This window comes from Panthera leo, chromosome F2 (assembly GCF_018350215.1).
Source record: "Panthera leo isolate Ple1 chromosome F2, P.leo_Ple1_pat1.1, whole genome shotgun sequence".
NCBI classification, from domain to species: domain Eukaryota; kingdom Metazoa; phylum Chordata; class Mammalia; order Carnivora; family Felidae; genus Panthera; species Panthera leo.
The window spans coordinates 1,168,736-1,312,914 of record NC_056695.1 but is presented as its reverse complement, the minus strand read 5'-3'; the positions used below and the strand labels follow the sequence as shown (position 1 = coordinate 1,312,914).

The 144,179-nt window shown below is 38.7% G+C and overlaps 1 protein-coding gene and 1 pseudogene across 1 annotated transcript; both read right to left on the bottom strand.

Moving 5' to 3' along the window:
- Positions 1-62,961: 62,961 nt before the first annotated feature.
- On the bottom strand, positions 62,962-68,972 carry LOC122211258 (annotated as a pseudogene).
- Positions 68,973-86,181: 17,209 nt separating this feature from the next.
- On the bottom strand, positions 86,182-131,198 carry UBE2V2 (ubiquitin conjugating enzyme E2 V2). The gene is made up of 4 exons (XM_042923132.1): positions 131,124-131,198; positions 107,222-107,370; positions 102,582-102,707; positions 86,182-86,450 (listed from the first exon to the last, which is right to left on the bottom strand). The coding sequence occupies exons 1-4, from the start codon at positions 131,182-131,184 to the stop codon at positions 86,304-86,306; spliced, it is 483 nt and encodes a 160-aa protein (XP_042779066.1). The 5' UTR covers positions 131,185-131,198; the 3' UTR covers positions 86,182-86,303.
- Positions 131,199-144,179: the final 12,981 nt, after the last annotated feature.

Here is a 144,179-nt window from a genome sequence, read left to right as displayed (position 1 = left end):
GCAGAGACCCGGCGGTATGGGATGGCAATCCCCAGTTTTCTGGAAACCGCACACCTCAGAGACAGTCTGAGCCAAGCGTGCGTCCCAGTTTTCTCAGGTGCCAGCCAGCCAAGAGCAACGGCCAGGCCTGGGAAAGAGAATGCAGCCTCGCGGCGAACTCTCAAGTCTGGGATTAAAGCCACCGTGCTGAGGAAGACAGGAGGCTTTCAGGTGGGCAAGGACAAGTGTTCGAACAAGCCTCTCCAGCCCTTGAAGACCGTGGTTTTGTTCTCCCTCTGACCTCCACGCAAGGAAGCAGAAGCCGCAGCCAGGGAAGCGTAGCGTCTTGGCAGGCCCCACCGCTGGTTTCTCAGAATTGCCGTGTCTTCTTCCAAACGAACCTCAGGAGAACCACAATTTTAAAACTTACTTCATCTGGGAGAGTCAGAATTATTTTGGCAGTTCTCTGGAAGGGGAAAAAAAGACAACTAATCCCTTCCCTACTCCCTCCCCATGACAAAAAGAAAAGTTACAACATAAGGCATATTGGAGCCAGTTACAGAAATACATTTGAAGATCTGCAGTGTTGCACAATGTGCAAATTTGGAGAAGTAATTTTGAGGCTAAGTAAATGTCTGGAGATTTTATTTAAAATGTCCCTTTGTCTTTGCCCAGCCAAACTGGCACCTCGGGATCACAGAGGAGGCCTTTGTTTCCTCCATGGCATCGGGACGCTCTGGGTGCAAAGAGCAACCACCAGGGAATCTGAGACGAGCAGAGAGGCTATTCCTATTTTAGGGGCCTGAGGATGCCCCTCTGCTCTCTGTGGGGTGACAGGGGCATGAGGCAGGCTGCACCAACCAATAAGGCTGCCTTATTTAAGTATATACGTGCAGCGTGATTAATATACAAGTTACTTCCTTGACAAGTCTCTCCATAGTTTATCCAAAGCAAAACCTCAAGCTTGCACGATATTATCATACATTTGCATCTCTAATACCATGTCATTTCTTATTACTACACATTAAGCAAGGCATATCAAAACTTGAAATATCCCAAGGAGGTCAATTAAAGTGTCAGGAGGGACTTTCATATGCGAATAATTTGGGAAAATGATGACAGAGCACAATTCAAGTTTGTAATATCACAAAGGGTAATAGGAGCCAAATGCGAACATGTTCACCAAGTTCCAGAATGCCCGGGCTGAGACACACACTGTGCACACCAAGGGGGTCATTTAACATAAGTAAAAGGAGTGGATAGCAAACACAGGACACACGGAGTTCCGAGCCCTCGGGCCGTGTTCAGACTGCTGGTCCTGCCCGTCCTCCCATTCATCTGTCCCGCCTTCTGTTGAGTCAGCGAATACTTATGGAGGGAGCACAGTCCCTCCCCTCAGGGAGTCAGGATCTCAGGAGAAACAGGGCTCCAGTCAGTTGTACAAACACTTTGGGGCACCTAGTAACTTCCAGGAGCTGTACCAGGGAATGCCCACAGAAGAGGTGCTGCGACAGAGGTTAGCGCTGGGACGATGAAAACACATAGAAACAGTCAACAGAACCAGACAAGGTGCACTGGGAGGGTCCAGAAGGGCTTCTGGGGGGAAGCCCTGTCTGAGTGGAATTTCAAAGGATGATTAAAAAACAGTCCAGTGAGGGGAAAAGGAGGTGGAAACTTCAGTGGATGGAGCACTTCTGCCGACTGCTGGCCCACCACTAGACCCAGAGACGGCCACTCGGACCTCTCAGCTACTTCCAGCAGCAACCCCTGGATACTGACTTTTCTCCCATCTTCCAAGACCCGCTGGGCCTTTGCCTCCAGCTTCTTCCCCAGTTGCACAAGGCACTCCTTACAGTGAATCTTTTATTCCACATCATACTTAGTGAGGTTGCTTCTTTAAACAAGCTCTGACTGATAGCAATTGTATATACTCTCTCACCTCCCATTTCCTACCCAACGCACCCCAGTAAGAATTTTGTCTCCATATCTGCCTGGAAAAGCTTTTGAAGGTCACCTGCAGCCTCAAATTCCCAACCCTGTGGCCTATTGTTTGTTTGCATAGAACTCGCTGTCCCAGTAGCATCGGAAACCACCGATGACTGCCCCCCTTTGTGAAAGGTGGTTTTTCTCTCTTTCTCTCCTGGCTTCTTCCCTCGTATATGATTTTCGGTCCCATCTCCCTCTTCCTAACCTCTAATTTTTTGAGTGCCCTAGGACTTAGATACTGGTTCTGATCCTTTCCCTGTATAAATGTCATGGCTTCCAGGGCCAGCCAACATCTCCCATCCCCATCCTTCACCTGATCTCCTACTCATATCTGGGGCTTTCTTCACATCCAGTGTGATGTCTAATAGGGATTAAACCAACAAGCTAAAACCGAAACTAGACCTCTGCTCCCCAAAACGCATGGCTCTGCAGGTCCTCCATATCTCAGTGAACACCATCACCCAGTTGCTCAGGCCACAACTCTGGGAGTTTTTCTTGGTTCTTCCTTTTCCCCACCTCACTATTCCTACATCAGCAAGTCCTGTATACTCCACCCAAAAAGTATCTTAGGTAGAACTCCTCCTCACATCTATTGCACCATCCTCTTAACACCTAACCTAAGAGGTCATCAAAGCCAGTCTCACCTCTATCTATCTTTTGTCTGTTCAAAACTACAAATTCTTGCATTGCAGTCACTAAAAATGTTTACACGCCCATGCAAGCCACACCTTGTCTAGCACTCATTTCCTACCGTAAGCACGGGTTGCCAACAGAACGTTTAGCCCACACAGGTACTGGTTGGTGCCAATTCCCTTCCCGCCAGCTCAGGAAGGAGCACACAGCCTGGTACAGTGCCTTAGTCTGTTGAGGCTGCTATAACAAAATACCGCAGACTAGGTGCCTTATAAGCATCAGAAATTTATTTCTCACAGTTCTGGAGGCTGGAAGTCCAAGATCTAGATGCCTTTTCCCAGGTCACAGATTTCTTGTTGTATCCTCACATGGTACACAGAGTGAGGGAACTCTCTGGGGTCTTCTATAGGGGCACTAATCACATTCATGAAGCCTTCACCCTCATGACCTAATCACCTGTCAAAGGCCCTGCCTTCTAAAACCATCACCTTGGACATTAGCATTTCAATATACACATGTGGTGAAATACAAACACATTTAGACCAAGACATACAGCAAATGAGATTTGTGAGAAAGTCTGCTGGGGCTTTGAGGAATGTTTTCCTCAGGAGAGGTGTCCCAAGAAGATAAGTCCTCTCTTTTACTCTGCATATTGTCATGCCTGGATTTGACTCTGGGTTCCTGGGACACTCATCTTGCTTCTTGTCATGGAATGAAGCAATCACCAAGGACAGAAGCAAATTGCAGAAAGAGGGAAAGGTTCTGGATCCTTGTTGGTGTTGTTGAGTCTCAGTCACATGGTTTCAGAGCTCCCCTATTTCTAGACTTCCTAAAATAGTAAATCATAAATTTCCTTATGGTTTAAGTCCATCTGAGTTGGAGTTTCTTTTACAAGCACTTAAGGGCAACATGAAGTTACCCCTTCCTTCATCACACTCAGAACCACTGGCCTTCTTTCCATCTCTAGAACATAGCAAACTTATTCCCACCACTGGACTTCTGTGCTGCTTGTTTCTGCTTGGAGTGCTCTGTCCCAGAATATTCACTACACTAGTCTTAGCTCAAGTACCACCTAGTCAATGGGACCTCCCTGACCCCCTTGTTGAAGTAGCACCCTCCTTCTTACCCCAGACTTTTTCTGTTTTATTTCCCTCTTTTATTTCTCCATGGCATTTCCCATTAAATTATATTATATATTTGTCTACATGTTTATTTTCTGCTCCTCTGTCAGAATGTAAGCTCCATGAGGATAGGAATATGGTCTCGTGCATTAGACAGCATGCATATTAGAGCCTGGTGTCATAATTATTCAATAAATATCTTTGGAATGAATAAAATGTGGCATCAGAACATGGCAGATTAAAGAACCACATGTATTGCTGTGTGCAATGGTGACAGGGGTGACAAGGGTATAACAGAGAGAACAGGATGGAATTAATGATAAATGCTAGGTGGTTAAGAGACTTGTGCTTTATCTTAAAAGTAATGAAAAGCTACTTATTTTAATAAGAAGCATAATACACCACCATATAATGTATTCAAGAGAAACAAGACTGGAGGCAGAGAGATTGTGTAGAAAACTATTTCACCAGCCAAGCCCAAGAAATGTGGCCCAAATCAAGGCAGTGACTTTTCAATTAGACAACACAGAATAGACTGGGTTCATAAGACATTAGTAACAAAGAATTTTCAGGGCTTCATCTCCCACTGGGTGTGAAATACAAATTGAGGACAACTCCCTGTTTTCTGAATGGATAGAGGATGTTGCCAATCATGAAGACAGGGAGGACTGATCTGCATTTGGGGAAGAGGAGTCTGATTCTGAACATGTTGAATTTTAGATACTTATGACACCATATGATGATGGCCAGTTACAGCTGGAGGTATTAGTTTGGAGCTCTTTAAAAGCACAGTTTGGGCTGGAGGGCATATAGATTGGATTCAAACCACAAGAGTGGACGGGGTCATGCAAGAAGACTGAAGAACATGGAAAGCAGGAAAAGAAGTCTGAAGACAAAGCCTAAAGAAAACTAACATCTGAGGAACAGGGAGAGCAACAGCAAAGAGACAAAAGTAGCAGAGATGTAGTTTCATGGAAGTTTAGAGAATGTTTCAAAAAGGAGAGAATGGCAGACAATGATACTGCTTTAGAGTCAAGTGACATGAGAACTAACAAGTGCCCGTTTGATTTGGTAGCCAAGCTGTTGGTGATCTTAGCAAAACGGTTTCAGGAGATGGTGAGAGCAAAACTCAGATTGCAGGGGTTTGAGGAGATGTAGACGTAGAGACAACCCCCTTTCCGAAATTCAATATGAATCAGCATTCTTAACCCCAGTCCTTACATCTTTGAGGCCCGCTTCCCACCAATTGTATGGGGAATATGTTTGCTCAGAAATCATCACATTAAGAAGCCATCAAAAAGACAACTTAATATTGCCACATCTGAGCAATCATTTTCACTATATAGATGTCAGTGGGATCACTTCCTTTTGAGAGGGCATAAATTCTTTAAAGTTATCACAAAATAAACACGCAAACAATGGAAAGATGTACGCAGTATAATGTGTAAGTGCCCCTTTGCTTCAGTCCCAAATCCCAGATCCCTCTGCTTTCCCTACGGGTGACTGCTTTGCACTTTGCCACAGTGTCCTTCCAGAACTTTTCCTATACGTTTACATATGTTTCATTAAGCAAATAGTTATTTAGTGCCTCCTATCTGCCGGATCCTTGCTGTTTACAGAGTTTTTGGTACTGTCTCACTGAATATATATTAGAGAATTTTCTACATCTGTATCTATATACCTAACTTATGTCTTGCAATGCAGGGTGTATTTAATGTTTATTTATCTTGTGTCCATACACAAGTATTTATGTAAGCTGTATTCCAAAATTCGAATTGCTGGGTCAAAATGTGCATTTTCAATTTTTCTACATCTTGCCAGCTTTTGAGAGCTATTTCAAAAACACCATCAAAATGGCTCCAATAATATGCACCACAGGATATAAATGCATGTTTCCCTGTGTCCCCACCAACCTCAGATATGATCTCTATCTTCTTAACTGTTGCCAATCTAACCAGTGAAATATGGCATCTTGCTGATGTTTTCGTTTATGTTCTCCTCATTATTAGGGATGTTGAGTATCTTTTTAGTACTTATGGATCATTGTTGTTGCTGTTTTTCTGTGACCTTTGCCCCTACTTCTGTTATTTGCCTTTTTCTTATTGATTTGTGTGAACACTTTACTTATTATGACTATAACTGTTATTCTGTTCTAGGTGCAGCAAATATTTTCTTCTGATCTTTGGCTTGCATTTTAACCTTGTTTATGGTGTCTTTAACTAATCAGAAGTGGTTTGAGTTTCTTCTTTTGTTTTTGTTTTTGTCGGTCAAATCTGTCAGTCACTTCTTTGATGGTGTTCAGAAGTTGTGTCTTGCTTAGTAAACTTTTCACGATCCCCAGGTTATGACAAGATCCCTTGTAGGTTTTCTTTTAGCACCTTTTAAAGTTTTAGGGTTTCCATTTTAGAAATGTATTTTACCTAGAATTTACTTTTGTGTTTGGTGAAAGGCAGGACTCTAATCTTTTCCCCATCGGATAGGCAATTGTCCCAAGGCCTTTATTGGATGGTCTATCTTACCTGTATTACTCATTGCATACCCTCCTCCCCTATCCCATATATTCCCAGGAACCGATTTCCCTATGTCCAATTACAGGTGCATAGCCACACCATTTTGAAAAAAAATTTGGTAAATACAAACTTTTTCAAGATACAAATACATCTAAGTCTTCCTAGAAATTCACCAACGGTTTCCAGTCTCTATCAACTTCCATGAAGTCTCAAACCTCCTTCTCCTCCACTAGAAAAGCCCAGCCGGGGGAAGATGGGTTAATTGCCACATTAACCAGACCTGCCTTAGAAGCTGCTGCCTTCCACAGTGGAGGGGCTCAGGGCCCTCTGGCATGGTGACAGCCCCAAGGAAAGGCCCCGTGAAAGTACCACATCCCCACCAATTCTTCTCTGAGGCAGCTTCTCTGTAAAGTCCTTTTGTTCTTTCACTGATGTTTGCAAGTTATTGGGGCTTAATGTAAGAAAAAGAGTGTTTCAAGACAAAAAGCCTTTCTTCTCAATAATAGTCAAGAGAGTTGGGAGAGATTAGCCAAATCATAGTATTCTAGAGGTGACATGGCTTTCATCATTATTTCAAAAGTAAAGAAAATGTTTTATTACCGTGAACTGATTTGGGTAGATCAAACCAAAGTGCTGTGGTTCATTTCTGTTTTGTAATTGTCCTTAATGCATGACTGCCACCTGGCCAAGTTTCCTTCTCACAGGAACAGATCAAATGTTCATTCACTGAGTATGCAAATAACTTTGTTTCAAATCTCATTGATATAGTTGATATGGATATACTTCTGTTTATTTTTATTGTAAATTTTTTAATTCCTCAAAGCCATGATCCATGCTATCCAAGATCTCCTCGTGTGTATGAGCAGTTTTTTAATTATACCATCTTTAGGAGACCTGCCATCAACCAGATAACACACAAGAATTCGAATAAGTGATTCAAAAGGAGCAGTTGCATTTCAGACCTTGGAGATAGCACAAATTGCCAAAGTAGGCCACATGCATAAACGGTTTAAATTTCTATTAAGCCAAAATGGTTACAAACGTTAAGTTCCAGATTCTAACCTACCAACCCACCATGTGTAGAATACACACTTCTGGATGATTTTTCTAGTATTAATGGTGATCCCTTTATCTCTGTTGCGGTTGAAATAAGGAGTTAGGCTCTTCCCATGTGGAGCAGAGTTTGTCTCTATGCCAAGGTGGCTTGTGCATCTTTTCGTTAACACAGGAACTTTCTCTAACCAGCTGAATAAAGTAGCTCAGAGTTCAGTTGACATCAGAGCCCAGGGGGAGACGAGTCCCTGTTCAACTCAAAGATGTGGGATAAGCTACAATCTCTAAGAATATGATTCACTCAATTCTACTTTTTGACAAAAGTAGGGTGCGATAGACTGTAGTGACACATGTGTCCTTAAGAATATTTTTTCAAGATCCTCTTTCTAGGCCAGTTGTTTTCAAAATTCACAGCACAAGGCCTCACTGGGGTAGCTTGTGAAAATGCCAATCCAGACTTGTCCCAGGTCTGCTAACTCATGAGCTCAGAGCAGGCTGCAGAGTCTAGGCCAGAACCCTGAAGTCAGTGATCTGTGGGCTGGGCTCAGACACAGATTAGTGCCGTTGTGTGAGGTGAAAAGTACAAGTCCTGAGAGAAAGACAGACTGGACAAAGGGTGACAGCACAGCATTGCTGCCACACAATGTGGCACACCAGCACATCTCCAAGCCGGAGTCTAAGAGCCACGAGCAGTACAAGTACCTTCCAGGAACACGTTCCATGGTAGAGATTCCATAGTCCAAAAGGACAGCAGCTGTCATTTCCTTCAGGCTGTTTTGAGCCAAAAGGATAGCCTCCAACTTCCTGCATCTGCCCTAAATTTGTTTGTGTAGATTTCCTAGTCACCAGGCCAGTTTACTATACAGGATGAGGTGACGAACTTTCTCTAGGCAATGACAGCAAGAGCTCATCAAATCTCCCTTATGCTTCAAGTCTCTGACTTCTGCCACCAGCCAAAGCAAGCTCTCTGCTTTTAAAGTCTACTGCAAGTACACTGGACCCACCCAGACAATCCAGTTAATCTCCTTAAGCTCAACTGTGCCATTTAACATAAGACAATCAAGGGAGTGGTATCTCATCACATTCACAAGTTCTGGGGAGCAGTCTAGGACAGCTTGTGGGGGGAGGTGGCACTTCAGAAATTCTGCCTACCACAGCTATAAACACTGCTTGCTTGCTGGTATTCTAGGTGGCCTCGTTGTGTATCATTAAGTTCCCAAATTGGTAGTTTCCTTTCCTGAGAATTTGGGATAATGACCATTTTTCAGGACTCAGTACACCATGAGAATGATTATAAATTCAGGCCAAACATTTGTTTGCAAATATTTCACTGCTGTAGCAAATATCGTCAGCAGGTATAATATACTGTGCGTCCATAATACACAAAGACAATGCTATTGATCCCCCTGCCCTTCCCAATGAAAGGAGCTATGTTCTGAATGTCCTTCCTAGGAGGACATTTGCTCTTTCTCACTTACTTCCTCCACCCTGCAACAATGCCCATTATAGCAGTCAAGGTTTGGGGATTACTAAGAAGAGCTTAAAGGGAAATGATAAGACTTGAGCAGACACTTAACCTCAGAAGGCCATTACCTCTGGGTCTGAAGGGCAAGAGGAAGGAGTGGTTAACAGATCACTGAGTTCTTAGGTAGAGGAACACAGACATCTCCAACCTACAGCCTAGAAAGGAAGAAACCAGGGGTAAATACTCTGAGATTTCTCTCCTCCCCTCTCCAATATCCTACTGGTGCCTCTGTCAGTTGAACCCAACCAGAGCCAGAATAAAAGGAAGCCTAGAGGATACAGTCAACAGAGATCAGCTTCCCAGAGTACAGAGCATGGTGACAAAGTTGGAAATATGGTGCCTTTGATACCAAGGAAGAAGGATGTATTATTAGTCATAACAAACTAAGTTTTGCTACAGCAACAAATGACCACAAATCCCCATGTCTTTCAATAATGGTCACATGTTCATCCAGGACCAGCTGCTACTCTGCTCCGTGTCATCTTCCCTCCAAAACTGAGGCCAATAGAACCATCTGATGTGTGTCCAATCTTGTAGAAAGAATAAAGGAAGTAATCTAGTGCCAGCAGCAGAAGAATCTGTCTGGAAATGGCACAAATTAACTCTCTACATTTCAATGGCTAAAGCACACCCAATGGCCAGTCTTGGCTTATTAAATATGTGGTGATGTAAAATTACCCACTGTGAAAGGCATCATAAGGAGGGAAACTGGAATATCTAACAGACAGGAATACAATGTGACATAAAAGGGATCAGTGGATATGGATAAGCAAACAGCAGTGTACCATCGTCTACCTTTGGCTATCCAGTATCCACACCTACCCTTGTTCCAATACAGAGACTACCTCAGCCTTTCCCCACAGGAGATCAACCCTGAGGACTCACCCTATTACTTCATCCAGCTTGAAGTCTAGGACCTCTGGGTGACATCCTCATCATCATGTCTGGATGTGACTTCTCAAGACCCCATGAGCTATGAATGTATGACCTAAAAAACTGTATTCCCCATTAACACATCTAATGGGCATAACTATAATAAAAGCTCACTCCCATTGGGAAAGGAGGAAAATAGGAATTGCACAGCAACCGACAGCCATGAATCTCTAGCAATTATCAAACCCTATTAGGCAAAATGTTATATATATGTGTGCATTTTTCTAAGGAAGCAATGATAACTGATAAAAATCTCAAAAAAAATTCTGTATTTGAAAAAAGTTAGGAACCACTGAAATAAAAAGGGAATTATATTATTGAGAATTAAAACTTTTCTGCTGTAGTAGAATTATCTTAGAACAAAAGCACAGTTAGAACTCATTTATAGATTACAGAAGTTGAATGTCAAAAGGAGATAACCCCTAACTTCTCTGAAGGTGGAAACCATTCTACACTCAGTAGGGAAGAGTTTTCATGCAGGAGTAACTCCTTAATTTCTCAACACTTGGATCATTTTGCATGTATAATTTTATGTTTTTGTAAGTGGTTTGGGAATATAGGTAGATTTTCTCTCAGGAGTTGGACATTTGAAGTGAAGTGGGATAGATAAGCAGAACATAATCACTTCATCTCAACTTAGATTTATCACAGTTAACCTGTAGAGCAAAGTGCTCCCAATTACTTCCAATAAGAAAGTAATTATTTCACAGAACCAAAAAATAATTCATTATGATAAATTCATTTGCATAAGGTTCCTGAAACCAGCTCTCATCTTACATGAATCTCAGTGGATGCTGATGTCAGAGAATACTTATCAAGTAAGTTTCTGTTGGAACTCCTTTCACTTTATCTTTTTCCCTTGGATTCCTTCTTCCAGTGGAATTGGCAAGGAAAACTGACAGGATCTTCTATTTTTCTCAAAGAGTAAGTCCCCAGATTCTGTAAAAAAAAAAAAAAAAAAAGACAAAGATGCCATGAGGGAAAGTGACAGGAAGAGCTGTCACTGAAAAACTACAGTGAGAATTATAGAGAGATCTTCTAAATCCCCACCTAAAATAAACTATATTTTGGTTTCTGGAAAAATTGTGACGAAACTATCTTTTAAAGACACCAATAATTATATGTGACTGAATTCTAAACTCTGGAGCAGAGATGAAAAATAAAATACATATGCCACCAATACAATGACTACCAATCAGGTACACTTAAAATCATTGGATATCTCTTCCCAAGAAAATTCAAAACTTTGTTATTTTCTTTTAAAAATAGTAGTAATAATAATAATGATAATGATGATGATAAAAAAAAATCCCAGAGGTTCAAAGTTCTATTTTACCAAAATACAGTGGGCCACTTTATGGAATTATAATGAGAAGTTCTTCTGGTAAAAATGTCAATCAACATACTTACACAAGTTGGACATACGGAGTCTGCAGGTGAGATGATGAAATGACAATTATCATACACCAGAAAATTCATAGCAGAAAGAAGAAAAAAGTGAGTTACTTGGCTGGTTGGTTGCTTGGTTTCTTCCTATAAGCAAGGTCTTAAGCAAAGATGAAGCCTCCATATTAGAAACTACTTGCCTTGGAGAAATCTTGTAAATGTTATAAAAATTAATAAGTAAATCTTCAAATTTCTATAGCCACTTTAGAATCCAAGGAAGATGCCCTATCTATTTAATTCTATGATAGATTTCAACCGAAAAATCTACAGTGTTATTTTTCTTACTTCACTAAAAAATAAAAATAATTCTGAGCAAAATATTCAGGTCTTTATTCTCAGAATAATAGCCACATGAGCAAATATTTAGTGATTTTCTGAGGTAATTCAGGTATGGCCATAGTGGTTACAACATACATGACCACCTTTATAAGAGAAGTATATAATATAACATAATATATAATTAATATAATATAATATAATAATAATATAATATATTAATCTAATATAACAGATAATATAAACATCTGGCATCTAAGCTAAGTGTCCATTTGTCTCTGAGCACAAGTTAAAATGATATAAACATTTGCAATTTTGATTTTTTATGGGATTTGTATAGTGAAATCTTAGAAATTCTTACCATCAAAATTGATTCAACAGAAAATTAAAACCTGATAGTCCTGTTAGCATTAAATAAATTGAAATGGTAGTTTACAATCTTCTTGTAATAAAAACACCAGACCAACAAGATTTTACCAGCAAGCTCTAGCACATATTGAAGGAATAAATAATTCAAATGTTACACAAACTATTTTAGATAAAAGATGCTATTGGTTTATAACTATTACATAGGGTTGATATATTATTAGAAAGTCAGTTGATGTAATTTGCCACATTGACCAATAAAAACAAATAACATATGGTCATCTGCCTAAATGTAGCGAAAATTTTTTATGAAACTATAATCCATTCGTGGTTTTAAAACAAAATAAAAATTTTGACATGCTGGAAACTTCCTTAATCCAAAAAACAGTCTCTTCAAAAAATGTATAGCATATAAGATATTTAATTGATGCTTAATTGAAAATCAGAAATAAGATCCACCTAATTTCTGCCATACTATACTAGAGCTCTTAGAAACTACAGCAAAGCTAGAAAAAGAAAAAGGTAAAAGAAGTAGAAAAGATCAAACAATTATTTTCTACATGTTCAAATGAAACTGTATACATAAAAAAAATCTACAAATAAATAAACATAATTAATGGTAGAAATCAGTAAGACTTTTGGGTACAAATTCAATTTTTAAAAAATCTATTCTGAAGACTTTCTCTTTCAGAAAGATAGAGTAGACATACTTATTCCTCTCATTAGTGCAGCTAAAAATCCTGTATGTTATATATAAATCAAGCAAAATAAGACTCTGCAAAGTGTAAAGACCAATGCAAACCAAGTAAGAAAGCCTGGATCCAATAAACAATGTGATACTGAGCTCCTTGGGTTTTCTTTTTGTCTCATATATCACAGACTGGATATATGCTGGAGAAGCTAGCAACCTGGAAATGCCAATGGGCACAGACACACAAAAAGCACCAAGAAAATCCTGCTGTCTGTAGTCAAAGAACCAGGAATGAGGCAGCCTAACAAGACAAAAACTTTTCGATTATAACCATTCCATTCAAGCCCCCATCTCTACCTCTGGCAGCAAAGGCTGAGCCTGCACTTGGTGAGCCTGAACCCTCACTGTAGCAGTGATGAGGCATCCCAACCCCTTTGATGGGGTGCAGTCAGAGAGACCAAGAGGGGGTGAAAAACAAATGAAAACATAGTAAGTCTCAGCAAATAAGGAGAAGATATAAAGAAGAACCAAATGGAGATTTTAGAGCTAGCAATTACAATAAACAAAATTTTAAAACCCAATGAATGTACACCAATTACTGGTGAGAATGTAGAGCGACAGGAACTATCAGTCACTGCTGGAGGGAATGCAGATTTTGGAAGAAATTTGGGCAACTTCTTATAAAGCTAGACATAGTCTTATCATATAAATCAACATGACCCTTCTACGTGTTTATCCAGTAGATTTTAAAACATGTCCATATAAAATCCTTCATGTAAATATTTATAGCACAATTTATTCACAAAACTGTGGAAGCAACCAAGATGTCCTCCAATAGGTAAATGAAAAACAAACTGAGATACACTCATACAATAAAATACTATTATCTTCTATAAAAAGGAATGAATTATAAAGCCATGCAAAGATATGAGTGAATCTTAAATGCATATTGCCACATGAAAAAAAAAAAAACCCCAGTCTAAAAAGACCACATACTTTATGACTCCACTTATATAATATTCTGGAAAAGACAAAACTATACAGATGTTATAGACATTACCATTGCCCAGGATTCAGGGGGATGGGAACTGGATAAGTGAAGTGTAGGTGATTTTTTGAGGCAATGAAACTATTCTGTATGATACTGTAGTATTTAATCCATACAACTTCACAACACAAAGAATAAATCTTAATGTATATAAATTTCTAAAAAATCATTTAGCATATTGAGAGGAATCTCAAGATGGAAAGCAAACTATGACAAAAGAATTCAACTGTATTATCAATGTATGAAATAACCTTAGTGAGTAGGGGTAGGAGTGGGTAAAATGATGACCTAGCTTATTTTTGCAGATCAGCACAGTCTGTAAAGCTAAAAATAAAAGGAACTGAACATAAGCACCACACTCTAGTTGATAAAGTTGTTTCCCATTAGGGATATGGATTACAAATTTTGAAGTCACAATAAATGTATACAATAATTGAACAATTATGTAAGTCTATGGCATATGAAGAGAGGTGGGTTTTGCATCACTGACTTAGGAGATTACAGAAGTAATGGGAAGAGACTAGAATAGTCATGTGGTAATGGATTAGAATTTGAGGCATCAGTATGAACCCATCTTAGTTTAATATAGGCACATATGATTATACGGAGAAAAGTTGATAGATTTGCATATATACACAGGTTAATATACACACTTGTATTTCCTTGCTCTGTCAGTTTAGAGGGACAGAAGCAATAAATCCCTAGTAGCATCAAGCATAGCTAGCACTCAGATATGCCTAATACCCTTCTCTGATGAAAGAAATCAGGACTCCACAGTAACATGGCTGGTTCTAGGACTGAGATAGGATATATACAGGATAAGCCAAAATCATGTAGTGCCAGAAAGTAAAGAAGTGCTAAATAATAAGAATAATAATACACACACACTGATGGGGGTTTGTCAAAGGGACATGGAACCACTTGAAAGGACTCCCAATGGCCAAAGCTGGAACAATTTGAGCAAAAAGATAGGTAACATAGTATTGGATTAGAATACAATGTACAAAATAAACCTTAATGATACATACTAATATAGGTAAATGAATAGATTATTGCTAGATAGATTGATGACAGATGATAAAAGAGAGAAGAAAGAAAGAAAGAAAGAAAGAAAGAAAGAAAGAAAGAAAGAAAGAAAGGAAGGAGGGAGGGAGGGACAACTCTTGTGGAGAAGCATTTCTAATGATTCATGTAAACACTCTGTGTTCAAGGGGATATACCATAACTCCCATCTTCTCACTTCCTTAAGAACTGGCTGCACATAGTAACTTTATTCCAAAGGGTACAGGATGAACTAGAGGGGACAGAGGAACTTTACAGTAGAGATAGGTGACAAACACCACCTCAGCCAGGTAATCAAGACTAACATCAGCACTCACGTTGATAGCGTATTGATAGTATGTACTTTAATAGATGCGATGGAAATGGCATTTTATGTCTGTGACCTTCCTCCCCAAAACTTGCAATCCCAGTCTACTCATAAGAAAAACACCAGACAAGTCTCAATTAAGGAACAATATACAAAACATCTGACAAGTACTCCTCAAAACTGTCAAGGTCATCAAAAATGAGGGAAGTCCAAGAAAATGTCACAAAGGAGCTTGAGGAGACATGGTGACTAAAGATAGTGTGGTATCATGGAATGGGGTTCAGGAACATAAAACGAACATTTAGGTTAAAACTAAGAAAGTATATAAAGTATGGACTTCAGTTAGTGTATCAATATTGGCTCATTCATGGCAACAAACAGACCATATTGATGTAAAATATTAATACTAGGGATACATGGGAACCTTCTACACTATCGTCATGACTTTTCTTAAGTCTAGATATATTCTAAAATAGTCTATTTAAAAAGTAAGTTTAGATATTTTGAGAAGGGGCCAAGATGGCAGAGAAGCATGAATATTCTCTGCTTCTCTCATCCCTGAAATGCAGCTAGATCATCATCAAAACATTTCACACACCTAGAAAATTGATCTGAGGATTAACACAACAATATACATAACTTGAGCCACAGAACTCATCAGGTACACAGCACAGAGAGGTGAACTGGGGAAGAGAGAAGCCATGGAGGGTAAAGAGTGGTATTTGCAGAGAAAGGACAGAGAAAGAGGGGAGAGTACAGGAAAAGCACTTCCCATGCAGGTAGCTGGAAAGAAAAAGGGTGGAGGCACATACAATCGCCTGAACAAGAAAGGGGAAAGGAGAAAGGAGAGGGTTGCAATATCATTAGGACTCTATAAACAGGGCAGAGAAGCATCGGAAATTCCACAGCCCAATACCTGGAGGAACTCTGGTGGAAAGGGTGAATATCTAGGAGCTGGAAGTGAGGGGTCTGTGGGCCACACGGCAAGAAGCGGTTCCCTTGCTACCCTGTTAGGAGGGCATTTGGTAGAGGTTGCATAGCCTCCCCACAGCCACAGATCCCAGCAGACCCGGGAGAACACAATTGCTGGTACTGGAACAAAACACCAGGGTGCAGTGAAACCTAATGCAGGTTGTGTTGTGATTTACCATAATCCCTGAAACGTTACTGCTATCAGATCACACGAACTTATTCTGGGGCAAGCTGGCATCCAGTCACAACCTCTGAGCCTCTACAGCAGCATGATTGCAGGAATGTTCCCAGGGGCAAGCTGGCATCCGGCCATTACTCAGCAAGATGCGTCCCCAGAGGGTCAGAGTGGGTCCAAGCCACAGAGCCCTCAGAAGTGAGGGGTTTGGAAACAGCCCCATCTGAAATAAAATTCAGAAGGGAAGTGCCACCTAGGAGGCTGACAGCTTAGACACGGACAATGTAGATGCAGGGAATGGAAGGAAGCTGGAGACAAAGGAGGGGTGCTTGATTGCTGGTGGGGTAGAGCACAGAGTTCTGATGCCAGAGACTGGGAAACTGGGTGATGCCATTTTCACCACTCTCACACATGCATGCACACACGCACACGTGCACCACACTGATCCACTCCACTAAGCTGAGCAGCGCCACCTAGTGGAGAACAGAGCCACTACACCAAGCCCTGTCCAACCACACCAACCAAGGCCCAGAGGACTACAAGTCTCTCCACCTGCTTAGTGTATGGACTATAAAGTGTTTCATAGTTTGACTTCTAGGGGAAACTGGATGTGATTTCATTCGGATTTCATTCTGCTTATTGGCCCATCTATTCAGGGTTTGTTTTTTGTGTGTTTTCTATTTTTTAATTTTATTTTCTTATTCTTGTATACAGGAAGAGAAAAAATTATTTTTATTTTCCATTTTTACAGAAAATTTTCTTTAATCTTTTTTCTATATTTTTTTGGAAATGTATATTTTTCAATCTATTTTACCTTCTCCAATTCATTTTATTCTACTTTATTGTATACATTTGCTTAATTTTAAAATGTCTTCTTACTTTTTTCTTTTTTTCTTTTCTTTCCCTTTTTTCTCTATTCAATCAAGCTTCTTTCAACAACCAGATCAAAACATACTATGATCTAGCTTCCTTTATTTGATTTTGTTGTATTGTTTTTTAATCTTTTTACTTTTCATTTTCTATTTTATTAATTCTGTTTCTTCCTCCAAAATGACAAAACAAAGGAATTCACCCCAAAAGAAATAACAGGAAGAAATGACAGTCAGGGACTTAATAAACGCAGATATAAGCAAGATGCCTGAGCTAGAATTTAGAATCGTGATAATAAGAATACTAACTGTGTTTGAAAAAAGCATAGAATCCCTTTCTGCAGAAATAAAATAAGTAAAATATAGTCAGCACACAATTAAAAATGCTATAACTGAGATGCAATCTAAAATCAAAGCCACAGCAGCAAGAATGGATGAAACAGAACAGCAAATCAGCAAAGTTATAGAGAATAATGAAGCAGAAAAAAAGAGGGAAACTAAGGCAAAAGATCACAATATAAGAATTAGAGAACTCAGTGACTCATCAAAAAGGGATCATACGAGTCCCAGGAGATGGAGCGAGAAAAGTTATAGAAGGTTATGTGAGCAAATCATAGCAGAAAACTTTCCTAAGCTGATGAAAGACATAGACATCAAAATTTAAGAAGCACATAGAACTACCATTAGATTCAACAAAAACTGGCTATCAACGAGACATATAATAGTCAAATTCACAAAATACACAGACGGAAAGAATTATGAAAGCAGAAGGGGCGGGGGAGAGTCTTTAACCTATAAGGGAAGATAGATCAGGTTTGCAGCAGACCTATCCACAGACACTTGGCAGGCCAGAAAGGAGTGGCAGGATATATGTGCTGAATCAGAAAAATATGCAGCCAAGAATTTTTTATCCAGCAAAGCTATCATTCAAAATAGAAGGAGAAAAAGTTTCCCAAACAAAACTAAAAGAGTTCATGACCACTAAACCAGCCCTGCAAGAAATTCTAAGGGGGACTCTCTGAGAGGATAAAAGACAAAACAAAACAAAAAAGACTGAAAGCAACATAGAAAGGACCAGAGAAAATCACCAGAAACTCCAACTCTACAAGCACACAATGGCAATAAATTCATATCTTTCAGTACTCACTCTAAATGTCAATGGACTAAACACTCCAATCAAAAGACACAGGGTAACAGAATAGATAAGAAAACAAGATCCGTCTATATGCTGTTTAAAAGAGACCCATTTTAGACATGAAGACATCTTCAGATTGAAAGTAAGGGGAGTGAGAACTATCTAACTATCTATCATGCTAATGGTCACCAAGACTAAGCTGGAGTAGCCATATTTATATCAGACAATCTAGATTTTAAAATAAAGACTGTAACAAGAGATGAAGAAGAACATTATATCATAATTACGGGGTCTGTCCACAAAGATCTAACAATTGTAAACATTTATGCCCCCAACGTGGAACACCCAAATATATAAGTCAATTAATAATAATAGAGAGAAATTCATTGATAATAATACCATAATAGTAGGGGACTTCAACACCCCACTTACAACAATGGACAGATCATCTATACAGAAAATCAACAAGGATATAAGGATACAAAGGCTTTGAATAACACACTGGACTTGATGGACTTAACAGATATATTCAGAACTTCCTAAAGCAGCAGAATACACATTCTTCTTGAGTGCACATGAAACATTCTCCAGAATAGATCACAGACAACAAGTACAAAATGATTGACATCATACCATGCATATTTTCAGACCACAACGCTGTGAACCTTGAAATCAATCACATGAAAAAATTTGGACAATGAATACTTGGAGATTAGATTTTTCCCTTTCAGTACTCTAAAAATATCATGCCACTCCCTCCTGGCCTGCAAAGTTTCTGCTGAAAAATATGCTGATAGTCTTAGGGGGTTTCCCCTTGTATGTAACTGTTTTCTTCTCTCTCGCTGTTTAAAACTTTTTTTCTTTATTGCTACTTTTTGCCATTTTAATAACTATATGCCTTGGTGTGTACCTTCTTGGGTTGAATTTTTAGGGGGATCTCTGTGCTTTCTGGATCTGGATATTTCTTTTCTTTACCAGATTAGGGAAGTTTTCAGCTATCATTTTCTTAAAATAAATTTTCTGCCCCCTTTTCTCTTTCTTCTCCTTCTGGGATCTTTATAATGTGAATGTTATGACATTTGATGGAGTCACTGAGTTCCCTAAAAGTATTCTCACTTAGCATAATTTTCTTTTCATTCCTTTGCTCAGCCTTGTTACTTTCCATTACTCTGTCTTCTGGATTGTTAATTCATTTCTCTGCTTCATTTAGCCTGCTATTTATTCCATGAAGTGTATTTTTATTTATTGTGCTCTTGATATCTTATTGTTTCTTTTGTATGTCTTTGTTAAGTGTCTCAATGATGTCCTCCACTCTTTTCTGAAGTTCAGTGAGTATCTTTATGATCATTACTTTAAATTCTCTATCAGGCATATAACTTATGTCTGTTTTGCTTAGGTCTCTTGATGTGGTTTGGTCCTGTTCTTTCATTTGGGAGATATTTCTCTGTATCCTCATTTTGCCTGACTTTCTGTGTCTGTTTCTTTATGTTAGGAAAGTCAGCTACTTCTCTTGCTCTTAATGATAATATCTTTATGAAAATGTCCTGTAGTGCCTTGAAGTGCAGTGTTCCCTGTTTCCCAGGGCCTGGCGCTTCATGAACTATCTCCTATGCTTGTTATGTGTGCTGTCCTCTTGAGCTTGGCCTCTTTTTCCTTCAGTCCAGTTGTCTGCAGGGCCTCTCTCTGCCTGTCATGAGCAGTGTTTGGTCCCCAGCAGGGAAGAGGCATGTTTTAACAGGGTGTGGAGTGATCTGTTTGAAAAATAACATCTTCCTCTGCTTTCACCAGAACTGAGATCCAGCAAAATGTGTCAGGAGATACAGTGCTGGCAAGGCGTAAACTGGTCTTCTGTGCTAGGGAGTCTGTAGTATTGGGACTAAGGTGAGCATGACTGGGAAGAACCACTCTGCCAAAGTACAAAAGGGGGCAGGGCTTGGTGTAAGCAAGTTAAGTAAGAAGAGTCAGCACTGGACTATTTCCCACAGGTGGCCATATTTTATGCTAGCGGACCAGGAGGGGAAGTGGCACCTACCAACATCTTTGTTCCTGGAGGGATCTCCCTGCAACCACTGTCTCTCCAGTCCATGCTCCACGATGAGCACACTGTCTCTTGTCTACCCCTGGCATTTTTCAAACTGCTGGTTCTATAGTGTATCTGCATCGGCTATTTATTATCCTATCTCTTTAAAGACAGGGATTTCACTTCCGAATGCCGTCAAGGCTTTCCCAAAGCTAAGCCTGCTGGTTTTTAAAATTCTCACTGGTCTAAGAACTCATGAAATTTGGCCCTTCTCACTTTCAAAGGCAAATGTTATGGGGATGCATCCTCCCAATTTGTAGGCTCCCTGCTGTGAAAATCTGTTTTTCACCCTTCTCTGCACCACCAGCTCCCTCCCCACCATGGATAGCTGCCATCCATTTCACTCCAAGACTGTATCTTCATCCCTCCTACCTTCTGGGATGTGGAGTTTGTTCTGCCAGTCTTTGGATCTTTTTCTGAGTTATTTACATTAATGTGAGTGTTATTTTTTTTATCTCTAGGACAAGGCAAGCTAGGGTTCTCCTACTCCACCATCTTCCCAGCCAAACTAAAATGAGAATTTCAGGGGCTCCTAGGTGGCTCAGTCAGTTAAGTGTCTGACTTCAGCTCAGGTCATGATCTCACAGTTCACGAGTTCAAGCCCCCCCATCGGGCTCTGTGCTGACAGCTCAGAGCCTGGAGCCTGCTTCAGATTCTGTCTCCATCTCTCTCTGCCCTTCCTGCACTCACTCTCTGTCTCTCTCTCTCTCAAAAATAAACATTTAAAAAAATTAATAAAATGAGAATTTCAACAAACAGAAATCCTAGAGTTGAAGAATACACTGAATGTACTAAAAAATTCAATAGAGAGTTTCAGCAGCAGAAGAAAGAATTGGTGAGCTCAAAGACAGGACATTTGAAATTATCCAGCCAAAAGAGGAAAAAGAATGAAGAAAACAAGCGTGAATTATTAAAGAACATTGAGAAGCAATTTACAAATTATTGGAGTTTCAGAAGAAGATGGGGAGATAGGGGCAGACAGCTTACTTAAAGAATTAATGGCTGAGAACTTCTCAATCATAGGAAAGATTTGGACATCCAAGTATATGAAGCTCATTAGTCCCCAAAAATTTCAATCCAAAAAGATCTTCTCCAAGATACATTACAATAAAACTGTACAAAATCAAAGTGGGAATTTTAAAAGCAGCAAAAGAGGAGTGCCTGGGTGGCTCAGTCAGTTAAGTGTCTGACTCGATTTTGGCTCAGGCCATGATCCCAGGGTGGTGGGATTGAGCCCCACACTCAGTTTGGAGCCTGCTTAAGATTCTGTTTCTTCCTCTGCCCCTCCGCATCCCCTGTCATGCATGCTTGTGCTCTCTCTCTCTAAAAATAAATGTAAATAATAAAAGCAGCAAGAAAAAAAAAATTCATATACCAGGGAACCCCATAAGGCTATCAATAGATTTCTCAGCTGAAGTCCTTGCATGTCAGGAGATAGTGAGATGATAAGATATAGTCAAAGTGCTGGGGGGAAAAAACTACCACCCAAATATACTTTATCAGGCAAAGGTGTACTTCAAAAATGAAGGAAAGATAAACACTTTCCCAGAAAATCAAAAGCTGTGGGAGTTTATCACCACTAGGCCTGCCTTGCAAGCAATGCTAAATAGAGTTGTTCAAGTTGAAACAAAAGTAGGCTAACAACATAAAAACATATCAAAGTATAAAACTCATTGTGAAGGTAAGAATATAGTCAAATTCAGAATACTATAAAATTCCACTGCTGGTATATAAATCACTTTTAACTATGATATAAAAGTTAAAAGACAAAAGTATTAAAAATAATACAAAAAAGACAAAAGTATTAAAAATAGTTAAAATAGTTACTAAAATAGTTATTATATGTATCTATTAATACATAATAGACAAAAGTATTAAAAATAGCTACAATACAACATGGATGGAACTGGAGAGTGTGATGCTAAGTGAAATAAGCCATACAGAGAAAGACAGATACCATATGGTTTCACTCTTATGTGGATCCTGAGAAACATAACAGAAACCCATGGGGGAGGGGAAGGAAAAAAAAAAAGAGGTTAGAGTGGGAGAGAGCCAAAGCATAAGAGACTGTTAAAAACTGAGAACAAACTGAGGGTTGATGGGGGGTGGGAGGGAGGGCAGGGTGGGAGGGAGGGCAGGGTGGGTGATGGGTATTGAGGAGGGAACCTTTTGAGATGAGCACGGGGTGTTGTATGGAAACCAATTTGACAGTAAATTTCATATATTAAAAAAGAAAAAAAAATAAAATAAAATAAAAAAATAAAATAAATAAATAAATAAAAAATAGCTACAATAATGTGTTCATGGATATTCCATATACAAAAGATGTAAATTGTGACACCAATAACATAAAATGTGAGCATAGAGAAGTTAAAGTATAGTTTTTGTATGTGGTTGAAGTTAAGTTATTATGAATTTAAAATAGACTATTATATTTACAACATGTTTTATGTAAACTTCATGATAACAATAGAAAAACTGGTAGATACAAAAAAATTAAAATAATCAAAGCATACTATTTAAAAAAATATCAAATCACAAAATGGCAGGGAGAAAAGAAATACCAAAAAATCATACAACAATTAACAAAATAGCAATAGTAAATCCTTACCTACCAATAATTACCTTAAATATGAATGGATTAAGTTCTCCAAAACCAAAGACTGGCTGAATGGATTTAAAAAAAAAAAGAGCCAACTATATGTTGCCTACAAGAGAATCACTTTAACTGTAAGGGCACACACAATCTAAAAGGGAATGGATGCAAAAAGATGATCCATGTAAATGTTAACCAAAAGAGAGCAGGTGTCTATACTTATACCAGACAAAAGAGACTTGAGGTCAAAGAATGTCAAGAGACAAGGCCACTATATAAATGATAAAGGGGTCAATTCATCAAGAGAATATAAGAGTTGTAAATACATATGCAACCAACATTACAGGCATCTAAATAAGTAAATATTAACAAAACTGAATAGAGAAATAGCAGTTCAATACCCCATTTTCAACAATGGATAGATTATCCTGACAGAAAGTCAGTAATGTAACAGTGGATTTGAACAACACTGTAGACCAAATAGACCTAACGGGTATATACAGATCATTCCATCCAACATTAACAGAGCACATATTCTTTTCAGTTGCACTTGGAACATTTTGCAGGATCGGTATGTTAGGCCACAAAATAAGTCTTAAACTTAAAAAGACTAAAAACATATCAAGTATATTTCCTAAACACAATGGCATAAAATGATATCAATAAAAAGAGGGAAACTGGAAAATTCATAAACATGTGGACATTAAACAACAGAGTTCTGAACAATCAATGAGTCAAAGAAGAAATCAAAAGTGAAATCAAACATATCTTAAGACAAATGAAGATGGAAATACAATATACCAAAACTTATGGGAGGCAGTTAAAGCACTTCAAAGAGGGAAGCTTATAGACATAAATATAACAAATTAAGAAAATTAAGGAGCACCTGGGTGGCTCAGTCAGTTAAGCATCTGACTTCGGTTCAGCTCACGATCTCCCGAGTTTGTGAGTTCGAGCCCTGCATCAGGCTCTGTGCTGACAGCTCGGAGCCTCAAACCTGCTTCAGATTCTGTGTCTCCCTCTCTCTTTGCCCCTACCCCACTCACAGTCTGTCTCTCTCAAAAATAAATAAACATTAAAAAAAATTATTAAAAAAAAGAAAATTAAGAAAAAAGAAAGATGAAACAACCTGATTTTACACTTCAAGGAACTAGAAGAAGAATAAACTAAGCTGAACGAAACAACAAAGTAAACAGGATACAAAATTAACATACAAAAATCAGCTGCATTTCTGTACACTAATAGTGAACTGTCTGAAAAAGACATAAGGAAAACAATTATATTTATAATAACATCAAAAGAAATAAAATACTCAGAAATAAATGTAGCCAAAGAGGTGAAAGATCTATATGCTGAAAATTATAAGACATTGATGAAAGAAATTGAAGAAGCCACAAATAGATAGATATCCCATGTTCGTGGGTCAGAAGTGTCAATATTGTTTTAATCTCCATATTGCCCAAAGCAATCTACAGATTCCATGCAATCTCTATCAAAATTTCTGAAATAAGGGGTGCCTGGGTGGCTGTCAATTGAGTATCTGACTTTGGCTTAGGTCATGATCTCACGATTTGTGAGATTCAAAATATATAAGGAACTCATATACAACTAGCAGAATAACAATAGCAGAAAAACTAATCATCCAGTTAAAAAGGCACAAAGGATTTGAATAGAAATTTTTCCAAAGAAGACATAGAAATGGCCAACAAGTTCATGCAATGTGCTCAATATCACTCATCATCAGGAAAATACAAATCAAAACCACAATGAGTTATCATCTCACACTGTTAGAAAGGCCAATACCAAAAAGACAAAAGATAACAAGTGTTGGAGAAGAGGTGGAAAAAAGGAAACCCTCGTGCACTGTTGGTGGGAATGTAAATTCATAAGTCATTATGGAAAAACCCTAAGTGTCAATCAACAGATGACAGATAAAGGAAATGTGATATATACAAATGTTCATATATATATCATCCTTTATCCATTATACACACACACACACACGCACGCACGCACGCACGCACATACACAGCATATTGTTCAGTCATAAAATAGAAGGAAATCCTGCTATTTGCAATAACATGGATGTACTCTGAGGGCATTAGGGGAAATGAAATAAGTCAAATAGAGAAAGTTACATATTGTATGATGTCACTTATATGTGAGGTCTAAAATAGCCAAATTCATAGAAACAGAGAGCAGATTGGTGGATTCCAGGGGTTGAGGTGTGGGTGAAATGAGGAGATGTTTGTCAAAGGTTACAAACTTCCAGTTACAAGATGAACAAGTCCTGGGGAATCTAATGTAGAGTATGGTGACCATAGTTAACAATATCATAATGTATGCTTGAAAGTTGCTAAGAGAGAAGATGTTCAATGTTAAATGTTTGCCCCACAACAACAATGAAATGGTAATTATGTGAGGTGGTGGGGGGTGTTAACCTTATTACACTTCATTTCACAACATATATGTGTTTCAAATCCTCACATTGCGCACCTTAAACAATGTTATATTCCATTATATTTCCATAAAGCTCAATAAAAATAATATCAACAGTAAAAAGTCAAACAATTCAATTAGAAAATGGGCAAAAGATATAAAGAGACATTTCATCATAAGGATATTTCACCAGTAAGGACATATGGGTGGCAAATAAGCACATGAGATATTTTCCACATCACTAGCCATTAGAGAAATGAAAAATGGTAAAGCCACTCTGGTGAATAGCTGGCATTCATTAAACAATGAAAGATACTCTTGCCATACTACTCAGCAATTGTGCACTTGGGCATTTATCCCAGAGAAATGAAAACTTGTATCGGTTGTTCCTAACAACCTTACTTGTAATAGCCAATAGCTGTAAACAACCAAATGTCCTGCAATAGGTAAAGGTTTAAACAAATGTGGTACTTTTGTATCCTGGAACACTACTACTGAGCAATAAAAAGAATGAACTATTGATACATGTCAAAACTTGGATGAATATTAGGGTCATTATTCTAAGTGAAAAGATCTCATATCAAAAAGTTACATGCTGTATGGTTCCTCTATATAAAGTCCTTGCAATGACAGAAGTATAGAAATGGGGAGCAGATCAGTGGCCAAGAATGAGTACTGATGGGGTTGGAGGAGGCTGGTGGAGAGCCATTAAGAGGTAGCACCAGGGAGAGCTTCTTGGGATGGAATAGCTCTGTATCTTGTTTGCAGTGCAGTTTATCCAAATCAACCCCTGTGATAAAATAACAGAATTATACACACATATTGTACCAGTGTCAACTTCCTAGTTTTGATAGAGTGTTCTATTTACCTAAGATGTACGATATGGAACCTCTCTGTACTATCTTCATAACTTCCGCGGATCTGTAACTGTTTCAAAATAAAGTTTTTAAAAATCAATTGCATTTTTATTTACCTGCATCAAATCATTTGAAAATGTGTTCTTTAAAAGAAACACAGAAAAAAATATTTTTAAAAAATCCTGGCATTAAATCTGACAAAAGATAAACAAGATTCTTATGAGAAAAAATATAAAATTTCATTATAAGGCTTTTAAAAGAATATAAGTAAATGGAGAAATAGGCCACCATTTTGTGAATTAAAAAAATGGATGTAACAAAGATATTAGTTCCCCCTTCACGGATCTATAGATTCAACACAATTTCATTTGCATCCCAAGACGTTCTTTTTTCTTAAAACTGGAGAAGCTGACTATAAATTTTATATGAAAAGCAAAAGACAAAGAACAGCCAAGATACTTCTAAGGTAGCAGCAATTGCCTCACGGATACCAAGAATTATTGTAACACTACAGCAATTAGAACAAGGTATTACTGTAAAGATAAACAAATTGATTATTAGAACAGAATAGAGGCGGGGCGCCTGGGTGGCTCAGTCGGTTAAACATCCGACTTGGGCTCAAGTCATGATCTCACGGTTTGTGAGTTCAAGCCCCACGTTGAGATCTGTGTTGGCAGCTCAGAGGCTAGCCTGGAGCCTCCTTGGGATTCTGTCTCCCTCTCTCTCTGCCCCTCCCCTACTTGTACTCTGTCTCTCTAAGATGAATAAATGTTAGAAGAAAAAAAAAGAACAGAATAGAGGCTAGACCTAGACCAGCACATGAACAGAAACTTTCTGGCATTGCAGACAAAAGGAAAAAGATGGGTTATTCAATGAATGATGCTGGGACATTGATTATGAAAACAGAAAAAAAATGAAACTGGACCTTTAGCACACATATTACACAATAATCAATCCTAGAGTATCAAAGACAAACAAGAAATAAAAAAACTATAAAATTTTAGAAAACAAAATCTGAGCGTGTCGAGCCAGTAAAGGATTTCTTAAAACACAAAAGGATAAAGGAAAATATGGATTTTTGACTAAATTTTAGAAATTTCTTACTCTGTTCTATACAAAAACCTTATAAAGGGAATGGAAAACAAAGCAAATCTCTGGGAGACAATATCTGTTCGACTTGTAAATGACAATGGAATAATGCCTGGAACGTATGTATAAAGAACTGTATAAGTAAGTAAGAGACAAACAATTCCAACATGAAAATGGACAAAAAGCTTGAACAATGCTCCACACAGAAAAATACAATATGGCTCATAAACATAATAAAACATACTCGACCTCATTAGCAACCCCAACGAGAAACCATTTCATACTTACTAGATCAGCGAAGATTATCAAGTATGATGATATTAACTCTTGGGAAGGATGTAAAACATCTGTGTAGTTGTGTGTTCCTTGGTGGAGTGTTAATTGCCACAACCAATTTGAAAACCCACTTAGCAGAATCTAGAAAGTGTGAAGAATGCATATACTCTATGACTCCACAACTCAGCTCCTAGGTAAATAAGCACCTTGAAGAGCTGTTGCATTTGTGCACAAGGAGATATAAGAGAATGCTTACAGTAGGTTTTTTTGTAATAGCAGAAAACTAGATACGAATCATATGTCCAACGACAGAAAATGGTATATTCCTTCAACTGACATGTATATGGCAGTGAAAATCAATGATTTACAATTAAAACAATATGGATAAACTTAGGGACACACAAAAATCAATAAAAATGGAAAATCACAGAAGAATATATAAAGCAGGATTTCATTTATTTCAAGTTTGTAAATAAGAAAAAAAAAAATACTGCTTAGGACAACCAGCATGTGGTAAAACTATAACAAGTACCAACGGGGGATAAACACAAATTTTAAATATTAGTACTTGGAAGGGACAGAAGAGGAGATGACTCAGGAGGGGACGCGGATATCAAAGGTGGTCCAAGTTTGCTCAGTTGTGTATAATTACACATGTTTTCAAGATTACAAAAATAAAGAAAAGAGAAACTGAAAGCCTCTAGGAAGGCTCATTAGAGTTGACGAAGGGAGAAGGAAGCAGAGAGCTTGCACCATGTGCCACAACTGACACCATCTACTCAGGTAGCTTCTGTTTTCCCCAGCGAGCCACCCTATTACCTAAACTTGGAAAGAGCTGGATTAAGGAGCATGGCTTTCCATCACGAGGAGAGGCGCTGGGAAGGAGTGGCGGGAGGAGAGGAGAATGAGCCTCACCTTTGTCTGCAGCCGCAGGACTTCCTCACTTTCCCCTGGCGTGTGCTGCTTAGAAGACCGGGCCCGGGACCAGAGCACATCTGTCTGCTAGACATCTACTTCCTACTCGAGTCTGCATTACGGGGAGGGGGAAAAAGGGAGGGGAGGGAGGCTGTCCTGAATTCAAGCTCCAGCTCCCATTCTCTTCAACCCCATGCCTCTCTCCTTCTCCTTTCACATTGTTCTCTCTTTCGTGCTATATCCTGATGCAGAAACTGACCCCCCTGTATTCACCATTCCACTGTAATTCCTTTTCATGTGGTCCAGGTGAAAATGTTCAGGAATGTGAGTAAGGAGGGAGAAGGGCACGGTATAGGGACAAGTCTGGAACGACAAGGTTCGGTGGCAGTGAAGAGACTCTGAAATTAGTTTACGGCCACCACCCACACCTTGGGCCCAGGCGATGTGTCTCTGGGTTCCTCCCAGTATCTCGTCTTCAAATGTTCGCAGTGAATGCTTCGTCTTGGGTATCCTGTCCATCACCCCTCCCACACTAAGATCATTAGGAGCTAAGGTCAGTTAGAATCACTTGTGTCTTTGGGTCCTAAACTCCTCTCACTTATTATTGTCTCTGGTGCCAGGAATCTCTAGCAGGAAAATTCCTCTCTCATCTTAGGGGATCCCAGCTGAAGAGGCAGGCCTCTCCAGACCTCTCTTTATCTCTTCTGTGTAGGCACAAGAATGACGTGTCTTCTCAGGCAACACTTCCTGGCCAAATGAAGGGAAACTGTCCATTTGCCCTCTGACCTTTGGGAAAGTAACTGCTGGGCTCCTTTCTTGTCTGATGGAAAATTACAGAATTACAGCATAGCACTTTTAACAGACAGACTGTAAAATACCCTTTATGTCTTGTTCAAATCTTCAAAGCTCTCCAGTTGAAGCTCTGGGCTTGATAAAGTCCAGCTAACTCTGCCAATGAGTGCTCTGTGCCTTTGGGGCCTGGGGAACATTCTGCTGATGTGCAAATCTGAGCTAGAATTTCAAGGAAGGACAGTTCTTAGGAGGACAGCATTCAGCTGCAGATGCCCACACGGTCTTTCTCTCTTTTATCCTGCCTCTCCCTTAAGATGAAAAAAAAGGGGGGTGGGGGTGGGACACAGTAAATCCAGTTTACATGAGCGCATCCGAGAGGTTTAGTGTTTTTCTAAGAAAAATTTTCCATAAATATGTAAAAAGAGAGTTTGTAACAATCACTTCTGTTCTCCCCAAGTGGCTTCAAAGTTGACCAAACAGGAAACCAAGGAAGCTGCTGAATCCTTGAAATTCAGTGTCCAAATATTCACCAAATGTGTTGAGGCACTTTTTTTTTTCCATTATTTTAGAAAGCCAGTGAAGTCAAGCAATCAGAAGAAAGCAGGACAGAGGTGTGAAAAGCCAGAATGGAATTGTGTTCTGTGTGTATTTATAACACTCTGGTCAGAGCAGGGCCAACCAACTATACTCCAATGACATCATTGTGATAAAATGGCCCCAAATGAGATTAGGAATGTATGGCACTTGGGGAAAATATATGAATAACTGTGTCACTTCTACAAGACAGCAAATTTTGTCAACCTCAAATAAAAAAGAACCCTTTCAGGAAGGAGCTAATAAAGTAAGGAAGCTGAAGCAGATGTGGATAAAAGGGCAAGAAAAAAGTATGCACCGACTAAGTGATTAAAAGCTTATACCACACCGTGGAGTTTAATTCCACGGGTAACCCAATGGGCACAATTCACTATCCCCTTATTTAAGGAACTTATGTTAAAATTACAATTCTGATATCCAAAAGAATTGAAAACAGGCGCTCAGAGAAGTATTTGTACACACACGCTCAGAGCAGCATTAATTGCAATAACCAAAAGGGGGAAGCAAGCCAAATAAATGTTCGTCGGCAGACAAATGGATAGCAAAATGTGGTTTATCCACACAGTGGAATATTGCTTGGCCATAAAAAGGAATGAGGCACTGATACATATTATACCATGGATGAACCCCGAAAACATTATGCTAAGTGAAACATCAGACACCAAAGGCCTCATATCGCATGATTCCATCTCTATAAAATATCCAGAATAGGTAAATTCACTGAGGCACAAAGTAGACTGGTGGTTGCCAGGGGCAGGAGAAAAAGGAGAATACAGAGTGACCGCTGGTGGCTGCAGAGTTTTCTTTCGGGGTGATAGACAGGTGATACACGTATTTTAGGACTAGATAGAGGTGCCCAGCAGAATGTGCTAAATGCCGCTGAATCGTACACTTTGGAATGGCTAAGTTTATGTTATATAATTTCACCTCCATTGTAAAAAAGTGTTTTTAACTGCATTTTGATGGAGTGTCGGAAATTGTCTAGCAATTTTTTTTTTTTTAGCCATAGAATCTTTTCTTCAAATGAAACATACCGGCATGCTAAAGTGTAAAGAGACAAACATGGAACTTCTCGGGCTGCAACAGAGGCAGGTGAGGCTCTGGGCCCTCAACGCCCACCTCTGTGCCCCAGCAGCCCTGAAAGGGAAGCCAATGAATCCTTAAGGCTCCGAGGAGGACATGAAGCCCATGTTCTTATTTTACACATAAAAACTCTGAGGCCGAAAGGAGGTGTCAATCGCCAAGAAACTTGTGCATTTTTGATTGATTGAAGACAGATTCATTATTTTTTCCGTGTGAAAAGAATAAAAGCTAAGTGCTAAGGAAATAGTGTGGATACCATGCAGAGGCATGAGGAGAAAAGGGGGAGGGAGGGCCGCGGACCCAAGAGACCAAGTCACCTGGGCCAGCAGAGCCGTGCGGGCACTCTGGGAGAAATGCCAACACCCAAAATCCTCAACACAAATTACTATTATGTCTGTGTACGATAAAGACCTTGAGCAGGTGGAGATTAAATTAACACAAGATGCAGCTGAAAAGGCATTTGCAGGAGACAGTGGGAAATAGTCAAGTTCATGATATGGTGATGAAAGGCTTTAGCCTATCTGAGCTTCAGATAAGACATAAACGTATTGCCAAGAAAAAAATGTGTCAATAATTACATCGATAATGTATTTAAATTATGTATTTATTATTATATAATATATAAGATTATATGATGACTAAATAATATAAGTTCTTTCTCATTTATACCTATGTTAATATCTTAGAACATTCTCACCTCTAATTCTCCCCCTTCATAGCTCATCACACGGAAAAGTCCAGCCCCCTCCTCTCCCAGTTCATAGGAAAGAACCACAGAGTGGTGAACATCCTCCCAGCATCCTCCCACTCTCAGCCCTGGAGCCGCAGGGGCTGGGGCCCTGAGCCAGGACGGGCGGGCGCCGCCACCCTCTGGGGCGACTTCTGGTTGGGCATTGGGCGCAGCGAGGATGGCATCTGTCCAGTCCCGGGGGTAGCCTCGCCTTCAGCGGCTTCTCCAGCAGCCCGCCTCCCCGACCTTACCTGGCTCAAAGCCCCGCAAGGTGCAGAACCGCGTGCTCTTGACCCCCGTGTCAGGTGCTACGGAGACTGACCGCAGGGACAGGAGGAGCGGCAGTTTCTGCTGTTTCCTGTAACAGTTAAGGGGGCAAAAAGGAAACGTTCCCGACTGCCACCCTGATGAAGCTACTGGACGGTGCAAGTAAAGGTTCTGGACGTATCAGAAACGTTTCCTCTTTTTCGCGTTTTGTGCCTCTTTCAAACGAGAAGAAGTGAGAAACCAGGTGAAGAATGTTAAGGACAGAAGTGAGCCTTACGGCCCACCGGAAGTGAGAGCTGTCATCGGGCAGTTGTGAGGAAGGTGGGGACACACGGAGCCACCCTCTGCCTCTCTCCCAGTGGATGTCGCCTCTCACCCCAGGACACCGTGAGGAAAGGAGGGTGTGAACTGGACCTAAACCGTGCAAGAAGGCAAAATACAAGTACGTGCAGAACAGGCTGAAGTCTGCGGTGGTCCCTTGTGTCATGGGCTGCCCCCTCCCCCCCCTTGCCCATGTTGATTTAGACCCCTGACATCAGCAGGCCTGTGCAGGAGGCAGTCGGTCGCCAGCCCAGGTCTTTGCACGTCTGAGTCTCCCACGTTGATTACGAGCTGTTCCCAAACCAAGAAAATAAGACTCTTCACTTATCGGAAGCATACAACTTCCCAGATCTTGCCTATTTTTCTTGAAGACTGTCTTCAGAAATACATTCATATGATCCCTCTGTACTTTATCCATGTTTATACTTACAGAAACAGCGTCTTGCCAGAGATTTCAAGTGGGTTTAGAGAGGAAAAGTCCATACTACATCGGTATAGGCAGGCATACGTAAATTTAACTGCACATTCTTTTTCTGAGAAGGCAGGAAGAGCCACGCCACCAGCTCTATCTAGATACATCTGTGGCCACATGGGATGGGCATCTTTTCTCAGAGAAGAGGTTCCTTCATTCTTTTACAAGGGTGGGTACTGCCCTCTGCTGATTACTCAAAAATGGGGGAGAAAGATACTTGTTTTTGTGAGAGCAAGAGTCTCTCTCCCTCCCAGGTACCAGGGCCACTGGCCGTGAGTAACACCCCAGCCCTCGGGCCAACATGGCTGTGTAGCGTGAGGGACACCCCAGCTAAAAGCTGCAAGGAACGTGGACGGAGTTTAAACCGAGCAGCTCCTCTTGAGTAAAAACGGCATAATAAACAGTGTAGATTGACTTCTGCAAAAGGAAGACGAAGCAGAGAAAGGGTCCTTGATTTCCTTATAGTCACACCATTTGCTGAAATCTCCTTTAGTAACCACCTGGAAGCAGTCTAAAACCAGAATCAAAAATGACTGAATCTGGATGCTAAAATTAGCCAGTTGCATAAACAAACAAAAAACTCAACCCACCTTTAAATGCCTACTTCTCTTTCAACCAGCTCCTTAGAACTAACTGCACCCAGGGACAGCGTCAAATCCTCCAAAACACTAGACTCAATAGAGCAAAACTAAAAGAAAACATGTATATTTTTCTTAAGAAACACCACCCACGAGGGGCACCTGGGTGGCTCAGTGGGTTAAGAGCCCAACTTTGGCTCAGGTCATGATCTCTCGGTCCCTGAGTTTGAGCGCCGCGTCGGGCTCTGTGCTGACAGCTCAGCGCCTGGATCCTGCTTCGGATTCTGTGTCTCCCTCTCTCTCTGCCCCTCCCCCACTCATGCCCCGTCTCTCTGTCTCTCTCTCTCTCTCTCTCTCTCTCTCTGTCAAAAATAAATAAACATCAAAAAAAAAAAAAAGAAAAAAGAAACACCACCCACGAGCTTTCCATATGCATTTATTTAATGTAAACTCACTAGGTGAATTCACAAAACATGAAAGGCGTGCTGCTCCCTGGAGTCAGATCAGCACTGCAGGGAAGACATCTCTGGTTCCCGGAACAGCTGGATGGTCGAACTCTGAGGATCTCAGGCCAAAAGCTTGTTCATAGTAACTCTACCTGCTGTTGTCTCTGGAGGCATTAAACAATAATTCAAACACTTTGTACTTACACAGTATCTTTCACCTGGGAATGTCAGAACACTTTGCAAACATTAACTTGTTCATCCTCCCTGTGCTGTGTAGTCAGCTGAAGGAGGGCACTCGTCAAACTTGTTTAAAAAGGCAGGTCTGACATCCAGATGGCCAACAGACACATGAAAAGATGTTCAACGTCACTCATCATCAGGGAAATACGAATCAAAACTACAATGAGATATCACCTCACACCGGTCAGAGTGGCCAAAATGAACAAATCAGGAGACTGTAGATGCTGGAGAGGATGTGGAGAAACGGGAACCCTCTTGCACTGTTGGTGGGAATGCAAACTGGTGCAGCTTCTCTGGGAAACAGTGTGGAGCTTCCTCAAAAAATTAAAACTAGATCTACCCTATGACCCAGCAATAGCACTGCTAGGAATTTACCCGAAGGATACAGGAGTGCTGATGCATAGGGGCACTTGTACCCCAATGTTTATAGCAGCACTTTCAACCACAGCCAAATTATGGAAAGAGCCTAAATGTCCATCAACTGATGAATAGATAAAGAAGATGTGGTCTGTATATACAATGGAATACTACTTGGCAATGAGAAAGAATGAAATCATGTCATTTGCAGCAACATGGATAGAACTGGAGGGTATTATGCTAAGTGAAATAAGTCAGGCAGAGAAAGACGATACCATGTTTTCACTCATATGTGGATCTTGAGAAACCTAACAGAAGACCATGTGGGAGGGGAAGGGGGAAAAAAGTTACAGAGAGGGAGGGAGGCAAACCATAAGAGACTTGTAAGGACTGAGAACAAACTAAGGGTATATGGGGCGTGGGGGAGAGGGGAAAGTGGGTGATGGGCAGGGAGGAGGGCACTTGTTGGGATGAGCACTGGGTGTTGTATGGAAACCAATTTGACAGTAAATTATATTTAAAAATAAATATCAATTAACTAATTAATTAATTTTAAAAGGCAGGTCTGAGTGTACCTCCTGGAGTCACCAACAAAGCTAAAGTAAATCATCCAAGCAATTCAGCCAAAAGCGCTTCTGGGGCTTTGGGGTTCACTCAGGCATCCAAATAATGGCCTAAAGCTCCCACTCTCCCTGGCCTGGAGATCACGGTTCATAAGTCAGAGAGGCATTGAGAAGGGGCTTCAGCCTTCCACAATCCCATTCCAGCAAAAGTGGCGCTTAAGTCTCACAGTTTAACAACCAAGTCTCCCTGAGCTACCACGGTAGTCAGCAGAAGCCCTCGCCCATGCCACCAGTACGCCATGGAGTAATGGGCCCAAGGTGTGGGTTTGCCTGCTGTAGTAAATATTTCAGAGGAATAGTCACTTGAACAAAAAAACAAATACCTCCAGATGTAAGTAAACACCCAAGGCATCTTCCAAAAGCCTCTGGTTGGGATTTGACTTGATCTAGAATGAACCCAGGTCATAAGAACCTGTTTCCTGGGATCTGAAATTTGGGATTTATAGAAGAATCTGAAATCTGGGATTTAGAGAAGATTACTGGTTGTTTCATGGTCTAAATCTAGGCCAGACCATTTGGGCTGAAGTGGGATCTCCAGGAGTCTATAAGCACTTACCACAGTGCCTACAGCCTTCGGTTCCAAACCCACAGACCAGAAACTCTCACAGGATACTTAGTGTCTAGAAATGCTTGATCTTTGAGGATTCAATTTTTTAACACCCTACTGTTCAAAAAAAAGCTATCTTTCTTCTAGACTCCTGGGGTTCCTAATGACTTGTCAGTGTGATCATAATGTATTAGTGGATGAAAAATCGGAATATAGAATGCAAGGTCTTAGAAATGAGAACAGAAGGAAGAAATACTTCTGAGAACAAAGACTCTGCTAAGGAGAGGGTAGCAGAGGAAATGGCAGAAGGCAGAAAGGTCGGGACAGGAACACACATAGATTCACGTGAGGGCAAAAGAGACCGCCTTAAGAAAAACATAAACTCTGTATCCCACATGACATTTCACTGAAAGGGAATCATTAACTTAAAACATTTTACCTGCCAATCACAGAACTGTCTTATCGTCGTCTGAAAAATGTGAGTGTTGGGGTGCCTGGGTGGCTCCGTCAGTTGAGCATCTGACATCACCCCAGGTCACGATCTGGAAGTTCGTGAGATCGTGAATTCGAGCCCCACATGGGTCCCACTGCTGTCAGCACAGAGCCCACTTCCCAGCCTCTCTCCCCCTCTCTCGGCTCCTTTTCCCTTTCCCTGCCCCCTTCCCCACTCGTGCTCTCGCTCAAAAATAAACATTTTCTTAAACATGTGAGTGTTGTTTATGGTCCAAAGTGATCAAGTCAAATGCCCCAGAGGTGAATCAACAGGATACAGACTCACGACTCTGTCACTGCTGCCTGCCTGTGGTGTATAAACGGATTTTCATGTTGGAAAGTCGCGATCATTTTCACCTAAGAACTTAATGCTCAGTTTCAGAAGCTTCAAACAGATTAAGGTTAGTTTGGGTTTTTTTTTTAATATAGTGTCCAATTGGCTAACATACAGTGTGTAAAGTGTGCTCTTGGCTTTTGGGGGTAGATTCCCGTGGTTCATCACTTCGATACAACACCCAGGGCTCACCCCAACAAGTGCCCTCCTCAATGCCCATCACCCATTTGCCCCTCTCCCTCCATCCTCCCATCCACCCTGTTTGTTCCCTGATTCCATTCCAGTTATGTGGAAGCCAGGGGGGACTCCTGGCCAAGGGCACTGGTAGGAAGAAGAGACTCCGAGGGGCTCCTTGCCAAGCTGCCAGGTCCTGAGGAAATGGCCACGTCACAGTCCCGACTCACTGTGCAAATGACTAAGTCACCTTCTCCTCTACACCCAGGTTAGCAGGGTAGCTGTTCTACAGAGAGTCTGCAAGGCCTTACAATTCCTTCCCAGTTGGTAAAGTCTCCCACTTCAGTTTGCTGCAAAATGACAGTCTGTATATTCCATTTTCTTTTCTAGTCCAGGGAAGGCAAACCAGCAAACAGAGCTGGACGCGTGTCCCATTCGCCAGGGTTCTATCCCGCCCTGTGGCATCAAAGCAGCAAACTGTGGTGTGGGGGACTCGTTGTCACAGAGGAGAGCTGTGACTTTCCGAAGTCAAACATTTTAAAACACCTCTGGTATAAGACTCTCTCTGCTCTTCTCCTTTCCACACACCAGCACGTTAAGAATGGAGACATCTTAGTAAAAGTCTTGGGGGAAATTTTGATATTTGTAGATAGATACCTTTCAAATGTAAGAGCTTGTCAGATACTGTAAAATATTTCAGAAGAATGTCAAGTGCAACAGAACACAAATACCTCTAATCCAACTCATAAAAGAAGTCCCTGAACACAGAAAGTCCTATGTATTGAATCCTGTGAAATCAGCATTATTTTTTAGGGTAATTTCGAAAATAGTAAGTTTATTTTTTAATGTTTATTTATTTTGAAAGAGAGAGAGAGAGCACACATGCAAGCAGGGGAGGGGCAGAGAGAGAGGGAGAGAGAGAATCCCAAGCAGGCTCCAGCACTGTCAGCACAGAGCCCGATGCAGGGCTCGAACCCACAAACCATGAGATCATGACCTGAGCTGAAATCAAGAGTCAGACGCTTAACCAACTGAGCCACCCAGGTGCCCCCAACAACTTTTATTTTTTAATCACACATAAAATACTTTAAATGTATAAGAATATTGTCACTTTTCTAATACAAAAATGCATCTGTGAGTGAATGCAGTATCATATAAGACTTGAAAAAATGAGGGGCGCCTGGGTGGCTCAGTTGGTTAAGCGCCCAACTATTGGTTTCGGTTCAGGTCGTGATCTCCCGGTTTGTGGGTGTGAGCCCGGCATCGGGCTCTATGCTGACAGTGCAGAGCCTGCTTGGGATTCTTTCTCCCTCTCTCCCTGCCCCTCCCCTGTTCACACCTCTCTCTCTCTCTCCCTCTCTCTCTCTCAAAATAAATAAATAAAAACTTCTAAGAAAAGAAAAAATGATTAAATTTATTGTTCAAAATTATATCTCCTCTCTCTATCAAACATAACTGCAATACAACAGAACTTCATATTAAGGACAAACAGAACTTAATATTCATTAATACCAAATGTAGCTTAATAGAAAAAAATCTCACGTTACTTTGTTATGTAATGAAAGTAACATTTTTCTATTTAGATATTTTTGGCTAAGAAATAAAAAATGTTACAGATGCTGTGGAGAATGAGAGTTAGGGAGAATATGGAGAAATGATTTGCATTCTTACCTGATAGAGCCACGAAAAAGCACTTGATTTTAAAATTGAAGAAAAACCAAATTTCTCAAGCCATTGGTATTATTAATATTGCCCTATTAAAACCATACCAACATTAATGACAGTAAGTTTTTATTCACTTAACCATCCCACCACCCTAACAAGCCACTTTTATTCTCCACATTCTCCAAAATAGTTCCATGCTAAAAACCCCCACGAGCTGATGACAAGCACATGGGGAAAATGCACTTCCAGATTTGATCAAACTCAGTTTAAAAAATCGTACCCTGGGGCGCCTGGGTGGCGCAGTCGGTTAAGCGTCCGACTTCAGCCAGGTCACGATCTCACGGTCCGTGAGTTCGAGCCCCGCGTCAGGCTCTGGGCTGATGGCTCAGAGCCTGGAGCCTGTTTCCGATTCTGTGTCTCCCTCTCTCTCTGTCCCTCCCCCGTTCATGCTCTGTCTCTCTCTGTCCCACAAATAAATAAAAAAACGTTGAAAAAAAAAATTAAAAAAAAAAAATCGTACCCTGAAATATTTACAGTTACAAGAATGAAGAAAGCTATTAATCAGAACAAGGCATATTCCATTCACGTATGTTGAAACCTGTTCCGGAGACTTGTGTGTTTCCTAACAGGCTCAAGGAAAACTGCAGAAATATTCCGGATGTGGGAGACAGGTGCCCTGAAGGCATCTGAAACGGATCCAAATTTTAAAAGATTACTAGTGTCCTCACTGCCCACGGGAGCAGAAAGCAAAATCTCTAAAACTGTCCTCTATGATTTCAACACACTCTTCATTGTAGCCTCGGTAAGTGCTCAAAGCAAATGAGACGGTCACCCAAGGATGGGGGGAAAACACTGGAGCGGAGAATTTACTCGACTTAAAACTTACAAGTGTAATTCCTGAAATTGATGAGGGTTTCAGAAAACGTGGATTTGCTATGTTCATGCTCCTCCTAGTGACTAAACTGGGGGAAATAAAAAATGAGGTTTTCCGAGGTCACGCTCATTGAACGTTTAAGTGTCCGCAGTGTGGAGGATGGGACCCCAGCGGCCTTCAGATAAACGTGGCAAAGACCCTCCTCCCCGGAGACCACCCACCGCTTCGCATCCCGCCTGTGAATTCTCTGCGCTAAGTGGCACACGCCGTCCTGGCTTGGGCCTTCCGCTTGTAAAGACACTTCTGAGCGAGCGTTCATTTGGCCGATGGCATTTCAGGTTTGTGCACATGCTCGACACTGTAAATAACAGCTCCGGCAGCCCTCGGCCCGCTCCCGCCTTCGGCCTCACTTCTCACAGGAGGTCTTAGCTTCCAGGGGCCGGTGCTGTTTCCTTGTCACGGTTAACCTCGTGTCCTGACATTTTGAGGCCACAGATGTCTTGTGACGCCCACGAAGAAGCAGAAAGACAACACGGTACTTATGAATTCTAAAAAAACTACCACCCTGTTTATAAAATATACGGCACCTGGGGGCGCAGGGCTCCGCAAAGCGACATCAGCGCATCCGCGAGGCACAGGAGGCACGTGCCGCTGGCAGGGCCGTGGGAAAGGTGTGGGTGCGGGTGCCGGAAGCTTAGGCCTCCGCGGGAATTGCTCGGGCAGGGAGCCGCCCTACAGCTCGACGACATTAACAAGGAAAAGCCAGCGGCTGTTCAAACTAACATTCAGCCCCAAATCCAGAATGGAATCATTTTTCCACGGTCGAGAGGGAAAGCCACTTGCGAGTTTCCAGAACTGTCTGCGGCCTTCCAGCGTTCTGTTCTGTTTATAGCACCCTAGGACCCCAATCTTCAAGGAAATGAAATGCTGAACTGGACAGAAAATTACACAGCCCGAGTCCTGCACGATTTGGAATTTAGGAAGAGGCACCCATCCTCGACTCCCTGCACGGAGAACCTCAGTCCTCACCCTTCAGCGCTGTCTTTTCTCCACACTGCAGCCAGAGGGATCACATTCAAATTCGATCAAAATATGCGCGTCCTCTTCAGCTCAGCACCCTGTCATGGCTGCCCGTGTCACTCAGACAAAAAGAACAATGTCCTCCACACATATGCATGAAGATATACGTCCAAATGCATTCTTTGCAGCCTTGTTAGCAATTGTGCACACAAAAAATTGGCTTAAAGGTGAATCAATACCTTGAGGGCTCAAAGCAATTACAATGCAGCCGCCTATAGATGGGGTGCGCCTATGTGTACTGACAATGGAAAGGTCAATAACACGCTTTATTAGGTTAAAGAAAAAACCGGACAGAAATTACATTTAGAATAAATCCATTTATGTTATTTTAAAAGCGTATAAACACGTCCCCAAGTCCCTAAGGAGCCCATGTTTGAGTTTTGGTTTTTTAAGGATAGAATGGTGTTTAGAAACCATTTGCTAATATTTAAGAAATGGATTTGTTAAAATGAGTCTGAGGTCTGATTGGGTTAAAATTGAGATTTCAGAACATGATTAAATTACTACCAGTTCTTTCCTTGGAAAAATAGTACTGAAAAAAAAAAAAAAAACCTTTTATTTTTTGAAATCCCTTTAAGCCATAGAATTTAATAGATGTAGCAATCCTTGTTCTGCATTTAATTATCTGTATCCTCCTTACTCCCACATCCAGAATTATTTATTCCACTTGGTGTTTGTCCCTATTTAAAAGAAATAAAACTTCTCAGCAGGCAGCCAAAAAACAAAAGCCTTTGGGGAAGCAATTCAACTCATTCAGGTCTCATGAGTATTGAAACAACACCCAGGGCCCCACTGGCGCCTTGTGAACCAGCTTTATGTCCACTGCTGTCACCAACCTGAGTTGGTCACAAAGCGGCTTCTCTGGGCTATTGGTCTAAATCATGCAGATTCACCTCGATCAGCTTCACGTTGGTTAAACTTCAGGTCACGGGTGATGTGGCATAATGTTGGGATTTGGAAGCAAACTCAAGAAAGAATCTTGAGACGTCTTCAGTGCAAAAAGGTGGTTTATTAAAGCACGGGGATAGGACAGAAAGAGCTGCACTGGGATTATGAGGAGTGATTGATTATATGCTTTTAAATTGGGAGGGAGTTAGGGATAACCTAAGTCTCTAAGGAATTTGGAAACAAGGTTTCCAGGACCTTGAGGGGTCATTTACTACTGTCTAGTAAAACCTTAGTCGTGAGACCCTTCAGATGTATACCAGTAGCCCATATGCTTGGATGATGATTGCTAGCTAACATGTACCTTGGTGGGTGGGGGGAGGGGGGGGAGAAGGGGATAGAGATAAAGGAAGTTTCCAAAGGATTTTTATATGTTAAAGAAGACTTATAGGATCCAGGAGGCCAGGCTAATGTCAGGTTAAGGTTGCCTTTTGACCCTAGCAAAGTATTAACGTCAAGGCAGTTGAGTTCCTGGAGGAAGGTCACTCAGCCTGCCTGTCTCAAGTACTTGTCAATGGGCTGTAAGTTGTAAGGAAGTCCATTTTTGTTTTCTACATTTCTTTTGCCTTTGTTCTCCACATCAACGGGCATCCAGGCAGCTGACCTTCCATCATCTGATAGGTCTTCCTAGAACAACAGCTTTAGCATAGCCCTGACTTGTGCCTATATTTTCTTGCTTGTGCTTGCCTTGGTTGTACAATAAATTTGCCAAAAGAATCTGTGACCAGAAATGCCCAAGACCTTACAAGGATCAGATTTTCTTTCTTACCTTCAACTCTCTCTCCCCTCACTCAGGACTTACAGTATTGCTTTGTATTTAGTAACCACTTAATAAATATTTGTTGAATAAATAAATGAGACAATGAATGGACACATTTCTATCTTGGCCCTGCAATTCCCACCGCCCCCCCATTGCCATCCTCATCACCACATGTCCCTCCAAGTTCCCCACCTGCTAACCTTCCTCTCCACACTCAAACTCCGTTCACCTCACATCCTCCAAAACGTCTTTCAGTAACCTATGTATTATCATTCACCCACCAAAAAATGCATACTTACCGTTATGTGTACAATGTTGAAGGGTAGTGATGTGTAGGCATGTGTGCACTGAATGGCATAAAAACTTATGTTTTCACTGGTCAAATCAATGATCCTCTACCAAATACTTGAGCCTTCAAACAGATGAATGTGCTAACTCTAGCAAACTACAATGTAAAGCAGTCTACTTTGAAATCAGATGTCATGAAGTGGGAATCGTAACAACAATCTTTGGCACCAGAATTTTTCTTGGAATTCTGTTCTGTTATAAGCCCTTTGGAGACAAAGATGAGAGCTTTAAGCTGGTGTATCATCAGTAGCTCGAACAATCACCAAAGGTGGTTAAGTTTCTTTAACCTTTTTTTTTTTTTTTTGGATTCTTGGTTTGGATTTTTGGATTTTTTGGATTCTTGGTTTGGTTTCTGTTTTCCCCTGGGAGAGGGCGGGGAGAGGAGGAAGCTGAGGAGAATATAGGGATAAGTGAGCAGCCTGATAAAGAGCAGCCAAGAGACATTTTTAGAAAGAGCACATCTAACATTCAGTTCGTTTGCATTGCTGCACCATAGGTTCTTTTATTAACCCCTTCAAATTTCCTCCCCCTCCAAAAACAAAAACCTACTTGCTTAAGGATGTCTTTGTGTAAGTGACATGTAGAATAAACACTGATCAAGAGAGTTATTAGTGAAGTATCTAGCTCAGTGGTATTTGGAACAGAGACAGCTCTTCTGAAAGCAGGCCCCAGAGCAGAAGTGACCATAAATACATAAGGACCTGGGAATTTTCACAAGTTCGTGTTCCAGGGAGAACATGGGGGAACATAAGTCAATTAGTTATGCATAATTAACTTTTGCTGAACTCATTTAATAGCTCTAATAGTTTTGAGTATCGTGGATTGTTTACTTTTTTTTTTTTTTTTTTTAGAGAAAGAGAGAGAGAGAGAGAGAGAGAGAGTGCAAGCAGGGGAGAGGGGTAGAGGGAAGAGAGAGAATCTTAAGCACTTTCCACGATCAGCTCTGAGCTAAAGATTCTTCATCCATATTCATAAGAGATATCACTCTGTAGCTTTCTTTTCTTATGTTTTTGTTTGGTTTTGGTATCAGGGTAATAACGGCTTCATAAAATGAGTGAGAAGTGTTCTCTTTTATTTTTTGGAAGACTTTGTGAAGAACTGGTATGAACCTTTCTGAAATGTTTGGTAGAATTCATTAGTGAAGCCACCTGGGCCTAGGTTTTTCTTTGTAGGAAGTTTTTTGTTTTTGTTTTTGTTTTACTAATTTGATCTCTTTATTTGTTTATGAGCCTATTTAGATATTCCATTTCTTCTTGAGTCAGTTTTGGTAGTTCAAGTCTCTCTAGGAATTTCTCTAGGTTATCTAACATGTTGGCATAGGAGTCAAGTATAATCCCTTATATTTCTCTAAGGTAATAATGTCCCTGACTTCATTCCTGATTTTATCAATTTGAGTATTCATTCCATTTTTCTTTGTCAGTCTGGCTAAAGGTTTTTCAATTTTGTTCATGTGCAGACTTAATTTTATACAGAACACAAGATGTCAGGAGCTCCCAGGTAACATTTGGGTTCTGCTGTGCATGTATAATGGAAGCTCACCCTGAACACCCTGCTTACCCTGAACACTCTCCAGAGCTACACTCTATCCCCCTTCCCCTCAGTGGCATTCAGCACTAAAACTGACCCTATAGGACTGTTCTGCATAACTTCATTTCTACAAGTTTACATAAACTTGGCAAGTGTTGAAGATAAATAATTGTCATTTGACCCCTTTTAGAAACATTAAAACAGACAGAACAATGAGAGAAGATACATAGTATCATTAGTAAATGTAAGTCAGCAACCCAGATCAGCTTACTTTGAAGTCATTTTCCCTCAGTTAACTAACATTATTTATCCAGTCTGCAAATCAAGTGACCCAAGTATGAAACTTTTAGAACCTGAAACCTGAATGGTCCCATAATTTCTAGTAGGAAGAGAAGGTCATCCACTGAAGGCCTTATGTATCTGCCTCACCACTGTGGCCTCCTGAAGTTGCACCTGTGCGGAGAAGGGGCAGCCCACACTTGCAGGGTGTAATAAACATGTGACAAGAGTTGGACATAAGTCCTACCATCCGTGGCAACTCAGACAAGAAGTAAATAATGATGCCAGTGGAGTTGTTTTCACAACTACTGTCCTTAAAATTCACATTCGTGCTCATGCACACGTATACACACTCACACACATACACACATCCCATCGAAACAATCCCAAAATAAAGAGAAAGTGAAAGAAGATATGTGAGAACTCAAAGATTAATGTGGAGCTCTAGATGAGGTTAGCCGGAAATGAGGCTCATCCAGTAACACCAGTTTGGTCCAGAAAAGAATGAGGTTCTACTCCAGCCACTCACATTCTCTGCAGTCTTTCCCTCAGATCCCAAAGCTAATCTCATCCATCAACATTGACAACAAGAAAGCAGAAAAGCAGGAAAGCACTATGCACCTACACTTAAGCTAGCCATGATCCTATAATGAAAGAAGGACAGATATAGAAAAGCAATGAACATTCTGTAGGCCAATGGAGGATTGAAAGTTTTTCAATTAATTGTAGTTGAAGAATCTATCAAATTGACTGTCAAATTTAAACAGTAACAAAATAAGCAAGAAACTAAAAGAAAAGAGTAGTTGTAGCTGGATCAGGGAAACACGACCTTGCTAGATGTTACCACCAGGATAGTAGAGAGCTCCCCCTGACCTAGCAGAAATAAATGAGTGGGCAAAGGACAATCAATTGAAAAGATGGGTCTTGACAGAGCCCCATATGCCTGAGTTTCTACAGATTTGTGGAACAATAAGTCAGAGTATTATCAGCTTCACAGGAATACACACCATGTGTGGTGTGTGTGTGTGTGTGTGTGTGTGTGTGTGTGTGTGGTGTGTGGTGGCTCTGATATTAAAAAGGTCAGGACATAGCAAAGAAGGATGAGAATATAAACTGAGGCTATTGTCCTATATTCCACTTTTTCTCATTCTAAATGCTGATGGACACCCACAATAATTACATAATCTAGCAGGAAATACTTACAGAGTTAAAATTATGTCTCCCAGTTATGAGACATGCTAACATGACAAAAATTGCCCAGATGCATTTTTCATAGCACGTATATTTTTATAGCACAATTTTCCAATGGCTACCATCTGTAGGATCACTTTTATTGATCTTTTTAATTTTCTTTTTTAAAGCCATTTTTGAAGTTTTTATTTAGTTTGAAAGAGAGAGAAAGAGAGCACAAACCGTGGAGGGGCAGGGAGACAGGGAGAGAGAAAATCTCAAGCAGGTTCTGTACTGCCAGCACAGAGCCCAACTCAGGGCTTGAACTCATAATCATGACCTAAGCTGAAATAAAGAGTCAGACACTTAATCTACTGACCCACCCAGGCACCCCATTGATCTTTGTTAGGAGAGACAAGTAAAATTTACCATGGAAGCCTATAAATGGCTTCTTATTAGAAGAATATTCAACATATTGAAAAAAAATAACAAATGTCTGATTTCAAGAGTCTTAGAACAGTAGTTTTCAAATCAACTGATCCCAATTCCTCACTGCTTCAGGAAAATGAAGCATTCAGAAGGAGTCAGAGAAGGACTCCAAGCTGTTCCACTCCTTTCCCCAACTGCAGTGGGATCCAAGCCACTTTTGTCTTGTTTTTACACTGGGTTCCTTAGCTAACAATATATTCAAAAACCATTGGCTAGATCGTGGTTTATCATTACTCTGAAATAACAAAATAACAAAATGTGTAAGTTGTATTATTTCACTGATGGCTCTCTACATGGTATTTTAGTTCATGTATGGTACCACAAAATCACCAGTAGATCCTTAGTGACTGTGCTCGGTGTTCTCCAACTGTACCTCCAGATTCACCCTCAATGTCTCCATCTTGCTTCCCACCCTGGGAGGCTGAATGCCTGGACCATATGGGCATGGACCATTTCAGCAAGGGGTATGGCATCATGCGCTTCATCAGCAGCCTCCCCCTAGCCATCCCGTGAGTTCAGCCAGGAGGTAGCCCGGGGTGCTAAGGGTGCCAGGGAGCTGAGGGTGCTGAGTGTGGCCCCACCTTGAGATCTTGGGTCCTGAGAGCAGGGCAGTCCCCTCGAGGCCTCTCTACCCTCTTCTGGCTGATAGCCATTTCTTCTTGCATGCCCCAGCCCTATCTTCACCTGCCCGGGCTACTGCACCAGCGCTGAGGGTTCCTAGCCTCGGTAATCAGGACCAGCATTCAACTCTCTTTGAACTATCCTCATCCAAGTGTGCCTTGGAATCTGACTGATGCAGCAACTTTGATTATCCGTTTCAAATTTGACAGTCTATCATTTTTGTACACATGTGATCTAACTTAATCCTCCTAAGAACCTATGAGGTTACTCTTGGCTTAAACACACAAGTATTAGCCCAACAGACTCTACAGCATAGGATAGCTGAGCAAGGAGAGGCACAGGTAGCAAACTGAGCAAAGCCAGATCAAAGGCTTAACTCAAGTGTGCCTGCCTAAGCCTCTAGGACCTCAGGCCAACCTGACCCATGGTCAGAAACTTAGAAACAGTATCTGAGACCCTGGATCAATGGCTCCTCTACCTTCCTCAATCTCCATCTTTGCAGTGGAGTCTACACCTGAAGTGTTTGCCATTCTAGAGAATCAAATGGTAGCTTCAGATCAATCGTAGAAGCTTTGAAAAATTTCTTGAATCAGTTTATTTCTGCTCTGTTTTTCTCTCTTAATGATGTTCATATTCCCACAGGAGTTTGTCCCCATTGTTTATGTCCCTTAACATAGCAGTACTTCCAAATTTTTCCCTTTAAGTTAGTTGACATTTCTTCTCCAAATTACATTAAAAATAGGTTCATCTCGTAACATTATTGGTAAGATATCTGCAATCACTCTTCCTCAGTTTGCCCTAACATTTAAGATGCAGCACCAGGAGCTCTGCTGTTTCCAGGGCCTCAGAGACTGGGGGTGCCCAAGCTGGGGGGGGGGGGGGGGGTAAGTGAACAATGAGAAAAATCTGTTAACAATTCCTAAACCTGCAACTCCAGGTAAACACTTGCTTTTTTTAATCAGGGATTTTACGTTGACAATAACAGCAAGCAAAAGAAAGAAGTGACTTCTCCCTGTCTGTGTTGGCCCTTAAGTGGAATCACTACAGTATTTTCTTCTTCCACCTAATTTTGCCTTGTAATAAAATCAGGCATACTAAATATCAAAGTTGAAACTGCCTTCTTTTTTAAATAAATGGTATACAAGCATTGTTTCATTCTAATACATAAAAATTAAGCTCCCAGATCTCTTCCCAAGCTCTTGTTAAAGTTTCATGACTGTCCTATGAGATTCCACAGAAGCCTAGGACACTTAGAGGAGGGAATTAAACAATAATTAGAAGCATATGTGTTTACTTAACCCACCTAATGGGAGACTAAATGTACTTTCTGCCTTACTTTCTGGTTGAGGACAAACTTAAAAACACTAAATATAAGACAAAGACTAATAACAGAAGAACAATATGAACATAAATCAGAAGAAAAAAATAGTAAAAATTCAAGCAGCTATCAATGAAATTGAAAACAGGAAATTAACAGAAACTATCAATAAAACCCAAAACTGTCTCTTTCAAAAGATCAATAAGATTGATAAGCCACAAGCCAGGCTAACCAAGGGAAGAGAGAGAGAAGACACAAATTACAAGTATCAGAAATTAAGGAAGGGTCATCACTAATGATCCCATGTACATTAAAAGGTTAATACACTAATACTGTAAACAACTCCGTTTGATAACTTAGATGAAATTAACCCAATTCCTTGAAAGACACAACTGATCAAAACTCACACAAGGAGAAATATGTAATCTAATTAGGCCTATATTTATTAAAGAAATTGAATCAATACTTAATGACCTTCCAAAAAACAAAACACTAGATCTACCCAGAGAGTTTTACTGGTAAATTCTATCAGATATTTAAGGGAAAATTATGCCAGTTCTCTATAATCTTTTCAGAAAATGGAAGCAGAGGGAACACTTAACTCGTTCTATAATGGTAAGGCCAACATCACCCTAATACCAACACCAGATAGAGACCTTATAAGAGGGCACCTGAGTGGCACAGTCAGTCAAGTGTATGACTCTTGATTTGGGCTCAGGTCATAATCTCATGGTCATGAGATGGAGCCCTACATCAGGCTCCATGCTGGGCATGGAGCCTGATTAAGATTCTCTCTCCCTTTCCCTCCACCCCTCCCCCCACAAACTCTAAATAAATAAATACATCTTATAAGAAAAGAAAACTACAGACCAATAACTGTCATGAACATAGAAGCAAAAATCTTTAACAAAATATTAGCGAATTTAATCCAACAATTATAAAAGAATTATATACTGCAACCAAGTGGGATTTATCCCAAGTATACAAGGTCAGTTAAACATTCAAAAATCAACTAATATAATCATCATGCAAACAGGCTAATGAAGAAAAGTCACTTAACTATATCAGTAGATGCAGAAAGGGTCATTGAAAAAGTCCAGTGTCCATTTATGATAAAAACTTTCAGCAAGCTAGGAATTACAGGGAACTTTCTCAACCTGATAAAGAGCATTTACAAAAATCCTACAGCTAACATTAGACTTAAATGATGAGAAACTAGAGGCTTTCCCTGTAACACCAAGAACAAGGCAAGAATTCTCCTTCTCACCAGGCCTATCCAACATTGTACTGAAAGTCTTAGCTAATGCAATATGACAAGAAAAGGAAGTGAAAGGTATATAGCTTGAGACAGAAGAAATAAAACTGTTTACCAGTGACATATTTGTCTCTGCAGAAAATACCAAAGAATTCAGAAGAAAAAATTCCTGGAACTAATAAGCAATTATAGTAAGGTTGCAGGATCCAAAGTTAATATACAAAAGTCACTTGTTTTCCTATATATCAACAACGAACAAGTGGAATTTAAAATTTAAAACACTATATCATTTACAATCAATGCTCCAAAAATGAAACACTTCTGTATAAATCTAACAAAATATAGGCAAATCTATATAAAGAAACTTATAAAACCCGTGTTCATGGGTAGGAAGACTCAAATATTTTCAAAATGTTCAGTTCTTCCCAACTTGATCTATAGATTCAATGCAACCCGAATCAAAACTCCAGCAATATCCAAAGAAGTGACCTTTTTTTAAATATAAATTTTACTTGGTTAGCATATAGTGTAATATGTTTCATAATTAGATTCAGTGATTCATCACTTACATACAATACTTACACAGTGCTTATCACAAGTGTCCTCCTTAGTACCATCACCCATCTAGCCCATCCCCCACCCACCTCCTTCTATCAACTGTTTGTTTTCTATCATTAGAGTCTCTTGTGGTTTGTTTCCCTCTTTTCTTTTTCCCTTTCCCATATGTTCATCTGTTTTGTTTCTTAAATTCCACACATGAGTGAAATCATATGGTATTTGTCTTTCTCTAATTAATTTCTTTTGCTTAGCATAGTACATTCTAGCTCTATCAATGTCATTGCAAATGGCAAGATTTTATTTTTTTTATGTTTCTTTATTTCTGAGACAGAGAGAGACAGAGCGTGAGCAGGGGAGGGGCTGAGAGAGAGGGAGACACAGAATCTGAAGCAGGCGCCAAACTCTGAACTGTCAGCACAGAGCCCGACGTGGGGCTCAAACTCAAGGACCATGAGATCATGACCTGAACCAAAGTCAGATGCTTAACTGACTGAACCACACAGGTGCCCCAAGATTTCGTTCTTTTTGATGGTTGAGTAATATTCCATCATATACATATAAACCACCTCTTCTGTATCCATTCATCAGTTGATGGACACTTGGGCTCTCTCCATAGTTTGGCCATTGTGGATAATTGCTGCTATAAACATTGGGGTGTATTTACCCCTTTGAGTCTACATTTTTGTATCCTTTGGGTAAATACCTAATAGTGCGATTGCTGGATCATATGATAATTCTATTTTTGACCTTTTGAGGAACCTCCATACTGTTCTTAGGTGGCTACACCAGTTTGCATTCTGACCAAGAGCACAAAAGTGTTCCTCTTTCTCCACATCCTCGCCAACACCTGTTGTTTCCTGTGTTTGTTAAATTTAGTCATGCTGACAGGTGTGAGGTGGAATCTCATCACGAATTTTTTCTGTATTTCCCTGATGATGAGTGATGTTGAACATTTTTCATGTGTCTGTTAGCCATCTGGATGTCTCAAAGAAGTGGCTTTTAATCCAGGAAACGTGAATGTTAGATAGGAGGCAGGCAAGAGAGGGAGAGAGAATTTCATTCTCCAAGTAGAGGATGTATGACACCCCTGCAGCAGGAAGAAACATGATATGTTAATAAACGAAAAGAAGAAAGCAAACTGGAAAGTGGCAGAGAGTGAGGCTACAGAAGAAAGTAGGGAGAAATCATGCAGAGCTTTTAGACCAGCTGGGAGTTGGCACTAAAGGAAGTGGGAAAACACTGTAGAGTGCTAAGCATGGATGGGACATCATCAGATTTACATTTTATTACTTCCAAAAGATGTCTAATTTCCCTTATGATATCTTTTTTTGACCCATGGGTTATTTAGAAGTGTAGTATTCAGTTTCAATATATTTTAGGTAATTCCAGATATCCTTGTGTCGACTCCTACTTTAATACAATTGTCATTATAAATCACAGCTTGATAGGATTTGAATCTCAACATCATCCTCAATATAATCCTCAATGTGGAAAAACTGAGAGCCTGGGGGTGCCTGGGTGGCTCAGTCAGTTAAGCCTCCGACTTCCACTCAGGTCATGATCCCATGGCTTGGGAGTTTGATCTTCACGTTGGGCTCTGTGCTGACAGCTCAGAGACAGGAGCCTGCTTCAGATTCTGTCTCCCTCTCTCTCTGCCTCTCCCCTACTCGTGTCCTGTCTCTCTCCTTCAAAAATAAACATTAAATTTTTTTTTAATTCTAGTTAATATACAGTGTAATATTGGTTTCAGGAGTAGAATTTACTGACTCACCACTTACATACAACACTCAGTGCCCATCACAAGTGCCCTCCTTAATGCCCATCACTCATCTAGACCATCCCCTACGCACCTCCTTCCATCAACCCTCAGTTTGTTCTCTATCATTAAGAGTGTCTAATGGTTTGCCTCCCTCTTCTTCTTTCTCTATGTTCAACTGTTTTATTTCTTAAATTCCACATGAGTGAAATTGTATGGTATTTGTCTTTCTCTGACTTATTTTGCTTAACATAATACACTCTAACTCCATTCACATCACTGCAAATTGCAAGATTTCATTCTTTTTGATGGCTGAGTAGCATTCCATATATATATATATATATATATATATATATATATATTATATATATATATATATATATATATATATATTTTCTTTATTCATTCATCAGTCGATGGATATTTAGGCTCTTTCCATAATTTGCATATTGTTGATAATACTGTTATACACATTGAGGTGCATGTGCCCCTTCAAATAAGTATTTTTGTATCTTTGAGTTAAATACCTTGTAGGGCAATTGCTGAGTCATAGTGTAGTTCCATTTTTAACTTTTTGAGGAACCTCCATACTGTTTTCCAAAGTGGCTGGACCAGTTTGCATTCCCACCAACAGTGTAAGAGGGTTCCCCTTTCTCATCCTCACCAACATCTGTTGTTTCCTGTGTTGTTAACCTTAGCCATTCTGACAGGTGTGAAGTGGTATCTCATTGTAGTTTTGATTTGTATTTCCCTGATGATGAGTGATGTTGTGCATAGTTTCACATGTCTGTTGGCCATCTTTATGTCTTCATTGTAAAAATGTCTATTCATGTGTTCTGCCCATTTCTTAACTGGATTGCTTGTTTTTTGAATGTTGAGTTTGATAAGTTCTTTATAGATTTTGGATACTAACCCTTTATCAGATATGCATTGCCAAATATCTTCTCCCACTCAATAGGTTGCCTTTTAGTTTTATGATTGTTTCCTTCACTACGCAGAAGCTTTTTGTCTTGAGGAAGTCCCAATATTTCATGTTTGCTTGTTTCCCTTGCCTCAGGAGATGTGTCTAGTAAGAAGTTGCTCCAGCTGAAATCAGAAAGGTTTCTACCTGTGTTCTATTATTTTGATGGTGACAGGTCTCATATTTAGGTCCTTCATCCATTTTGAATTTATTTTTGTGTCTAGCATAAGAAAGTGGTCCAGTTTTGTTCTGCAGGTTGTTGTTCAGTTTTCCCAACACCATTTGTTGAAGAGACAGCCTTTTTTTCCATTGGATATTCTTTCCTGCTTTGTGGAAGATGAGTCAACCATATAGTTGTGGGTTCATTTCTGGATTTTCTATTCCATCCATTGATTTCTGTGTTTGTTTTTGTGCCAGTACCATACCATTGTGATGACTACAGCTTTGTAATAAAGCTTGAAATCCAGAATTGTGATGCCTCCAGCATTGCTTTTCTTTTTCAGGATTCCTTTGGCTATTCAGGGTCTTTTGTGGTTCCACAATTTTAGGATTATTTGTTCTAGCTCTGTGAAAAATGCTGAAGTTATTTTGATAGGGATTGCATTAAATGTGTAGATTGCTTTGGTTAAGTATAGACATTTTAACAATATTTGTTCTTGCAATCCATGAGCATGGGATGCTTTTGCACTTCTTTGTGTCCTCTTCAATTTCTTTCATAAGTGTTCTATAGTTTCTAGAGTATAGATCTTTTACTTCTTTTGTTATCTTTATTCCCAGGTATCATTGTTTTCTTGGTGCAATTATAAATGGGATCAATTCCTTGATTTCTTTTTCTACTGCTTTGTTTTTGGTGTATACAAATGCAACAGATTTCTGCATGTTGATTTTATATCCTGTGACTTTGCTGAATTCATGTATTAATTCTAGCAAATTTTTTGGTGGAATTTTTCAGGGTTTCTACATAGAGTATCATGTTGTCTGCAAATAATAAAAGTTTGACTTTTATTGTTGATTTGGATGCCTTTTATTTCTTTTTATTGTCTGATTTCTAAGGTTAGAACTTAAAGTACTATGTTAAATAACAATGGTGAGAGTGGACATCCCTGTCTGGTTTATAATCTTAAAAGCTCTCAGTTTTTCCACATTGAGGATTATATTGAGGATGATGTTGAGCCATACTCTAGCCATACTTTGTTGAGGTTTGTATCAAGAATGGATGCATGATTTGAACCATTTTATTGTTTTGTGACTTAAAATATAGTTTGATAAGTATTCCATGTGAAAATGTATATTCTGTGTTAAGTACTCTATAAATGTCAATTAGGTCAAGTTGTTTGATAGTGTTTGAGACTTCTATGTTCTTATTTTCTGTCTTCTTATCCTATCCAATTGTTGAAATTGCTGACTATATTTGTGATTTGTCTAATTCTCCTTGAAGTTCTATCAGTTTTTCCTTCATTTTTGAAGCTGTATTATTTGGTAAAGAAATGTATAAGATCATTATGTCTCTATGAGAAATTGTTAATTTTATAATTATTAAATGACCTTCTTTATCCTTCATAATATTCTTCCCTGTGAAATCAATTTTGCCTGACAATATAGCTACTCCAGATTTCTTTTCATTCGAGTTTTCATGGTATATTTTTTTCCTTTCTTTTACTTTTAACCTATTTGAGTCTCTTTTTTTATTTATTTATTTTTGAGAGAAAGAGAGAGTGCAAGAGGTCGGGTGGGGGGGTGGCGGGTACAGAGGGAGAGAGAGAATCCCAAGCAGCCTCCACGCTGTTAGTACAGAGCCCAAAGCAGGGCTCAGTCTCACGATCCTCAAGATCATGACCTGAGCCAAAATAAAGAGCCAGAGGCTTAACCAACCAAGCCACCCAGGTTCCCCAGGTCTTTTTATTAAAATTAGAATTCTTGGGGCACAAGAACTGGTTGGGTGGCTTGGTTGGTTAAACATCCGACTATAGTTCAGGTCATGATCTTGTGGTTCATGAGTTCGACCCCCGCATCGGGCTGTCTGCCGTAAACACAGAGCCCACTTCACATCCTATGTCCCCCTCTCTTTTATTTTTATTTTTTATTTTTTTTTTTTTATGTTTCTTTTGAGAGAGAGAGAGAGCACAAGCAGGGAAGGGGCAGAGAGAAAGGAATACACAGAATCCAAAGCAGGCCCCAGGCTCTTAGTTATCAGCACAGAGCCAGACATAGGGCTCAAACTCATGAATGGTGAGATCATGACCTGAGCGAAGTCAGACACTCAACTAACTGAGCCACCCAGGTGCCCCATGTCTCCCTCTCTTTCTGCTCCTCCCCTGCTCGTGTGCTCTCTCTCTCTCTCAAAAATAAATAAACATGTAAAAATAAAATAAAATTCAAATTCCTATACACAACATATTTTTGGGTCTAGTTTTTTTAATCCAATCTGATAATCTCTGCCTTTTAATTGAGGTATGTATAGCATTTACATTTAACTGATATGATTTATATAATTAATATCATTGAGTATAAATCTAAGATCTTACTATTTGCTTTCTATTTGTCTAAAATTTTCTCTTTTCCCCTTCTCCTCTTTCCTGCCATTTTTTGGATTTGGTGATTTTTTTATTATTCCATTTTATACATTTTATTGGCTTATTAGCTGTAACTCTGTCATGTTATTTTAGTAGTTGCATTAAGATACACAGTATACATATTTAACTTATCACAACCTACCTTCAAATGATATCAACATTGTAACAGTGTAATACTATTTCTCTCCTCCAAGACTTTGTGCTATTACCATACATTTTACTTCTACATATACTATAAACCCTACAATATATCAATATTGTTATTGATTTATATAGTATATCTTTTTAAGGTTTAATTAAGAAAAATTGTGTATTTGTATCTATATATATAATTTTTTAGTGTTCTTCATTCCTTTTACAGATCCGTATTTCTTCTGGTATTACTTTTCCTCTGCTTTAAAGATTTCCTTTGATATTTCTTATAGTGCATGTCTTCTGGTGACTAATTCTTTTAAATTCAATATACTTAAAATTGTTCTTATATCACCTTTGTTTTCCAAAGATATTTTCAATGGGCAAAGAATTTTAGGTTTATTTCCCCTTGCCAGTACTTCAAAGCTGTTGCTCCACTGCATTGTAGCTTGCATAACTAGAGTATAAGAACTGTAAGAAATACACTGTCATCCATATTATTGTTTCTCTGCACACGATGAACCTTTTTTCTGCTGCTCTTAAGGTACCTATGTCACTGGTTTTAAGCAAATGATTAGACTTAATGTAGTTTCTTCATGTTTCTTATGCTTGGAGTTTATTGATATTTTTGAATGTGTGGGTTTATAGATGTCATCACACCAAATATTGGAAGATATTCAGTCATTATTTCTTCCCACACCCTGGCTCCTCAGAGAGTCCCCTTCCCCATCCCCCACCCCTCACCCCCACGGTCTTTTCCTCCCTGTGTTTCTTTTTGAACACTTTCTATTACTAGGTCTCTAAATTCACTTCTCTCTTATTCTGCAATGTAATCTGTTATTAATCCTACTTGATTAGGATTGATTCCTTTTTTTTTTTTCTTTTTCTGTTTATTTTTGAGAGAGACAGAGAGAATGTGAGCAGGGGAGGGGCAGAGAGAGGGCCATACAGAAGATCCAAAGCAGGCTCTGGCTGACAACAGAGAGCCGGATGTGGTGCTTGAACTCACAAACCATGTGATCATGACCTTGGCTTAAGACAGGCACTTAACTGACTTTGCCACCCAGTCACCCCGGATTGATTCCTATTAATTACTAATCCTGTCGATCTTATTTTTCATCTCAGACATTATGGTTTTTATTTCTAAAAGTTCAGTTTGAGTCTTTTATATCTTTCATGTCTCTACTTAACATGTTCAGTCTTTCCTCTAGATTCTTAAAAATACCAAATACAGTTATAATAACTATTTTAATGTTCTTTGCTCATTCTATCATCTATACTATTTCTGGATCAGTTTTAACTGAATGATTGATTGGACTGACTTTTTTTTTTTTTCCTAATTATGGATTCTGTTCTTCTTCTTTGAATGCTGGACAATTTTTGACCAGATGCCAGACAGTGTGATTGTTGAGTGCTAGGCATTTTTGTATTCCTATAAACATTTTGTGCTTTGTTATAAGACAAAGTTTAATTTCTTAGAAACAATTTGATCCCTTTAGGTCTTGCTTGAGTTAGGACCATAACAGCATGTAGGTCTAGGGTTAAGTTAGCCTCATTACTGAGACAAGGCCATTCTGAGTATCTGCTACTTTGTGAAGTGTGAGGTATTCCACTTTGCTTATGAGGCACTGTTACAAGTCCTATGATTGTTCCCTCTAATCCTTTTCAGGTAGTTCTCTTTCCTCAGCCTCAGGTGCTTTTCTCTTACACACAGGCTGATCTGTACTGAGCTAAATACTAAAAGGAGAGGCTCTGTAAATGTAGTCTCTTTCTGTGTGGCTCCCTCTTTCCCAGTACTCTGCCCTGCAAAATATAGCCAACTCGGCTTCCTCAGGTTCCTAGCTCATATCAGGGAGACTGCTGGGCTCTTCCTGGCTTCCCCCAATCCCTGTATCTTAGGAAACTTTCTCCAGGCAGTAAACTGGGGTAATCAGAGAGTTTCATTCATTTGTTTCCTGTCTCCATTGGCTGATGTTAAATGCTGCAGGACCATGACTTCATATATTTTGACTGAATTTTCAGTTGTTTCAGGAGGGAGGGTAAATATGGTCCCTGTTTTTCCATCTTTTTATAAACAGAAATTTGTATCTCTACGTTTTAGCTGTACATCATGTTAGATGTCGTATAATTAGGTATTTTGTTTCCACTCTGACAATATTTGTCTTTTATTAAAACATCTTGCCATTTACATTTACCATAATTACTGATATATTTAAGTTCAGATCAACCATCTTAACAAGTTACTATGTTACCTCTTCTATATTCCTTTTCCCTTACTTCTTGCCTTCTTTGGGATTTTTTATTATTCCATTTCTCCCCCATTAGATAAGAAATCATATGCTCTTTTAAGTTTACTTTTTTTAGTTATCTCTACACTCAATGTGGGGTTCAAACTCACAACTCCACGATCAAGTCGCACACTCCTCTGACTGCGCCAGCGAGGTGCCCCCCAAAATTATATGCCTTTTTACCATTCTTTTAATGTTTATGCTCACTTATAGTGTGCATCCTTTTTCATAACAAATGAAAATTTTGAACAAGTATTTCATCATGAACTTTGTCATCTTTTTAAAGCAATTGTCAATACGATTCAGGAGATTCAAGCCACTAAAGAGCAGAAATACAAGTGCACGGGAAATATTTGACAAGAGAAGACGTTTTTCTGTTTTTTAAATAGGCTGGCAGATCTCAGAAAATTAAAAGAAAAAAATCATAAAAGAAAAAGGCAAAATTGGAAGCAACACAAGGATACTGTCAAAAAAACAGTAAGAGACATAGAAGGAAAGAATTAGAAAAGCAGGGAAATGGAAATAGAAATAAAGAATGTTAAGAGGATCAGAGAGAAAGTAACTGCTGTGGAAGGATGGCAAGGGAGGCCCAATTTATGCAGATGAAAACAAAAACAATAGGACAGACTAAATATTTAAAGATATAATTCAAGAAAGTTTTACAGAAATAAAAGAAGATATGAATCTACAGGTTGAAAAGGATCCATCTGTCCCAGGAAAAATTCACACAAAACATTTAACACCAAGGCATATTCCAAAAAATATTTGTACATCCAGATAAAAAGTTTGTCACTTATGGGTGCCTGGGTGGCTAAGTTGGTTAAGCATCTAACTTCAGCTCAGGTCATGATCTCATGGTTCGTGAGTTCAAGTCCCACATCGGATGAGCTTGTGCCCCACTTCGGTTGAGCCCCTCTTCTTTCTCTCTCTCAGTCTCTCTCACTCTCTCCTTCTCACTCTCTTTCTCTCTGCACCTCACTCATTTGTGCCCTCTCTCAAAAAAAAAAAAAAAAAATGTCACTTATAAGTGGAGGCATCAGTGGGCAGATTAGGCTGACCCTAAGTCTCTCCACAGCCTGGGTCAATGCTAGAGGACAGTAATGTCTAAATTAGCTCAAAGAAAGAACAACTCAAGAACCTTAAATACAACCAAACTGTCTTTCAAGGAGTAAGGCAAAAGATTGAAAAGCCTCAGCCTCCTACCTCCCATAAGTTTATCTTTAAAAATTACCAAAGGATAAATGTCAGCCAATCAAACATAAGAGCATAAATTATTATACATAAAAAAAAAAAAAAAGAGTGGCATGTATAGGACAAAGATTGAAACAATCATGGCAACTGTGATTAAAGAATAATATAAATGTTATAAATAATGGCAATGAAGAAATAATAATAATAAATGGAGAGGGGAAAGGAGAGTACAAGAGGCAGCTGACGACTTTCAGAAGAGACTCACTCTGGGGATTAGCCACAGCTAATGTGAATCACCTTACCTGATATTATGCCCGCTTTCTGAAGGCAGCCCACATGCAATGGCTGGTCAGTGCAGAAATCTAAGGACCTAGTCCCCTTGACTTGATTTGTAACAACTCTGAGGAGCCTCCCCACTCCAGAGCTCCCACGGGATTGGCTGGGGCCTTTGCTGTGACTGCCTCTCAGCTCAATATTATGGTGCAGTGGCCCTGCCAGGCATGCTATACAACTCAAGAAACTCTATGCTATTGGAGGTATTTGTGGTATTAAAAAAAAAAGACACCTGTGGTATTTGTGGCAAAACCATACAAGAGATTATACTGCTAAGGTTCTAAAGCAAAGCCTTCCCTTTTATGGCAGACAGTTATGTCTTTTGAAAGACAGCTCTTGGCATACTACTGGCCCTGTCAGAGATGGAGTGTCTGATCATAGCCAATCAGCTGACCAGACAGCCAAAACTGCCTATGATGAGCTGGCTTTGTCAGACCAACCAAGTCATGAGGCCAAGTGGAGCCATCAGCAATCCACTATAAAAGGAAATGGTACTAAGGGATCAGGCATGAGCAGGACTAGAGAGAATATGTGAACTTCACAAGCGAGTGACCTGAACATCATGTCATCCCCATTGTGGCATCAATGCCTCTTCTTCAGCTCACACCTGTAGCCACATTGGGGCCAAGGGGTATTTGAGACCATCTTACTAAGGAGAAACAAAGCCTCGTTTTCATGTTGATCAGTTTAGTATATCAATACAAAGCCCAGAAGAGACTGCTGCCACATCACAGCCCTATGTGCGGCAGCCCTGAGAGGCAGCAGGGAATGACATCCTTCTCATGGATACAGCCTTGGGCACCACCCCTCACCACCCACTTTGTGAGGAAGGAGGAAGCCTAAAGTCAGAATACACATGGACTCATGGTAGGTGACAAAACCTTCAGCTGGTTGAGGAAGAGCCTGGCAGGAAAACAATTGGGAGGTCAGAGGAAGAGACATGTGGATGCACTTAAGGAATGAGTACAAAGTGTGTGAAGATCACTGAATCAGAGGTTGATGCCCACCAGAGAACATCCACCACAACAGAGCAAACACAAAGTAGACAGAATGACTCAACCAGCTGGTATCAGCTAGTCTCTCATTGCCACCTCAGGGCTGGCACAATAGGTACATGAAGAGAATCAGTGGTGGTAAGGAGTGGAGGTCACCAAGACCAGTCTGTCAACTGCTGCTTCTGAGTGAGTGTCCAACCTGCCAGTGACAGCAACCCACACTGAGCCCGATACAACACCATCCCTGAGACAATCAACCAGACACATTAGGGCAAGTTGAGTCTATTGGACCCTCTCCATCCTGGAGAAGGGTGGTTTAACCTTGTCTGTAATAGACGTATTCTGTTGATGGGTTTGCCTTTCCTACCCACAGAGCCTCATGCTCTGTTCCTGGGGCAGCCTGGACCATGACTATCAGCACAAGGATGTAAGGCCCACTCCTCTTGCCCCAAATTAGGACAACTCTGAATGGTCACCCCAGCCCCAGAGCACCCCCTCAAGGAGCAGATGAGGCCTTTGTTGTAACTGTAGCACAACTCAGGTCCTTCCTCTGCCAAGACCACTCTACTCCCACAGGTATTGATTCTAAAAACACTTCTCAATAAACCTAATGCACAAAAGGCTCCATCTCAGAGTGTACATCCTGGGGAACCTGCTTACAGTAGAGGACAAGGCTAGAGACAAAAATACCAGCCTAGGCCAAAGTGTATAAAGGGCCCTCTCCTATATACTATCCATTGCTGACCCAATCTAGGACTAATAGGCACATTCTAACAGGAGGTTCTCAATGATAAAACTGCTAATTCTGGTTTCCGAGTTTCCAAAAAGGGATCCAGTGTTGATAGCCTTGAAGGTGCACCCAGGGTCTGGGCTTCTGAGTTATGAAATTGGGATTTCAAAAGAGAACAAGCAGAGTATTGTTAAACTGACAAATACACTAAAAATAAAAAGGGTCATGTTTGCAGTCACAGGTGCAACAATATAACTTGTGTTAAATAATATCATACGAAAAAATATGCCCTGTGTGAAATTGCTAAACAAACAGAACAGCTTCAACATAATAGCAAATATGAGAATACTGGTCTTCTGATTAAGAAAAATGGATTGTCTAGAGAGAAGCTTAATAAACCAGATTAAAGCTATAATATATCTGCAGTAGTTGTTTGTTGTCTAGCAATGCCTTCAGTGAATCCTGCGAAAACTTAAATATTGTTCTATAATAGAAAATTGCCAACTCTGGCCAAAGAGAGATCGAAATTTAGCTCCTACAGCCTCTTTTTTCTCCCTTCTCTTTCTGTTTCTTCTCTCAGAGGTATTTTTTCCTGCCACAAAAGCCAGAAATTACCAAAACTAAAAACAAGCCTTGAAGTCATGTAAGGCTATTTAAAGCACCTGAAACAAGAGAGTGACTCTAACATGTCTTCCTTGAATTTGAATTTTTACAGATGCCATATTTAAAACTTCATATTAATCTATATCTCTATTCAGCTTACCAAATTGAGGTATCCAGCAATTAAATTTACTGTAATTATTATTTTATCACACTTGATTAAATGATTTTTATATATTAAAAAAAACAGCCTGTACATATAAAGACCATGGACAAGTCCATATTGAAACATAACAAAATAATGTGCCAAAAGTGATAAAATAATAACTTGGGGCCCTAGAGAAAATAGTTGTTCAAATTCAATACTAGAAATACTAGAAATTCAATCAGAGAGTAGATAAGAGCCCTAGTGGCATTTAGTTTTCTCAATCAATATCCTAACAGTAAACAACTTTTATTTCCCTCCAGAATTCTTTACATTCTTGTTTGCTCACCAAAAGATCAGTGTCTGTTTATACTGGGTCTTATTTTTAAAACTGCCAGGATCAATTGAGAAAACACCATCTATAGTTTCTTTGGAACATGGGTGCCACATGCATTAGTAGTATTTCAGTAAAAAGGAGTAGACAAGGCTCCCTTCTCGATTTCTGAGCATCCCTTTCCCAACACGCATAGCCAGACTGGCTCTATCACCACAGATCTTCTGCCTGCAAACTCAGAAGGAGACAGGAAGTGAGTCAAGTAACCTACATTGTTAAGAGCCAGGGAGGAAAAGAAAGAGCTTCAGAAGTATCTAGGTTTCACTTATGTCTTTCCAACATGATATAAAAAGTAAATCCTTCAGAAGAGGCAAAAAGGAAAAACACCTGGATGATCTGAGAACATGCATTTGGCTCCTAATTAGTCTCTTTGCAGGACATTTTGTTTTCTTTTCCACACATTCACTTCACCCAATCCAGATTCCCTTCCCTTGAGTGCTGGATGCAGCACTCAACCCTGTGGGCTGCCCTCATTTCTATCGTGTTACATAATGACAGACAATTGCATCAAGACACTCCACACATTTTGACATCTACAAATTGCCTGATACTAAACAACTCTGGTCTGCTTTTGCAAAATTTCAGCTTTTATGTAGCTAAGCCAAAAGTAAAACAAATAAACAAATGTCCTATTTCTCTTAGGAAACTGCCTACTAGCAAAACTCTTCTGGTCAAATATACAAATTTTTGCTCCCAGAGGGCCAAGATAACACATGTGCCTATAAATAGCAGAGAAAGCTTTTCTGGAAAGTAATACATGAAAATGGGTTATGTCAAGATCCTTTCTTTCTGAGCCTTGCGTCAGCCCTGATGCATTTCCCCAAATGGCTGTGCTGCTGAGCCTGCTTATTTTCAAGTCAGTCTGGTCATTTTCAGCCATTACTTTTGCCAACAGAAGAAACAGAGAGGACTTTTGTAAGTAATCTTTTATCCTGAGCACTGCCAAGTCATTCTTTACTCAGGATAATACTGTTTTCTCATAATTGCCCAGCCTGTTACAATAACGGAATATTATAAAACACTACCTTATTCATATTTTATTTAGCTGAAATTTTAGCTTGCCATTTCCCAATTCCAGAATCCAGTTTTAGCAGTAACCTCATCCTCTTCCTTTGCATCCTGCCAACAAAGGCCAGTTCTTACTTGGGCTTCTGACTTGGACCAGTTGGTGACACGAACCTGGGAAGTGGGAGGCGGACCTCTCATCCCTGTTGCCTCAGATTACGCCAACTTGACTGGCTCTCTGCCTAGGAGTCGCCAGGATGGCCAAAATGCAGATATGCTCCCCTCTGTGACTCAGAAAATTCACTCCATTCATATAAAAATTAAAATACACAGAAAAAAAGATCACATCTCTATCACTGTTTAATTTACCTGCAAAGTTCCAGCCATACCAGTCTTCAAACTCACTATGTTATGCACATTCAGCAAAAACCCCAAAAGATGCTTTCTTAAAATTATTGCTTTTCATGTTTCTATCTAATAAGCATTTTTTTCTCCAATCTTTTTTAACAATAAAAATAAATTTAAAAATAAATTTAGAGAATTTTTTTTTTATGTATAGAGAATACCCATATGTTCCCTCTGCTCTGTGGTATACTTTCCCTAATTAGCACCTTGCACTAGTGTGGTACACCTGACGAACCAATATCATTAACTAGAGTCTTTAGTTTACGTTAGGGTTCACTGTGTGTGAACATTCCATGGGTTATGACAAATGCATAACGCATGTATCCAGCATTACTGTAGCGTGCTGCCCTAACAATGTCCTGTGCTTCACCTATTCATCCCTCCCCTACCTCCCCACCACTCCCCAGGCTCCTGGCAACCACTAATCTTCTTACTCTTTGCCTCTTCCAGATATCGTATAGTTGCAATCATACAGCATGTAGTCTTTTCAAACTGACTTCTTTGACTTAACAACATACATTTAAGGTTCCTCCATGTCTTTTTATGGCTTGATAGCTCATTTCTTTTTATTGAGGAATAATGTTCCATTCCTGAGAAGGCATCTATTTCTTCTCCCTCCTCCTCCTTCTTCATCATCATTGCTATATGCCAGGCATTATTCTAAGTGCTTTATACACGTTAACCCTTTCAACAACTTTATAAGATAGGTACTAGAAATATCCCCATTTTACAGATAAAACAGAGGAAATATTTCACAGAGGAAACAGGGAAGATAGCTTAAGTAATTTGCCCGAGGCTACAATAGGATTTAAGTTCAGGTAGTCTGGCTCTAGGGTCCCTGCCCTTAACCACTGTAATATACTGCTTCATGTAAAAGTGTCTACTATATTTTTTTCAGAGATGAATCTTGTTTTATTAATTCACAGAGCTATACTGAATATACAATTATATATAATCGAATTAGGTGTGCTCTTTATTATTTCTCAGGAAGAGTAGCTCCTCTTTCCTACATGTTAAACCCTCTTACTTTTATTTACTTGAGTAACTATGTAATGAGTATCTTCTTACCTACATTCAGCAATATCAACGTGTAAAATTGGTGATAGTAACTAGGTTCATCATCTAATCTTCAATTCACATTCAACTGCCCTATTATATAGTATTTCCATAAAAATTTCAGATATCTTAACCAAAACAATACTTTCCAACATCAATTATAAAAAGTAAATTATTAATTTTACAAGCTTATAAAACTTCCAGACTGACTAACACTGGGCCTACTTATAGTCATGCTGTTGTGAGAAGTCCTTGGAGAGCTACTACATCAATCTCAACACCACCTCCTTTGGGCAACGCAACAACCTGGTAGGCAAACCTAGCAGGAAACCTACTCCTGAAATAATGATATCGAAGTCATTTATCAGCCAGCAAAACAGTTGATTTTTAACTCATTAGTAGAGTTAAAGCCTGCAAATTTCAGAATTTCACCCGTGTTTGCAAGAACTTGTTTAGCTTCTTCCACCACCCCTCCTGGAAAGCTCCAATTGAAGGTCCCATGCCTAGCTGTCCTAAATATAAATGGTCCTGTAGACTAAAAGAGCTTCACTGTAGGGACCAATGGCGCTGGGACTTTTGCTGCACTGATCATCCTTCTGATCAAAGATGACGTGGCTAATACTTTTCTTCTGCGGGCACCTCTGGGAGAAGAATCTGATACACCTCAACCTTCTCACCCTCTTAGCCAGTGGCAGGTATCCTGTGCCTAAGGCATCATTCTCCAATCTAAATATGTACATTTAGGGTACCTGGCTCAGTCTGAAAAGCATGCAACTCTTGATCTTGGAGGCATGACTTTAAGCCCACATTGGATGTAGAGATTACTTAAATATGGAAATTTATCCTGGGGTTGCAATAACTACTTAGATAATGGAAAATAAGACTAGTCCAGATCATTTACAGCTTAATGTTTAACTTCCATATTATGAAATTAATGTATACTTAATAGGGACCAGAGTAAAATCAGGGGAAAATTCTGTCCAGGAATGACTACTTCTTCACTCCATCACCCCAGAGAAGTATAAGTTCATTTTTCAGCAACTTGATTTCTCACTGGATTAAGGATCCTGAGGAGTGAGACCTAAGAAAAGAGTTAAGAATTTGTGAGAACTGAGGGAGGGAGTTAAGATGGCAGAGCAGCAGGAGACCCCGAGCCTGTCACATTCCTGAAACACAGCTAAATCAACATCAAACCATTTTGAACACCTAGGAAATTGATCTGAGGATTAACACAACAAACTGCAAAACTTGAGCCACAGAACTTGGCAGGTACATGGTGTGGAGAGGTGAACTGAGGGAGAGAAAAGTTGGGGAGGGTAGGGAACTGTTAGTGCAGAGAGAGAACAGAGAAAGAGGGAGAGTGTGGTGCATCGGGATCATGCAAGAAAAGCACTCCCCCAAAAAGTAGAGAGAGAGAAGAAGAGTGAAAACATTCACAGGGGACTGAACAAGAATTCTGTTCCCCAAAACCATTGGCAGGAAGACAGCTTGGATACAGACAAAGTAGAGGCAGGAGTAGAGGGAGGCCTGAGACAAAGGAGAGGTGCTTGATCACAGGTCAGTGAGAGCGCAAATTTCCTGCTCCCTAGAGCTGGATGAGGCCATTTCCACCTCTCCCGCGCATGTGCATGTGCACCACACTGATCCACCCCAGTAAGCTAAGCAGAGCCACCTAGTGGAGAATGGAGCCCTTACACCAAGCTCCACCCAACTGCACCCTCCAACCATATCCCCTAAGAAGACGACCAAAGTCACTCCACCAACTTAGTGTACAGACTATAGAAGGCTTCATAGTTTCAGGTGGAGGGGAAACTGGACGTAACTTCATTCGGGTTTAATTCTGTTTGCTGGTTCATTTATTTATTCATTTTCTTTGCTTCTGTTTTTGCTTGTTTTTTTTTTTTTTTTCTTCTTTCTTTCCTTTCTTCCTCATTCTTGGATACAGAAAGAGAAAATTTGTTTTTATTTTTATTTTTTTACTTTATTTTTTAAATTATTCTATTTCATTTTTTTACTTTATATTATATAAGTTTAAAAAATTTTTAAATGTTTCCTTATCTTTTTTTTCTTTCTCTCCCCTTTTCCCTCTGTTCTTTCAAGCTTCCTTCAAAAACCAAAGCACATCTAGGATCTACCTTCCTTTATTTGACTTTTTGTTTTGTTTTTAATTTTTAATTTTCATCTTTTACTTTATTAATTTTATTCTTCCTCCAAAATGATAAAACAAAGGAATTTGTCCCAAAAGAAAGAACAGGAACAAATGACAGCCAAGGGCTTAATCAACACAGATATAAGCAAGCTGTCTGAACTAGAATTTAGAACCACAAAAATAGAAATACTAGCTAGGGTTGAAAACAGCACAGAATTCCTTTCTGTGCAGATAAAAGAAATAAAATCTAGTCAGGACAAAATTAAAAATGCTATAACCAAGATGCAATCACAAATGGATGCCACGACAGCAAGGATGGATGAAGCAGAGCAGCAAATCAGCGATATACAAGATAAAATTATGAATAATGAAACATAAAAATAAAGAGGTAAACAAAGGCAAAAGATCACAATACAAGACTCAGAAAACTCAGTGACTTATTAAAAAGGAATAACATCCAAATCATAGGAGTCCCAGAAGACGAAGAGAGAGAAAAAGGGGAAGAAGGTTTATGTGAGCAAATTATAGCAGAACACTTTCCTAATCTGGGGAAGGACCCAGACATCAAAATTCAAGAGGCACAGAAAACTCCATTAGATTTAAAAAAAAAAACAAAAACAAAAAAACCACCACCATGGCATAGCATAGTCAATTCACAAAATACACAGACAAGGAAAGGTTATGAAAACAGCAAAGGAAAAAAAAGTCCTTAACCTGTAAGGGAAGACAGACCACATTCACAGCAGACCTATTCACAGAAACTTGGCAGGCCAGAAAGGAGTAGCAGGATATATTCAACGTGCTGATTTGGAAAAATATGCATCCAAGAATTCTTTATCCAGCAAGGCTGTCATTCAAAATAGGAGAGATAAAGAGTTTCCCAAACAAAAACTAAAGGAGTTTGTGACCACTAAACCAGCCCTGCAAGAAATTTTGAGTGGAGGAAAGCCAAAAAAAAAAAAAAAAAAAAAAAGACCAAAAGCAACAAAGACCAGAAAGGACCAGAGAACATCACCAGAAACAATTCAACAGGCAATACAAAGGCAATAAATTCATCAATTTCAGTACTCACTCGAAATGTGAATGGACAAAACACTCCAATCAAAAGACACAGGGTACCAGAATGGATAAGAAAACAAGACCCATCTACATGCCATTTGTAAGAGTCTCATTTTGACCTAAAGACACAGACAGATAGAAAGTAAGGGGACAGAAAATCATCTGTCATGCTAACAGTCATCAGAAGAAAGCTGGAGTAGCCACACTTACAAGAGACAAAATAGATTTTAAAATTAAAACTGTAACAAGAAATGAAGAAGGGCATTATATTACAATTAAGGGGTCTATCCACCAAGATCTAACAATTGTAAACCTTTATGCCCCCAACGTGGAACACCAAATGTATAAGTCAATTAAATAACAACAGAAAGAAACTCACTGATATTAATACCATAATAGTGGGGGACTTCAACACCCCACTTACGACAATGGACAGATCATCTAAACAGAAAATCAACAAGGAAACAATGACTTTGAATGATACACTGGACCAGATGTACTTAACAGATATATTCAGAACATGTCATCCTAAAGCAGCAGAATACACATTCTTTTCAACCGCACATGGAACATTCTCCAGAACAGATCACATAGTAGGTCACAAATCAGTACTCAACAAGCACAGAAAGATCAAGAGCATACCTTGCATATATTCAGATCACAATGCTATGAAACTTGAAATCAACCACAAGAAAAAATTTGGAAAGACCATGAATACTTGGAGATTAAAGAACATTCTACTAAAGAAAAAATGGGTTAACCAAGAAAGTAAAAAGAAAATTAAAAAGTACACGGAAGCCAATGAAAATGAAAACACAACAGACCCAAACCTCTGGGATGCAACAAAGGCAGTCATAAGAGGGAAGTATATAGCAATCCAGGCCATCCTAAAGAAGGAAGAAAGGTCCCAGACACACAACCTAACCTTACGCCTAAAAGAAATGGAAAAAGAACAGCAAATAAAACCCAAAACCAGCAGAAGATGGGAAAACAATAAAGATTAGAGCAGAAATCAATAATATTGAAATTAAAAAAAAAAAAAAAAAAAAAACAGGAGTAGACCAAAACAATGAAACCAGGAGCTGGTTCTTTGAAAGAATTAACAAAACAGATAAACCTCTAAACAGATTGATCAAAAAGAAAAAGGAAAGGACCAAATAAAATCATAAATGAAGGAGGAGAGATCACAACCAACACCCCAGAAACACAAACAATAAGAGAATATTATGAGCAAGTATATAACAAATTGGGCAATCTGGAAGAAATTGACAAATTCCTAGAAACATATAAACTACCAAAACTGAAACAGGAAGAAATAGAAAATTTGAACACCCCTTAACCAGTAAAGTTGAATCAGTAATCAAAAATCTCTCAACAACCAAGAGTCCAGGGCTTTCCAGAGGAATTCTACCCAACATATAAAAAAGAATTAACACCTATTCTTGTGAAACTGTTCCAAAAAAATGAAAATGGAAGGAAAACTTCCAAACTCATTCTACAAGGCATTACCTTGATTCCAAAAACAAAGACCCCACTAAAAAGGAGAAGTACAGACCAATTTCCCTGATGAACATGGATGTAAAAATCCTCAACAAGATACTCACCAACCAAATCCAACAATACATTAAAAGAATTATTCACCACAACCAAGTGTGATTTATACCTGGGATGCAGGGCTGGCTCAGTCTCTGCAAATTAATCAATGTGATACATCGTATTAATAAAAGAAAGGGTAAGAACCACATAAACCTCTTAATAAATGTAGACAAAGCATTTGACAAAATACAGCATCTTTTCTTGATAAAAACCCTCAAGAAAGTAGGGATAGAAGGATCATACCTCAAGATCTTAGAAGCCATATATGAATATAGACCCACCGCTAATGTCATCCTCAATAGGGAAAAACTGAGAGCTTTCCCCATAAGGTCGGAACACAACAAGGATATCCACTTTCACCACTGTTATTCAACATTGTATTGGAAGTCCCAGCCTCAGCAATCAGACAACACAAAAAAATAGAAGGCATCCACATCCACAAGGAGGAAATCAAACTTTCACTCTTCACAGACAACATGATACTGTATGTGGAGAACCCAAAAGATTCCACCCAAAAACTGCTAGAACTGATCCATGAATTCAGCAGTTATGGGATATAAAATCAATGTACAGAAATTGGTTGCATTTTATACACCAATAATGAAGCAACAGAAAGAGAAATCAAGGAATGGATCCCATTTACAATTGCACCAAAAACCATAAAATACCTAGGAATAAATCTAACCTAAGAGGTAAAAAATCTATACACTGAAAACTACAGAGAGTTTATGAAAGAAATTGAAGAAGACACAAAAAAATGGAAACACACCCCATGCTCCTGGATAGGAAGAAAAAATATTGTTAAAATGGCGAAACTACCCAAAGCAATCTACATATTCAATGCAATCCCTATCAAATAACACCAGCATTCTTCACAGAGCTAGAGCAAACAATCCTAAAACTTGTATGGAACCAGAAAAGACCCCGAATAGCCAAAGCAATCTTGAAAAATAAAACCAATGCTGGAGGCATCACAATTCTGGACGCCAAGCTGTTATTACAAAGCTATAATCATCAAGACAGTATGGTACTGGCATAAAAAACAGACACTCAGATCAATGGAACGGAACAGAGAACCTAGAAATACACCCACAAATGTATGGCCAACTAATCTTTGATGAAGCAGGAAAGAATATCCAATGGAATAAAGACAGTCTCTGCAGCACATGGTGCTGGGAAAACGGGACAACCACATGGCGAAGAATTTACTTGGACCATTTTCTTACACCATATACAAAAAAATAAACTCAAAATGGATGAAACACCTAACCGTAAGACAGGAATCCATCCAAATCCCAGAGAAAACAGGCAACCACCTCTTTGAGCCTCAGCCGCAGCAACTTCTTACTTGCCATGTTTCCAGAGGCAAGGGAAACAAAAGCAAAAATGAACTATTGGGACCCCATCAACATAAAAAGCTTCTGCAGAGCAAAGGAAACAATCAGCAAAACTAAAAGGCAACTGATGGAATGGGAGAAAATATTTGCAAACGGCATATCAGATAAAGGGTTGGTATCCAAAATCTATAAAGAATTTATCAAACTCAACACCCAAAAAAAACAAATAATCCAGTGAAGAAGTGGCAAAAGACACGAACAGACAATTTCCCAAAGACATCCAGTGGCTAACAGACACATGAAAAATACTCAGCATCACTCATCATCAGGGAAATGCAAATCAAAACCACAATGAGATGCCACTTCACACCTGTCAGAATGGCTAAAATTAACAACTCAGGCAACAATAGATGTTGGTGAGGATGTGGAGAAAGAGGATCTCTTTTGCATTGTTGGTGGGAATGTAAACTGGTGCAACCACTCTGGAAAACAGTATGTAAGTTCCCCCAAAATTAAAAATAGAACTACCCTACAACCCAGCAATTACACTACTACATCTTTATCCAAAGGATACAGGAGTGCTGTTTCAAAGGGGCACATGCACCCCAATTATAGCAGCACTATTGACATTAGCCAAAGTATGGAGAGTCCAAATGTCCATCAACTGATGAATGGATAAAAATGTGATATATATGCACAATGGAATATTACTCACTGATCAAAAAGAATGAAATCTTGCCATTTGCAACAACATGGATGGAACTAGAGTGTATTATCCTAAGCAAAATAGAGAAAGACAAATAATATTAGATGAACATAAGGGAAGGGAAGCAAAAGTAATATAAAACAGAGAGAGGAAAAAACTATAAGAGACTCTTAAATACAGAGAACAAATTGAGGGTAGTTGGTAGGGTGTTGGATCAGGGGAAGGGCCAAACGGGTGAGGGACATTAAGAAAGAAACTTGTTGGAATGAGCCCTGGCTGTGATATGTAAGTGATGAATCACTAAATTCTATTCCTGAAATTATTATTACACAGTATGTTAACTAACTTAAATTTAAAAAGTAAAAATAGAATTTGCAAGAATTGACAGAAACACAATGACGAAATGCAGTCTGGTTCCTCAGACAAATTACTACTAATGAAGAGTTGGTTGATCTCACTGTTTGGGCTCTCTAGAACAATTTGATCTCCACAGTTTGTTTGCTCTACCAAGTACATGGCTGGTTAATACACACTGCTCATTAGAATGATGAGGAACTAAAGGAACAAAATCACAGAGACCAATTCCAGATGATAAAGTAATCCAAGAATACACCCCACTTGGATTAGTTAAGATATAAATACAACTATCACTCTTTTACCCAATACACAATGAATGTTATTTCTAGAAATAACTGATACAAAACCTGACCATGACTATAAACTGTAAACTTCTCATGAGGGAATTTAGATCTGCAAAATAAAATTTTATTAAAAAAAAAGAAAAAAGGATTTAGGAAGTTGGACTTGACAGAAATTATGACTGCAAAAGATAATGATAGAGCAATTAGGCAAGAAAAAGAAAGGGAAGACATCCAGGTTGGAAAAGAGTATAACTATTTCTATTTGCAGATGGCATGATTTTATGTATAGAAAACCCTAAATAATTTACACCTAAAACCTAATAGAGCTAATAAAGAAGTTCAAAATTGAAGACACAAGATTCTCAACAAAGCGGTTACAAGGAAATATACCTCAACACAATAAAAGTCATATGCGATAAACCCACAGCTAACAAGATATTAAGTGGTGAAAAGCTGAAAGTTTTTCCTCTAAGATCAGGAACAAGACAAAGATGTCCACTCTCACCAGTTTTATCCAACATATTACTGGAAGTCCCAGCCAGAACAATCAAACAACAAAAAGAAATAAAATGTATTCAAATTGGTAAGGAAGAAACAAAACTGTCACTACTTCCAGATGACATGATAGTATGTACAGAAAACTCTAAAAACTCCACCAAAATGCTATTAGAACTAATCAATGACTTAGTAAAGTTGTAGGAAACAAAATTAATATACAGAAATCTGTTGCATTTCTATATACTAATAACAAACTAGCAGCAGCAAGGGAAATTAAGTAACAATCCCATTTACAATTGCATAAAAAAAAACCAAAAACTAGGAATTAACTTAGCCAAGGATGTGAAAGACCTGTACACTGAAAACTATAAGACATTCATGAAAGAAACTGAAGACAACATAAATCAATGGAAAGCTATACCATGCTCATGGATTGGAAGAATTATTATTGCTAAAATGTCCATATTGGCCAAAGCAATCTAGAGCTTGAATACGATCCCTATCAAAACACCTAAGGTATTTTTCACAGAATTGGAACAAATAATCCTAAAATTTGTATGGAACCATCTACCCACCCACACCCACCCCCACCCCCCCACACACACCCCACACAAAACAAAAACCAAAGCAAACTTTAGAAAAAAGAACAAAGCTAGAGGTATCATATCATAGTCCCAAATTTCAAACTATACTACCAAACTATAGTAATCAAATCATTATGGTACTGGCACAGAAACAGATGCAGAGATCAATGAAACAGAACAGAGGGCCCAGAAATAAACTCATGCTTATGTGGTCAATTAATCTATGACAAAGGAGGCATGAATATACAGTAGGGAAAGGGCAATCTCTTCAATAAATAGTGCTGGGAAAACTGGACAGCTACATGCAAAAGAATGAAACTGAAATGCTGTCTTACACTGTACACAAAAATAAATAAAAAATGGATTAAAGACCCTAAATGTAACACCTGAAATCATAAAACTCCTAAAAGAAAATATAGGCAGTAAACTCTTAGACATTTGTCTTAGCAATATTTTTTGGATCATTTCAGATAAGGGCAACCAAAGAAAAATAAACAATTGGAACTACAAAAAGTTTTCCCAGAGCACAGGAACCCATCATCAAAATGAAAAGGCAACCCATGGAATGAGAGAAAATACTTGCAAATCACATATCTGGTAAGGGTTAATATCCTAAAAACATAAACTCATATAACTCAACAGAGGGGCAGAGGATCTGAATAGAAATTTTTCCAAAGAAGACATCCAGATGACCAACAGAATGAACATGAAAAGATGTTCAACATTACTGATCATGAGGGAAATGCAAATCAAAACCACAATGAGATACCACCTCCCACCTGTTAAAATGGCTATAATTAAGAAGACAAGAGATAACAAGTGTTGGAAGAATGTGGACAAAAAGGAACCCTCATGCATTGTTGGTGGAAATGCAAACTGGTGCAGCCAGTCTGGAAAACAATGGAGGCACCACAAAAAATTAAAAATAGAACTACCATATGATCCAGCAATTCCACTTCTGGGTATGCATCCAAAGGAAACAAAAACAGTAACTCGAAGAGATATATTCACCCCCACGCTCAGCATTATTTATAATAACTAAGACACAGAAAGAACCTAAGTGCTATCAATAAATGAACTGCTAAAGAAAGTGTGGAAAATATATTTACATACAAACATTGGAATATTGTTCAGCTATAAAAAAAGGAAATCCTGCCATTTCCAACAAAACGGATGGACCTAAAAGTTATTATGCTAAGTGAAACAAGCCAGAGAAAGATAGATACACCATGATCTCACTTATATGTGGCATCAAAAAAAACAACAAACTTTATATACAGAGAACAGATTGATGGTTTGCAGAAGAAGGGTGAAGATAAAAAGGTACAATCTTCCAGTTACAAAATAAATAAATCCTGGGGATGTAATAATCAGTGGTGACTACAGTTAATAACACTGCATTGTATATTTGAATGCTGCTGAAAGAGCACATCTTAAAAGTTCTCACCACAAGAAATAAATGTTTTGTAATTATGTGTGGTGACAGATATTAACTAGACTTACTGTGGTGATCATTTCACAATATACACATATATTGAATCATTATGTTGTACACCTGAAATTAATGTTACATGTCAATTATATCTCATTATAAAAAGTTATTATTATGTTAGTTTTGATAATACTTTGGCTATGCAGGACCCATGTTATTTTTAAGAAGTATTTAGAGGTAAATGTTAAAATGTCTACATCTTACTTTAAAATACTTCAATATAAACATAGAGTTTTGAAAAACAGGAAGATCAGTTACAAAAATAGTTGTAAAAATGTGAGTTTAATAAATGGTTCAATTTTCAAAAATCATGCTTTAATGTCAAGAATTATGTTTAACTGGACAAAAAGTTGCATGGATGAGAAACTTTAAACTCAAGAGGCCTCCCTTTCACTGCCCCACTCCCACACACACAAAATGCTAAATAAAAATTTCTCTAAAGTGTCAACTTTAAATGACCCCCTCATATAATTTTAGAGGCACTTTTAGGTTTGTTATACCAATGTTCAGAATCACTAGAGACAGGGATTCGAAGATCTGAAATTATAACAAACTATTCCAGAATAATCACAACTCAGACAACATGGAATGTTGGTTTTCATACTGTTGTCTTTATTGCATGTGCTTCATTTTCATACCCTCCATGGAAATTATGCCCTTTGTACAGTAATAAACATCCTTCATTCTAAGCACATATCTAACAAATAAGGAAGCAAAGATCAATGTTTGGGAGAGAGGAATTAAACTTCAGTTAATGCCTAACAACTAGTCTCATCATATGATTTTATAAATTGCTGTGACTGACAGTGCTGGTCACTGGGAATAATGTAAAGGCTACTAATGAAAAGCAGTAAAGGCTTAGATTCTCGGGGATATAAAATCAACCTCATTAAGACACAAATACATTAGACCTACAGAGTACACATTTGTTCTCTTCAGGAAGCTTACAGCAAAGAAAAAAAATATTACGGACATATGATCAATACACAAAAATCAGTTGTAGCAATGAATCATCTATGAAATTAAGAGACCAATTCCTGGGGCACCTGGGTGGCTCAGTCGGTTGAGCATCCGACTTCCAGTCGGGTCATGAGCTCACGATTCATGGGTTTGAGCCCCACACAGGGCTCTCTGCTGTCAGCCCAAGGCCCACTTCAGATCCTCTGTCTTCCTCTCTGTCTGCCCTTCCCCTGCTCTCTCTCAAAAATAAATAAACAGTAATTTTTTTTTAAGAGAGAACAATTCCCTTTACAATAGCCTCAAAAACAGTAACGTACCTAGGTAATAAAGTTAAAAGAGAAGTGCAAGACTTGTACACTACAAAGAAAAGAAAAACTATGAAACATTGGTGAAAGAAATTAAAGAAGATGCAGATAAATAAAGTCATCCCATGTTCATGGGTTGGAAGATTCAATATTATTAAAATGGGGATACTTCCCAAAGCAATCCACAAATTCCATGCAATCTCTATCACGGTTTCAACTTTCTTTTTGTTCGTCAGAACAAGTTGATGTTAAAAATCATATGGAAATGCAAAGGACCCAGAATAGCCCAATCTAAAAAAACAAGAACATTGGAGGATTCATACTTCTTGATTTCAATACTTACTGCAACGTTACAGCAATCAAGACAGTGAAGTGTTGGCATTAAGGCTAGACTTACAGATCAATGCAATAGAATTGCAAGCCTGGAAATAAATAAATATATATATATATATATATATATATATATATATATATATATATATATGATAATATATGTCATAATATATATGACAAATTGATTTTTGACAAGGGTGCCAAGACCATTCAACAAATGGTGCCAAGATAACTGGATATCACCATGCAAAATAATAAAGTTGGACCCCTTCCTCACACTATATACAAAAATTAATTCAAATGAATCAAAGACCTAAATGTGAAAGCTAAAAGTATAAAATTTGGAGAAGAAAACATAGATGTAAATCTTTGTTAGTCAGGACCAATAGGAGATGATAGATAAACAACCAGATAGACTAACAGACCAATCAATCAATAGAGATAGATAAACAGATGATGTATGGATACATACATACATATACACCATACATAGACAGACAGACGCAGCATAGAGACTGACTTATTTTAAGAAACTTGCTCAACTGACTGTGGGGACCTGGAAAGTCTGAAATGTGTAGGACAGACTGGCAGGCTGGAAACTGAGGCAGGACTTGATGCAGAATTTATTCTCCACCAGGAAACCTCAGGTGTTTCTCTTAAGGCCTTCAACTGATTGGAGGAGCCTACTCGCATTATTGAGAGCAGTCTCCTTTACTTTAAAGCCAGCTGATTGTAGACATTGTCTGTATCTGCGTCTACATCTATAAAGTATTTTAACAGGTATCCTAGATTAATGTCTGATTAAATAACTGGTTACTACAGCCTAGCCAAGTTGACAACATAAAACTAGCCATCATAATGACTTTGGACTAAGCAATGATTACTTAGATGCACCAAAGTACAAGCAACCAAAGAAAAAAATAGAAAAATTGGACTGCATAAAAATTAAAAACTTTTGTGCATCAAAGAATACTGTCAAGAGAGTAAAAAGACAACACAAAGAATGGGTTGCAAACCAGGTATCTGATAAGGGTCTACTACCCAGAATATATAACATTTCTTACATCTCAACAATAAAACAACAAAGGACACAATTTTAACAAGAGGCAAAGGACTTGAATAGACATTTCTCTAAAGAAAATAAACAAATAGCCAACAATCTTGTAGAAAGAGGCTTAGCATCATTAGTGATTAGTAAAAACCACAACGAAATACCACTTCATACCCATTAGCATTGCTAGAATCAAAAACAGTAAGTGTTGACAAGGACGTGGAGAAGTCCCAACCCTCACACTCTGCTGGTAGAGATGTAAAATGACACCACTTCAGAAAACACCCAGGCAGTTCTTCAAATGATTAAACACGGCTACCATATGACTCAGCAATTCTACTCCTAGGTGTCACCCCAAGAGAAATGAAAACATATGTCCATGCAAAAGCTTATACACAAAAAATTAATTTAAAAACAAAATAAAACAAAATCTTCAATCCAGGCTAGAACACAATTATTTAGAAAGTGAGCTGATAGCAAAGTTCTGGAAGTCACTGTGGGGTTTTTATTTGCCTTTTACTCTTTGTTCAGAGACAATTCAGAAAACTAGTATATTTGGGAACAACAGGTAATTTTCAGTGACTAAAATATTTTCTGACATGAAGGTGACTCATGATATCACTACTCCCCATCTGTGATTCTAGCAAGATACACCTTCAACATAGCTGACTCTTGACAAGTAGCTGAGTTCTTCCTTGCCCAGGGAACACATCTAAACGCATTGGTAATCGAGTACTAAGAACCATCATTATTACATGAGAAATGATTCTCAAAAGAAATGGTCTCAAAATTAGAGAACAGTCATATTCATCCGTGAGTGTGGACAGGAAGACCACAAATAAAGTAACAATACAACCTCAGAAAGAGAAATGTCTGTAGTGCTTGGAATGTTTTAAGAGGCATTCCACCTAACCCCACATTATGTGTTGAAGTTCAGAACTAGAGAGAAAGAAATTAAAATAAAGATCATCCAAGGGGTGCTTGAATGGCTCAGTCAGTTGAGCATCTGACTTCAGCTCAGCTCCTGATCTCAAGGAGGCTCATGAGTTCAAGCCTTGTGTAGGGCTCTGCACTGGATAGCTCAGAGCCTGGAGCCTGCTTCAGATTCTGTCTCCCTCTTTCTCTGCCCCTCCTCAGCTCATGCTCTGTCTCTCTGTCCCTCTCAAAGATAAACATTAAAAAATAATAATAGTAACTTAAAGTTCTTAAACCTACTAGAAAGAAATCTCCTTTGTTTTGCAAAAACAAAAATCTGGGGTGGAATCACCCCTACACCACCACCCCCAAACATATACAAACACACATGCTTTGACAGTCTGCAGAGCTCAAGTATGGGGCTGGAGAAGAACACCAGAGGAACTAACAGCAGAGGGCCAGAAAAGTAAGCAAGAAGGGAGAATTCAGAAAGAGAATCAGCACACTCTGTAGTGTGCTCCTCTTTAGAGAGCAAGAGAATGAGCTTAAGCACCCAAACATAGTTTACATTTCCTATTCAATAGTGTCTGCTATATGCTAAAGACACTTCCGTTACTTTTCCCCAAATTACTGTATATTAGACCCTTTGGTACTGAAAGTTTGGTCCACCAATGAAAGGACATGAGTGGGAGTTAAGAAATACTGAACCTTAGGCCCTATCTCAAAGGTACTGAATTAAACTCTGTATTTTGTTAACAACCCCCCCCCCCCCAAAATGCCATTAAAATCTGAGTTTTGGTCTAACACTACTAAATTAAATCCTTTCCAGACTGCACACTATATGCAAATAAAACTATTATTCTGCGTGCCCCCACAGGACCAGCAAGACTTAACACATTGTAAAGCATTCTATGATACTTAGAGCACACACTGTAAATGACTGAAAAAATCAATGAACTTGGCTCTGAAAACATCTCAGAACTTCCCTACTCCAACTTCCTTTTCATGGGTGAGGAAACTACTCCAGAACATGTAGGCTGTCTAAAGGCTATGTTATTTTTAAATGATAATACAACCCTTTAACAATTCACAGGTTGTCAAACACCAGGATGAGCAAACCAGTATTTAGGTATGGTTTCTATTCTCTTTAAAGGATATGCTATCAAAGATAATATACATAGGTGTTCAAGAACCTTAGGAGTCCCAAGGGTAGGTGCTTTCTATGAACGTCTCCCAAATGACAACACTTCACCACTTCTCTTGGTATTTGCCACTAGACAAGTTGCCTATTTGCCAATCGCTAAGCCCTAGTAGATTGTAACCATAAGACACTGTGTGACACTCACCACTGTATACGTGCCGGGTGGACTGTAGGAACCTAATACACTTCTGTTGAATTAATGAATATAACTAACCAAATAAAATCAACTGATCAAAATCAGACAACTGTTACTGGTAAAGCCATTATTAAAAGCCAGTCTTTTAACACCTAGCAGGGGAATTAGGAGCAAATATTAACCCACATTTTAACTTTGCTTGATAAAAACCAATTGAATAATCATTTACTAAGGTTCTAACCTTTCAGGATTACATTATATACAACCGCAGAAGGCAAGGTTTAGTAAGAGGAAAGCCCTACTCTTGAGATTTGCTTCAACACACCACATAATGACATTTACTACAAGTAGACTTTTCTGCAGGGGGTAGGTGGAGTCCACAACTCAAGGGACTTCACTGTGATTATATTCACAAGTGAAGATGATTAGTGGAAGAGGTAAATTCGAAATATAGTTTCCTTTTCCTTTAATCCCATTCCTTAGCACATACATAGGTTTTATGGTAGGTTGCATATATGAAATTTTCTACTGCAATGCAGTCGAAATAGTGGGGCTTTCAGCCCAAGTTATGCAAGCTTTCTTTTGAGCTACAGGTAAGTTTACCTCTTTCCAACGGATGTCATCATGGAGACCTGTTGCTGGGGCCGAAGCAACTGTGCCCATCCAGAGGTGGATCCACCAGGCCTACTACACCCAAATGCAGAAGAGGGAAGTGTTAGGGGTGCCAGGCATGCCTGACGCTTGGTTTCAGCTGAGGTTATGATCTAGCAGTTTCATGCGTTCGAGCCCCGAGTCGGTCTCTGCACTGGCAGCATGGAGCCTGCTTGGCATTCTCTCTCTCTCCCTCTCTCTCTGCCCCTTCCCCCACTCACCCTGTCTCTGTCTCTCTCAAAATAATTAAACTAAAATAAAATTAAAAATAAACTCATCCAGAATGCACAAGCAGGTTAAGTGAAGTCTACATAACCTCATATAACATCTTGAAAAATCAGCCCACACTTTACATAGTAGAGACTTGATGCAAATGCATATTTTAACATCATTTAAGATTTAATGCTCTTAGATTAATAACATTATTAAATTCTAGCTAGCATTTATTGATCACTCTATATCAGACTGTAATTAAAACATTCATATTATTTCATGAAACCACAACTCTGGGTAAACATGGACTTTACAGGAAGAAACTGAAGGTGGTTAAAGAGGCCGACTGGCCCAAAGTCATAGGGCATATGGCAAAATGGTATTTGCCCCAGGACTTGTACTAGCTTCCTCTCTACTGTTCTTTGTTATCAATATTACTATTCTGTTCCCCTTAGAACCTTATTGCTAATGGGCACTTAGGCTCTCTCCATGCAGATGTGATCATTCACTCAAAAACCAATAGTTGACCATAATTTAAATGTATGTATCACCTCAATATTATCATCTGTATCCATGTACTTAGTAAGTAGCATTTCACAAGGACTTAACACAGGGAAGTCTTGAAAGTAACTTCCCTAATGTGTTTGGTAAACAGAACTCAATAAAGTTTTCATCATATAAAAAGTTACCTCATTTCTGGCAGTCATGATTCCAACAATTTGTAATCCAAATAAATAATTCTAACATTTCTTTGCAGCCCAATTCATTTGTTTTCAAAAGGTGGTATTTTTAATGATCTTAAGTATCTCAAATAAGAAAACATCCAATTCTTTATTTTTAGTTTCAAAAAATATACTTTGGAGGTATGTCATTTAAAACTCAAATAATTTAATTATTAGAATAGATTTATAAATAACTTTACACATTTATTATTGTGATGATCATGACCACCATATTTAGATGCTTAGACATCAAGCCTCAGAAGTAAAGCCAAAAACCTCAACACATGAGGACAAAGGAGGACAACAGTGATAGGTTGAGAAAAAGACCTACAAATCAGAGTGGTAAAGAAGTTAGGAGAGGATTCAGGTGAAGGAAACAGGATTACAAACATTAACAGAGGTGATAAACAAAGGGCACGTGGTAGGAAGGAGGCCATAACAAGTGGTTCAAGCTGGTGAAGCAAACTCCCAAGAGTATTCTTCAAATTCATGGTTAGTTTTGACATCAAAGGAAGAAGATGGAAGGGATCACAACCAAGATGATGGGGAAAACTGAAAGTGCCTAAAGGAGCTGAAAGGAAACACCCAGTCAACAAGACAGAACAAAATTGGTCACAAGAAGAACAAACGTGACCATAGACTGTGAAAAGGAAGATTCCCCAGAGAATGATGGTAGAGTAGTCAAAACAGAAAGGGAGGGGCCTCTTTTAACTGCAGTCTATATTCTAAACCAATAAACATATTCAGCACCCCTTACAACTGAGCTTGGGGATCGCACCATTTAGCTTGAAGACACCTTGATTAAAATGTGTTACCCTAAATTAAAATGTTATCAATATATCAAGTTATCTATCATCACCGATCATAAATAATTTTCCTTCCTATGCAGGACCACACTGACAGCAAAGTGAATATCCCTCTAATACTTCATAATCAAAGGTTTAAGACAAATGTGGGTCTCAAAGTACACTCAGGAGTTTTAGTTCTTTTCAAACTGTCTGGCTAATAGAAAAGAATAATAGACTTAATACAGAACTGTATTTACATCAAATGAAGGTCAGATCACATAGCAAGGATGTTTCTGTGGCAATCTGGCAAGAGAAAAAAAGGTAAGAAAATTTGAGGTCGAGCAGCACACCACAGTATAGACATGGAAGAAAGAAGAAAACAGAAAAGAAAAAAAGACAGAAAAAGGCAAGAGATAACACCAATATATACATTTCAAGCAGATTAAATAAAACATCCTCAATTCTAAATTATTTTACATTTTAATTACTCTGTAGTTGTATGCAATTTACTTTATAATTTTATAAAGGCCCAAGAGCATATACAACATTTGCATTAGTACAGTTTTATGCATTAAACAATGTTTTAACAAAAATAATTCAAAACAATGCTGAGTCCACAAGTATTATTTTTCTCCTTAAAGAAGTCCATACATTACTAAAGACTGAGAAACCCAGGCAACTAAGTATTTTACTTTTCTTGTGTACTCCATTATTTTCACTTGAGTATTGCAATTACTGAAGAAGTCTATTTGCCCACTTTATCTAGATTTTTTAAATTATAGCAATAGAAAGATAATTTATGATAACAGATATAATCTGGACATCTGACAATCATTATTACTTACTTGGCTTGAAAAGGAGTAAAACGATACATTTGTCTTTGTCAGTTATCAACTGTGAAGAAAATCTACTTTCGTTCCTCTATTAAAGTAAAGGCTGCTAAACCACAAAGGCTGCAAAATACCACCCTGTAATAAAGCATTTATAATTACCATACTTGTTGACTGTAACTAATTTTACTACAATATGAGGATATCCTGTTAAAACCTCACTTCACATTACATTGTAAATTTTCCAGATTACCTTGTTATCTAATGTTTTAAAACAAGGCAATTAATTATATGGCATGAAAAATATACACTCAAGTGTTAATAGTGATTCCTTATAATTTTTGAAAAAAATATTTTTAAAAATTACTCAACTACTGCACTGAACAACTAAAAGCGTTTACTCTCAACTCAATAATTTGCCTCTTTACTGACCACAGGTTTCTCATTACTATTGGGATTCTTAGTGTCGACTGTTAGCCTTCCTTTGGGGGTAGAATATTAACTTCACTTTTGCAGAATTTCTTGGCTGCCAAAACTTCTAGATACACTTACGTAGCTAATTATTGAACAAGGACAAGACAAAGTGATTCACAGAAGTCTACTTTTGGCAGATGGATCGCGGCACAAACCTTACATGGTATTTGGTCAGTTACTCACTTCACAGAAAAATGATTACTGAAATCTAAGTTAAGAAAGTGAGATCTATCTGGCTTTCATCATTGATTTCCTAAATGAACTGGCCAAAAAAACTTGTGGGTTGTTCTTACAGACTATATGTAAAATGAGATGAAACAGACCCTTAGGAATTTTTTTTTTTTTTTTTTTTTTTTTTTTGGTGAGACTATCCTACTAAGGATGTAAACACCATGGCAACCTCTTCCTAGCCAATTATTATTCTTTTAATCATGTACTCACCCCAGGAGTTTCCAAAACTCCCTTATTTCACAAAACGATGGTTCTGACGTCACTTTCTGTATCATCAAATACCTTCAAAATTTTCTCTTCAGAAAATGCTCATGGTGTATCTTTTATTTTCAACGCTCCACTATAATTTTAAAATAACATTTTCAGTGTGAACTATGGTAAGATCTCCATCCACTCTTTGTAACTTCTATAAGACATACTATAACTTTAGCATAAAAGATACTTTATTTCCATACATTTCCTGCTTTTTAGTAAACAAGGTACTGGGTGGGAATTAACAGCTAATGCTCTTACCAATTCTGTAATACACTGCATCCATTCCTTTTTATGTTTCTATTTTATATTCAAAATACATATACTGTCCAGAATTGTGAAAATTGGAAACTTTTTGTGAAAATAACCAAAAATCAATCAAGTTGGTACTGGAAAATTATATTGATAGTTATCAGAAAAGTAAAATCAGTGCCTTTCAGATCCTCCCCAGCAATAAATGATACTATGATTCTACACGTCTAAAAAATATACTTCTAAAAAGAAATTAGGGGAAAAATAACCTTAAATACCTCCCAAATCCCATTATTCATGACTTTATCATTAGTACCTATAGTCTTTAAAATGCACGTAAGAACATAGTCATGTGCTCACTAAAAACATTAACATCGTTCTGACCAAAGTAATTCCATGATGCACCTACCAGAACCACCCAAAGCCATACACACCAAATCTATTAAGGATAATGTGCTAATAGTTTCCATCTGCCTCCTCGAAATTCAATACAATATTAATTTTACATATATTTATCAATAATATTTTTCAGTGGGAAATGTTTAAATCAATGAATTGGCATTAAGTTATCCAGACTAATTAACCATATGTAGTGAAACTAATATACTCTCCAAGCACTCAAACTGAAGTGATAAATTCTTTTAAAAGGATAATCTGAAATTATAAATTTCTTATGTATTACACCCAGAAGACTCAAATACTACTGACTATCCTTACAAATGTTTGTGTCAAAATTCTGAAAACCCCTAATAAATGCCATTACTTTGAAATATTAGTAAAATGTTACAATCAGCAATTCTGAAAACTAGTAATTAAAACCATTAAAGCATAACACTGACCTAACAGGACAAGAATTTTATTTTTGTAATCTTTATTAATATATGATCATCCCCCTAGGGTCACAACTGCTAGCCTTTTAAACAAGTTTCAAAGGCAATTTTACAGTTCATTTAATACCACACATTCCTACAACCCTAGCCACTTTAGAAAACCAAGGAAAAATTGCTTCAAAAATGCAGCCTTAGAAATGTTACTGTAATTAAGAGCAGCTCTACATTAGCTCCTTCCATAATCAACCAGTGTGTCTTAGATTGCCATGTATATCTTGATTGTGACATGCAAAATGGGTTCTGCTTTGGGAACTGGCTAATTGGCATGCAGATCTCTGCAGAGATCCACAGTCCCAAAGACAAAACAGAGGAAATAAACATTCTAGGGCTGACTCACACAACATATACTTGAGAGAAGAAACCCTTCACAATAGTGGATATGGGAAAAGGGAAAAGGACAAGTGACCAAGTACTCAGACTCTCAGCCCACCACTATATAAATTATTTAACAGCATTCAAATGATTATTAGTCCCCATGTGTGACAAGACACATTCTCAAAGTGGAAAAGGAGTTAAACTGATTCAGACCATTGCCAATGGTCTTGCATATGATGCCACTGTAATTCAAGTTCATCTTCAACCATTTAAAATTTTTAAGAATGTATTCCAAGGTAAGAATTCATTTCAAACCTACTTTAATAAATTAGACATGCACTAATTTGTGTGTATATATTTTCTATCTGTCATTTGAAAGCATTTTAAACCTCTTTTGATAATGAAAAAGAATAGCCATGTTGAAATTAGTAACTTTAGACAAACTGTCACTGACTTTTATGTATTATCGATCAAGAAAAAGTAGCCCAGATCTTTAACTTTGAATGCACTGATAAAAACATGTCAGGACACCTTTGAGAAATTCGTCCTTGCTACCTGACCACCTTTCTATTTTCTGCAGTGAATTCATAAGAAGGGAGTATTTTTAACAAAGTAGCATACCCAGTGCTTTGAAATGAAAAAGTGACCTGAAGCCTATTTCGGTAAAGGCAGAACACAAATGAACTTTCAGGTCAAAATTAGCGTCTGCCAAAGTGGAGATTAAGTGAAACTGGATACAATTAGTCCCAATTAGTAAGTATTAACAGCACTAGGGGAAGACATGTCACAGAAAAGTCAAGAATTAAAAATGGAATGTGTACTTGGATCATCTGTAGTCTATAATTCTATCAGAATTGCTAGAATTCAAACATTTTTAAATAATATTTCTGGTAAACTCAAATTCAAAATATAATTAATACCCAGGATTCCTCCTTCTCCAAAGAAGAAATTAAACTAATTCGGTAATTTGTTCTCTGAGATACTCTGCAAATTCCAATTCACAAGAAGTATACAAAATAGAGTAATAATAAAAGGTGTTTATAGATGAATAGCTACAATAATTCCAATTTTTGCTACCTCAGCAAGGTACTGTACATATACCACATCAATATAATAGAAATGGCACGGTTTCTGAGGACACGTTCCACATTTTATTTACATTTTAAGACTAACTTTAATCTCAAAATCACATATCCATACACCTATTTCCTTTTTTTGTTGATTTCACTTAAATGCATGGTTTGTCAAACAAAGACTGTAAACAAATATTTACCATGTCTGTTACATGTAACACACAGGAACGGCTTTTAACAGATACTCATCGGCCTCCCCCACGACATTTTTTTATCATAAATACAGGTATCAAAACAATCCTGAACATATTTTTGATACTACTAGTAGTCAGCACCCACACCGCTTCAAAAATTAACACAATTTGTGACAAGATTCATTGTACCTGCTACTTTAGACAATTTCAACTTGAAGCTCTTTCGCTAAGCAAGATGGATAAAGCATGCCATTTCTGTTTTTCCTTCTTGAGATTTTTTTACTTTTCAGAAACACACATGCTTCCACAGCATCTGACTCTTCTCTCCATGCTTTCATCTTGTAAACCTGAATTCTATTTTGAGTACTCCAGGTTTATGCTTAAATGACAGTGCCTTAACAAGAGAAAAAAAATGGTGCTGCATTTTTCCTCCTGTAAGCTGAAAACATAATGGTGTACATATATTAAATATATTCTTACAAATGTCCAGGTCATGTTTACCAGCTGGAATTCTTTTACTTAATGTGTGGGTATTTTGCATTGTGATATTTAATCAAGACATTAACATGAGTAGAAGGCTGTTGATTTAAGACAAGTTTGAGATCCACTAAAATTAATTGTTGTATGTTTGTCCTTCTGGTGGCTGTGGAAGCTTCATATTTTCTTTGGACATCATTAGACGTCTTAGCTCTTGAAGTACAACTTTAATGCTATATGAGTTTTGCCATTTTGCTAACACTGGTATGCTCCGTGCATCCACCTGAAATGGGGGGAAAAGAGCAAAATTAACTACAAAATTTAAAGTACTATGGCACCGACTTACTGTACATACTTCAATAAGAAGTGCTGTTAAAATTCATAGCCTGGCTCTACTTTCACAAAAGAAACACTATGACACTACAAGTTCATAATACAGGAAAAATAATCCTTTTGTAACAGGTATTTCCTAAAAATTTGTCTTTTTTGTGTGTATGCTTTTTTATATCTTACACTAAACATGTAGTGAACTTTGGACAACAGACATAAACAAATGTTACATTAAATAACTACACTGTAAACACAGTTGCCAAATCCTTCTTGATGAGACAACGTCTGAAGGTTCCTCTCCATTTCCAATGCCACTACCCAGAATCTGGGTAATTATCTCCACTGGAATTTAGAAAAGAGCTGTAAAACTGATCTCTGCTTTTGGATTTTTCTTATCAATGTCTTCTCTGTACTATACTAAATTAACCTTCCACTGTAGAAGCCTGACAGAATGGGGCTGGAGCAACTTCAAAGCCTAATTCCCAGGTAACTGACATCACATGACCTGGCTGGCCATTCCCCGGAAAACCCCACTCACAGGCATGTTTGTTTTTGTTTTTGTTTTTGTTTTTTTTTAAGTTTATTTATTTATTTTGAGAGAAACAGAGACAGCATGAGTGGGAGAGGGGCAGAGAGACAGGGGATATGAATCCCAAATGGGCTCCATGCTGTCAGCAGAGAGCCTGACATGGGGCTTGAACTCAGGAGACCACGAGATCACGACCTGAGCCGAAACCAAGAGTCGGATGCTTAACTGACTGAGCCGCCCAGGGGCCCCTCAGGGTTTTTTCTTTATCTGACCTCAAAAGTCACCCACTGAGTACTGCATATTCCTCCTCCCACCCACATCCACACCTACCCCAGGCATTTTTCAAAAATAATCAGTGTCAATTGTTTTAACATCTCTGCTGCCTGGGGAGACAATAACAGGTCAAACAGGAAGGTGTTCAAAATATTTCAGAAGAATGATTGGGAAATGAGATGTCCACAGGGGCTTTGAAAAGTTCCAACATATGCCTGTGAATCTAGAAGACCACACATGTACAGAATTGTACAAAGGCTCAACAGAAGAATTGATATGCTCTCACCTGTGGCTGACCTTGAGCAACACATAATAAAGATTACAAAGTAGGATTTATCCCAGAACTGTAAGTTGGCTCAGGATTTTAAAAAGCCAGTCAACATAATATACGATATTAACAGAATAGAGAACAAAAATCATAATTATTTCAATAAGCATAAGAAAGCATCTGATAAAAATCCAACAACTTTTCTGATAAAAAACACTCAACAAACCAGGAACAGAAGGGAACTTCCTCAACTTCATAAAGGGCATCTCTAAAAACCTCTAGTTAACATATTTAATCATCACTGCTACTCAAGATTGTACTGGAGGTTTCAGCCAGGCAATCAAGCAAGAAAATGAAATGAGACATCAGATTGAAAAGAATGACTAATCTTGTCATGATGACATGATGTCATGTCATACAAGATGACATGATCTTGTATACAGAAAATCCTAAGGTATCCATTAAAGAAACTAGTAGAGCTAATAAACAAATACAGCAAAGCTACAGGATACATGATCAATTTATAAAACCATGTTTGTAGGGGCACCTGGGTGACTCAATCGGTTGAGTGTCCAACTCTTGATTTAGGCTCAGATCATGATCTCAGGGTCAAGGGATCAAGCCCACACCAGCTCCATGCTGAGTCTGGAACCTGCTTGAGATTCTCCCTCAGCCCCTCTTCCCCAGTCTCTCTCTCTTTTTAAAATAAAAAATAAATCAATTAATTTAAAAAAAAACCCATGTATGTATACTTGCAATAAACAATCTGGAAATAAAATTAAGACAACGATGCCATTTATAATTGCGTAAGAATAAAATACATAGGTATAAATTTAACAAAAGAAGCGTAAGACTCATATAACGAAAACTGTAATTTACTGTTAAAAAAAATCAAAGACCTAAATAAATGGAAAGACATCCCCCATACATGGATCAGAAGACCTAATATTGCTAAGATGACAATACTCTTTAATGTAGTCTACAGATTTAATAAAGGCCCTATCAAAATTTCAACTACATGAGTTTTTTTTGTTTGTTTGTTTTGTGTTTTTGTAGAAATGAACAAGATTATTCTAAAATTCATGTGGAAATGTAAGGAACCCAGAATAGCTAAAACAAAAACAATAACAAAGTTTTTCCAATGTTAAAACTTACTACCAAGGCAGTTATCAAAAAGGGTGGTGCTTACTTACATAAGGATGAACATCACATCAATGGAATACAATGGAGAGCAGGAAAGTCAAGTAATCTTTTGACAAGAGTGCCAGGAATACATATACAATGGGAAAAGGATAGCCTCCTCAATAAATGGTGTTGGGACAAATAGATATCGACAAGCAAATGAATGAAGTTGAGCCCTTAACTCACATCACACACAAAAATGAACTCATACACATAAATTAAGAGCTAAACCTATTTAAAAAAAAAAAAAAAAAACCTCTTAGAAGAAAACAGGAGTAAATCTTCATTACATTGGATTTGGTAATGGTTTCTTTAATATCTACTGCCAAAAACACATTCAACAAAAAGATAAACTGGCTACATCAAAACTTAAAATTCTGAATTGCAAAACATAACCATCAAGAAAGCATAGACAATCCACAGAATGAGAGAAAATACTTACAAATCATATATTTCATAAGGGGCTCTCATTCTGTATATAAAGAACTCATACAACTCAGTAATAAAAGGCCAAATATCTTTCAATTAAAATGTGAACAAAAGCATATTTGTGGCAGACAGCTGTTACAAACTGTGTTCTCCCCAAATTCATACGTTGAAACTCTAAGACCATAGGGATGATATTAGGAGCTGAGATCTTTGGGAAGTAATTAGGTTTAGATGACATCATAAGGGTAGAGCTCCATGATGGGATTAGTGTCCTTTTTAAGAAGAGAAAAACTAGAGCTTGCTCTCTCCTTCAAGAAAGGGACAGTAAGATGTTAGTCATCTACAATTCAGCATGAAGGTCCTCACCTTCACGAACCCAACCTTGCTGACATACTGATCTCAGGTTTCTCGGCCTCCAGAACTGTGAGAAATAAATTTCTGTTATTGAAACCACCCAGTCTATGGTATTTTTGTTATGTCAACCCAACCAGACTTTATGACTTGCTTTATGAAAAGAATGTTGGGATGTTTATTTCCGATATTAAATTACAAAAATACAGTGATTTCACCTTGCTCTTTCTTGCTTTCACTCACTTGCTTCACAGACAGAAGTCAGCTGCCATGTTCCAAACTGCTCTGTTCCACCCTGGCAAGGAACTGAGGGTGGTGTCTGGGAAACAGTATGCAAGAAACTGAGGCCCTCAGTACAAAAACCCAAAAAGAAATGAATCCTGACAACAACCACATAAGTGAGGTTAAACTGGATGCTTCCTTAGTTGATCTTCACATGAGACCATGGCACAGGCTGACATCTTGATTGCAACCCTGGGAGAGTCCCTGAGCCATAGGACACAGCAAAGCTGTACCTACATTCTTAGCCCACAGAAACTATGAGATAATTAATCTTTGTTGTTTTAAACCACTTTAATTAAAAAAAAAAAAAAAAAAAAAGGCCCTGAATAGACATTTCTCCAAAGAAGATACGCAAATTACCAATAAATATGTGAAAAGATGCTCAACATCATTAGCTTAATCCAGGAATTGCAAATCAAAACCACAATGAAATACCACTCCACGCCCACTTTGGATGGCTATAATCAAAAAGACACAGTAACAGGTGTTGACAAGGATGTGGAAAAGTTGAAACCCATACACACTGTTGGAAAGAATGCAAAATGTTATGTCCATTTTGAAAACCAGTCTGGGAGAAGGGCCAACACGGCGGAACAGGAACAGCATGGAAGGTTTTTTTAAATCTCTCATCCCTGAAATGCAGGCAGATCAACACTAAACACCTAGAAAACTGATTTGAGGATTAACACAACAATCTGCACAACCTGAACGACAGAACTCGGCAGGAACATGGCACAGAGAGGTGAACTGGGAGAGAGACAAGCCGTGGAGGGCAGAGAGCTGTTTTTGCTTGCAGAGAGAGGAAGGAGACAGGGGAGAGAGTACAGGAAAAGCACTCCTCCCCCAGCAAAGCAGCTGGAGAGAAAAAGGAAGAGTGGAAACAGCCACAGGGACTGAACAAAAAAGGAAGAAAGGAGAAAGAAGAGAGTTTAAATTCCATTAAGACACTATAAACAGGGGGGGTGGTGTAGAGTCTGAAATTCCACAGATTGATACCTGGCAGTGCTCTGGTGGGAAAGGCAAATCCCTGGGAGCAGAAAGCAAGGTCCTCGGGGTCCTCAGGGTCCTCGGGCCACATGGAGGGAGACATTTCCCCTGCTGGGAGGGCATTTGGTGGAGGCAGTGTGCCCCCCACCTCCAACCCACCACAGGCAAAGGTCCCAGCAGACCCTGAAGAACAGCCACATTCACTGGTGTTGGAGCGACAATGTTAAGGGTGAAGCCTGGCACCAGATGCGTGTTGTGATTGGCCATAATCCCTGAAATGCTGCTGCTACACAATCACACTACTTCTGGGGTGGACTGGCGCGCCGCCACAGTCTCTGGGCATCGGCAGCAACACAGTCTTGCGAACATTCCTGGGGGTGGGCTGGCACCCAGCCACATCTCCATGAGACCCTCTCCTAGACAGTCAGAACAGGTAAAAGCTACAGTCTCTCAGAAGTGAAGGGTTGGGAAACACAGGCGCACCTGAGATACAACTCAGGAGGAAGGTGCCACCTGGCAGCCTGAAAGCTTGGTCACAGACAGTGTAAAAGCAAAGAGTGGATGGAAGCAAGAAACAAAGGAGGGGTGCTTGATTGCCAGTCGGGGAGACCACAGAGCTCTGATACTAGAGCATGGGTAGCTAGGTGACACCATTTTTGTCCGTCCCATGCAGGCACATACATGCCTATACATGCCACAAAAATCAATGCAGTGAGCTAAGCAGTGCCACCTAGTGGAAAATGGAGCTGTTACACTAAGCCCCACCCAACTGGGAAAACCTCGCTCTTGAGGACCACAAGTCCCTCCATCTGCTTGGCTTACACACTATAAAGTGCTTCACAGTTTAACTTCTAGGGGAAACTAGATGTAATTTCAATCATATTTGATTCTGTTCACTGGGTCATCATTCAATTTTTTTTTTCCTTTTCTTATTCTTGGGCATAGAGAGAGAAAAAATTTACTTGTATTTTCCATTTTTATTAAAATATTTTTCTTTAATTTCTATCCACTGTATTTTTTACTGTTCTGTAAAATCTTTACAATCTATTTACTTCCATCATTTCATTTTATTCTATTTTATTGTATTCATTTTTTCAAATTTTCAAACGTTTTCCTTTTTTCTTTTCCCTTTTCTTATCTTTCCCTTTTTCCTCTAATCTATCAAATTTCTTTCAACAACCAGAACAAAACACGTCTAGGATCTAGCATCATTTATTTTATTTTTTTGTGTTGTTTTAATTTTTTTTTTTTACTTTATTAATTCCTTTTCTTCAAAAGGACAAAATGAAGGAATTCACCCCAAAAGAAAGAACAGGAAAATGATCGCCAGGGATGTAATCAACACAGATACAAGCAAGACGTCTGACTCAGAATTTAGAATCATGATAATAAGAATACTACCTGGGGTTGAAAACAGATTAGAATCCGTTTCTGTGGAGATAAAAGAAATAAAACCTAGTCAGGATGAAATAAAAAATGTTGCAACTGAGCTGCAATCTTGAATGGATACCACGGCAGCAAGGATGGATGAGGCAGAGCAGTGAATAAGCGATAAAGGACAAACTTACAGAGCATAATGAAGCAGAAAAAAAGAGGGAGACTAAGGCAAAAGAGCATGATATAAGAATTAAGAGAACTCACTCATTACAAAGGACTAACATCAGAATCATAGGGACCCCAGAAGATGAAGACAGAGAGAAAAGGGTAGATGGGTTTTGTAACCAAATCATAGCAGAAAACTTTCCTAACCCGGGGAAAGATACAGACATGAAAATCCAGGAAGCACAGAGAACTCCCATTACATCCAATAAAAACGGACCATCAACAATCATAGTCAAATTCACAAAATAGGCAAGGAAAAAATCATGAAAACAGCAAGGGAAAAAGAGTTCATAACCTACAAGGCAAGATAGATCAGGTTTGCAGCAGACCTATCCACAGAAACATGGCAGGGCAGAAAGGAGTGGCAAGATATATTCAATGTGCTGAATCAGAAAAATGCAGCCAAGAATTCTTTATACAGCAAGACTGTCATTCAAAATAGAAGTAGAGATTAAAAGTTTCCCAAACAAAAATTAAAGGAGCTCATGACAACTAAACCAGCCCTGCGAAAATTTTAAGGAGGACTCTCTGAGGGGAGAAAAGATGAAAAAGAGAAAAAGAAAAAAACCCAAAAGACCAAAAGCAACAAAGACTAGAAAGGACCAGAACACACCACCAGAAATTCCAATTCTACAGGCAACATAATGGCAATAAATTCATATCTTTCAGTACTCACTCTAAACGCCAATTGACTAAACACTCCAATCAAAACACATAGGGTAACAGAATGGATAAAAAAATAAGATCCATCTATATGTGGTTTACAAGAGACCCATTTTATTTTATTTATTTTTTTAATTTATTTATTATTTATTATTTATTTATTATTGAGAGAGAGAGACAAGCGACGCATTTTAGACCTATGACACCTTTAGATTGAAAACAAGGGGATGGAGAAGGATCTATCATGCTAATGGTCGCCAGAAGAAAATCAGAGTCTCTATACTTATTTCAGACAATCTAGATTTTAAAATAAAGACTGTAACAAGGGATGAAGAGCATTATATGATAATTAAGGCATCTATCCACCAAGAAGATCTAACAATTATAAACATTTATGCTCCAAACATGGAGGCACTCAAATATATAAATTAATTAGTCACAAACACAAACTCATGGATAATAATACCATAATAGTAGGAGACATCAACACCCCACATACAGCAATGGGCAGATCATCTAAACAGAAAATGAACATTGAAACAATGGCTTTGAATGACACACTGGACCAGATGGATTAACAGATTTATACAGAACATTTCATCCTAAAGCAGCAGAAAATACATTCTTCTCCATTGCACATGGAACATTCTACAAAATAGATCATACTGGGACACAAATCGGCCTTCAACAATTACAAAAAGATCAAGATCATACTGTGCGTATTTTCAGACCACAACACTATGAAACTTGGTATCAACCACAAAAAAAATTTGGAAAGATAACAAATACTTGAAGACTAAAGACCATCCTACTAAAGAATGAAGTTAACCAAAAAGTTAAAGAGGAAATTAAAAAGCACATGGAAGCCAATGAAAATGATAACAACACAGCCCAAAACCTCTGGGACACAGCAAAGGCGGTCATAAGAGATAAGTATATAGCAATCCAGGCTTTCCTAAAGAAGGAACAAAGGTCTCAGATATACAACCTAACCCTATACCGTAAAGAGCTGGAAAAAGAACAGCAAATAAAACCCAAAACCAGCAGAAGACAGGAAATAATAAAGATTAGAGAAGAAAGCAATGCTATTGACACAAAAAAACAGTATTAACAGATCAGTGAAACCAGAAGCTGGTTCTTTGAAAGAATTAACAAAATTGATAAACCCCGGGTGAGTCTGATCAAAAAGAAAAAGGAAAGGACCCAAATAAATAAAAACAAGATTGAAAGAGGAGAGATCACAACGAACATGGCAGAAACACAAACAATAAGAGATTATGAGCAATTATATGCAAATAAATAGGCAATCAGGAAGAAATAGACAAATTCATAAAAACATATAAACTACCAAAACTAAAACAGGAAGAAATAGAAAATCTGAACAGATCCATAACCAGTAAAGAAACTGAATTAGTAATCAATCTCCCCAAAAAGCAAGATTCAGGGGCGACTGGCTACCAGGGGAATTCTACCAAACATTTAAAGAAGAGTTAACACCTATTCATTTAAAGCTGTTCCAGAAAAAAAAAAGGAAAACTTCCAAACTCATTCTATGAAGCCAGCAGTACCTTGATTCCAAAACCGAAGACCTCAACAAGATATTAGCCAACGGTATCCACCAATACGTTAAAAAAAAATTATTCACCACGACCAAGTGGGATTTATACCTGGGATTCAGAGCTGGCTCAGTATCTGCAAATCAATCAATGTGATACATCATATTAATAAAAGAAAGGATAAGAACACATAAACCTCTCAATAAACGCAGAGAAAGCATTTAACAAAATACAGCATCCTTTCTTGATAAAAACCCTTAAGGAAGTACGGAGAGAAGGATCATACCTCGAGATCATAAAAGCCATATATGAAAGACCCAGTGCTAATATCATCCTCAATGGGGAAAAACTGAGAGCTTTCCCCCTAAGGTCAGGAACAAGACAGGGATGTCCACTCTCACCAATGTTATTCAACATAGTATCCAAAGTATTAGCCTCAGCAATCAGACAACACAAAAGAATAAAAGACATCCAAATCAGCCAGGAGGAGGTCAAACTTTCACTCTTCACAGATGACATGATACTCTATATGGAAAACCCAAAAGATTCCACCAAAAAACTGCTACAACTGATCCATGAATTCAGCAACATCACAGGATATAAAATCAATGCACAGAAATCGACGGCATTCCTATACATCAAAAATGAAGCAACGGAAAGGGAAATCAAGGATTCGATCCCATTTACAATTGCACCAAAACCATAAAATACATAGGAATGAATCTAACCAAAGAGGTGAAAACTCTATACACTGAAAATTATAGAAAGCTTATGAAACAAACCGAAGAAGACACGAAAAAAGGAAAAATATTCCACGCTCCTGGATTGGAAGAACAAATATATGTAAAATGTTAATACTACCCAAAGCAATCTACATATTCAATTCAATCCCTATCAAATAATACCAGCATTCTTCACAGAGCTAGAACAAACAATCCTAAAACTTGTATGGAACCAGAAAAAACACCCAAATAGCCAAAGCAATCTTGAAAAAGAAAACCGAAGCTGGAGGCATCACAATCCTGGGCTTCACAATGTATTACAAAGCTGTAATCATCAAGACAGTATGGTTCTGGCACAAAAACAGATACTCAGATCCATGGAACATAAGAGAAAACTCAGAAATGGGCCAACAAACGTATGGCCAACTAATCTCTGACAAAGCAGGAACAAATATCCAATGGAATAAAGTCTCTTCAGCAAATGGTGCTTAGAAAACTGGCCAGCAACATGAAGAAAAATGAACCTGGACCACTTTCTTATACCATACACAAAAAGTCAAAATGGATGAAGGACCTAAACATAAGACAGGAAGCCATCAAAATCCTCAAGGAGAAAGCAGGCAAAAACCTCTCTGACCTTGGCCGCAGCAACTTCTTACTCAACATAGTTCCAGAGGCAACACGTCTAAAAGGCATCCAATGGAATGGGAGAAGATATTTGCAAATGACATATCAGATAAAAGGTTAGTATCCAAAATCTGTAAAGAACTTTATCAAACTCAATACCCAGAAAACAACCCAGTGAAGAAATGGGCAAAAGACACGAATAGGCATTCTCCAAAGATATCCAGATGGCCAACCAACACATGAAAAAATGTTCAACATCACTCATCATCAGGGAAATACAAATCAAAACCATAATGAGATATCACCTCACACCAATCAGAATGGCCAACATTAACAAGTCAGGCAACAACAGATGCTGGCGAGGATGGAGAAAGAGGATCTCTTCTGCGCTGCTGGTGGCAACGCAGACTGGTGCAGCCACTCTGGGAAACAGTATGGAGGTTCTTCCAAAAATTAAAAATAGAACTACCCTACAACCCAGCAATTGCAGTACTAGTTATTTATCCAAGGGATACAGGTACGCTGTTTCAAAGGGGCACACGCACCCAAATGTATACACAGCAGCACTATCAACAATACCCAAAGTATGGAAAGAGCCCAAATGTCCATCAACAGATGAATGGATAAAGAAGATGTGGGGTGTGTGTGTGTGTGTGTGTGTGTGTGTGTGTGTACATATATGTACATATGTATGTGTGTGTGTGTATATATATATGTATGTGTATATATATATATATATAGGTATGTATGTATATATACACACATACATACAATGGAGTATTATTCAGCAATCAAAAAGAATGAAATCTTGCTATCTGCAACTACATGGATGGAACTAGATGGTATTATGCTAAGCGCAATTAGTCAGAGAAAGACAAGTATCATATGACTTCACTCATATGAAGAAATTTAAGATAGAAAACAGATGAACATAAGGGGAGGGAAGCAAAAATATAAGAACAGGGAGGGGGATAAAACATAGGAGACTCTTAAATATAGAGAACAAACACAGGGTTGCTGGAGGGGTTGTGGGAAGGGGATGGGCTAAATGTATAAGGGGCATTAAGGAATCTACTCCTTGAAATCATTGTTGCACTATATGCTAATTTGGATGTAAATTTAAAAATTAATTAATTAACTTTTAAAAAAAGAAAGAAAGAAACACAGTCTGGCCATACCTCAAAAAGTTAAACACAGAGCCACCATATGACCCAGCAATTACAATCCTAGGTATACATCCAATAGAAATGAAAGTTTTAACCATACAACCTTGTACACAAATTTTTGCTGCAGCATTATTCATGACAGCCAAAAGTAGAAAAACCCAAATGTCTATCAGGTGATGAATGGATTAACAAAATGTATAGACAGATTTATATAATGGAATTATTATTCAGCAATAAAATGTTATAAAAGCTATAAAAAGTTATAGAGTACTGATACATGCTATAATATGGATGAACCTTGAAAACATGTTAAGTGAAAGAAGCTAGTTGCCAAAAAACACATATTATGATTTCATTTATATGAAAAGTCCGGAATAGGCAAATCTATAAAGACAGGAAGATTAATGGTTGTTTAGGGTATGGGACGGTGGAATAGGAAGTGACAACCAATGGGTAGGGGGTTTCCTTTGAGAGGGACAAAAATATTCTAAAACTCGACTGTGGTAATGGGTCCACAACCCAATGAAAACTAAAACACCACTTAATTATATACACTTTGAATGAACTGTATGGTATGCAAATTATATCACAATAAACTGCTTAAAATAGAAGACAAAAATAATTTTTAAATAATTCTCTTACAAGTAACTGAAGCAATAAGAAGAATGTTATAACGTTAAGATGTACTTAAAGGGCTTCCTCTAATGATTTAACTTCAGCAGTAGCAAGCCCCTTAGCCTGTTTTAAATAGACTCCACTAGCAAATAAGAGTTTTCAAGTGGAGAGAATACCAAGCTTTTTCCAAAGCAGAAACAAACACTTCTAGCTGTAAAGTTACATGATAGTTAAATAAGCATAAGCGATTGCAACTCCTGTGAAACACCAACAGGGTACGTACACACACACACACACACACACACACACACACACACACACACACACACAATGGGGAAAAGAAGATGAAGAAGAGAGAGGAGGAAGAAAAGAACATGGGAAAATAAATACCATGTCAGAACAAATCTGCATCTTATCATTCTATAATATACAATAACTTCCAAAACTTGAGACTTCACAGCATAAAGCACTACAATTTGTGCTTTCCTGTGCTAACCACCCGTAAGGAATAATTTTACCTTGTTGTATTACATAAATATAAACCAAAATCACTAAAGCAACACTCAAAATTCATCAGGTACTTAACCTCAAAATGATATAAAATTATTCTGGCACATGACCAACGGTCAGTGTGAGGTTCTGGGCATCTATTTACTAGTTATGAAAGTAGTATTTTAAATTCTTAAATATCCATCAAGAGAAAAACTGATGTCCAGTGTAGTCACCCTATTTCTAACCTTCTATACACAACCTATGCTCTAATAATTAAAATCATTATTTCTTTTTCTTTTCAAATCCCCATCCCAGGTTGGCCATATGAAGCATTGGTGAGAACGTACGATCACAGGATACTGTTAGACACAGCTAGCAGGACAGACGCAGATACAATTCTGTGAAGAGTAGCTGGCAATTTTCAATCAAGTTGAAGGCAAGCCCTACACTTCAGCACACATTCCACTTCTAGGTGGATGTCCTGGAGCAGTGCTATGTTCCATGGAACAGAGTACGTTCCGTGGAATGACGCCAGGCCTTGAGCTAATTTTTTACTGGTCCACCACAAGACAGACACAGAAATGTGTTTCAAGATTTCTATGGTAATTTGACAGAGAAATTCTTGTTTAAAAAACCTGAGCTTATACAGTAAAACCTTGGCTTTTGAGCCTAAATCGTTCCGGAAACATGCTTGTAATCCAAAGCAATTGTATATCAAAGCAAAGTTCCCATAAGAAATAATGGAAACTCAGATGATTCATTCCACAATCTAAAAATATTCACATAAAAATGATTACACCAATATAATATGAAATAATAAAGAAAATACAAAATATAAATGAAAATAAACAAATTAACCTGCACTTACCTTTGAAAACCTTCATGGCTGATGTGAGGGAGACAAGAGAGGAGGGTTACTGTGTAGGACAACTTTCACTATCACTAACTGATGTTGACTATAGTACAGTATTAATAAACTCTTATCATTTACTGTATTTAATGTAACTGGCAAAAAGGCAGCAGAGGAAAGGGTCTGTATCTGCAGGCAGCCTGACCTAGAATGAAGCAACGCATTCCTAAGCTTACTCTTGTCTGGAAAAGCAAAGGACTGTCCACAGGTGCTAAAGTGACAAAAAGACACTAGTGCCAATTGTGGGCACCTTCCAACATTCTGAAAAATCACTGATTTCTGCCAAACACTGCGGCCTGAGACCAAGCGTCTGAGCATGGGAGATGATCACCCACAATCCCGCAGAGAGAGAGAGAGAGAGAGAGAGAGAGAGAGAGAGAAGAGAAAGAGAGAAAAGAACCATGGCTCAGTGGTGATCATATGATGTTCAATGTCACATAATACTCGTATTGCAAGACATCAATCGTTTATCAGGTTATGATTTATTAGAAACATTTGCTCGTCTTGCAGAACACTTGCAGAACAAGTTACTCACAATCCAAGGTTTTACTGTATTTTCTTTTTTATTTCATTTTCTTAGTAATTTTTATTGTATTTTACACAAGTACTGATCTACAACATATTGGATACCAACAAACCAACCATTAAACACCCAAGTCTTAAGAAACACTGCCCTAGGGTAGAAGAGTACTTATATAAGAATGTCCATTGTAGCAATCTTTTCAGTGAAAACTGAAAACGGCGTAAATGCCCAGCAAGTGAAAAACAGAGTATTAAAAGGAACAATCTAATTTAAATGACTCAACACAGATGAAACTCAAAAATCACTGACGTGATTCCACACAAAAGTAATACAATATAGAGGTATACACACACGTGCATAGTTAAAGCATAACAATCATGCATGGAAATGATAAACATCAAATTCAAGATGAGATTACTTCGGAGGAAAGTAGAAGGGGAAACTGGGGAAAGGTACACAGAGTTAACTACTTATAATGTAGTCTTTCTTTTAAAAAGGCTATTGCAAACAAGACCAAAATGCTAAGATGTGACAAGGGAAAACGGACAATGTTGGTTATATCACTTTTCTAAAATTTGTCTACGTATCAAAAATACTTCTTTTAAAAACACCAAAAATGAAAACAAAGAGAAAAGTAGTAATAAATTTATAGAAACTGCTACAAAGGAAAAGATTATCAGAGTAAAAAAAGGGACAGAATTCAAGAAAAGACTTTTCGAAGAAAGTGACTTTTACACAGAAAAGGGAAGGATCTGTAAGGATTAGCCAGAGTGGGGGAGATGTCCAGACAGGAAGAACAGTGTACTGATCCTGAGGCAAAATGAAAGGCATGCAGGGCAGTGTGGACCCTGTGAGTCCCAATGAACCATGGCAAAAAGCATGCACATTGTGGTTGAAGTCGTTAAAGGATCTTAAAGCACAGAAGTGACATAACACAATTTGTATTTTAGAAAGATCCTTCTGGGATACATGCACCCCAATGTTTATAGCAGCACTATCAACAATACGCAAAGTATGGAAAGAGCCCAAATGTCCCTCGATGGATGAATGGATAAAGAAGATGTGGTCTATATATACAATGGAGTATTACTCAGCAATCAAAAAGAAGGAAATCTTGCCATTTGCAACTATGTGGATGGAACTGGAGGGTATTATGCTAAGTGAAATTAGTCAGAGAAAGACAAAAATCATATGACTTCACTCAGATGAGGACTTTAAGAGACAAAACAGATGAACATAAGGGAAGGGAAACAAAAATAATATAAAAACAGGGAGGGGGACAAAACAGATGAGATTCATAAATATGGAAACAAATTGAGGATTACTGGAGGGGTTGTGGGAGGGGGGATGGGCTAAATGGGTAAGGGGCATTAAGGAATCATTGTTGCACTATATGCTAACTAATTTGGATGTAAATTTTTAAAAATAAAAAAGAAATTAAAAAAAAAGAAATTCCCTAAACAATATCCTTCTGTATGTTCAAAATGTTTTATAATCCTGCTTCTATCACATCTCTTAATATTATTTATCATAGAAATACTTAAGTATGCACACTATAATTTCTAGAATAACCACTGAAAAAAAAATAGAATGAAAAATTTTGAGAACCGTTTCAAAAGCAGAAAAGAAACAAAAACCACATGGAAAATGAGAAACCACAAAATAAAATGATTTATTAAACCTAAACATATCAATATTATATTAAATGTAAAGGGACTAAATAGTCCCAATAAATTACAAAGACTGACAGACTGACAGGAAGGACTCTCAGAACCCAGCTTTTAGGTGGCATGCATCAGGTAGGGAGATTTGTAAGTGACCAGCGGATTCAGAGCTGAGACTTCCAATGACCTGTCCACCTTCTTCCTGTCAGGGTCATGCTTTCTTCTAGCACATCCAGCAGGGAAGCACTTGCTGTTGTGGGGCCTAGCTGTGGGTCTGCATACTAGACTGAGTTGGGGGCTAGAGGGCTAGTTCTGTGTGTCCAGGGTTCAATTTGTTACCAGAGGGAATTACAAATGTGAAACAGATGAAATATGGAATAAATCCTACTGTGATGGAATAGTGTGTTGGTATAAACTCATAGTTTTTAATAGATGATAGGTAAGGCAGGTATATAAATAGATAAATAGGAAGGAAAGAGGGAGGGAGGCTAGGTATACACACATGATACATTGGGTAAAATTAAAAAAAAAAAAAGACAGTACATAAAAGAATATTTTTAAGATGTTAATTACTACTAGTGAGGAAAAGGAATACAGGAATAGGATGAGAAGGAGCACACAAGAAGTTAAGGATATTGATAACATTCTATTTCCTAAGATGGATGATGTTCATTTTATTATTATTGTGTTATTACACTTCCTAACATGTATTTTGCATGTGAGTGTACTCTCAACATGGCATATCAATAGCCTGGATTTAGAAGTCTTAACATGAGCCCTAACAACCTAATCATAATGGAAATTCAGCCTTCTAACTTCCAGGTAGAGCATGTCATTTTGGTTTATTTGCTTTAAACACACAACAATGCTCAACCATGACTATTTGTTCTAATACAGACACACTTGTTCCTCAAAGCCTCCCCTTCATGAATATTCATTTTTTTAATCTCACCAAATGTACCTTAACCTTAAAGAAAAATAACAAAGAGAATGTTATCTTTTTACCAAATAAGGATTCAACTTAAATATGACTACTGAAGCAATTAATAAACCCTGAGAGAACTGTTGTCATCACATCTATCTAGGCTGGTACATAAAGGTTTTTTAAGGACAGATTGATTTATAAGAGAAAAACAAGATATATTTCTTTTAGACTTCCAACTAAACAAAGGTCTGTTTTATATTTTAACTTTCTTCTGACCAGATATTATTTTATAAAAATAAAATGACTATTTTAACTTACCATTCCACTGGAATTATTAATTCCATTCATATTAATTTTGGTTACAAATCTAACTGATGGAGGAGCTTCTGGGTATTTAGGTCCACATTCTACTTTCAGGCTATATATTCTGTTTTCATAATTTGTCTGGAAGGCAAAAATAATAATATTCAACTGCTAATAAAGAGGAAAAGTACAATATTAATGTATTTGATATTACTTTATGATCAATAATTTATATTTTTGTACATTCACATTTATGTGATAAGCTAACCAGCTATAGATTTCACTTACCCAAACCGATCCACAACTTCCTTTCCCTTAAGTAAGAGCTATTCCCAAGTGGAGGTCAGACCTGGGATATTAAACTACTGTAATTTAAAACGTATGCAACAATCTTGTATATATATTACTAATTATTTCAACACTTTGAAAAGAAACACCTGTATAAAAGTCAACCAAGGTTAACCACACACATCCATTAACACGCTCAGCAGTTTGGATGTGTACAGTAAGGACTAACGTCATGGAGATCGCAAGGAAATCATCCAGTCTGTGGTACTCAATCTGGATGAACATTAACCTATCTACGAGACTTACATTAACAAATAAGAATAATAGGGCCGCCTGGGTGGCTCAGTTGCTTAAGCGTCCAACTCTGGTTTCGGCTCAGGTCATGATCTCACAGTTTGTGGGTTTGAGGCCCACGTCAGGCCCCATGCTGCCAGAGCAGAACCTGCTTGGAATTCTCTCTCTCCTTCTCTCTCTGTCCCTCCCTGCTCACTCTGTCTCTCTCAAAATAAAAAAAATAAACATTAATAAATAAATAACAAAAATAATAGTAATAGCCCCCAACAAACTCTATAATGTTAAATATACTCAACGTATATGGGAACAACCAGAACTCTCACACTTTACTGGGAGTAGAGGATGGTATAACCATTTAGGAAACAAACTGGCATTTTCTTATAAAGATAAATAAGTGTGTACCTACCTACCCTATGATGTAACAATTCCATTCCTAGACATTTTATCCAAAAAAATGGAAACAAGCATGTTCACAAAAGACTTTTAAAAGACTGTTCATAGCAGTTTTATTTCAAATAGCCACAAAGTAGATAAAATCCAAATACCATGAACACAGTGATAAATACATTATGGTACAAATCCATACAGTAAAATACTACTCAGTAACATAAATATTAAGAACCATAAATAAAAAGAACCACTACCACTACTGTGTGGAACAACACAACTAAATCTCTGAGACATCGTGCTGAGTCGAAATAAGCAGACCAGTAAATACACACACTGCATGATTCCACTTACACGAAATTCTACCACATGCTAAACTGCTCCAGGCTGGGTGGGGATGAGAAAGGGCACACGTGACTGAACTGTTCTATATCTAGACAGAAGCATAGGTAACAAGGTGTATTTGTGGAAACTCGTGGTGAGATTTGTGCATTTCATTATATGTAAATTATACCCAACTTTTTAAAATTAAATTTAAAAACTCTAAACCAGCCTTTTAGAGTAAACATCATCTTAACTTTGGACCAAGGTCTAATTTTATCACTCCAATTAAAAAAAACAAAAACAAAAAAAAAACAGCCACATCTTTCTGTCATCCAATCAATTGCAAAATACAAAAAGGGGAAAAAAAGGAATATTTACAAAATATGTACTATAGTCAGGTACCTTCCTATTGTCTAATTATTAAGTCATTTAATTCTCCAAACTAAATGGGCAAAGCAGATCCATTTACATATAAAGAAAACTTGGAAAAGTTACTAAATCTCTAATGCTAAAAAAGTATTGCTTCAGAAAATTTAAAACACAAACATATATGGAAAAACAAAATTGCTGATTATATAAATCCAAACAAAGTACTAGAATAACATTTTAAAAATCAGGGATGTTAATAATGCATTAAAAAAATTAAAAACCCCTAACCAAGTAACAGTATGGTAAGGCAAAATTTTCCCATTATGCTGGTTAGATGTGGATACCTGAAGCTGGGGACAAACTGCTCTAAATATGGCACCTCCTAAAGAGAAAACAACTAAGGGGAGACAGTAACTCCTGCAGGTTTTATTACAAGGCAACTGAATGAGTGCACAAGTACTCACCCTCACTGGGTCTCAGTGAAGGAGGAAGTCGGGAGATGGTGACAGAAGGCAGAAAAATCATTGGCTGGCCGGAAAGATGCTGTGCCTTTGTAAGGTGCTCCCCTCTTGCCCCTTCCTGGCTTCCAAAGGAAGTAAGAAGAGGCTCCAACACCACTACCCTGAGAAAGGGGAAGGCCCAGGGCGCCTGGGTGGCTCAGTTGGTTAAGTGCCTGACTTCAGCTCAGGTCATGATCTTGAGGTTTCTAAGTCTGAGCCTTGCATGGGGCTCTGTGCTGAGAGCCCAGAGCAGGGAGCGTGCTTCGGATTCTGTGTTTCCCTCTCTCTCTGTACCTCCCCTGCTTATAGTGTCTCTCTCTCTCTCTCTCTCTCTCAAAAACAAAGTCCAAAAAATTAAGAAAAAAAAAAAAAAAAAGAAAAGAAAAGAAAGGAAGGAAGGAAGGAAGGAAGAGGGGGAAGAGAGGGAAGGCGGGAGGGAGGGAGGGAGGGGAAGGCCCAATGACCAGCCGTCCAGCATGTCCAGTGGCCCAATGGCAGCATTGTGTCTACACAGCTCTTTTGAGCAAACCAAACCCACCCCCGCAAGCTAGAGCAGGCTTCACTATGCACTGGACACAGCCTGGACACAGAGGGGCTTCTTGCAGTTCGGTGACACCAGGAAAGGCAGCTAGTCTGCATGTGAGATCAACTGGGAGCTGCTCTTCCATATTCGGGAACTATGCTCCAGGCCGGTCCACAAAATCAGAGGAACTCACACACAAGCTCTAAAACATTCCTAAAGTTTAAAGTCCACTGGAGGTAGTGGCTGGAGAAAAACTAAATCTAAATAATTTCAAGCTTATACTCTAGTATAAATAAATATACTAGGTATCTAGTAAATAAATATACTAAATACAGTAAATATCTAGTATATGTAAATATAAATTTATACTCTAGTATACTCAAGTTCAGACTGTCAAATCTTCAAACTATTCATTAAGAATGTCGTTCATAAATTAGGGGGCGCCTGGGTGGCTCAGTTGGTTAAGCATCTGACTCTTGGTTTTGTCTCAGGTCATGATCTCACAGTTTCAAGCCCAATGTCGGGCTCCATGCTGGCAGCACAGAGCCTGCTTAGGATTCTCTCTCTCCCTCCTCCCTCACTCCCTCCCCCACTCACACTCTCTGTCTTTCCCAAAGTAAATACATAAAAACTTAATTTAAAAAAAAAAAAGCTCATAAACTAAAGTCCTTTCTTTTTTAACCAAACAGACCATGTTAATAATGTTCACAAGCAGTGAAAATCAAGGTTTTCATTATAAATACCAAGTTACAAAAAAACACATCAAGAATCTTAACCATCAAGTTACATTTCTTTCCTCAAATATCTTACAGGAAAACCAAAGCAGAAGAAGGAAATCGGAGTTTGTCAGGCTAGTAGTGTGCTCAAATTCTGCAAAGAAATACCAGAAAATATAAAACATATGGTGATTCACTCTCTAAAGTTAACACTGCTGATTACTTGATCCATTTTTCTTTTGTAAAAATCAAGAGGCAATCTAAACTCCACCCAAAAGCAAAACAATTGAAATGCTCTCATCAGGTAGCCAATAGTATATAAAACCAAAGACTAAAAAAGAAAACCTTCAAACTGGTGCTCTTTGCAGAAGTCAAAAACATTATGGAATACATATTTCAAAGACTCACTGCCAGGAGTGCAGTAAATGGGATCTTTGAGTAAGGAATGCAACGTGGAAAAATATTTCCCAGTCTGGAAAAGATTTTGAGTAAAAATAAAACTTCTTAAGCTTGAGAAAGACCTAAATAAAATGAAACACAATGGGTCTGTTGCCAACAATGCTAGAAAATATACAAAAATCATAGACTTTTCTCTGTATTTTATAAATGAAAAAATTGAGGCCTATAGTATATACAAGACAAGTCACATGTCAAGAGGGCAAACAGCAGTGTGCACTCAATACGAACCAATTTAGAAACCCTTGGTTACACCTTGGTTACACACATAGCGAGCGGGTTAGTAACATGTTATGTCAAAATATACTGTTTGCTCTTCCCAAGTAACCCCTCCATTTCCTCACCTTTTCTCCTCTCTATCTGGAATGTTCTCCATCCCCATCACCACCTTCTGAAATCCTACCAGTCAGTCCTTTAAGGCTCATTCCAAAGGCAACTTCCTCCACTGTTCAGCCTTCCTCAATTATTCCAGCTAGAAGAAACATATTCTAAAGTCCCGTAGTGAACTTTCTCTGCCATATTTAGAATCTGTCATTTGTAATTATTTTCTCTTCTCTACTCAACTGCAAACACCTTGACGGCAATGACTGTATCAATATTTTCCCCCCAGTCCTCCACAAAATCAAGCATTATACCCTACACGCAGGAAGCATCTCGATAAATGTATACAAAATGAATTAAAAGGGAGGAATTGTTTCAGTTAAAAGTGATAATTACTTTAATATCAATATTAAATAAAATGCTTACTCTAAAATGACAATAATAGTAATAGAAAAAAATATAATTTATAGCACTGACCCTTGGTGGCCCAATAATCATGCCTGTCCACCTTGTAAGTGTCATATCTTCATCATCTTCAAGGCCCCAGCTAACCGTACCATCGCCTACTCCTTTTTGTCCTTCTTCAAGTTCTTCCAACAAGCGAAAATTACGAGGAACTTTAACTCCTATACAAAAGAATGTAAATGTAAAAAGCCCATAATTACAAGAGTTGCATATATTCAAATTGAGCTTTTTCCAGTTTAAACTTTACAAATTATTTCCCAAAATGTCAAATTCCCTTTAAGCATTCTCCCCCAGAAAACGCTCAATCTAAAACCACCCAAAATGAAAACCCTAAAGAAAACACCGTAACAAATATTAGCTGCAGCATAGAACATGTAGATGAATTCCTAACAAATCAATGTTATCCTGGCATAAATCAGTCATAAGGAAATCATTATAAAATGAATATTTTCCATAACTGAGATTTCTGTTCCAAGCCTAGAACACTTCATCAAGTAAATAGGCAGGACCAGAAAGTTCAAATTCATTAACATGTCCTCTCTAATGCTTTTTAAAGAACAGAATTATGTTCCATCTTTAAAAAAGCACTAGAGGGCACAATTTTTTTCAAATATGCTGAAGCAGCCCCATCCATGGCCCCCAGTCAGTCTCCTTTCTTGTCCTCATCCCTAACTAGAGGGTCTTACCTCTCCCCATGTCAGCATGGGGCGTCATCATCCCTTGGGGAGCTCCTTGATTTGAGAATAACTCTCCTTATGGATATAGCAGTTTCCTAGGACCCGCCCTTCACCTCTGGGCCCAACCCAGCAAATTTTACACGATCCATACCTCCCCCTCTTTAGACTTCATCACCCCTACTTTATTTCTAAAATCTTAACACAGAAGTTTGCCTCTCTGCCCAGAACCTAGCATTTCACAGTTCTCACTCCTTCGTCCTCAACAGACCTGGTCTTTGCCACCATTGTGACTTCCAACCCCTGGAATCCAACCATGATTCTTCCAACTGACCACAACCTTTCTTACAATTACTGGTCTCACGTCTCCAAAGAACGGACCTTGTGGTCTTTCATGTTCTCAAAAGCATCTAGATTGAAACATCCCCCAGCCCCACCACACAAGTCTTGAAAAAATTAGGTAAATGCCCTCAGAAGCCTCTCTTTGGCTCTAGAGCTTGTGCACATGTGGCCGTGCACTCTCTCTCTCATGCATGCACACACACGATTATGATTTTTTTTGTGGGGGGGGGGGGAATGACATCTCTTCTAAAGTGGCCATCATTTTGTATAACTTCTCTCTTGGTGAAACCAAAACATCTTTCACTTATTAATTGACAGTAACCCTTCTGGACATGTAACGAAAAAGCAATAAAAATACTGTAAATTAAAAGAACACTAGCCATTTTGTGCTTCATGAAAAAATGCTTGAAAATCTTGGGCCACAGTAATACAGAGCTTTTACAAATCACAAAAAAACCCACAAAAACAGCCATTATTACAACTACTATGATTATTAAAACCATTTGTTGAGCATATATTGTGTTCTATTTTAAATAAATCATCCCCTTTAATCCTAAAAGCACCCATTTTACAGTTGTGGAAACTGGGCTATGAAGAAGTTATGTCACACAGCTGTAAGAGGCAGATCCAGTACTGAAGTCCAGTTTTCTAGACCAAAGTCACTTTTTTTTTTTTTTTTTTAATGAGAAGGCTTTTATTGAAATGCTTTATATAAATAAAATCTTTGGGCTCTAATTTTAGTTTAAAATATCCCTATTAGAAAGAAATTTATTTTATTTTATTTTTATTTTTTAATATATGAAATTTACTGTCAAATTGGTTTCCATACAACACCCAGTGCTCCTCCCAAAAGGTGCCCTCCTCAATACCCATCACCCACCCTGCCCTCCCTCCCACCCCCCATCAACCCTCAGTTTGTTCTCAGTTTTTAACAGTCTCGTATGCTTTGGCTCTCTCCCACTCTAACCTCTTTTTTTTTTCCTTCCCCTCCCCCATGGGTTTCTGTTAAGTTTCTCAGGATCCACATAAGAGTGAAAACATATGGTATCTGTCTTTCTCTGTATGGCTTATTTCACTTAGCATCACACTCTCCAGTTCCATCCACGTTGCTACAAAAGGCCATATTTCATTTTTTCTCATTGCCACGTAGTATTCCATTGTGTATATAAACCACAATTTCTTTATCCATTCATCAGTTGATGGACATTTAGGCTCTTTCCATAATTTGGCTATTGTTGAGAGTGCTGCTATAAACATTGGGGTACAAGTGCCCCTATGCATCAGTACTCCTGTATCCCTTGGATAAATTCCTAGCAGTGCTATTGCTGGGTCATAGGGTAGGTCTATTTTTAATTTTCTGAGGAACCTCCACACTGCTTTCCAGGCACATGAAAAGATGTTCAACGTCGCTCCTTATCAGGGAAATACAAATCAAAACCACACTCAGATATCACCTCACGCCAGTCAGAGTGGCCAAAATGAAGAAATCAGGAGACTATAGATGCTGGAGAGGATGTGGAGAAACAGGAACCCTCTTGCACTGTTGGTGGGAATGCAAATTGGTGTAGACCAAAGTCACTTTTACATCAAGTCACACAGCAGTACAAACTACACAAGTGGCATATCCTGTCACAGATCTAGAAATCAGACTGCCCAGGTCCAGATCTGCTAACCACTTAACATGTGACTCCCAGCCCTACTTTCTCACCTGTAAAACTGAGGTAACAATAGTTCCTATCTCACAGAATCACTGTGAAAATTAAACAAGGTAATCCACCTTAAACACAATAAATGTTGACTATGATGACCATTTTAGTGTTTGTATTAGATGGAATTACATAAAACTTCCATTAGCCTCCATCTATGCTATGTGAGAATAAAAGCTCTTTATTCTTTAAAAGAATATTCTATATATGAGAATATATTCTATACATTAGAATATACTTTATGAAATGATATATATACTCTATAAAAGCTCTAAAAACTGTAGGGTGGCCCCTAGAAATTTTACCCTAAGCTGTTAGTTTCTATTCACCTAACATCGGGACAGCTGCTATTTTCCTGTAGCTTATACAGTCATGACCTCCACAATGCATTGCTACTGAATTCCTTTTTAAAATAACCTTAAATCAGCTTGATTATCCTTACCATTTAAAGCCATTCCCCAAGAATTATTCTAAAAAAAATTTTTTTTGATGTTTTTATTTATTTTTGACACAGAGAGAGACAGAGCATGAGCAGGGGAGGGGCAGAGAGAGAGGGAGACACAGAATCTGAAGCAGGCTCCAGGCTCCTAGCTGTCAGCACAGAGCCCGACGCAGTGCTTGAACTCAGGAACTGCAAGATGTGACCTGAGCTGAAGTCGGACATTTAACCGAACTGAGCCACCCACACGCCCCTCCCCAAGAATTATTCTAAATTTGCATTGAATTCTGTTGCTGATTTACAAACAATTCAATCAAGTGACCTTTATGAGCATCCAAAACTACAAAGGGAACTAGAAAATTAAGGTTTCTTCTTATATAAGTGCCGTAAAAGTGATAAAGATAGTTACTACTAAACTTTTCACCATTTCTTTATATTGCATTTTGGGAAAATAATTGTAAGATTAATAGATAATTACTGATAGTACTAACATTTAAAAAATTATAGCAGCTAAGACGATTTTGCTTTTAAAGTATAAGACAAAAAAATACAAGATTAACACTGAGTCATATTTTCAAATTCAGGGTTAGAGTACTCTGGTTTTATTTCAACCAACCGCTAATATCTGTGAGGAATTAAAAGCCACAAGGTGGGGATGTTACTCCATGAAAATTGAAGTATGTACGTAGACTGCCCTCTGGATCTCTTGCCATATATGAGCGTTTTTCTATAGCTCTACTTGTCTTTTTCCTGTATGTCTGTGTGTGTTATTAAGTTTAAACTATTTTGTTCTGTTAGTCTTGGATCTTCATTAAAAGAAAAAAAAAAGTCACCCATAAATCCACACTTCCTAGCTGAAACTTTTAAAATGATGTTAATTTTTGGTCCAGAAGAATACCAAAGATCATCCAGTCCAAAACCTAATACTTTAGAGGAAATAAAATTATCACCAGTAAAAGTGGAGTGATAATCCTAAAGTCACTTAACTATTAATTGACAAACCAAGTCAAAAACCTCTAGGCTTCTCCACTAATCTAGTTTCTTCTTTAGTACATTTCAATGAACCTATACTCCTGGGAAATAAGACCAAAAATAATGACATTCATAACCAAAACTCTGAATGCAAACAAATGCATTCTAGAAAAATGCTTCCAGTTTTAAATGTGAAAGATATCAAATTGCACATCACTTGCCTTTAATTCCCATGATACCAAAAATAAAGGCATAAAGACTGCCAAATAAAGCCCAGAATGAATCTTGTCATGCAATGTTTATTAAGAAAAAAGATTTCCCAACTTTAACTCATACATTTTGACCTTTTTCAAGTTACAAGGAAAAAAAGGCTAAGAACTTGAATAGTAATAAATCTATCCAACCAGCCATACAAACATGAGAAACAACAGCAAAGCAAATTTACTATCAGTTTGCAATTAATCATCTAAATTAAGTAAGTTCTACCACAAAAAAAAGACAAGAGGTGGTATCGTTTTAGAGAGGGCAGTATAAATTCCAGTTCTACCTGATGGTGAGCATTCTAAGATGTACAAAAGCCCCTAAAATTCAAAAAATAATTATTGTTACCACTTTAGTGTATTTCTCTTTAGATTATCTTCCATACAAAATATATGGCTTCCATGCTTTTTTCCCCAAAATGAGCTCATGCCTCAAAGTTTTGTAACTTCCTTTTCCCCCTATCTACGAACTTATTTCTGTGGCAAACATAATCAGGTGCCATCTTAAAATGCCCCAATGAATAATATTAGTCTTGCTTGGGGGGCAGGAATAGGAAGACTTGACTAGGGGAATCATCACCTACTCAAAACTTAAAGGAGGGGTGCCTGGGTGGCTCGGTCGGTTGGGCGTCCAACTTCGGCTCAGGTCATGATCTCACCGTCCATGGGTTCAAGCCCTACATCGGGCTCTGTGCTGAAAGCTCGGAGCCCGTTGCATGCTTCAGATTCTGTCTCCCTGTCTCTCTGCCCCTCCCCCACTCAAGCTCTGTCTCTGTCTCTCTCAAAAATAAACATTACAAAAAAAATTTTTTTAATTAAAGGAAAATATCTGTAGAAATGGAATAAACGTTTTCTGTTTTATGTGCTTTTCAACCCTCCTCTAGCTGATCCTCACAAACACCCAGGTCCCAGGTTGGCTATGGGTCCCTTCCCCTCACCCCACTACCCAGAGGGTCTACAAGGTTAAGGAAGAGAGTGTATGGGGCGTGTGTGCTGCGGGATGTGGCCAAGGCTGCTTACGTGTCCCCTGCAGAGTCCTTGGGCATGGATTTCAACAAACATGAGTGGACACACTGTTAAGATGGAACTCATGAAAAGTCCCACCTTTGATTTTAGTTCTCTGATTCTGCCCCACCCTGGGAGTTCTGAGTTCTCAACACCCAACAAGCTGACTTGATTAAAAATAACATATTTACCGAGCACCTCCCATGAGACAAACATTTGCTAAAAGCTTTACAGGCAGAAGTCCTTCATTAAATCACCTCGTAAGCCGATAGAACATCACCATTTCACTAGATAAGAAAATTAAGGCTTAAATTATTAGGTTGAACCTTATAAAATCAAAGTGCAGTTATTCAGGCATCTTTTTAACCAAAAGAAAGAGAAATCTCATAAAATTCAATCTAATTACATGGCAAGTAAGTCAGGGTTGAAGCTCTTAGCCAGTATTCTCCACTGCCTACTCATGGAACCTACTAGTCCCGAATGGAGCTCCTTTCCCTACCTCCTGCTAATCTGTCCCCAATCCATGCAAATCTAATAGGGATGAGGGACACATCTTGACCAAGTGTGTAAACAGCTCTGATCAAATACACACTGTTCTGAACTCCATTAAAAGGACTCTTCCCAGGGGTGCCGGGTATCTCAACCGGGTAAGCACCCGACTCGATTTGGGCTCAGGGACTGATCTCATGGTTTGTGAGATTGAGCCCCACTTCCAGTTCTGCGCTGACAGCATGGAGCCTGCCTAGGATTGTCTCCCTCTCTCTCTGCCCCTCCTCCGCTCATGCAGGGCTGGGGCTCCTGCTCGCTCCTTCTCTCTCTCTCGCAAAATAAATACACATTACGGAAAAAAAAAATCTCTCTGTATGTCACACACTAGGCATGCTCAAAGCAAAATACTCCTACCCAGGGAAATAACAGCACTTTATATTTTTCAAATTACTTTCTCATACTGCCACCTATCTGAATATAAAAAAAGTCTTTTTGAGGTACGATGGGCAGCTATACCTACGTTTTACAAAGACCAAAAACATAAAGTAACTTATTCAAGACCACTGCAAGCTAGTAGCTTACTCAAAACTAAAATTCAGCTTTCCCAACACAGGTACAAACTGTCACCGTACACTGCATCTCAAAAGCTATAAAACTTTCTTTATTTTTATTCTTTTAAAGTGAGCCCAATGTGGGGCTTGAACTCACGACCCCGAGATCAAGAGTCACATGCTCCACCAACTGAGCCACCAGGCACCCCAGAATCCAGAAAACAAAAAACAAAGCAAGGGGTGCCTGGGTTGAGGGCATCAGTCAGTTGAATGTCTGACTCTTGGTTTTGGCTCGGATCATGATCCCAGGGGGTCGTGGGATCAAGCCCTGCATCCAGCTCAGCACTGAGTGTGGAGATACCCTCTCTCCTTCTTCCCCTCTCCCTACTTGTGCTCTCTCTCCCTTTCTAAAATTAAAAAAAAAAAAAAAAAAAAAATTAAAATTAAAGCCCCATGGATTAAAAAAAAAAAAAATGTAGGGAGATTACAGAATATGTACAACTTAAAATAAAATACATATTTTCCAAACACGACTCGTTGTTGAAATTTGCCATAAGCAAAAATATTGTAAAGGAAGTGTTAAAATTTAAGTCCAAGAAATTTATGGTTTTGCAGTGCTTAAAATCATATATTAATAAAAACATTTATAAAAGCTCTCTGAATAATACTTCACAATTTTCCAGAAATTTAAGAGTCAGATATTTGTTGAGTTTTAACATTATTATCTATCTTAATGGGGCAAAAAATTATGAAAACACCATGTAGAGAAACACACATAAAACAGCAAAGTATCAGGAGACCTATATTCTGTCATCCATTCACTATTGTATTAATTCATGCCTTCACTCAATAATCATCTGACTGCTACCAGATGCAGTTACTATAATAGACGCTTGAAACCAGGAGACCAAAAGCTTCGTTTGCTCTCAAGAAGTTTACGAACTAGGACAGGAAGATGATTAAAGAGACAGCACAATACAATGTGAAAAATCCTCTGGAAGCATCTAGAAAGGACAACTTACCCCAAAAGAAGGGACAAGGAAAGTCTCCTAGAAGAAGAAACTCACCAGATGCACCATAAAGAACAGAAACCATCCAGGCTGAAGAATGGGTGAAAAATATGTAAGACGTCAGTGGAGAAAAATTACAAAATATAAGTAAAGAACATCAAAAACCTGAATAAATAAAGCAATCAGCCTACATGACAAACTTATTGCAAAGGTTAAGTACTCAAATTAATCTAGAGATTCTTTCTATGTAAACTGAAATTCAAATAGCATTGCTCCTGGAACTTGACAAACAGTCCTAATATTCTTCTGGCAAGAGTTTGGAGAAAATTTTTAAAGAAAAAGAAAACAGAAGCAATAATTCCCCTAGATATTAAGATTTTCTCATCAGCCAAAGAAACTAACATAATGTGAAATCAGACTAACAGACTAATGGGGAGGAGCCCCAAAACAGATACATGCACGTATGAACAGGATATATATACTCTGAAAACTACATAAGACTTATGAGAGAAACTGAAGAGGGCACAAAACAGTGGAAAAGCATTCCAGGCTCATGGGCTGAAAAAATGAACACTGTTAAAATGCCTATACTACCCAAAGCAATCTACACATTTAATGCAATCTCTATCAAAATAACACCAGCATTTTTCACAGAACTAGAACAATCCTAAAATTTGTATGAAACCACAAAAGACCCCAAATAGCCAAAGCAATCCTGAAAAAGCAAAACAAAGCTGGAAGCATCACAATTCCAAATTCCAAGCTGTATTACAAAGCTGTAGTCATCAAGATAGTATGGTACTGTCAAAAAAACAGACACATAGATCAATGGAACAGAATAGAAAACCCAGAAACGGACCCACAACTATATGGTCGACTCATCTTTGACAAAGCAGGAAAGGACATCCAATGGAAAAAAGACCATCTCTTCAACAAATGGTGTTGGGAAAACTGTACAGCAACATGCAGAAAAATGAACCTGGACCACTTTCTTACACCATACACAAAAATAAATTCAAAATGGATGAAGGAACTAAACGTGAAACAGGAAACCATCAAAATTCTACAGAAGAACACAGGCGGCAACCTCTTTGACCTCGGTTGCAGCAACTTCTTATTAGACACATCATCAAAGGCAAGGGAAACAAAAGCAAAACTGAACTATTGGGACTTCAGGATAAAAAGCTTCTGCACAGCAAAGGTAACAATCAACAAAACTAAAAGGCAGCCTATGGAATGGGAGATACTTGCGAATGGCATATCTCATAAAGGGTTAGTACCCAAAATCTATAAAAAAACTTATGAAACTCAACACCCAAAAAACCCAGTTAAGAAATGGGCAGAAGAGATGAATAGACATTTTTCCAAAGAAGACAACCAAATGGCTAACAGACACATGAAAACATGCTCAACATCATTCATCATCAGGGAAATATAAATCAATACCAAGATGAGATACCACCCCCTGCCTGTCAGAATGGCTAAAATCAACAACAAAGGAAACAACAGATGTTAGTGAGGATGCGGAGAAAGGGGAACCTTCTTCCACTGTTGGTGGGAATGCAAAGTGGTGCAGCCACTCTGGAAAACAGTATGGATGTTCCTCAAAAAGTCAAAAATAGAACTACCCTACAATCCAGCAATGGCACTACTAGGTATTTACCCAAAAGATACAAAAATACAGATTCAGAGAGGTACTGCACCCCTGTGTTTATAGCAGCACTATCGACAATAGCCAAACTATGGAAAGAGCCCAAAACTCCAACGACTGACGAATGGATAAAGAAAATGTGGTATAAATATATACAAGGGAATATTACTCTGCTATCAAAAAAAAGTGAAATCTTGCCATTTGCAATGATGTGGATGGAGCTAGAATGTATCATGCTAAGGGAAATAAGTCAGTCAGAGAAAGGGAAATATATGATTTCACTCATGTGGAATTTAAGAAACAAAACAGATGAACAGAAAGGTTAGAAGGAAAGAGGGGGCAGGAAACAAGGGTGGTGGCGGGGGGTGGGCAGGAAACAAGGCTCTGAGCTGTCAGCAGAGCCCGATGCCCACAGTTTGTTCTCTATCATTAAGAATCTCTTAGTGGCTCAGTCAGTTAAGAATCCAACTTTGGCTCAGGTCATAAAAGATTCTTAACGATAGAGAACAAATTGTGGATTGATTGGGTAGATGGGTGATGGGTGTTAAGGAGGGTACTTGTGATGAGCACGGAGTGTTGTATGTAGTGATGAATCACTGAATTCTACTCCTGAAACCAATATACTGCACTGTATATTAACTAAATAAGAATTTAAATAAAAATTTGAAAAAATAAAAAAACAAAATTATTATTAAACCTGCTAATATCAATAACCAGTTCCTTGAACAAGCAGTAAATGGCCACACACATATTTATGACAATAAATGAATTATACATATCTAGACAAGAAATACAAATGATAAAACAAGCAAAAAAACTAATAAGAAAATTTGTAAAAAAAAAAAAAATGCACACTGAAAAATGATGAAATTATACACTCCTCAAAATTTAACTTAAAACATGCTAAACACAATGCTGGTAGAATTATGGGAAATTTTCATTTATACATAATTATACATTCCTGGAAATCAATTCCATATTGCTCAAGAGGTAATCTGACAAAATATAACCAGAATTTTTTATTCATATGTTCTGACTTCAAATTCCACTTTGTGAAATTCACCCTCAAGGAGTGTGGACTGCCTCCAAACAGCTATGAACAATTTTTCTCCCTCCAGGCACAGCCCCCTACCCCATCAAGGGATAGAGACTATCTCCCATCCCCTTGAATCTGGTATGGCCTTGCCACTTATTTTGACAGAATATGGTAGAAGCGATGCTGGTGCAGTTGTGGGAGGCCTGGTAGCTTCTGTTTAGCTCTCTTGGGAGCCAACCACCAATTACGACACTACTAGGATATGAAGAAGTCAACCAGGCCAGAGAATGGCCATTCCTAATTGAATCAAGGCACCTGGGCAACAGGCCCAGCCCATCATCATGTGAGACCAGCAGAACCACCTCGTCGATGAGAAACTATGAGAAAGAACGAATCACTGTTTGAAGCCACTAAGTTTTGAAGTGATTTGCTGTTTAAGGACAAAGATGAGAAGGGCAGGTGGAAAAGTAGTTTAGAAGTGCAAAAACTCAAATTGGCATACATTCAGGTAACTACATCATATATTTAAAATATTACATAAAATCATTTTCAAATTCATGAATTATATCCCACAGCAAACATCATCTTTAATGGGGAAAAACTGAGAGCTTTCCCCCTGAGGTCAGGAACAAGACAAGGATGCCCACTCTCACCACTGTTATTTAACATAGTACTGGAAGTCCTAACCACAGCATTCAGACAACAAAAAGAAATGAAAGGCAACCAAAATGGAAAGGAAGAAATAAAACTTTCATTATTTGCAGATGACATGATACTCTGTAGAGACAACCCGAAAGACTCCACCACAAAACTGCTAGAACCAATACATGAATTTAGTAATGTCACAAGAAACAAAATCAATGTACAGAAATCTGTTGCATTTCTATACACCAATAATGAAGCGGCAGAAACAGAAGTTAAGAAAACAATCCCATTTACAACTGCACCAAAAATAATAACATACCTAAGAATAAACCTAACCCAGAGGTGAAAGACCCGTACTCTGAAAACTATAAAACACTGATGAAAGAAACTGAAGATGGCACAAAGAAACAGAAAGACATCCCATGCTCGTGGATTGGAAGAACAAACACTGTTAAAATGTCCATACTACCCAAAGCAGTGTACGTGCAATTGCTATCAAAATACCAACAGCATTTTTCATGAAATCAGAACAAACAATTCTGAAATGTGTATGGAACCACAAAAGACCCTGAATAGCCACAGCAATCTTGAAAAAGAGAAACAAAACTGGAAGAATCACAATTTCAGTTTTCAAGTTATATTACAAAAGTATAGTAATCAAAAACAGTATGGTACTGGCACAAAAGTAGACATAGATTAATCCAACAAAATTAGAAAAACAGAATAAACCCACAACTATATGGTCATTTCATCTTTGACAAAGCAGGAAAGAACATCCAATGAAAAAAAATCCCTTCCAGAAATGGTGCTGGGAAAACTAGACAGCAACATGCATAAGAAAGAAACTAGACCACTTTCTTACACCATACACAAAAATAATTTCAAAATAGATTCAAGACCTAAATGTGAGACCTGAACCCATAAAAATCCTAAAAGAGAACACAGGTAGTAACTTCTTTGACATCGGCTGTAGCAACTTTTTTCTAGATATGTCTCCTCAGGCAAGGGAAATAAAAGCAAAAACTACTAGGACAACATCAAAATAAAAACCTTCTATGCACAAAGGAAACAATCAACAAAATTAAAGGCAACCTATGGAATGGGAGAAAATATGTGCAAATGGCGTAACCAATGTTAGGACCCAAAATATACAAAATAACTTACAAAACTCAACACCCAAAAAACAAATACAGTAAAACCTTGGAATGCGAGTAACTTGTTCTGCAAAGTGTTTCGCAAGACAAGAAAACATTTCTAATAAATTTTAATTTGATAAATGAGCAATGTCTTGCAATACAAGTAGTACATGACACCGAACGTCACATAATCAATCACAATTGAGCCAATGGTTCTTGAAATTTGCTTTGATATATGAGGACTTTGGATTACAAGCATCTTTCCAGAAGGAATTATGCTTGTAAACCAAGACTCTTCTGTAATCCAATTTAAAAATGGACAGAAGAGGGTGCCTGAATGGCTCAGTCAGTTAAGCTTACGACTCTTGATTTCGGCTCAGATCGTGATCCTGCGGTTGGTGGGACGGAGCCCAAGTCGGGCTCCGCACTGACAGTGCAGAGCCTGCTTGAGATTCTCTCTCTGCCCTTCCCCCCCACTCTCTCTCTCAAAATAAATAAACTTAGACAAAAATGGATAGAAGACATGAAGAGACATTTCTCCAAAGAAAACATACAGATGGGCAACAGATACATGAAAAGATGCTCAAAAATCACTTACCATCAGGAAAATACAAATCAGAAGTACAATTAGATATCACCTCACACCTGTCAGAATGGCCAAAACTGGCAACAAAAGAAACAGGTGTTGATAAGGATATGGTGAAAAACTCTCTTGCACTGTTGGTGGGAATACAGACTGCTGCAGCCACTCTGGAAAACAGTACAGATGTTCCTCTAAAAGTTAAAAATAGAACTACGCTACGATCAGCAATTGCACTACTGGGTATTTACCCAAAGAATACAAAAACACTAATTCAAAGGGATACACGCACCCCTATGTTTATGGCATCATTATTTACAACAGCTGCGATACGGAAGTAGCCCAAGTATCCATCGATTGATAAATGGATAAAGAAAATGTAAGAGACAGAGAGAGGTAATGTGATATTATCCAGCCATAAAAAAGAAGTCTTGCCATTTGCAAAAACGTGGAACCAGAGAGTATTATGCTAAGCAAAACAAGTCAAAGAAAGACAAATAACATATGATTTCACTTATTATGTGGAATTAAGAGGCAAACAAGCAGGGGAGCCTGGGTAGCTCAGTCGGTTAAGCCTCCGGCTTTGGCTCAGGTCATGATCTCATGGTTCGTGGGTCTGAGCCCCGAGTCGGGCTCTGTGCTGGCAGCTCAGAGCCTAGAGCCTGCTTCAGAGTCTGTGTCTCCTTCTCTCTCTCTCTGCCCCTCCCCCCTTTCTCTCTCTCTCTCTCTCTCTCTCTCTCTCTCTCAAAAATAAATATTTTTTTTAAAAACAAGGAACAAACAAGCAAATGGGAAGTAAAAAGGAGAGAGAACTCAAGAAACAAGAGAATCAAGTTCTCTTAACTATAGAGAACAAACTGATGGTTACCAGATGGGAGGTGGGTGTGGGATGGGTGAAAGAAGTGATGGGGATTAAGGAGTGCACTTGTCGTGATGAGCACCAAGTGACATTTGGAATTGTTGAATCACTACATTGTACACCTGAAGCCAATACAACACCGTGTGTTTACTAACTGGAATTAAAACAAAAACTTAAAAAAAATAAAGTACATGAATTATATTAACTGTATAAACGAAAAGACAAATCTAGTAACACATACACATTGCTAATATTTAACAGAAACTTCCATATGTTCATCAATATGGACCCAAAGATAGGCTACAACTGGGGCTTTAAATTCACTAGGCCTTTTTACCTTACAATGTTATTAACAGCAGAATACTTTAGAAAAGTAAATGAAATCACCCAGTGTGATCACTTTACTAACCTGTATTTTGTACGAGGTATACTCACTGTCTCTTCCGGGCAACCATCAGTGGAATTCCTAGCTGCGCAGGCCTCACCATTCATTAGCTCTGACCATCCATTCAGCAAAGGAACAAATCTGACTGAATCATTAATCCTTATTCACAGTTCTTCGCTCAGGAAAACCCATCCCACAATTGTAAATGGGCCTATAAACCCCACTAGCTTTGCAAAACCAACAACTACAACCCACTATAAATACGATCAACAAGAATGATGTCAAAAAGATCAAGAATACAGAATTACTGACATCAAGGCATATAAATTGCATTTAGAACACTTCAGAACTGAATATTCATCAGACAGTATGAGCTGACACAAATACTGATTTAATATTAGAAATATTTACAAATAAGTCTCAGGAATAATCAAAATATTCTGTTTCGTTTTTGAGAGAGAGAGAGGGAGGGAGAGAAATTATCCCAAGCAGTCTCCACACTGCCAGCACAGAGTCCGAGCAGGGCTAGAACTCACGAACCATGAGATCATGACCTGAGCCGAAATCAAAAGTTAGATGCTTAACCTACTGAGCCACCCAGGCGACCCAAAAATAAGAATATTCTTTTGTTGAAATAAAGACTTATCATGTACAGTAATTTTAACTTTTGTCTCTATTTCAAGAAACTGCAGGAGATTAAAAATGATTTCACTAAAGGAGAGGAACCAAGATGGCGGAGCACCATGGAAGTTTTTTTTGCGTCTGGCATCCATGAAATACAGCCAGATCAACACGAAACCATCCTGTACACTTAGAAAACTGATTTCAGGATTAACACAACAATCTGCACAACCTGAACCACGGAACTCAGCAAGTTGCGGTGCAGAAGTGAACTGGGGGAGAGAGAAGCCACGGAGGGCAGGGAGCTGGTTTTGCTTGTGGAGAAAGGACAGAGACAGGCAGAGAGTACGGGAAAAGCACCCCTCCCCCCAAAAGCAGCTGGAGAGAAAGTGGAAAATTGGAAAAACAGCCACAGGGAATGAACTAAAATGGGAGAACAGAGCAAGGAGAGGGTTTAAATTCCACTAAGACTATATAAACAGAGAGACCGCAGAGTCTGAAACTCTGCAGCTCCATACGTGCCAATGCTCTGGTGGGAAGGGGAAATCCCCAGAAGCAAAGTGAGGTCCAAGAGTCTTCAGGCCACACAGGGAGAGGCAGTTCCCCTGCTGGGAAGACATTCGGTAGAGGCTTTACAACCCCTGAACAGGCAAAGGTGCCAGCAGACCCCGGAGAACAACCACATTCGCTGGTGCTGAAACAAGGTCAGTAAGAGTGAAGCCAGGTGCCAGATGTGTGTTGAGATTTGTCACAATCCCTGAAACGCTACCACTACACCATCGCGTGAACATTTCCTGGGGCAGGCAGGCACCCAGCCGCAGTCTCTGGGCATCAGCAGCAGCACGGTCCCGAGAACTTCCTGGGTGTGGCCAGCACCCGGCCATTGCTCAGTGAGACCCTCCCCCAGAAAGTTTGAGCAGGACAAAGCCACAGTCCCTCAGAAGTGAGGGGTCGGGAAACACAGCCTACTCAGACGTAAAATTCAGGAGGGAGGTGCCACCTAGCAACCTGAGAGCTTGGTCACGGACAATTTAAAAGCAGGGAGTAGACAAACGCTGGAAACAAAGGACGCGTGCCTGATTGCTGATCACGGAGAACAGCATTCAGATACTAGAGACTAGGTAGCTGGGTGACGCCATTTTCACCCCTCCCGCGCATGCACAAAAACACCTACAAGCGGCAGGATACACCTCAGTAAGCTAAGCAGTGCCATCTAGTGGAGAACAGAGCGGTTTCACTAAGCTGTGCCCAACTAGACCAACGTCACTCTTCAGGAACAACAGAAGTCTCTCTGCCTGCTTAGTTTACAGACTATAAATTGCTTCACGGTTTGACTTCTAGGGGAAAATGGTGTAATTTCAATCTTATTTCATTTGTCCATCTATTAAATTTTCTTTTTTTCTCTTTTTCATTTCTTCTTTTTCTTAAATATAGAAAGAGACAAAATTTATTTTTATTTTCAATTTTTATTAAAAATATTTTTTTTCTACTATACCATTTACTTTTTGGCAATTTTCCCAAATTCTATTTTGCTTCCATCATTTCATTTTATTCTATTTCATTGTATTCATTTTTCAAATTTTCAACGTTTTCCTTTTTTTTCCTTTTTTTTTCCCTTTTTTCTCTAATCTATCAAGCTCCTTTCAACCACCAGACCAAAACACACCTAGGATCTAGCATAATTTACTTGATTTTTGTGTGTATGCATGTTGTTTTTAATTTTTTAATTTTAATATTTTTGTCATTACTTCCTTTTCTTCCTTCAAAATGACGAAATGAAGGAATTCACCCCATAAGAAAGAGCAGGAAGAAACAACAGCCAGGGACTTAACCAACACAGCTACAAGCAAGATATCTGAACCAGAATTTAGAATCACAATAATAAGAATACTAGCGGGGGTTGAAAATAGATTAGAATCCCTCTCTGCGGAGATAAAAGAAATAAAAGCTAGTCGAGATGAAATAAAAACTGATATAACTTCGCTGCAATCTCAAATGGATGCCACGGCAGCAAGGATGGATGAGGCAGAGCACTGAATCAGCGATATGGAGGACAAACTTATGGAGAATACTGAAGCAGAAAAAAAGAGGGAGACTAAGGCAAAAGAGCATAATTTAAGAATTAGAGAAATCAGGGGTGCCAGGGTGGCTCAGTCGGTTGGGTGTCCGACTTTGGCTCAGGTCATGATCTCATGATCTCATGGTTCGTAAGTTTGAGCCCCATGTCGGGCTCTGTGCTGATGGCTAGGAGCCTGGAGCCTGCTTCGGATTCTGTGTGCTCCTCTCTCTCTGTTCCCCTCCCACTAGCACTCTGTCTCTCTCTCTCTCTCTCTCTCTCTCTCTCTCTCAAAAATAAAGATTAAAAAAATTTTTTAAAGAAAAAAAGAATTAGAGAAATCAGTGACTCATTAAAAAGGAACATCAGAATCATAGGGGTCCCAGAAGATGAAGAGAGAGAAAAAGGGGTAGAAGGGCTATGTGAGCAAATCATAGCGGAAAACTTTCCTAACCCAGGGAAAGACACAGACATGAAAATCCAGGAAGCACAGAGGACTCCCATTAGATTCAACAAAAACCAACCATCAGCAAGGCACATCACAGTCAAATTCACAAAATACTCAGGTAAGGAAAGAATCATGAAAGCAACAAGGGAAAAACAGTCCTTAACCTACAAGGGAAGACAGATCAGGTTTGCAGCAGATCTATCCAAAGAAAGTTGGCAGGCCAGAAAGGAGTAGCAGGATATATTAAATGTGCTGAATTGGAAAAATATGCAGCCAAGAATTTTTTATCTAGCAAGGCTGTCATTCAAAATAGAAGGAGAAATTAAAAGTCTCCCAGACAAACAAAAGTTAAAGCAATTGGTGACCACTAAACCAACCCTGCAAGAAATTTTAAAGGAGATTCTCTGAGGGGAGAAAAGATGGGGAAAAAAAGAGAGAGACAGAAAGAGACCAAAAGAAACAAAGACCAGAAAGGAACAGAACACCACCAGAAACTCCAACTCTACAAGAAACATAATGGCAATAAACTCGTATCTTTAGGTACTCACTCTAAATGTCAATGGACAAAATGCTCCAATCAAAACAATGGATAATAACACAATGGATAATAAAATAAGATCCATCTATACGCTGCTTACGAGAGACCCATTTTAGACCAAAAGACACCTTCAGATTGAAAGTAAGGGGATCGAGAACCATCTATCATGCTAATGGTTGACAAAAGAAAGCTAGAGTAGCCGTACTTCTTTCACTCTTAAAAATAAAGAGATGAAGAAGGGCATTACATCATAATTAAGAGGTCTATCCACCAAGAAGACCTAACAATTGTAAACATTTATGCTCCAAATGTGAAAGCACACAAATACATAAATCAATTAATCACAAACACAAAGAAACCCATTGGTAATAATACCATAATAGTAGGGGACCTCAATACCCCATTTACAACAGTGGACAGATAATCTGAACAGAAAATCAACAAGGAAACAATGGCTTTGAATGACACACGGACCAGATGGACTTAACAGATATATACAGAACATTTCACCCTAAAGCAATGGAATACACATTCTTCTCAAGTGCACATGGAACATTCTCCAGAAAAGATCATATACTGGTACACAAATCAGCCCTCAACAAGTACAAAAGATCAAGATCACACCATGCATATTTTCAGACCACAACACTAAGAAACTCAAAATCAACTACAAGAAAAAATTTGGAATGATAACCAATATTTGGAGACTAAAGACCATCTTACTAAAGAATGATTGGGCTAACCAAGAAGTTAAAGAGGAAATTAAAAAGCACATGAGGGTCGCCTGGGTGGCTCAGTCTGTTGAGCTTCTGACTTCGGCTCAGGTCATGATCTCACAGTCTGTGAGTTCAAGCCCCGTGTCGGGCTCTGTGCTGGGACAGCTCAGGGCGTGGAGCCTGCATCGGATTCTGTGTCTCCCTCTCTGTTTGCCCCTCCCCCACTCATGTTCTGCCTCTGTCAAAAATAAACAAACATTAAAAAAAAAAAAAAAAGCACATGGAAGCCAATGAAAATAATAACACCACAGCCCAAAACCTCTGAGACACAGCAAAGGCAGTCATAAGAGATAAGTATATAGCAATCCAGGCCTTCCTAAAGAAGGAACAAAAGTCTCAGATACACAACCTAACCTTACACCTTAAAGAGCTGGAAGAACAGCAAATGAAACCCAAAACCAGCAGAAGACAGGAAATAATAAAGATTAGAGCAGAAAGCAATGCTATTGAAACCAAAAAAACTGTAGAATAGATCAATGAAACCAGAAGCTGGTTCTTTCAAGAATTAACAAAACTGATAAACTCCAAGTGACTCTGATCAAAAAGAAAAAGGAAAGGACCCAAATAAATAAAATCAAGAATGGAAAAGGAGAGATCACAACCAACAGAGCAGAAATAAAATCAGTAAGAGAATATTGTGAGCAATTATACGCCAATAAAATGGGCAGTCTGGAAGATACGGACAAATTCCTAGAAACATATATAAACTACCAAAACTACGAAAGAAATAGAAAATTTGAAGAGACCCACAACCAGTAAAAAAATCAAATCAGTAATCAAAAATGACCCAAAAACCAAGAGTCAAAGCCAGATGGTGTTCCAGGTGAATTCTACCAAACATTTAAGGAAGAGTTAACACCTATTCACTTGAAGCTGTTCCAAAAAATAGAAATGGAAAGAAAACTTCCAAATTCTTTCTATGAAGGCAGCATGAGCTTGATTCCAAAACCAGACAAAGACCCCACTAAAAAGGAGAACTACAGAGCAATTTCCCTGATGAATATGGACGTAAAAATCCTCAACAAGATATCAGCCAATGGTATCCACCAATACATTAAAAAAAATTATTCACCACAACCAATGGGGATTTATACCTGATATCCAGGGCTGGTTCAATATCTGCAAAACAATCAATGTGATACATCATATCAATAAAAGAAAGGACAAGAACCACAAGATCCTCTCAATAGATGCAGAGAAAGCATTTGACAAAATACAGCATCCTTTCTTGAAAAAAAAAAAAAAAAAACCCTTAAAGTACGGAGAGAAGGATCATACTTCGAGATCATAAAAGCCATATGAAGGACCAGTGCTAATATCATCCTCAATGGGGAAAAACTGAGAGCTTTCCCCCTAAGGTCAGGAACAAGACAGGGATGTCCACTCTCACCACTGTTATTCAACATAGTATCCAAAGTATTAGCCTCAGCAATCAGACAACACAAAGGAATAAAAGACATCCAAATCAGCCAGGAAGAGGTCAAACTTTCACTCTTCACAGATGACATGATACTCTATATGGAAAACCCAAAAGATTCCACCAAAAAAACTACTAGAACCAATTCATGAATTCAGCAATGTCGCAGGATATAAAATCAATGCACAAAATCGATGGCATTCCTATACATCAAAAATACAGCAACAGAGGGGCACCTGGGTGGCTCAGTCGGTTAAGCATCCGACTTTGGCTCAGGTCATGATCTCACAGTTTGTGAGTTCAAGCCCTGCATTGGGCTCTGTGCTGACAGCTCAGAGCCTGGAGCCTGCTTTGTGGATTCTGTCTCCTGCTCTCTCTGCCTCTCCCCCGTTCATACTCTGTCTCTCTCTCAAAAATAAATAAAACATTAAAAAAAAATTTTTTTTAATTAAAAAAAAAAAAAAAAGGCAACAGAAAGGGAAATCAAGGATTCGATCCCATTTACAATTGTACCAAAACCATAAAATACGTAGGAATAAATCTAACCAAAGAGGTGAAAAATCTACACACTGAAAACTATCGAAAGCTTATGAAAGAAATTGAAGACACAAAAAAAGGAAAAATATTCCATGCTCCTGGATAGGAAGAACAAATATTAAAATGTCAATACTATCCAAAACAATCTACATATTCAATGCAATATCTATCAAAATAACACCAGCATTCTTCACAGAGCTAGAACAAACAATCCTAAAATTTGTATGGAACCAGAAAAGACCCTGAATAGCCAAAGCAATCTTGAAAAAGAAAACCAAAGCAGGAGGCATCCAAATTCTGGACTTCAAGCTGTATTACAAAGCTATAATTATCAAGACAGTATGGTACTGGCACAAGAACAGATCAATGGAAAAGAATACAGAACCCAGAAATGGACCCACAAACATATGGCCAACTAATCTTTGACAAAGCAGGAAAGAATATCCAGTGGAATAAAGACAGTCTCTTCAGCAAGTGGTGCTGGGAAAACTGGTCAGTGACATGCAGAAAAATGAACCTGGACCACTTTCTTACACCATACACAAAAATAAACTCAAAATGGGTGAAAGACCTAAACGTAAGATAAGACAGGAAGCCATCAAAATCCTTGAGGAGAAAGCAGGCAAAAACCTCTCTGACCTTGGCTGCAGCAACTTCTTCCTCAACACATCTCCGGAGGCAAGGGAAACAAAAGTAAAAATGAACTATGAGGACCTCATCAAAATAAAAACTTCTTCTGCACAAAGAAAACAATCAGCAAAACTAAAAGGCAACCAATGGAATAGGAGAAGATATTTGCAAATGACATATTAGATAAAGAGTAACTTTCCAAAATCTATAAAGAACTTACCAAACTCAACACCCAAAAAACAAATAATCCAGTGAAGAAATGGGTGAAAGACATGAAGAGACACTTCTCCAAAGAAGACATCCAGATGCCAACCGACACATGAAAAAATGCTCCACATCATTCATCATCAGAGAAATACAAATCAAAACCACACTGAGATACCACCTCACACCTGTCAGAATGGCTAACATTAACAAGTCAGGCAACAGATGTTGGCGAGGAGGATGCGGAGAAAGAGGATCTCTTGCACTCCTGGTGGGAAATGCAAACTGGTGCGGCCACTCTGGAAAACAGTACGGAGGTTCCTCAAAAAATTAAAAATAGAACTACCTACCCTACGACACAGCAACTGCATTATTAGGTATTTATCCAAGGGATACAGGTATGCTGTTTCAAAGGAACACATGCATCCCAATGTTTACTGTAGCACTATCAACAATAGCCAACGTATGGAAAGAGCCCAAATTCCCATCAATGGATAAATGGTTGAAGAAGAAGTGGTATATATATACAATGGAGTATTACTCAGCAGTCAAAAAGAATGAAATCTTGCCATTTGCAACTACCTGGACGGAGGGTATCATGCTAAGCGAAATTTGTCAGTCAGAGAAAGACAAATATATGACTTCACTCATATGAGGACTTTAAGATACAAAACAGATGAACATAAAGGAAGGGAAACAAAAATATTATAAAAACAGGGAGGGGGGCAAAACATAAGAGACTCTTAAATATGGAGAACAAACAGAGGGTTACTGGAGGGACTGTGGGAAGCGAGATGGGCTAAATGGGTAAGGGGCATTAAGGAATCTACTCGTGAAATCATTGTTGCACTATATGCTAATACGGATATAAATTTAAAAAAATAATAAATTTAATTTTAAAAAATTACTTCACTAGAATATACTTAAGTTTAAATTATTTATAACAATTTCTCAATATTCAATTAAGAAATGAGAACATATTGGGGCGCTTCGATGGCTCAGTTGATTCAGTGTCTGACTTCGGCTCAGGTCATGATCTTGCAGTCCATGAGTTCGAGCTCTTGCGTCAGGCTCTATGTTGACAGTTCAGAGCCTAGAGCCTGCTTCAGATTCTGTGTCTCCCTCTCTCTCTGCCCCTCCCCTTCTCATGCTCTGTGTCTCTGTCTCAAAAAGAAAATAAACATTTAAAAAAAACTTTTTTAATAAATAAACATTAAAAAAAATTCCTTTCAGGGCGCCTTGGTGGCTCAGTTGGTAAACATCAGACTTCAGCTTCAGGTCATGATCTCACGGTTTGTGAGTCGGAGGCCCGCATCAGCCTGTGTGCTGACAGCTCAGAGCCTGGATCGAGCTTCAGATTCTGTATCTTCCTCTCTGCTCTTCCCCTGCTCATGCGCTCTTGCTCTCTCTCTCTAATATAAATACACATTTAAAAAAATTTTTTTAAATTTTTTTTTTTAAAGAAATGAGAACACATGTTAACATATCTGTAGAACCTTGTACTTTAAAATCTGGTATATATTCACCTCACTAAATGTTTTGTAATAGACTTTAAATATTTTCTTTCATCAAATCTAAGATAGCATAAACTATATGATGAACCATTATTAAGAAACTAAAGGTGAGACTGGATGGCTCAGGTGGTTAAATGTGTGACTCTTGATTTCACAATCGTGATTTCACAGTTGTGAGATCAAGCCTCTCTCTCTCAAAACAAATAAATAAAACTTAAGAAAAAGAAACCTCTCTCCCTTTCCCTCTGCTCCTCTCCCACTTGTACTCACCCTCTCTCTCAAAAAATAAATTTTTCTTAAAAGTTTATTTCTTCACTTCAGAGAAAGGGGGCACGCAAACAGGGAAGGGACAGAGAGAGAGGGAGAGGAAGATTCCCAAGTAGGCTCCATGCTGTCAGCGCAGAGCCCGACAAGGAGTGTGATCTCACAAACGTGAGATCGTGACCTGAGCCGAGCCAAGAGTCTGACGCTTCACACTGACTGAACTACCCAGGTGCCCTGATAAATAATTTTTCTTTAATTAAAAAATACTACCATTAAACTATATGACATATATCTATTTCGGACACTAAAATGTGTCTTGGAAGTGATGAAACATGGAAATAAAAACATCTGAAAAAATTTCAAATCAAATATTATACATCTGAAGCATCTCTACTATACCTTCGAATACAAAAAACTTCTGGAATACAGACTCTGTCAGTGAAGACAACCATGAAAGCAGATACATTCAAGATTCAAATACAATGCAATAAGTTATTAGAGAAGTCTTTGCTCAGATACACCATAGATAGCTCAGTAAGATAGGTAAACCAAGGGAGAATATATTAGTTACTTAATATTCTCCAGGAAAGCAGCTAACAATGTTTATTCCAGAAGTAGGAAAGGACATTTTCTTTAGAATAAACTAAGAAGTGGAGATCCAACAAGGCAGAGCAGCAGGGGGACCCGAAGCGCCCTCGTCCCTCAAACACAGCAGTGTTGAGGCCTAAGGACTTTGAATTCCAAGAGTCCGGGCTCCAGAGTGACAAAGACGTCTCTGGGGGCCCACGGGGACAGACTGGCAGGCCATAGGTAGGCGAGTGCGAACTGCAAGATTAACCAAATCGCACAGGCACGGAGGGGAGGGATCCCCTTCTGCAGAGAGACAAAGGGAAGAGGAACGGAGGCTGGGGAAGCACAGGACTGTATCTGGGGGAGAGAAAAACCACCGACCCGGCGACGAAGACCCAACCCCTGACTGCGGGGCCTCCTCCGGACTGGGGCCGGGCGCCCTGCCCTGGGCGTCCAGCCCGGGGCTCGGGAACTAGCTCGGAGGCCCAGCCCGCGGTGGGAGAGAGCGGTCCCCTGCCCTGGAGTGCCGTGGGAAGAAGGGGCTTAGCCGTTCAAAGGCAAGCAGCCCTGCCTGCGACCGCCAACCAGAGGCCACGTACCAGGGCCGCGGGGCAGCACTTGCCAGAAGCCGGGCGCAGGGAGCGGGCTCCTTGAAGACATCAGGATGTGAATCCCAGCCGAGCACCAGGGAGGCACGGGAGTCGTCCGAGCGGGATAAACCGCCTGGACGGTGCCCGCGGCACTGCGACGATGGCCTGAACAGAGTGGTGTGGGACACCCAGTCCGTGGAGGAGAGACTGGGGACTGGGGCGGGGGGGGAGTCGCCATTTTTTCCCCCCATCACCAAGCTGGGGCCTCAGGGAAGGGACAGCGGGACCCGCCACACCAAACCACGCCCCTCCGCGTGTGCTAACTGTGGTTCTCCTGGAGCTATATTGACGCTGATGAACCAGACAGCCCCTCCTCCAAACCAGCACTGCCACCACTTCCAAGGCACCCAGTGGTTTTACATTTATTCATTTAATTATTGGACAATTAATATTATATATATATAATATTAATTGTCCAATATATATGTCATATATATATATATATATATATATATATATATTTCCTTCCTTTTCTCCTTCTTATTTCTTCCCTTCTCTAGTCTGGTTATTCTGGTTGTTGGTTTGTTTGAGCGGACACCTTCAATCTATCGCTTTACGCCTGTTCTACACCTCCTTCTTTATTTCCCCTCTCCCTCCCCCCCTTTCTCTCTCTCCGCATTACGCCGTTTAGTTTCTCTGCCTGGTCAATTTTGTTTTCCTTTCTTTTTCCCTGCCCCTGTCATGTCTCTCTTTGTAAGGGATAAGTCCTCTTCTATCAAGAACAGCCTCACCCTGTTGTTCTGCTATAGCTGGTGTTTTGGGGTTTTTTCTGTTTTGTTTGTTTGTTTTCTTTTCCAGGACTACTTCCACGAACAACTCAAAGCACACCTGGTGGAGGGTCCAAACCATCACTACGAGTAGGGAGATAAAGCAGCCAGAGTCAAAACAACAGAGAGCAAGTACACACTCTAAAAAACAGCTCCTGAAGGGCCAGGCCCTGGACAGTGTTACGACCCCTCTTTAATATAGTAGTGTTTGCAGGAGCAGGACATGTAACAAGCTTTTAAAACACATAAGGGACAGAAAACTAGCCAAAATGACAAAACGGAAGAATTCTCCTCAAAAGAAATTCCAGGAAGAAATGACAGCTAAAGAATTGACCAAAACAGATATAAACAATATAACTGAACAAGAATTTAGAATATTAGTCATAAGATTAATCACTGGGCTTGAAAAAAGCATACAAGACAGCAGAGAATCCACTGCTGCAGAGATCAAGGAACTAAAAAATAGTCATGATGAATTAAAAAATGCTGTAAATGAGGTGCAAAGTGAACTAGAGGCAGTGACAGCAAGGACTGAAAAGGCAGAGGGGAAAATAAGTGATATGGAAGATAAAATTATGGAAAAATATGAAGCTGAGAAAAAGAGATAAAAAACTTCTGGACCACGAAGGGAGAATTAAGAGAACTAAGGGATTCAATGAAACGTAATAATGTCTGTATCACAGGAGTTCCAGAAGACGAGAGAGAAAAAGGGGCAAAAGGTGTACTTAAAGAAATGACAGCTGAGAACTTCCCCAATCTAGAGAAGGAAACAGACATTGAAATCCAGGAGGCACAGAGAACTCCCTTCAGACATAACAGGAATTGATCTTCTGCATGACACATCACAGTGAAACTGGCAAAACACAAACAGAGAATTCTGAAAGCAGCTAGGGACAAATGGGCCTTAACCTACAAGGACGACACATAAAGGTAGTAGCAGACCTATCTACTGAAACTTGGCAGGCCAGAAAGGAGTGGCAGGAAATTTTCAATGTACTAAGTAGGAAAAATATGCAGCCAAGAGTCCTTTATCCAGCAAGCCTGTCATTCAGAATAGACAGAGAGATAAAGGTTTTCCCAAACAAAACTGAAGGAGTTCATCACCACTAAACCAGCCCTACAAGAGATCCTAAGGGGGACTCTGTGAGTGGAATGTTGCAAAGACCACAAAGGACCAGGGACCTCACTACAGGGATGAAAGCTACAGATAACACAACGACTCCAAATCCCTATCTTTCAATAATAACACTGAATGTAAATGGACTAAATGCTCCAATCAAAAGACATAGGGTATCAGAATGGATAAAAACACAAGACCCATCTATTTGCTGTCTACAAGAGACCCATTTTAGACCTGAAGACACCTTCAGATTGAGAGTGAGGGGATGGAGATCTATCATGCTACTGGAAGTCAAAAGAAAACTGGAGTAGCCATACTTATATCAGACAAACTAGATTTTAAACTAAATGCCATAACAAGAGATGAAGAAGGGCATTAGATAATAATTATGGGGTCTATCTATCAAGAAGAGCTAACAATTTTAAATGTCTATGCAATGAATTCGGAAGCACCCAAATATATAAAACAACTACTCACAAACATAAGCAATCTTATTGGTAAGAATGTGGTAATTGCAGGGGACTTTAATACTCCACTTACAACAATGGACAGACCATCTAGACAGAAAATTCAAAAAAGAAACAATGGCCCTGAAGGATACACTGGACCAAATAGACTTGACAGATATATTCAGAACTTTTCATCCTAAAGCAGAGTACACATTCTTCTCGAGTGCATGTGGACCATTCTCCAAGATAGATCACATACTGGGTCACAAACAGCCCTCAATAAATATAAAAGAATTGAGATCATACCATGCACACTCTCAGATCACAATGCTATGAAACTTGAAATCAACCACAGGAAAAAGTTAAAATCTCCAAATGCATGGAGGTTAAAGAACATCCTACTAAAGAATGAATGGGTCAACCAGGCAATAGAAAAAATTAAAAAATATATGGAAACAAATGAATATGAAAACATGACAGTCCAAACCCTTTGGGATGCAGCAAAGGCAGTCCTAAGGGGAAAATACATTGCAATCCAGGCCTATCTTAAGAAACAAGAAATATCCCAAATACAAAATCTAACAGTACACCTAACAAGAAGTAGAACAACAAAGGAACCCCAAGACCGGAGGCAGACGAGAAATATTAAAGATCAGAGCAGAAATAAACAATATAGAATCCAAAAAAAAACAGAACAGATCGATGAAACTTAGAGCTGGTTTTTTGGAGGAAAAAAAAAAAAAAAAAAAAAAAAAAAGATAAGCCCCTAGCCAGACTTCTCAAAAAGAAAAGACAGAGGACCAGGGTACCTGGGTGGTTCAGTCGGTTAAGCCTCTGAGCCATGACTCTGGCTCAGATCATGATCTTGCGGTTCATGGGTTTAAGCCCCACATTGAGCTCTGTGCTGACAGCTCGGAGTCTGAAGCCTGTTTCGCATTCTGTGTCTCCTTCTCTCCCTGCCCCTCCCCTGCCTGCACTCCATCTCTCTCTCAAAAATAAACATTAAAAAAGAGAGAGAGGACCCAAATAGATAAAATCACAAATGAAAATGGACTTATTACAACCAATCCCTCAGAGATACAAACAATTATCAGAGACTACTATGAAAAATTGCATGCCAAACAGGGCAACTTGGAAGAAATGGACAAATTCTTAAGACACCCACACACTACCAAAACTCAAACGGGAAGAAATAGAAAATTTGAACAGACCCATAAGTAGTAAAGAAATGTAATCAGTAATCAAAATCTCCCAACAAATAAGACTCCTGGGCCAGATGGCTTTCCAGAGGAATTCTACCAGATGTTTAAAGCAGAATTAATACCTATCCTTCTCAAGCCGTTCCAAAAAACAGAAACAGAAGGAAAACTTCCAGAATCATTCTATGAAGCCAGCATTACCTTGATTCCCAAACCAGACAGAGACCCCACAAAAAAGGGAAATTACAGGCCAACATCCCAATATATATAATTCAACAGCATATAAAATGAATTATTCACCATGATCAAGTGGGATTCATTCCTGGGCTGCAGGGCTGGTTCAATATTCGCAAATCAATCAATGTGATACATCACATTAATAAAAGAAAGGATAAGAACCACATGACCCTGTCAATAGATGCACAAAAAGCGTTTGAAAAATACAGCATCCTTTCTTAATAAAAACCCTCAAGAAAGCTGGAATAGAAGGAACACACCTAAAAATCATAAAAGCCATATACAGAAAGCCCAGAGCTAACGTCATCTTCAATGGGAAAAAACTGAGAGCTTTCCCCCTGAGATCAGGAACACAACAGGGATGTCCACTCTCACCGCTATTGTTTAACATATGTCGGAAGTCCTAGCATCAGCAATCAGACAACAAAAGGAAATCAAAGGCATCAAAATTGGCAAAGATGAAGTCAAGCTTTCATTTTTCACAGAAGACATGATACTCTACGTGGAAAACCCAAACAACTCCATCAGAAGGCTGCTAAAACTGATACATGAATTCAGCAAAGTTGCAGCATACAAAGTCAATGTACAGAAATCAGTTGCATTCTTATACCCTAATAATGAAGCAACAGAAAGAAAAATCAAGAAAGTGATCCCATTTACAATTGCACCAAGAACCATAAAACACCAAGGAATAAACCTAACCAAAGATGTAAAAGATCTATATGCTGAAAACTACAGAAAATGTATGAAGGAAATTGAAGAAGACACAAAGAAATGGAAAAACATTTTATATTCGTGGATTGGAAGAATAAATATCATTAAAATGTCAATACTACCCAAAGCAATCTACACATTCAATGCAATCCCAATCAAAATTGCACCAGCATTCTACTCAGAGCTAGAAAAAACAATCCTAAAATTTGCATGGAACCACAAAAGACCCCAAATTAATTATTGGGGTACTATTGAAAAAGAAAAAGTACTGTTGGAAAAGAAAACCAAAGCGGGAGGCATCACAATCCCAGAGTTTAGCCGCTACTGCGAAGCTACAATCATCAAGACAGTATGGTACTGCCACAAAAACAGACACATAGGCCAATGGAATAGAATAGAGAACCCAGAATTGGATACACAAATGTACGGCCAACTAATCTTTGACAAAGCAGGAAAGGGTAGCCAATGGAAAAAAGACAGTCTCTTTAACAAATGGTACTGGGAGAACTGGCCATCAACCTGCAGAAGAATGAATTTAGACCACTTTCTTACACCATTCACAAAAATAAACTGAAAATGGATGAAAGACCTAAATGTGAGACAGGAAACCATCAAAACCCTAGAGGAGAAAACAGGCAACAACCTCTTTGACCTCAGTTGCAGCAATTTCTTACTCAACACATCTCCAAAGGTAAGGGAATTAAAAGCAAAAATTAACTATTGGGAGGGACCTCATCAAGATAAAAAGCTTCTACACTGCAAAGGAAACAATCACCGAAACTAAAAGGCAACCAATGGAATGGGAGAAGATATTTGCAAATGACATATCAGATAAAGGGTTAGTATACAAAATCTATAAAGAACTTATCAAACTCAACACCCAAAAAACAAATAATCCAGTGAAGAAATGGGCAGAAGACATGAATAGACACTTTTCTAAAGAAGACATGCAGACGGCCAACAGACACATGAAAAGATGCTCAATGTCACTCATCATGAGGGAAATACAAATCAAAACCACACTGAGATACAACCTCACACCAGTCAGGCTGGCTAAAATGAACTAATCAGGAAACAACAGATGCTGGCAAGGATGTGGAGAAACAGGAACCCTCTTGCACTGTTGGTGGGAATGCAAACTGGTGCAGCCACTCTGGAAAACAGTGTGGTGGTTCCTCAAAAAATTAAAACTAGATCTATCCTATGACCCAGCAATAGCACTGCTAGGAATTTACCCAAGAGATACAGGAGTGCTGATGCATAGGGGCACTTGTACCCCAATGTTTATAGCAGCACTTTCAACAATAGCCAAATTAGGAAGGAGCCTTAAAACTCATCAACTGAAGAACAGATAAAGAAGACGTGGTTTATATATACAATTGAATACTACTTGGCAACGAGAAAAATGAAATCATGCCATTTGCAGCAACATGGATGGAACTAGAAGGTATTATCCTAACTGAAATAAGTCCAGTCAGAGAAAGACAGAGACCATGTTTTCACTCCTATGTGGATCTTGAGAAACTTAAGAGAAGACCATGGGAGAAGGGGGGGAAAAATAAAAGAAGCATAAGGGAATCATTAATCAATAAAAGAATCATTAAGAATCATTTGCCTGCAACACCAAATTTGTGCTTACAAAAAAATCTGTGTAAACATATAATGAGATTTAGCTATTAATATCAATTTTCTTGAGGCGCCTTGGTGGCTCAGTTGGTTAAGCATATGACTTTGGCCCAGGTCATGATCTTAAAGGTTCAAGAGTTGAAGCCCTGCATTGCCTCTCTGCTGTCAGCACACAGTCTACTTCAGAATCTGTCCTCTCTCTGTCCCTCCCCCACTCCTCTCATGCTCACACTCTCTCAAAAATAAACATTTAAGAAACACACATATCAACGTTCTTAAATTTTTTGTTATTCAACACAATCATTTACATCTTAAAACATGTAGTGTTAAATACAATGTCATTAGACCCTACCAACTGTCTTCTCTTCATCCTAATGGTATTTATTTATGAAATCACATTGTTAGGTTCCCACAAAATGAAAGCAAACAAAGTTTATACAGTGTAATACAGAACCAGTTATCAAAGAACCTGAAATCAAGAAACTACCTCTGGACTCAACATCTAGCTAAGTAATCTTGAGTAAGTCATTTCCTATCTAAATTTCCATAGCTCATCTATAAAGTGAAGCCTAGATGATCCATAATGTGCTTTCCATTACAATTATTATTTCAACATATGTAAAGACCTACATAGGCTTTCTCTCCTGTGATCCGAAACTTTGCGGAGTTCTAACTTAAACTGAATATAACATTTGCTTTTATACAAATCAGCTACGACTTTGTAAAGAAGAATAAATCACTCCCAAACCCAGTCCTACAACTGTAGGACCGTCTTACCATATTATCTCAAAGATTTATTTATAAAAACATCTTGGGGCGCCTGGGTGGCTCAGTCGGTTAAACGTCCGACTTTGGCTCAGGTTATGATCTCGCTGTTCATGAGTTAGAGCCCCGCAATGGGCTCTGTGCTGACAGCTTGGACCCTGGAGCCTGCTTCGGATTCTGTGTCTCCCTCTCTCTCTGCCCCTCCCCCACTCATTCTCTCTCTCTCTCTCTCTCTCTCTCTCTCTCTCTCTCTCTAATATAAAACATAGAAAAAATTTATTTATATAAAACATTCATTCCTTTTAAAAAAGTCAAATACACTTGAAACAAACTTTTGAACACTGAACTTTATTCCATTTATTCTAGTCTACAAGCCTCACATATCCACTTTGAAGTTTTGTGTCAAACAGCTCCCCAAGTAATCGGTCAAGTGGATGTTTCCACTAAGGATAATCTTTCCTTTTCATAGTTTCCATTTGTATGGCTTTCAGTCAGCATGGTTTAAATACTACCAGTCCCCCAACATCACAGATGAAGCTTCAGTTAGCACAGTCCCCTAACCATGAGTAATCACATTAAGTACAAATTTTGTTGCAAGCTCCCCAGTCCACAAATCACTATGTAAATAATAGGTGAGCATCCTAACCAGTGGCCAATCGCTTCACATCTTTCAAAGTCAGTTGGTGATGGGTCACTGCACATTTGTGACTCACATACAGACAGCAAAGCTCATAGTAGTGTGCCAGTAGTAAACCCATGTGACATTCTATAAAAATAGCCAGAAAAAGAAATTAGCCAACAAAGATCAAAGTGCAGCAAAGAAAAAACTGGTAACACTGACGTGAAATGTGAATCAAATGTAAATGCAGTTATAGAAAAAAACACGCAACTGGAAGTGTTGGGAAGACTCTAGATAAGCAAACACCCAAACTGTGTGAATGGGGGCTTATGGATGCAAATGAGGAAGGCAGTTACAAGAAAAGGATGGCAATGTTCCACAGGAAGTGAAAAACTTCACAATAAAGGAAATCTGAGATTATTTCCAACATCGAAAGCACAAAGGATAAAATACTGGAAGTGATTCAAACTGAGGAGTATGACAATTATCAAAGCACAGAAAAGATGCTTGCTCCACATCGTAAGTGTACGATGAGAAGAAAAAGTCAAGCATTGTTCAAACTACTCTTGACAAATTTTTTACAAATAAAACATTCCAATTCTTAACGTCTCATTTTTAAATTACAGTACTGAACAAATATTAGTTTTACTATTTTTTTTCATTTTCCTAAATACGTATAACCACAAAGAGTTTTTAATATCTAAGCAAACATTTTCAAAGGTCACGGACTAACAGTTTTTCTTAGTAAGATTGCTTTGAACAGTCTCAGTCTGCATGGTCATTTTTATCATCCTGCAGTATTGTGCAAAGGGATGAATGCACGTACAGCAAAGGCTGTACGATTTAATCATATTGTCAAAAGCAAACATGTATCAAGAGGATCCAGGTTGCTAACAGACACAGAAAAATCTATCAAGCCAGTTATTAAAGTCTCAAGAGGGAAATGTACTAGACTACTACAATTTGGCTCTTCTTTTGTCCAGTTCCCAGGTTCTATGTTATGATTTACACACCATGCACACCTCTTCTGTTCCTACTCCCAAGTTCTGCCTGCATATCATCATCTTGAAGATAGGGAAAACAAAATCATGTGGCCCAACCTTTCACAGAAGGGATGGGCAAAGCAAGGTTTAAGAGATTCAGTGGCATGCCTAGCATGCCACACTAATCTGTCAGAGGCAGCAGTGGAATTAAAGCACTGCTAATCCAGTTCTTGTTCCAGTCAGTATACACAATGCTGCCCACTTCTGAAGAAAGTAGTAAGTTTTACTTACCGTTTCGTTTTTCAACCTTATGGCTTACACAGACCTACTATCAAAGACAAAAATATTCCGTTCTTTTCTGAGTCTCTCGTTATTTAAAGATATTTTACAATCATCTGCATTCAGAGATTAGAACCCCACTAGTGTAACTCAAGTGATGAAAAATTTTATTTTTTTCCTTTTTTTTTTTTAACATTTATTTATTTTTGAGACAGACAGAGACCGAGCATGAACGGGGGAGGGGCAGAGAGACAGGGAGACACAGAATCGGAAGCAGGCTCCAGGCTCTGAGCCATCAGCCCAGAGCCCGACGCGGGGCTCAAACTCACAGACCCCAAGATCGTGACCTGAGCTGAAGTCGGACGCTTAACCGACCGAGCCACCCAGGCGCCCCCTATTTTTTTCCTTTTTTAATTTATTATTTATTTATCTTTTTAATATAATTTATTGTCAAGTTAGCTAACATACAGTGTGCTCTTAGTTTCGGGGACAGATTCTCATGATTCATCACTTACACAACACCCAGTGCTCATCCCAACAAGTACCCTCCTCAATGCCCATCACCCATTTCCCCCTCTCCCACGCCCCCATCAACCCTCAGTTTGTTCTCTGTATTTAAGAGTCTCTTATGGGTTTGTCTCCCTCTCTGTCTGAAACTATTTTTCCCCTTCCCTTCTCCCATTGGTCTTAAGTTTCTCAAATTCCACATATGAGTGAAAACATATAATATCTTTCTGTGACTTATTTCACTTAACATAATACCCTCCAGTTCCATCCACGTTGTTGCAAATGGCAGGATTTCATTCTTTCTCATTACCAAGTGGTATTCCATTGTATATATAAACCACAACTTCTTTAAGTGATAAGAAATTTTAAATTTTCATTTAACAATGTATCCTGGATGGGATCCTGAGACAGGAAATGAACATCAGGTACTCCCATGTACAATCTTCTCTGTACTATCTTCACAACTTTACTGCAAAATTAAAATTATCCTAAAATTTTAAATTTATTTTTTAAGAAAGTGTGGCACGCGCTTTTTCATCTAACAGTAACTCTTTTATTAGTAGTGGGATCTAATTAAATTTTTGAATCAAAGGTACTAAATGTACTAATAAATTTCTATTCCTTAAAGTAGTGGTTCTTAAGCCATGTCCAGTGAAATCCTCTTGACCTCCAAAGGTGACTGTGCCTCTTGGAAACAGGGGAGCTAGCCAGTGGGTCTCCACCACAGCCCAACTTCCATCCACAAGAAACATCTAAGTCTGAAACAAAGATTCTGCTAGAAAGAGAAGTGTGAAAGCCACTCTCAAGCCTAAAAGGGAGTAAGATTCATGACTGAGGAATATTTCAAACTGCACAGTTCCTCATAACAGAAAGAACACAAGACTGAGAACAAAATAAAAACAAAAACGCAAATTTTAACCTTGAATCCATCACTAACCAACTGTGTAAAATCTTGTAATATTTTAGCCTTCATTTTTCTCGTCTGCAAAATAAGAAGACCAAGGGCACCTGGGTGGATCAGTCAGTTGAGCGTCCAACTCTTGATTTTGGCTCAGGTTATGATCCCAGGGTCCCAGGATTGAGCCCCCATCGGGCTCTGCACAGAGCATGGAGCCTGCTTAAGACTCTCTCTCTCTTCCAGGGCACCTGGGTGGTTCAGTCGGTTAAGCGTCCAACTTCAGCTCAGGCCATGATCTCATGTCAGCTGTGCTGACAGCTCAGAGCCTGGAGCCCCCTTAGGATTCTGTATCTCCCTCTCTCTCTGTCCCTCCCCCACTCATGCTGTCTCTATCGCTCATAAATAAATAAACTTTAAAAAAAATATTTTTTAATAAAACTTAAAAAGAAAGAATCTCTCTCTTCCCCTCTGCACCCTCCCCTCTTAAATAAAAGAGGATCAAATAGTATGGCAAAGTATGTTTCAGCTTAAAAATCTCAGGCTAGCTGGAATTTTTTCTCCCCAATTTTTCTTCTAGTAAGAGGAAGGATAAAAGTATATGACATAGATAATGTCATATCTAATTAAAATATAATGCCTTAGTAAGGACCAAAAATATTTGTCAGGTATCTCTTCTTTTTAGCCCAGCAAATAACTATTTTTATCAAGATTATTTTGTCTTAAATAAAAAACATGTATATTATTCTTTAATGATTTTTTTTCAAAGTTTATTTTTTTTCTTATAATCTCTATGCCCAAAATTGGGCTCGAACCCACAACCCCTAGATCAAGAATCCCATGCTCCTCAGAATGAGCCAGCCAAGCACCCCAAAACATGTACATTACATGACCTAGCTCATCTCGTTTTAAATTTTAAGCTATATTAATTTCACAAATATACAGGTACTATTTCCCCACAAAGAATACAAAAGTATAGCTAACAGAAAGTATAATTTAAAAAGTCCAAAGCTGCTTCTGCACTCGTCTTCCTCTCAGTTCAACAATACTGTGAATTATGTAAGGCATACAAAATGAATAAACAGAACACTGAAATTGACCAAGGCAAGTTTTTAGCAATAGTCTCAAAATAAATTTCATTGAAAAAACCTCAAATGCCTAAAATACATCCTTATTAGTTATGCTAAGGTATCATATTTCATAAATCTGAAAACAGGATGAAAATATAACAATTGTGATGATGAAATATAAACTAGAAAATACAGGCTTCCAATGTATAAGGAAATGTGCCAACAATCAGCAACATCTTTATAACTTATATTCGACTTCTTTAAAAGATAACTGAAAGTGGATAACGAAAAGTATCTGCCACTACTAACAACTAATATTTGTTCTTTTCAAAATATCTCCACACTCTCATATGTATAATGTTAGGGGGGGGAAACATGTTTAAATAAACAATGCAATCCACAAAATGAAAACTATCAAATTAAAATGTACCGTTTTATTACTAAATTTTCAAGAACCCATAGTACCAAGCACAACAAGAGGGATATGGCCCCATTCGCAAGCACGCTGGATTTCCGACAGCAAGTACAATAAAGTTGTAACACTAAAATCTCATTTTTAAAATAATCCTTGTGTTTACTAGTTCGCTAACACCTCAAGTATGCCGAAATACTCCCCAACGCTAAAACTGGTAAAGATCCTATCACCTATGACACCTGTACACATTAAAGATAAGACTTAAAAGACATAACTTTCCATTAAAATGTATATTGAATGTATCCCAAGGTATGACCTTACAAATTGCAATAACATATACTGCAACCTTCCACTTTTTAGCACATATACATTTAAAATTTTGTTTTATTATGCAATGATGGCATGAAATATTAAATCACACTGTTCTATAGCCTGGTTTCAATTATAATTAGGAGAAATGAAAGATCAGACGTTAAGTAGTAAAACTTAACATTTTCATTTTAACATATTGTAAAATGGTCAAGTTTCGAAAATCTCAGTATTAATATTTAACTTCAAAGTCTGTGCTCGTTGGAAACCAAACACTGTACTCAGTACGAGAGAGGAGTTGAACAGTCTAAGAAACAAACCACTTCTTAAATTGGCGTTTTCTTGCTCTATGGTTTTATTTTTCTTGCACTACACTTTTGCCCTTAAATGAATAAAAATAACACGTATTCAGCCAGGTAAGAATGATCATCATTTCTCCCTTATTACAAACAGCAACAGTCCTCTTCGTAGTCCTCTCCTCCTCCACCCATATAAAGGCAAGTCCAACAGAACGGGACCCCCCCTCGATCCAGGACGCCCCTTACCCGAAACCCTTCCGTGCCCGAGGTTGACACTGCCCACCTTGGGCCTCCTCTCCTCCCTCCCACACTGCCCTCCGCTCAGCGAGCTGACCCGCACCCGCTAGCCCCTGCGTGTGCGCCCGCGCTGGAGCCACCCCGCCCCCAGCTCGCGGGCGCGCGGCCGACGCGCAAGCACGACCCGCCACCCCCGACGGCCGCCCCGGGCCCTCGGCGCCGGCGCCCGACCCGCCCGGACCCTCCCAGCTCCCGGGCTTCGCTCCACGGGCAGCACGGTGTCCGAGAAGGCGCACTCTGGATTCTCCCACACGATCAGTGCCCGGCCGCCAGCAGCAGGCGGAGGGGCAGAGCCGGGTTGGAGTGGGAAAGTAGGCAGCCCAGCCCGGGAACCGACCTGTGGAGACCGCCATCTTCTCCTGCAGCCCGACGCAGCCGCCTGCACGCACAGCGACGTAACGCGCCACTTCCGGGAGCGCGCCGCCCCGCCCCCCGCCCCGCAGCTTCCCGGCCTA

Excerpts from the sequence above, each read along its gene's own strand:
- UBE2V2 (XM_042923132.1), bottom strand. The coding sequence starts at position 131,184 with ATGTCTTCAAGGAGCCCGCTCCCTGCGCCCGGCTTCTGGCAAGTGCTG. Across the intron at positions 107,371-131,123 it reads AGTGCTGCCCCGCGGCCCTG|GAGTTAAAGTTCCTCGTAAT; the intron begins GTACGTGGCCTC and ends TCTTTTGTATAG. Across the intron at positions 86,451-102,581 it reads TTAATAATTCCAGTGGAATG|GTGGATGCACGGAGCATACC; the intron begins GTAAGTTAAAAT and ends CCCCCATTTCAG.